The following is a 144179-nucleotide window of genomic DNA, read 5'->3' as shown; positions in this document are numbered from 1 at the left end:
AGGTGACCAACTGAAATGACTCACTCACTCACTTCCCCTGGAGATGAGGAAATGTCTCTTAATGTCATGGCGGATAACATAACACACTAGAAGTCAGAGTCAAAGCCATCCTCCAACTGGAACCTTAAGACCTACTGAAATGACATCACAAAGCGCTCAACTCTATTCCCATGGAGACAAAGGAATGTCTCTTATTCGCATGGCGGAACACATAACACACTAGACCAATGGGGAAGCCAAGCTCCAGCTGGAATCTTGTGACGTACTACAATGACATCAGAAAGCACTCACCTCAGTTCCCCTGGAGATGAGGGAATGTCTCTTCTGGCATGGGGGATAACATAACACACTGGCAAGCCAACATCCACCTTGAAACTGGTGACCTACTGAAATGACATCACAAAGCGCTCATCAGAGTACACCTGGAGAGGAGGGGTAGCTGTTACTAGCAGGGGGGATATCACAACACACCAGGATTCACATGGGAAGACAATCTCCATCTTGAAACAGGTGACCAACTGAAATGACATCACAAAGCGCTCACCTGAGTTCCCGTAGAGAGGAGGGGATGCCTGTTACAAGCAGGGGGGATATCACAACACACCAGAAGTCACAGGGGAAGCCAACCTTCACCTTGAAACAGGTGACCAACTGAAATGACTCACTCACTCACTTCCCCTGGAATTAAGGAAATGTCTCTTAATGTCATAGCGAATAACATAACACACTAGAAGTCAGAGTCAAAGCCATCCTCCAACTAGAACCTTAAGACCTACTGAAATGACATCACGAAGCGCTCAACTCTATTCCCATGGAGACAAAGGAATGTCTCTTACTAGCATGGCGGAACACATAACACACTAGACCAGAGGGGAAGCCAAGCTCCAGCTAGAATCTTGTGACGTACAACAATGACATCATAAAGCGCTCACCTGAGTTCCCCTGGAGAGCAGGGGATCTCTGTTACAAGCAGGGGGGATATCACAAAGCGCTCACCTGAGTTTCCCTGGAGAGGAGGGGATGTCTGTTACAAGTAGGGGGGATATCACAACACACCAGAAATCACATGGGAAGACAATCTCCACCTTGAAACAGGTGACCAACTGAAATGACATCACAAAGCGCTCACCTGAGTTCACCTGGAGAAGTGGGGATGTCTGTTACAAGCAGGGGGGATATCACAAAGAGCTCACCTGAGTTCCCCTGGAGAGGAGGGGATGTCTGTTATAAGCAGGGGAGATATCACAAATCGCTCACCTGAGTTCCCATGGAGAGGAGGAGATGTCTGTTACAAGCAGGGGGGGTATCACAACACACCAGGAGTCACAAGGGAAGCCAACCTCCACCTTGAAACAGGTGACCAACTGAAATGACTCACTCACTCACTTCCCCTGGAGATGAGGAAATGTCTCTTAATGTCATGGCGGATAACATAACACACTAGAAGTCAGAGTCAAAGCCATCCTCCAACTGGAACCTTAAGACCTACTGAAATGACATCACAAAGCGCTCAACTCTATTCCCATGGAGACAAAGGAATGTCTCTTATTCGCATGGCGGAACACATAACACACTAGACCAATGGGGAAGCCAAGCTCCAGCTGGAATCTTGTGACGTACTACAATGACATCAGAAAGCACTCACCTCAGTTCCCCTGGAGATGAGGGAATGTCTCTTCTGGCATGGGGGATAACATAACACACTGGCAAGCCAACATCCACCTTGAAACTGGTGACCTACTGAAATGACATCACAAAGCGCTCATCAGAGTACACCTGGAGAGGAGGGGTAGCTGTTACTAGCAGGGGGGATATCACAACACACCAGGATTCACATGGGAAGACAATCTCCATCTTGAAACAGGTGACCAACTGAAATGACATCACAAAGCGCTCACCTGAGTTCCCGTAGAGAGGAGGGGATGCCTGTTACAAGCAGGGGGGATATCACAACACACCAGAAGTCACAGGGGAAGCCAACCTTCACCTTGAAACAGGTGACCAACTGAAATGACTCACTCACTCACTTCCCCTGGAATTAAGGAAATGTCTCTTAATGTCATAGCGAATAACATAACACACTAGAAGTCAGAGTCAAAGCCATCCTCCAACTAGAACCTTAAGACCTACTGAAATGACATCACGAAGCGCTCAACTCTATTCCCATGGAGACAAAGGAATGTCTCTTACTAGCATGGCGGAACACATAACACACTAGACCAGAGGGGAAGCCAAGCTCCAGCTAGAATCTTGTGACGTACAACAATGACATCATAAAGCGCTCACCTGAGTTCCCCTGGAGAGCAGGGGATCTCTGTTACAAGCAGGGGGGATATCACAAAGCGCTCACCTGAGTTTCCCTGGAGAGGAGGGGATGTCTGTTACAAGTAGGGGGGATATCACAACACACCAGGAGTCACAGGGGAAGCCAACCTCAACCTTGAAACAGGTGACCAACTGAAATGACATCACAAAGCGCTCACCTGAGTTCCCCTGGAGAAGAGGGGATGTTTGTTACAAGCAGGGGGGATATCACAAAGCGCTCACCTGAGTCCCCCTGGAGAGGAGGGGATGTCTATTACAAGGAGGGGGGATATCAAAACACACTAGGAGTCAGAGGGGAAGTCAACCTCCACCTTGAAACAGGTCACCAACTCTAATGACATCACAAAGCGCTCAGCTGAGTTCCCCTGGAGAGGAGGGGATGTCTGTTACAAGCAGGGCGATTATCACAACACACCAGGAGTCAGAGGGCAAGCCAACCTCCACCTTGAAACAGGTGACCTACTGAAATGAAATCACAAAGCGCTCACCAGAGTACACCTAAAGAGGAGGGGTAGCTGTTACAAGCAGGGGGGATATCACAACACACCAGGAGTCACAGGGGAAGCCAACCTCCACCTTGAAACAGGTGACCAACTGAAATGACATCACAAAGCGCTCACCTGAGTTCCCCTAGAGATGAGGGGATGTCTGTTACAAGCAGGGGGGATATAACAAAGCGCTCACCTGAGTTCCCCTGCTGAGGAGGGGATGTCTGTTACAAGCAGGGGGATATCACAACACACCAGGAGTCACAGGGGAAGCCAACCTCTACCTTGAAACAGGTGACCAACTGAAATGACATCACAAAGCGCTGACTTGACTTTCCCTTGAGAGGAGGGGATGTCCGTTACAAGCAGGGGGGATATCACAACACACCAGGAGTAACAGCGGAAGCCAACCTCCACCTTGAAACAGGTGACCACCTGAAATGACATCACAAAACGCTCACCTGAGTTCCCCTGGAGAGCAGGGGATGTCTGTTACAAGCAGGGGGAATATCACAACACACCAGAAGTCACAGGGGCAGCCAACCTTCACCTTGAAACAGGTGACCAACTGAAATGACTCACTCACTTACTTCCCCTGGAGATGAGGACATGTCTCTTAATGTCAGGGCGGATAACATAACACACTAGAAGTCAGAGTCAAAGCCATCCTCCAACTAGAACCTTAAGACCTACTGAAATGACATCACAAAGCGCTGACTTGACTTTCCCTTGAGAGGAGGGGATGTCCGTTACAAACAGGGGGGATATCACAACACACCAGGAGTCACAGGGGAAGCCAACCTCCACCTTGAAACAGGTGACCATCTGAAATGTCATCACAAAGCGCACACCTGAGTTCCCGTAGAGATGAGGGGATGTCTGTTACAAGTAGGGGGGATATCAAAACACGACAGGATTCACAGGGGAAGACAATCTCCACCTTGAAACAGGTGACCAACTGAAATGACATCACAAAGCGCTGACCTGAGTTCCCCTGGAGAGCAGGGGATCTCTGTTACAAGCAGGGGGAATATCACAAAGCGCTCACCTGAGTTCCCCTGGAGAGGAGCGGATGTCTGTTACAAGCAGGGGGGATATCACAACACACCAGGAGTCACAGGGGAAGACAATCTCCACCTTGAAACAGGTGACCAACTGAAATGACATCACAAAGCGCTGACCTGAGTTCCCCTGGAGAGCAGGGGATCTCTGTTACAAGCAGGGGGAATATCACAAAGCGCTCACCTGAGTTCCCCTGGAGAGGAGCGGATGTCTGTTACAAGCAGGGGGGATATCACAACACACCAGGAGTCACAGGGGAAGCCAACCTCCACCTTGAAACAGGTGACCAACTGAAATGACATCACAAAGCGCTCACCTGAGTTTCCCTGGAGAGCAGGGGATGTCTGTTACAAGCAGGGGGGATATCACAAAGCGCTTACCTGAGTTCCCCTGGTGAGGAGGGGATGTCTGTTACAAGCAGGGGGGATATCACAACACACTAGGAGTCACAGGGGAAGCCAACCTCAACCTTGAAACAGGTGACCAACTGAAATGACATCACAAAGCGCTCACCTGAGTTCCCCTGGAGAGGAGGGGATGTCTGTTACAAGCAGGGGGGATATCACAATCCGCTCACCTGAGTTCTCCTGGAGAGGAGGGGATGTCTGTTACAAGCAGGGGGGATATCACAACACACCAGGAGTCACAGGGGAAGCCAACCTCCACCTTGAAACAGGTGACCAACAGAAATGACATCACAAAGCGCTCACCTGAGTTCCCCTAGAGATGAGGGGATGTCTGTTACAAGTAGGGGGGATATAACAACACGCCAGGATTCACAGGGGAAGACAATCTCCACCTTGAAACAGGCGACCAACTGAAATGACATCACAAAGCGCTCACCTGAGTTCCCCTGGAGAGCAGGGGATGTCTGTTACAAGCAGGGGGGATATCACAAAGCGCTCACCTGAGTTCTCCTGGAGAGGAGGGGATGTCTGTTACAAGCAGGGGGGATATCACAACACACCAGAAGTCACAGGGGCAGCCAACCTTCACCTTGAAACAGGTGACCAACTGAAATGACTCACTCACTCACTTCCCCTGGAGTTGAGGAAATGTCTCTTAATGTCATGGCGGATAACATAACACACTAGAAGTCACAGTCAAAGCCATCCTCCAACTAGAACCTTAAGACCTACTGAAATGACATCACAAAGCGCTCAACTCTATTCCCAGGGAGACAAAGGAATGTCTCTTACTAGCATGGCGGAACACATAACACACTAGACCAGAGGGGAAGCCAAGATCCAGCTGGAATCTTGTGACGTACTACAATGACATCACAAAGCACTCACCTCAGTTCCCCTGGAGATGAGGGAATGTCTCTTCTGGCAGGGGGGATAACATAACACACTGGCAAGCCAACCTCCATCTTGAAACAGGTGACCTACTGAAATGACATCACAAAGCGCTCACCAGAGTACACCTGGAGACGAGGGGATGTCTGTTACAAGCAGGGGGGATATCACAACACACCAGAATTCACATGGGAAGACAATCTCCACCTTGAAACAGGTGACCAACTGAAATGACATCACAAAGCGCTCACCTGAGTTCACCTGGAGAAGTGGGGATGTCTGTTACAAGCAGGGGGGATATGACAAAGTGCTCACCTGAGTTCCCCTGGAGAGGAGGGGATGTCTGTTATAAGCAGGGGAGATATCACAAATCGCTCACCTGAGTTCCCATGGAGAGGAGGAGATGTCTGTTACAAGCAGGGGGGATATCACAACACACCAGGAGTCACAAGGGAAGCCAACCTCCACCTTGAAACAGGTGACCAACTGAAATGACTCACTCACTCACTTCCCCTGGAGTTGAGGAAATGTCTCTTAATGTCATGGCGGATAACATAACACACTAGAAGTCAGAGTGAAAGCCATCATCCAACTAGAACCTTAAGACCTACTGAAATGACATCACAAAGCTCTCAACTCTATTCCCATGGAGATAAAGGAATGTCTCTTACTAGCATGGCGGAACACATAACACACTAGACCAGAGGGGAAGCCAAGCTCCAGCTGGAATCTTGTGACGTACTACAATGACATCAGAAAGCACTCACCTCAGTTCCCCTGGAGATGAGGGAATGTCTCTTCTGGCATGGGGGATAACATAACACACTGGAAGTCAGAGGGCAAGCCAACCTCCACCTTGAAACTGGTGACCTACTGAAATGACATCACAAAGCGCTCATCAGAGTACACCTGGAGAGGAGGGGTAGCTGTTACTAGCAGGGGGGATATCACAACACACCAGGATTCACATGGGAAGACAATCTCCACCTTGAAACAGGTGACCAACTGAAATGACATCACAAAGTGCTCACCTGAGTTCCCGTAGAGAGGAGGGGATGCCTGTTACAAGCAGGGGGGATATCACAACACACCAGAAGTCACAGGGGCAGCCAACCTTCACCTTGAAACAGGTGACCAACTGAAATGACTCACTCACTCACTTCCCCTGGAATTGAGGAAATGTCTCTTAATGTCATGGCGGATAACATAACACACTAGAAGTCAGAGTCAAAGCCATCCTCCAACTAGAACCTTAAGACCTACTGAAATGACATCACGAAGCGCTCAACTCTATTCCCATGGAGACAAAGGAATGTCTCTTACTAGCATGGCGGAACACATAACACACTAGACCAGAGGGGAAGCCAAGCTCCAGCTGGAATCTAGTGACGTACTACAATGACATCACAAAGCGCTCACCTGAGTTCCCCTGGAGAGCAGGGGATCTCTGTTACAAGCAGGGGGGATATCAAAAAAGCGCTCACCTGAGTTCCCATAGAGAGGAGGAGATTACTGTTACAAGCAGGGGGGATATCACAACACAACAGGAGTCACAGGGGAAGCCAATCTCCACCTTGAAACAGGTGACCAACTGAAATGGCATCACAAAGCGCTCACCTGTGTTCCACTAGATATGAGGGGATGTCTGTTACAAGCAGGGGGGATATCGCAACACACCAGGAGTCACAGGGGAAGCCAACCTCCACCTTAAAACAGGTGACCAACTGAAATGACATCACAAAGCGCTCACCTGAGTTCACCTGGAGAGGTGGGGATGTCTGTTACAAGCAGGGGGGATATCACAAAGCGCTCACCTGAGTTCCCCTGGAGAGGAGGGGATGTCTGTTATAAGCAGGGGAGATATCACAAATCGCTCACCTGAGTACCCATGGAGAGGAGGAGATGTCTGTTACAAGCAGGGGGGATATCACAACACACCAGGAGTCACAAGGGAAGCCAACCTCCACCTTGAAACAGGTGACCAACAGAAATGGCATCACAAAGCGCTCACCTGAGTTCCCCTGGACAGCAGGGGATCTCTGTTACAAGCAGGGGGGATATCACAAAGCGCTCACCTGAGTTCCCATGGAGAGGAGGAGATTTCTGTTACAAGCAGGGGGGATATCACAACACACCAGGAGTCACAGGGGAAGCCAATATCCACCTTGAAACAGGTGACCAACAGAAATGGCATCACAAAGCGCTCACCTGAGTTCCCCTAGAGAGGAGGGGATGTCTGTTACAGGCAGGAGGGATATCACAAAGCGCTCACATGAGTTACCCTGGAGAGCACGGGATGTCTGTTACAAGCAGGGAGGATACCACAACACACCAGGAGTCACAGGGGAAGCCAACCTCCCCCTTGAAACAGGTGACCAACTGAAATGGGATCAGAAAGCCCTCACCTGAGTTCACCTGGAGAGGTGGGGATGTCTGTTACAAGCAGGGGGGATATCACAAAGCGCTCACCTGAGTTCCCATGGAGAGGAGGAGATGTCTGTTACAAGAAGGGGGGATATCACAACACACCAGGAGTCACAGGGGAAGCCAACCTCCACCTTGAAACAGGTGACCAACAGAAATGGCATCACAAAGCGCTCACCTGAGTTCCCCTGGAGAGGAGGGGATGTCCGTTACAAGTGGGGGAGGATATCACAACACGCCAGACTTCACAGGGGAAGACAATCTCCACCTTGAAACAGGTGACCAACTGAAATGACATCACAAAGCGCTCACCTGAGTTCCCCTGGAGAGTAGGGGATCTCTGTTACAAGCAGGGGGGATATCACAAAGCGCTCACCAGAGTTCCCATGGAAAGGAGGAGATTTCTGTTACAAGCAGGGGGGATATCACAACACAACAGGAGTCACAGGGGAAGCCAACCTCCACCTTGAAACAGGTGACCAACTGAAATGACATCAAAAAGTGCTCACCTGAGTTCCCCTAGAGATGAGGGGATGTTGGTTATAAGCAGGGGGGATATCACAACACAAGAGGAGTCACAACGGAAGCCAACCTCCACCTTGAAACAGGTGACAAACTGAAATGACATCACAAAACGCTCACCTGAGTTCCCCTGGTGAGGAGGGGATGTCTGTTACAAGCAGGGGGGATATCACTACACGCCAGGAGTCACAGGGGATGCCAACCTCCTCCTTGAAACAGGTGACCAACTGAAATGACATCAAAAAGTGCTCAACTCAGTTCCCCTAGAGATGAGGGGATGTCTGTTATAAGCAGGGGGGATATCACAACACAAGAGGAGTCACAGCGGAAGCCAACCTCCACCTTGAAACAGGTGACAAACTGAAATGACATCACAAAACGCTCACCTGAGTTCCCCTGGAGAGCAGGGGATGTCTGTTACAAGCAGGGGGGATATCACAAAGCGCTCACCTGAGTTCCCTTGGAGAGGACGGGATGTCTGTTACAAGCAGGGGGGATACCACAACACACCAGGAGTCACAGGGGAAGCCAACCTCAACCTTGAAAAAGGTGACCAACTGAAATGACATCACAAAGCGCTCACTTGAGTTCCCCTGGAGAGGACGGGATGTCTGTTACAAGCAGGGGGGATACCACAACACACCAGGAGTCACAGGGGAAGCCAACCTCCACATTGAAACAGGTGACCAACTGAAATGGCATCACAAAGCGCTCACCTGAGTTCCACTAGAGATGAGGGGATGTCTGATACAAGCAGGGGGGATATCACTACACACCAGGAGTCACAGTGGAAGCCAACCTCCACCTTGAAACAGGTGACCAACTAAAATGACATCACAAAGCACTCACCTGAGTTCACCTGGAGAGGTGGGGATGTCTGTTACAAGCAGGGGGGATATCACAAAGCGCTCACCTGAGTTCCCCTGGAGAGGAGGGGATGTCTGTTATAAGCAGGGGGGAGATCACAAAGCGCTCACCTGAGTTCCCCTGGAGAGGAGGAGATGACCAACTGAAATGACATCAAAAAGTGCTCACCTGAGTTCCCCTAGAGATGAGGGGATGTTGGTTATAAGCAGGGGGGATATCACAACACAAGAGGAGTCACAACGGAAGCCAACCTCCACCTTGAAACAGGTGACCAACAGAAATGGCATCACAAAGCGCTCACCAGAGTACACCGGGAGACGAGGGGATGTCTGTTACAAGCAGGGGGGATATCACAACACACCAGAATTCACATGGGAAGACAATCTCCACCTTGAAACAGGTGACCAACTGAAATGACATCACAAAGCGCTCACCTGAGTTCCCCTGGAGAGGAGGGGATGTCTGTTACAAGCGGGGGGGGGGATATCACAACACGCCAGGAGTCACAGGGGAAGCCAACCTCCACCTTGAAACAGGTGACCAACTGAAATTACATCACAAAGCGCTCACCTGTGTTCCCTAGCGATGAGGAGATGTCTGTTACAAGCGGGGGGGGGGATATCACAACACACCAGGAGAGACAGCGGAAGCCAACCTCCCTGTTGAAACAAGTGACCAACTGAAATGACATCATAAAGCGCTCACCTGAGTTCCCCTAGAGATGAGGGTATGTCTGTTACAAGCAGGGGGGATATCACAAAGCATTCACCTGAGTTCACCAGGAGAGGAGGGAATGTCTGTTACAAGCAGGAGGGATATCACAACACACCAGGAGTCACAGGGGAAGCCAACCTCCACCTTGAAACAGATGACCAACTGAAATGACATCACAAAGCGCTCACCTGAGTTCCCCTGGAGAGCAGGGGATCTCTGTTACAAGCAGGGGGGATATCACAAAGCGCTCACCTGAGTTCCCCTGGTGAGGAGGGGATATCTGTTACAAGCAGGGGGGATACCACAACACACCAGGAGTCACAGGGGAAGCCAACCTCAACCTTGAAAAAGGTGACCAACTGAAATGACATCACAAAGCGCTCACCTGAGTTCACCAGGAGAGGAGGGAATGTCTGTTACAGGCAGGAGGGATATCACAAAGCGCTCACTTGAATTCCCCTGGAGAGGACGTGAAGTCTGTTACAAGCAGGGGGGATACCACAACACACCAGGAGTCACAGGGGAACCCATCCTCCACCTTGAAACAGGTGACCAACTGAAATGGCATCACAAAGCGCTCACCTGAGTTCCCCTGGAGAGCAGGGGATCTGTGTTACAAGCAGGGGGGATATCACAAAGCGCTCACCTGAGTTCCCCTGGTGAGGAGGGGATGTCTGTTACAAGCAGGGGGGATATCACAACACACCAGGAGTCACAGGGGAAGCCAACTTCCACCTTGAAACAGGTGACCAACAGAAATGACATCACAAAGCGCTCACCTGAGTTCCCCTAGAGATGAGGGGATGTCTGTTACAAGCAGGGGGGATATCACAACACACCAGGAGAGACAGCGGAAGCCAACCTCCACCTTGATATAGAATATATAGATTTGTGGAACACAATTGAGAACACAAATACAGATTTGTGGAACACACTTTAGACACAGTCTGTCTATGGTTTATTTTTAGGTCAGGCAGAATGTATCTTGAGTTCATTGTGGCACTATGTGTATAGTTATTTCTTTGTCTCTCAAAACCTTGAGTTTGTCAAAAGCAGATAGCTCCTGAATGTAGCATCCCTCCATATAAAGGAATGTATTATTTGAAACAAAGAGCGAGAAAATTGTAATAAGATATATAGCCATCCGTGATAGGTCAGATTGTACGCCCTTCGTCGTCGACCTGATTGGTCAAAGGGACAGTGAGGGACTGAGCGTCAGGATACCTCATGATGACGTATCAAGGTCTTAAAAATGAGCTGCACTGATGCAGACTTCAGAGAATGCACCAATTAGCTTTCTCTCCATGCTTGCAAACATGTATCCTAAATAAATCCTCTTGCTGCTTAGCTGTCTTTGTTGTGGTCTTGTAAATTTTACACTGTATGATCCATAACAATTTGGTGTCAAAAGTGGGATCCGCTTTTGGATCATTTTGACTCTCTGGCTGAAGAACTTATTGGTCTCAATTTCGGGGAGGCGCCCTGGTCTTCTTTTGACTAGCCCTGGATGAGTTCCATTGCTTCGCAGCCAGTCAGTCAAGAGCCCAGCAGCAACAGGCAAGGATTTCTTGGTGAGTAGATTGGTTAAATAAGAACACTGCTCCAATAATATATTTGGGTGTGATTTTTAACGGGCATCTGACTGGCATGTAAGAAGCATTAGGCTGCCAGCCGTGGGACTGTGGTCCCGAAAGACTCAGACGACAGGCTCTGTAAGGAAACATTGTACAATGGGGAGTAAGACGTCTAATAATAGGTTTTCTGTGGGGGACGCCCCGTCTGCTGGCAGTCAGACTGCGCAAGAGTCCCGGTCTTTCTGCGAACAGTCAGATAAGAATTCCTAAGGATGGTCCAGTGGGACAGGTGTGTGAAATATGGGATAATAAATTTAAAGGAGATGGATCCATGAAACTGTGGCCAGAATATGCTTTGAAAAATAATTATAAGTGCCCCCTTTGGGCTCTTGTTATCTTTTGTATGTTTGTTATCTTTTGTGTGTTTATTTGTTTGAAGGAGGAGGGTCACTGGAGGCAGGGGAGGGAATCCCTTGTGTTCTGCTGTGGAGTGAAATAATGCAGAGTGGAAAATGTAAAATGGCCATCCCTTGTATGGCAGTAAGAAACAAAATAGTCAAACCCTCTGCTCCCTCCAAGCAGAATAATAAAACATGGGATCCGCTCATTTGTTCTCCTCCCCCTCCCTATCAACCCCCTAGTCCCGATGGTCCTGTGCATGAGGAAGAGGATCCAGGGAGGGGAAGTTGATCCTGGTTTTCTCCCCGCTCTGGAGCCTACAGGGAGAAGTAACCCTTCCTCTGCACGCATCATTGGGCTGGCAGAGCTTAGGGATCTTTATGATCAAACTGAATATTGGGGAGATGGAACAATGCAGGCAGCCTTGGACAGCCAGCTATTGATGTGGAGGCTTCTGCCCCGAAATTAAACATGGCTGCCGAGTTCCCTCTCCGCCAGGTTCCGCAAGGAAATAACCAGATTGGCTATGTTGAGGTGCCCCTTACTTCTGCTGATATTCGGGGAATGAGGGGGCATCTTCCAAAATTCAGGAGGACCCAGAAGAATTTAGATTGGCTTTTGGGACCTTCCTTTTTCACACCTACTGAAATTCAACATTTTGGCAGAGGTGGTTAATAGTGGCATAGAATAGGCTAGGAAAGTTTGGATTGAAAGAGGAGCAAGGCAACCAAGGAGTCTGGTAAATAAAGGTAATGAGAAGGAGGGATGTAGAAAAGGAGAAATTAAAGGTACAGTTGATGATATAAACAGTACAAGAGTTACTGTACTGGTAAAGGAGTGTGGAAGGGGCAAAATGAAAGGGTTTTAGCTGGGAAAGCATAAGACAGAGTACGGATTTGTCCCAAGCAAAGCAGGCTAAAAGAGAAAGTGAGAGAAAAGCGAAAGAGGGGTGGCGGAATCAGAGATTGGTATGTTCTGTTGCTTTTATGTTTTTTTTGGGTTCATAAATATCTAGGCAGGCTAAAAGGAGTATACCCTGGACAGGATTTAAAATCCATAATTGGTAAGTGAGAAAAAAATTAAATTTGTATTGAAATATGGAAAAATTGATAGGTTTTCTTTCTGCTAACATATCACCCTTTGTGATTCCTGTAGTATTACAAGAAACCAAATGAAATAATGTATTGATGTGTTAAAGGTGTTATTAATTGAGCAATGTTTATTCTAACTCTGCCTCTTCATGATAAGTCTTGAAGTTATTCATATCATCATGTTATTAAGAAGGTTTTTGGCTTTTATGAGAATCTCTGGTTAGAGAACAAGTGGGCTCTATATTGAATGTAATAAATAATATGTGTATTTCCATTGGTAAGAACTAAATGTGTTTTTTTATTTTGGGTGCAAAGAGATAATTTTATGTGTGTGCCTAATGAAAGGCAGCTGGGAGACAAGATTGTTCTCCCCCTCCTCTCACAGTTCTTGTTTGCCCTTTGTTAGTTTCCATATATAAGTCAGTGGGTTTTATGTGAGTTTCTTAAATCTCCAAAGAGTTGGCTTCCATAAGATATGAGAAACCCTAATTTTGTAAATGGAGTAAAAATTATTAGGCTCAGTGAAGCCAAAATAGGCTTTCTTTCCCCCTCTCTGTTTTAGTCCAGCGATGGAATGGAATCTCAAGGTTTTTGTGTCTAGGAGACGCATTTTAAAATCTGACAAGGGGGAGAGAACGGGGGATTGAAAAATGGTCTTTGCAATGAAATTTCTTTTTTTATTAGAAAGTAAAATGTTCGGGGTTGTTTTGGTTTTAAAATTGAATCACCTGCTTTGAACTATGTCTGTTCAGGTTTGGTTTGTTTATGTTTGACAACTAAGAAGTGAAGGTGTCTGTATATTGTAAATTAGGTTGGATATAACCAAAAGCAACTTGTTTTTAGATAAATTTTGTAATGTGAAAGTTTTTTTTTATTGTTTTAAAATAATCCTGGGCGGGAGATAACAACCAGGGGCTTATCACGTCACAGGAATTCTTTTTTGGTCACCCAACCCTTCCCCTTTCTCTGGTAGAGAAAAAAAAGAGAGAGAGAAAGTTAAAAGTTCTGCCCAAGAGAGGGGGGAGAGAAGGGGGAATATCAGCGTTTTTCAGAAGCACATTAGCTCTGGCATGGGCTAAAATAACCTATGGTCTTTATGGGTTTAAATATAAGGGCCATTTCGCACGGCTTCAAAGTAGCAGGATGGTTGCCAATTGGAAACGCTACAAATTTGCCATAACCCACGACGTCGTACACAATCTGCAACAGTCCTGCAACCGACCCGCAAAAAGCGCTTCGTTGTAGCGCTTCTAGGGGAATCCAGAAAAGTGGATTCACCCTCCGGATAGCGATACACTCCTGCAACCAATCTGCGACAATAGCGCCACAGACTTGTGCGTTACCATTGTTGCGGTTTCTTCAAAGTCCCTCCTCCCGAGCCTTTCCTCCTAACTTCCGGCGAACTGTCCGCCATTTTTTTTCTCCGAGCGAGTGGGGATCTACGAGGCAACGAGACAGCGACTGGCTTTCAAGCACGATCACTTTCTGAATTCTGCCCGGACACCACAAGAGTTTTTCAAAAGCACAGTGGCACACACCGTCACGTTACAAACATTTGCCCAAAGCTTAAAACCCCGTCTACCTTCGGCCAGTACTAGCGGAGTCAACGTACGGGGAGCATTTTAAAAAACTTTGCTCTGAGCGTGCCAACGAACGTTCGCCGCTCGCAGTCTCCTGTTTAGATTAGTGGGGTTCAATAGATATGATTCGAGGTGATACCATGAGGGGCGGTTTATGTGTAGTGGGTCTTTGTGTGGTTCCGGGTGCGTGGTTGTGCTTGGGTGCGGACAACCCCTTCCATCGGCGGCTAGACCTCCGGCAAGCGGAGTCGCCGTCCACCGTTCATTTTTAAAAACTGTGCGCTGACCATGCCAACGAACGTTCGCCAGTTACATGTCATTGATTTATGCTTTGGTTGGTGAATATTATTGGGGAACTGTCGCGTACCGCTGCACTTGCTCTCGGTTTTACACCGGCATGCGTTTTTGTAATGGCGGACATTTCACTAAAATGGCTCCCGCTGCATGTTCAAACTGCTCTTCCCGCGTGTGGACGAATCAGCGCATGCGAGAAGTCAAACAAAAGGCGCTAATCTGGCCATTAGGAGCAGATCCTGTTCCCGCGCGAGGAGTTTTGAACGTGACATGTGACCTAATGTGGCCAATGTGCGTGTCCCCTACTGCCCTCCACCAATCAGGAGCCGGCTAGTCCCTTTGTCTTTGTGTGCGGGAAGGTATATGATCCGTTGCACCCTGCACCTCGCACCACCATTTTGCTCAGCTACTAGCGAAGGCACCATGGAATCTTCCTCGCAAGCGTCGTCCGTCCCTGCAACCGGCCGTGGCCCAACTTGGAGGGACGCGGAGATCAGGGACCTGATCGCGATTTTCTCGGAAGAGAAAATCCAGGACGCCTTCCAGTCCTCGCACAGGAATAGGGAGGTCTTCGAACAAGTGGCCATAAAGATGCGTGCCCTGGGCCACAACAGGACCGGCCTTGAATGCCGGTCCAAAACTAAAACAATGCGGGCGGAGTACATGCGTGCCGTGAACCGTAATAAGGGTTCCGGCAACGAGAAGGTGACCTGCCCCTACTTTGAGGAGCAGCGCCCGCTGTACGGCGACGGGGAAGGAGCCGGCAGGCCGAAGCGCGTCGGGAGGAGCCTTAAGGTGGTTCGGAAGCCGGCTGCCCCGGTCGAGGAACCACCCGCTGAGGAGGATCCCGGCGAGGGCACCTCGTCCAGCTTTCGGCCTCCACCCCCCGTCCAGCAACGAGCTGCGGAATTGGTCACGCTGGACCTGATGGCCATCGCTCCTGGGGAGCCAGAGGAGGTTCCTGAGCAAACGCCCCTTGCCTCCGGTAAGTAATTTTATTTTTATTTTATATTTCATTTTGAGCAAATGTGTGTTCTGACGTTTGGGCATCGTTTTCTCGTGTGTTCGTTGCAACGCATGCTATGCTAGGATGTTTGTGGATTGCTTTGGGTGGCTTTTTAAAACGGTTGTGTTTAACCAACAACCCAAACAGTTTTGCAGCATGCCTCAGCCATAGGCCTTCTGCAGTGCTCTAGCCACTACTTTGGGACCTTGATGTGTGGTTCAGGTTGTATGCTTGCTCCTTTTTCACTATTTTCTGCTCTTGTCCACAGAGACACAGATGCCTGGGACGGTGGTCCTCAAGTCCCCTGCAGCGGTGGCAGAGGACAGTGATTCCGGGGCGTCAACAAATGTTGGTAAGTATCAGTTGCAATAAGGGGGGGGGTTTAACTGCTTTGTGCTTTTCTGTTTGTGCAGGGCAGCAGCACTGCTAAGAGACAGAAGAGAGTCCCTCAACGTTGCTGCTTTAGGGTGTGAAGCTTGCTTTGCCACACTTTGGTCCTAAATCATGTTTTTTTTTTCCCTTTTTTCAGATTTCATACCCGGGACGCAGGAGGAGGAGGAGCGTGGGGTGGCTGGACCTCCTGCCGTGCCTATTTTAAATGTATCAAAGCTGCCCACCAATAAAATTATTCCTTGGAACATAAGTGGATTGATCCTCCGGTTTGACAGGGGTCGCCAATACTTCCTGGCTACCCGCCTCCCCGAACTTTCCCCGTTCAGCGCTTCCGTATTGTGTTTGTCAATTTCAGTGGGGAGTTAGCATTTAGGGCTGTCAAAGTGCTTTTGGACCAGAGAATCCCCGTTTTTTTGCTGGCTAAGTACACAAACCGCACAAGACAAGGTTAAACAAAGAACACAAAACTTTATTCAACAACAGAGTAGGAAAAACAATTAAACACGCCTCCTGTTTCTGTAGATGTGGGTGGCTATGGCGTCCCAAACCTTGCACCCCTCAGCATAGATCCTTTTTCTCCTTGCTTCAGGGATGTCTTGTGTGTCCTCAAGAACTACAGGATCAGGTTCATCCACAGGGAAGGGGATGTTATGTCCCTTGTCCTCGCATATGTTGTGCAAAATGACACACGCGAAGATCAGCGGAGTCACATTGTCTATATGCACATGGAGTCGGGACATCAGGCAACGGAACCGGGACTTCAAACGTCCAAAGGCACGCTCCACTACATTCCTTGCCCGGGAGTGACTGAGGTTGTAGTGGCTCTGCACGTCTGTCCTTGGCCGCTTGTAGGGAGTCATGAGCCAGCGTCGTAATGGGTAGGCTCCGTCCCCGAGCACCAACGCCGGCACACGCGCGCCCTCAATGGTGGCGGTGGGGTTTCCTGGAACAAAGACCCCTTCGTCCATGGCTTTCCTGAGGTTCGATTCCCTGAAAACAAGGGCATCATGCCTCCTGCCACTCCACCCCACCTCGGCATCGATAAACCGGCCGGAGAAGTCCACAGTTCCTTGCAGGAGAACAGAACAAAAGTCCTTCCTGTTCCCGTACTCCTTTATGCTTCCCCCGGGGGCACGGATAGGGATGTGGCTTCCATCGACGGCCGCAAAACAATGCGGGAATCCAAGCCTGGCAAACCCGTCCATACTCTGGAATAAGGGAAAGAAAAGAATATAAGCCATGGCATGTCAGCGTGGGGTGTATCGCGTCTTCGTTGCTGACCTGTCAAACAAGAAAAAAAATTTAAAGGGCAAAGGGGATAGAATGACACTCACCGCTCCAAGCCGGTCTCCGAGGCACACGACTTTGCTGAACAATTCCGCCTCCATGGCGAGGCAGAACTCCTTAAGGATATCGCCAACCGTAGTGACTCCGAGTCGGAATTGCTGGGCTACTGTCCGGAAGTACTGAGGGGTGGCCAAGTACCACAATGCGACCGCCACCCTTTTTTCCACTGGCACGGGGCGCCGCATGCCAGTGACTTGCCTCTCCATGCGTCCACGTAGAGCCTCCACGAGTTCAAAAAATGTCCCCCTAGACATTCTAAAGTTGGCAATCCAGTGGTCATCATCCCAGCGAGCCCACACAAAATTTTCCCACCAGTCAGAGGATCTTTCGTCCACCCAGAACCGTGGGGGGAACCGGACCTCTGCCAGAGCTTGCCAGTGCCTCTTTGCCGCCATGGTTGCCCGTTGAGAACGTCTTGTACTGCTGGTCATCGCTCTGGCAATACGTTCTCGGTATTCCTCTGAAGCAGCCCTCCTATGCTGCACAGTGGTGCGGATACGCTGGACCACCGCAAGCATCTGAGCCAACAATTGAAAAATAATCCTCTCCATTGCAACGTTAACCTGTGCTGCGGGCAGTAGGCTACGCAAACAAAGAGAGGCCGACCGCGTGTCTGCCCAGGTGCATATAAGCAGGTAACCTGTGGGCGTGTACTGTGGGCGGGGATTAACCTATCAAACATATCAATGCATCAACCTCTGGTTCATAGAAAACAATAGAAAACACGTTCCAAGGGCGCCAATGATTTGACGATAACGCGTTGCTACGGATTTTCCTGGGTTTTTTTTAAAAAAAGGGAACCCCGACAAGTCCGGCTTTAGGGTCGAGGTCAAAGGTGTGCCCGCAGTTTGATTGACGGGCACGGGAGGCCAGAAGCGCTAAAAAGGGACCTCCTTTGTAGCGAAAAGACGGAGAACCGGAAGCCTGTGGGTTACGAAAGTGACGAGAAGTGAAAGTGCTAAATTCCGCAAAAACCGCAGCTGTGCGTTACGGGCACGGCTAGTTACATTTCGCTAGTTGAAGTAGCGATTTCGCTAACAGCAACCAAATAGCAACTTTGAGCTCTGTGCGAAATGGCCCTAAGTTTTGATTAAGTGAAAGCTGAGCACAATATAAATGGGAGCAAATGAAACTGTTATCTAAAGGTTTTTAAGTTTTCACCCTATGAGAACTGTTTTAGACTGAAGTCTTTTAATGTAATGCTTTTTAAATAAATGCTTAGTCTCAAAACAGGGACTTTATTTGTATAAGCCTCCATCTTCCTCTGACATTTTAAACTGGACATTACCCTGTTGTGAGAAAGTTGTGGGAAAATGGCAGAGGAAATTTGGAAGTACCGGGAAAATGTCTAAATGCTGTTAAAAGGATGATGGGTCTTGGTAAACGGAGTGATATTGATTGAAGGGTTTATAAAGCTAGAAAACAGGCAGAGGGAAAATGGAAAGAGGTTTGTGGGAGTAAAGATGTTAATATTGAGGGTTGGAGGCAATCCTGGACTGTGTAGATTTCTGGGAGAATTAAATAAATTGTTCGTTCTTGCTGATACCTGACTGTTCTTTGGTGCTGATTGGAAGAGATTTATTGAGTAAATTACATGCTTATGTATTTTTACTAAAAGGGGTATCTCTGAAAAGGATAGATGGGTTATTGTATGTAGATAAGAAAGTTTGAGAAGAAGTCAAGGAAGGCCAGGGAGAGAAAAGGAAAATGGTTAGAATTGTATACTATTGAAGAGAGGATTGGGCTTGTTACCAGGTATATAGGATCTTGGGCTCATAACATTTGGATAGAAAGAGCCTCGTAATTTTATTTTATAATGTTCCAATATTCATCATTGTATAAAAGAAATACAGGTAATGTATAGACTGGTGTAGAATCTCAGAGCTAAGGTAATATTAATTTGTCAGATCCATATATTTTTCAAACCACCTGCCTGGAAACCAAAATCCCAGGAGGGCGTTTTTCTCATTCTCTCTTACACAATCTTGTTTCAAGAAACTGTTTGCTTTCGGATGAAAATACCTAATGAACAGGTATCAAGATTTACAACAGGTAGACCGTGTTGTCCCAAGGATTTGTTGATTTTCAATTTATTTTTGAGCAGATGTTTACAGAAACAGGACCCATGGAAAAAGGTTTTGTCTACAAAATATGTGATTCCAGCATTCAAGCAACTGTAAGTTTGTTTTAAAAAATTGTTAAACAAAAGAGATTTTGCGATTTTAAAGGAAAGGCCAGACTGCTTTATGTTAAGTGTGTTACAGAAACACAAGAAAACCTTGTGAGGAATCCAGAAGAAATCAAAACCATAAAAAAAACTGAAACAAGAGATTTATAACAAGCACCAACCCGGGGCCTGCCAGATTTTCTTATTGTTTGTCTATAAACACCAAAGCAATGCTGCAGGACTCTGGACTTACCCAAGGAAAGGTAAGGCGCAACCTATTGCTTGCTTTTCCAAGCAGATGGACGCACTAGACCTGCTGTTCCTCATGGTGCAAGAGGTCAGGCTGGTGTGATGGGATTGCCTTGACCAGCTGGCAAACATGATGTTCCCAGAGGCTGTGGTTTCCCTGGCTCAGATGTCATTGCTGGCCTCAAGGATCCCCCTGGTGAACATGGATCTCTTGGCCCTGCTGTATCCAAAGGATCTCCCAGTGAAGCTGGATGCCCAGGTGAACCTGGTCTCCCTGGAGCCAAGGATCTGACTGGTAATCCTGGCAACCCTGGTCTGATGGTAAGACTGGACCTGCTAGTCAAGATAAACCTCATGGCTAGAGGATGGCCTCAAGATTCAAGGGCCATTGCAGTTACTTTGATGGAGAAGGCTCAGAAGTATCTTGGAACAGCCCCTCCATGTCTACTGTCCATATGGCAGTGATTAATCAATTCGAGACTGTATGAAAGTATCTTGCTGTAACAACTGGCTAAACCCAGCCACACTGTTTTCCTTGGAGACAGAACTGACCCCTAATTAAGATGGTATAGGATTGATGTGAACACCAAGATCAGGCTGGATCTAAAGAAATGGAGAGTGGATCACAGACTATGATGTTGTCACAAGCAATGACATTCTGGAAGTCAGCCCTCTCCCACCTGCATGATCAGCTGAGACCACAGAGGTTTAGGCTCTCATATAAGCCTTACACCTGAGAAAAAGGTAAGAAGAAAAATATTTATATAGACTCAAAGTATGGACATGGGTTAATAAGTTCAAATGAAAACTTATAGCAAAAGGGGTCCCTCACATCAAATGAGGCTGAATTAATGTATCAAGAAAGTTATTCCAGGCTATGGAACACCTTGAAGAAGTGGCCGTGATCTGAGTAAGGGCCAACACCAGGCACCAGACCGAAGAAGGCCAAAAGAAACCAGAATGTAAGGCAACAAAATGATTTTTAAGTGCCTTAAATTAGGCATAAAGTGTACCTCACTAATTATAAAGAAAGATTAATAAAACAGGAGGAGAGAGAAAATGGATGGTGTTTGGATCTAGACACTGGCTGGTAAAAATTATACCTATAAGGTATGTGTTTGTTTTGTTTTATTCTGCTCTGAGTTCTTCAAGTCTATACATAAAAAGAAACAGTAATTTAGGATCTGGTTAGATATATTATATTGGAACAGAGGTGAGATAATAGATAGATAAATAGTATAAAATGTTTTAGGTGTTAATAAATCTGCTGAAAGACTAACTCTGTTAAAAATGTAAACTTTAATAATTTCTTGACTTGTTTTGTCAATAGCTTCATTTCCCAGAAAGCAGAGTGGGCCGAACTATTCCTCAGTCATCTCTTGTGAGGGGATGTTTGGATTGAAGCTAAATGTTTGGATTGAAGTTAAATGTGGCAAAAACATTCTAACAAGGGAGTTGGACTGGATGATCCAGGAGGTCCCATCTAATTATATGATTTTATGATTTTATTGTTCTGTGATTTTATGATTTTATGTTAATAAATCAAAGGGAAAATGAGTAACATTTCCCTTAGAAGAACTGATAAGAGTTTTCCATAGCTCTTGTCAGCTTAGGTGTGTGAGCGTGAAAAACAATTGAAAATTACTAGGGGATTTGTCAAGAATTCTTTAAAGACCTAGGACACAGTTAATTATAAATTGGCTTTTGCCCTATGACTTTCCAGTTTATTTCTTAACCAGGTAACCAAGTATGGATGAAGTCCTGAGAAACCAGATTATTAAAACTGATGATGAAGTGGAAATTCCTTTCCAAATATTGTTGACTGGTGATAATGAGTGTCAAAATAGATTCCAGAGACAATGGGTCCATTTTACCGTATGTGAGCTGCTGCAATATCTTTTGAGGCTGAAGAAAAAAATGCTGCCTAATAAAAACTTTAACGCACGTGCAAGTGCAAACTTGGGATGGCAGGAATTATAAACATCCGAAACCACCCATCTCCAGAACTACCTTTCAGTCAAGTAACACAGAACTCATGAGGAGTCATCAAGGGGATGATCCTATTTGGGACCCAGAGACTTATTATGTTATCTTTGCAGGAGCTTTTGAAAATTGTTTATTTATCATTTCTTTATGGGCTATAATTGATTTAGGAGGGTACCTTCTGTTCTTTCTATTTTGAGAAAATCTAGAAAGACTACAAGAGAGACCCAGCTATTTACGCTTATTGGGGAAGGGTTGTTTTTCTTTCTTTAAACACTAATCTTCACCAGAAGTGGAAGGTAAGATTTTATGTTTACAGGAACATACACAATGAAAGCAAACAAATTAATTAGAAATTTGTTTTACCCTGGATGGTACTTTTTGGGATATATGATACTATTTTCCGTAAGATTACAAGCGAATCAACCAGATCCTATAAACCCTTTTGTATATAACACTATCAGTGTACCTCCCCCTTTAGTGAATAATAGAACACTATATTCTAGATTCCAGGGAAATTTCCATATTTTCTGTTTACAACCCAGACATCAAGCCCCAAAAGGTATTGGCTTGAGATATGCAAAACTCATCAATGGGGAACACTGATTAACAGAACTATAATTACCTGAATGCCCCTGTTTCTAACTTGAATGGAGGTGGATGAATATGTAAAGAATTAACATGGGAATTGTCATACATACACAATGATAAATATATGGGAGATGCAAAAGGTTGGGTAAAACATACAAAGAGATATGTATATAAAAACAATTATTTTGTACTTTCTTGGGATACACCTCTCTGGTGGGACAGATGTTCTGGGACCAAGGGACCAAGCCTTATGAAGATAGGTTGAGGGACTTGGGAATGTTCAACCTGGAGAAAAGGAGGTTGAGAGGGGACATGATATTATTTGATAGTATTTGACATGATAAGTATTTGAAAGGTTGTCACTTGGAGGAGGGCAGGATGCTGTTTCCGTTGGCTGCAGAGGAGAGGACACGTAGTAATGGGTTTAAACTACAAGTACAACGATATAGGCTAGAGATCAGGAAAAAATTCTCACAGTTAGAGTAGTTCGGCAGTGGAATAGGCTGCCTAAGGAGGTGGTGAACTCCCCCTCACTGGCAGTCTTCAAGCAAAGGTTGGATACACACTTTTCTTGGATGCTTTAGGATGATTTGGACTGATCCTGCGTTGAGCAGGGGGTTGAACTAGATGGCCTGTATGGCCCCTTCCAACTTTATGATTCTATGATTTTATGAATATTGAATTTAAAGGCCTGAAAAGAGTAATCCAAAGTCTAATATAGACAAAACTCAATGCATGGGCCACTTAAACTGCAAAAGTTTTAAACTTAATAACATAAAAGCAAATTAAGTTTAACAGAGCAATTTATCAAAATCGCTTGGCTTTAAATTATTTGCTTGCTGCAAATGTGTGTGGTGGTGGTGTGTGTAGAATAATCTCCAGACAAACAGAGGCCAAAATATTAGCCCTGTAAGAATACAAGCCACTCTCTAACACAGATTCAACTGAAGGAGAAACCATGATAGAAGAAAAATGTTAATGCGTTCCACAAAGAAGAGTTAAAAAAAATAAAAGATTATATAGATTTGTGGAACACAATTGAGAACACAAATACAGATTTGTGGAACACACTTTAGACAAGGTCTGTCTATGGTTTATTTTTAGGTCAGGCAGAATGTATCTTGAGTTCATTGTGGCACTATGTGTATAGTTATTTCTTTGTCTCTCAAAACCTTGAGTTTGTCAAAAGCAGATAGCTCCTGAATGTAGCATCCCTCCATATAAAGGAATGTATTATTTGAAACAAAGAGCGAGAAAATTGTAATAAGATATATAGCCATCCGTGATAGGTCAGATTGTACGCCCTTCGTCGTCGACCTGATTGGTCAAAGGGACAGTGAGGGACTGAGCGTCAGGATACCTCATGATGACGTATCAAGGTCTTAAAAATGAGCTGCACTGATGCAGACTTCAGAGAATGCACCAATTAGCTTTCTCTCCATGCTTGCATACATGTATCCTAAATAAATCCTCTTGCTGCTTAGCTGTCTTTGTTGTGGTCTTGTAAATTTTACACTGTATGATCCATAACAACCTTGAAACAGGTGACGAACTGAAATGACATCACAAAGCGCTCACCTGAGTTCCCGTGGAGAGGACGGGATGTCTTTTACAGGCAGGAGGGATATCATCTTTTCTTTCTCTCCCCATAACATCCCTCCTATGAAAGAGACTGGAATGGTCCACAGTTACCCAGCAGGCCTCAGTTCTGCCTAAGCAGCTTAAAAATCATCTTTTCTTTCTCTCCCCATAACATCCCTCCTATGAAAGAGACTGGAATGGCACACAGTTACCCAGCAGGCCTCAGTTCTGCCTAAGCAGCTTAAAAATCATCTTTTCTTTCTCTCCCCATAACATCCCTCCTATGAAAGAGACTGGAATGGCCAACAGTTACCCAGCAGGCCTCAGTACTGCCTAAGCAGCTTAAATCATCTTTTCTTTCTCTCCCCATAACATACTTCCTATGAGAGAGATCTGAGAGAACTGGAATGGTCCACAGTTACCCACTAGGCCTCAGTTCTCCCTAAGCACTTTAAAATCACCTTTTCTTTCTCACCCCATAACATGCTTCCTATGAGAGAGACTGGAATGGTCCACAGTTACCCAGCAGGCCTCAGTTCTCGCTAAGCAGCTTAAAAATCATCTTTTCTTTCTCTCCCCATAACATCCCTCCTATGAAAGAGACTGGAATGGTCCACAGTTACCCACTAGGCCTCAGTTCTCCCTAAGCAGTTTAAAATCACCTTTTCTTTCTCTCCCCATAACATGATTTCCTATGAGAGAGACTGGAATGGTCCACAGTTACCCAGCAGGCCTCAGTTCTCCCTAAGCAGCTTAAAAATCATCTTTTCTTTCTCTCCCCATAACATACTTCCTATGAGAGAACTGGAATGGTCCACAGTTACCCACTAGGCCTCAGTTCTCCCTAAGCAGTTTAAAATCACCTTTTCTTTCTCTCCCCATAACATACTTCCTATGAGAGAGGTCCGAGAGAACTGGAATGGTCCACAGTTACCCACTAGGCCTCAGTTCTCCCTAAGCCATTTAAAATCACCTTTTCTTTCACCATAACATGCTTCCTATGAGAGAGGTCTGAGAGAACTGGAATGGTCCACAGTTACCCAGCAGGCCTCAGTTCTCCCTAAGCAGCTTAAAAATCATCTTTTTTTTCTCTCCTTATAACATCCCTCCTATGAAAGAGAATGGAATGGTCCACAGTTACCCAGCAGGCCTCAGTTCTCCCTAAGCAGCTTAAAAATCATCTCTTCTTTCTCTCCCCATAACATCCCTCCTATGAAAGAGACTGGAATGGTCCACAGTTACCCAGCAGGTCTCAGTTCTCCCTAAGCACTTTAAAATCACCTTTTCTTTCTCTCCCCATAACATGCTTCCTATGAGAGAGACTGGAATGGTCCACAGTTACCCAGCAGGCCTCAGTTCTCGCTAAGCAGCTTAAAAATCATCTTTTCTTTCTCTCCCCATAACATCCCTCCTATGAAAGAGACTGGAATGGTCCACAGTTACCCAGCAGGCCTCAGTTCTCCATTGTTGTTGTTGTTATGTGCGAAGTCGTGTCCGACCCAACGCGACCCCATGGACAATGATCCTCCAGGCCTTCCTGTCCTCTACCATTCCCCGGAGTCCATTTAAGTTTGCACCTACTGCTTCAGTGACTCCATCCATCCACCTCATTCTCTGTCGTCCCCTTCTTCTTTTGCCCTCGATCTCTCCCAGCATTAGGCTCTTCTCCAGGGAGTCCTTCCTTCTCATGAGGTGGCCAAAATATTTGAGTTTCATCTTCAGGATCTGGCCTTCTAAAGAGCAGTCAGGGCTGATCTCCTCTAGGACTGACTGGTTTGTTCGCCTTGCAGTCCAAGGGACTCGCAAGAGTCTTCTCCAGCACCAGAGTTCAAAAGCCTCAATTCTTTGACGCTCGGCCTTCCTTATGGTCCAACTTTTGCAGCCATACATTGCAACTGGGAAGACCATAGCCTTGACTAAACGCACTTTTGTTGGCAGGGTGATGTCTCTGCTTTTTAGGATGCTGTCTAGATTTGCCATAGCTTTCCTCCCCAGGAGCAAGCGTCTTTTAATTTCTTTGCTGCAGTCCCCATCTGCAGTGATCTTGGAGCCCAGGAAAATAAAATCTGTCACTATCTCCATTTCTTCCCCTTCTATTTGCCAGGAATTGAGAGGGCCGGATGCCATGATCTTTGTTTTCTTGATGTTGAGTTTCAAGCCAACTTTGGCACTCTCCTCCTTCACCCGCATCAACAGGCTCTTTAGTTCCTCTTCACTTTCTGCCATTAGAGTGGTATCATCTGCATATCTGAGGTTGTTGATATTTCTCCCTGCAATCTTGATCCCAATTTGTGACTCCTCTAATCCCGCATTTCTCATGATGTACTCTGCATACAAGTTAAATAGGCAAGGCGACAGTATACAGCCTTGCCGAACTCCTTTCTCAATTTTGAACCAGTCAGTGATTCCATGTTCAGTTCTCACTGTTGCTTCTTGACCTGCATATAAATTTCTCAAGAGACAAATAAGATGCTCTGGTATTCCCATCTCTTTAAGAACTTGCCACAATTTGTTGTGCTCCACACAATCAAAGGCTTTAGCATAGTCAATGAAGCAGAAGTAGACGTTCTTCTGGTACTCCCTAGCTTTCTCCATGATCCAGCGTATGTTGGCAATTTGATCTCTAGTTCCTCTGCCTCTTCGAAATCCTGCCTGTACTTCTGGAAGTTCTCGGTCCACATATTGCTGGAGCCTAGCTTGTAAAATTTTGAGCATAACTTTGCTAGCATGAGAAATTAGTGCGATGGTGCAGTAGTTTGAACATTCTTTGGCATTGCCCTTCTTTGGGATTGGAATGTAAACTGACCTTTTCCAATCCTGTGGCCATTGTTGAGTTTTCCAAATTTGCTGGCATATTGAGTGTAGCACTTTTACTGCATCGTCCTTTAAGATTTTGAATAGTTCAACTGGAATGCTGTCACTACCACTAGCTTTATTGTTGCTCAGACTTCCTAAGGCCCATTTGACTTCACATTCCAGGATGTCTGGCTCCAGGTCAGTAACTACCCCATTGTGGTCATCAGGGATGTTAAGCTCGCTCTTGTATAGTTCTTCTGTATAATTTTGCCACCTTTGTTTGATCTCTTCTGCTTCTGTGAGGTCCCTACCATTTTGGTCCCTTATCATACCCATCTTTGCATGAAACGTTCTCTTCATATCTCCAATTTTCTTGAAAAGATCTCTGGTCCTCCCCATTCTATTGTTTTCTTCTATTTGTTTGCACTGTTCATTTAAGAAGGCATTCTTATCTCTTCTAGCTTTTCTCTGGAATTCTGCATTCAATTGGGTGTATCTTTCTCTTTCTCCCTTGCCTTTCACTTCCCTTCTCTCCTTAGCTATTTGTAAAGCTTCCTCAGACAGCCATTTTGATTTCTTGCATTTCTTTTTCTTTGGGATGGTTTTAGTTGCTACCTCTTGTACAATGTTGCGAACCTCCGTCCATAGTTCTTCAGGCACTCTGTCTATCAGATCTAATTCCTTAAATCTATTTGTCACCTCCACTGTGTATTCGTCAGGGATATGATTTAGTTCATACCTGAGTGGCCTAGTGCTTTTCCCTACTTTCTTCAATTTAAGCCTAAATTTTGCAACAAGAAGCTCATGATCTGAACCACAATCAGCTCCTGGTCTTGTTTTTATTGACTGGATAGAACTTTTCCATCTTTGGCTGCAGAGCACATAGTCAATCTGATTTCTGTGTTGACCGTCTGGTGATGTCCATGTGTAGAGTCGTCTCTTGGGTTGCTGGAAAAGAGTGTTTGCTATGACCATTGTATTCTCTTGACAAAATTCTACCAGCCTGTGCCCTGCTTCATTTTGTACTCCAAGGCCAATCGTGCCTGTTATCCCGGTTATCTTTTGGCTTCCTACTTTAGCATTCCAATCCCCCATGATGATAAGCACATCATTTTTGGGTGTTGCTTCTAGAAGGTGTTGTAGGGCTTCATAGAACTGATCAACTTCATCCTCTTCAGCAGCAGTGGTTGGGGCGTAGACCTGGATCACTGTGATGTTGAATGGTTTGCCTTGGATTCGAACTGAGATCATTCTGTCATTTTGGGGATTGTATCCCAAGACTGCTTTTCCTACTCTCTTATTGATTATGAATGCTACTCCATTTCTTCTGCGAGATTCTTGTCCACAGTAGTATACCTGATGGTCATCTGAATTAAATTCACCCATTCCTGTCCATTTTAGTTCACTGATTCCTAAAATGTCGATGTTCAGTCTTCTCATTTCTTGTTTAACCACGTCCAGCTTGCCTTGATTCATGGATCTGACGTTCCAGGTTCCTATGGAATAAAAATCATTACAGCATCGGACTGTCTTTTCGCCACCAGTTACTTCCACAACTGAGCGTCCTTTCGGCTTTGGCCCAGCCGCTTCATTCATTCTGGCGCTACTCGTACTAGCCGTCTGCTCATCCCCAGTAGCATATTGGAGACCTTCCGACCTGAGGGGCTCATCTTCCAGCGTCATATCGTTATGCCTATTGGAACTGTCCATAGAGTTTTCATGGCAAAGATACTGGAGTGGTTTGCCATTGCCTTCTCCAGTGGATCACCTTTTGTCAGAGCTCTCAGCTATGACCTGTCCGTCTTGGGTGGCCCTGCACGGCATAGCTCATAGCTTCACTGAACTACGCAAGCCCCCTTGCCACAACAAGGCAGCGATCCTTGAAGGGGGCAGTTCTCCATAAGCAGCTTAAAAATCATCTTTTCTTTCTCTCCCCATAACATCCCTCCTATGAAAGAGACTGGAATGGTCCACAGATACCCAGTAGGACTCAGTTCTCCCTAAGCAGCTTAAATCATCTTTTCTTTCTCTCCCCATAACATACTTCCTATGAGAGAGGTCTGAGAGAACTGGAATGGTCCACAGTTACCCACTAGGCCTCAGTTCTCCCTAAGCAGTTTAAAATCACCTTTTCTTTCTCTCCCCATAACATGATTTCCTATGAGAGAGACTGGAATGGTCCACAGTTACCCAGCAGGCCTCAGTTCTCCCTAAGCAGCTTAAAAATCATCTTTTCTTTCTCTCCCCATAACATACTTCCTATGAGAGAACTGGAATGGTCCACAGTTACCCACTAGGCCTCAGTTCTCCCTAAGCAGTTTAAAATCACCTTTTCTTTCTCTCCCCATAACATACTTCCTATGAGAGAGGTCCGAGAGAACTGGAATGGTCCACAGTTACCCACTAGGCCTCAGTTCTCCCTAAGCCATTTAAAATCACCTTTTCTTTCACCATAACATGCTTCCTATGAGAGAGGTCTGAGAGAACTGGAATGGTCCACAGTTACCCAGCAGGCCTCAGTTCTCCCTAAGCAGCTTAAAAATCATCTTTTTTTTTATCTCCTTATAACATCCCTCCTATGAAAGAGACTGGAATGGTCCACAGTTACCCAGCAGGCCTCAGTTCTCCATAAGCAGCTTAAAAATCATCTCTTCTTTCTCTCCCCATAACATCCCTCCTATGAAAGAGACTGGAATGGTCCACAGTTACCCAGCAGGTCTCAATTCTCCCTAAGCAGTTTAAAATCACCTTTTCTTTCTCTCCCCATAACATACTTCCTATGAGAGAGACTGGAATGGTCCACAGTTACCCAGCAGGCCTCAGTTCTCCCTAAGCAGTTTAAATTCACCTTTTCTTTCTCTCCCCATAACATTCATCCTATGAGAAAAGTCTGAGACAATTGGAATGGTCCACAGTTACCCATCAGGCCTCAGTTCTCCCTAAGCAGTTTAAAATCACCTTTTCTTTCTCTCCCCATAACATCCCTCCTATGAAAGAGACTGGAATGGTCCACAGTAACCCACCAGGCCTCAGTTCTCCCTAAGCAGTTTAAAATCACCTTTTCTTTCTCTCCCCATAACATACTTCCTATGAGAAAGACTGGAATGGTCCACAGTTACCCAGCAGGCCTCAGTTCTCCCTAAGCAGCTTAAAAATCACCTTTTCTTTCTCTCCCCATAACATTCATCCCATGAGAGAAAGGAATGTCCACAGTTACCCAGTAGGCCTCCGTTCTCCCTAAGCAGCTTAAAAATCACCTTTTCTTTTTCTCCCCATAACATCCCTCCTATGAAAGAGACTGGAATGGCCCACAGTTATCAGAACAGGTCTCAGTTCTCCCTAAGCGGCTTAAAGTCACCTTTTCTTTCTCTCCCCATAACATACTTCCTATGAGAGAGGTCTGAGAGACTGGATTGTCCACAGTTACCCAGCAGGCCTCAGTTCTCCATAAGCATCTTAAAAATTATCTTTTCTTTCTCTCCTCATAACATCCCTCATACGAAAGATACTGCAATGGCCCAAAGCTACCCAGCATGCCTCAGTTCTCTCTAAACAGCTTAAAATTATCTTTTCTTTCTCTCCTCATATCATCCCTCCTATGTAAGAGACTGGAATGGCCAACAGTTACCCAGCAGGCCTCAGTTCTCCTTAAGCAGTTTAAATTCACCTTTTCTTTCTTTCCCCATAACATTCATCCTATGAGAGAGGTCTGAGAGAACTGGAATGGTCCACAGTTACCCACCAGGCCCCAGTTCTCCCTAAGCAGTTTAAATTCACCTTTTCTTTCTTTCCCCATAACATAATTCCTATGAGAGAGGTCTGAGAGAACTGGAATGGTGCACAGTTACCCACCAGGCCTCAGTTCTCCCTAAGCAGTTTAAATTCACCTTTTCTTTCTCTCCCCATAACATTCATCCTATGAGAAAAGTCTGAGACAATTGGAATGGTCCACAGTTACCCAGCAGGCCTCAGTTCTCCCTCAGCAGCTTAAATCATCTTTTCTTTCTCTCCCCATACTTCCTATGAGAGAGGTCTAAGAGAACTGGAAAGGTCCACAGTTACCCAGCAGGCCTCACTTCTCCAAAAGCAGCTTAAAAATCACCTTTTCTTTCCCTCCCCATAACATACTTCCTATGAGAGAGGTCTGAGGGAACTGTATTGGTCCACAGTTCCCCACCAGGCCTCAGTTCTCCCTAAGCAGTTTAAATTCACCTTTTCTTTCACTCCCCATAACATTCATCCTATAAGAAAAGTCTGAGACAATTGGAATGGTCCATAGTTACCCACCAGGCCTCCGTTCTCCCTAAGCAGTTTAAAATCACCTTTTCTTTCTCTCCTCATAACATCCCTCCTATGAAAGAGACTGGAATGGTCAACAGTTACCCAGCAGGCCTCAGTTCTCCATATGCAGCTTAAAAATCATCTTTTCTTTCTCTCCCCATAACATCCCTCCTATGAAAGAGACTGGAATGGTCCACAGTTACCCACCAGGCCTCCGTTCTCCCTAAGCAGTTTAAAATCACCTTTTCTTTCTCTCCCCATAACATACTTCCTATGAGAGAGACTGGAATGGTCCACAGTTACCCAGCAGGCCTCAGTTCTCCCTAAGCAGTTTAAATTCACCTTTTCTTTCTCTCCCCATAACATTCATCCTATGAGAAAAGTCTGAGACAATTGGAATGGTCCACAGTTACCCATCAGGCCTCAGTTCTCCCTAAGCAGTTTAAAATCACCTTTTCTTTCTCTCCCCATAACATCCCTCCTATGAAAGAGACTGGAATGGTCCACAGTAACCCACCAGGCCTCAGTTCTCCCTAAGCAGTTTAAAATCACCTTTTCTTTCTCTCCCCATAACATACTTCCTATGAGAAAGACTGGAATGGTCCACAGTTACCCAGCAGGCCTCAGTTCTCCCTAAGCAGTTTAAAATCACCTTTTCTTTCTCTCCCCATAACATACTTCCTATGAGAAAGACTGGAATGGTCCACAGTTACCCAGCAGGCCTCAGTTCTCCCTAAGCAGTTTAAAATCACCTTTTCTTTCTCTCCCCATAACATACTTCCTATGAGAGGTCTGAGAGAACTGGAATGGTCCACAGTAACCCACCAGGCCTCAGTTCTCCCTAAGCAGTTTAAAATCACCTTTTCTTTCTCTCCCCATAACATACTTCCTATGAGAGAGGTCTGAGAGAACTGGAATGGTCCACAGTAATCCAGCAGGCCTCAGTTCTCCCTAAGCAGCTTAAAAATCACCTTTTCTTTCTCTCCCCATAACATTCATCCCATGAGAGAAAGGAATGTCCACAGTTACCCAGTAGGCCTCCGTTCTCCCTAAGCAGCTTAAAAATCACCTTTTCTTTTTCTCCCCATAACATCCCTCCTATGAAAGAGACTGGAATGGCCCACAGTTATCAGAACAGGTCTCAGTTCTCCCTAAGCGGCTTAAAGTCACCTTTTCTTTCTCTCCCCATAACATACTTCCTATGAGAGAGGTCTGAGAGACTGGATTGTCCACAGTTACCCAGCAGGCCTCAGTTCTCCATAAGCATCTTAAAAATTATCTTTTCTTTCTCTCCTCATAACATCCCTCATACGAAAGATACTGCAATGGCCCAAAGCTACCCAGCATGCCTCAGTTCTCTCTAAACAGCTTAAAATTATCTTTTCTTTCTCTCCTCATATCATCCCTCCTATGTAAGAGACTGGAATGGCCAACAGTTACCCAGCAGGCCTCAGTTCTCCTTAAGCAGTTTAAATTCACCTTTTCTTTCTTTCCCCATAACATTCATCCTATGAGAGAGGTCTGAGTGAACTGGAATGGTCCACAGTTACCCACCAGGCCCCAGTTCTCCCTAAGCAGTTTAAATTCACCTTTTCTTTCTTTCCCCATAACATAATTCCTATGAGAGAGGTCTGAGAGAACTGGAATGGTCCACAGTTACCCACCAGGCCTCAGTTCTCCCTAAGCAGTTTAAATTCACCTTTTCTTTCTCTCCCCATAACATTCATCCTATGAGAAAAGTCTGAGACAATTGGAATGGTCCACAGTTACCCAGCAGGCCTCAGTTCTCCCTAAGCAGCTTAAAAATCACCTTTTCTTTCTCTCCCCATAACATCCCTCCTATGAAAGAGACTGGAATGGTCCACAGTTACCCAGCAGGCCTCAGTTCTCCCTCAGCAGCTTAAATCATCTTTTCTTTCTCTCCCCATACTTCCTATGAGAGAGGTCTAAGAGAACTGGAAAGGTCCACAGTTACCCAGCAGGCCTCACTTCTCCAAAAGCAGCTTAAAAATCACCTTTTCTTTCCCTCCCCATAACATACTTCCTATGAGAGAGGTCTGAGGGAACTGTATTGGTCCACAGTTCCCCACCAGACCTCAGTTCTCCCTAAGCAGTTTAAATTCACCTTTTCTTTCACTCCCCATAACATTCATCCTATGAGAAAAGTCTGAGACAATTGGAATGGTCCATAGTTTCCCACCAGGCCTCCGTTCTCCCTAAGCAGTTTAAAATCACCTTTTCTTTCTCTCCTCATAACATCCCTCCTATGAAAGAGACTGGAATGGTCAACAGTTACCCAGCAGGCCTCAGTTCTCCATATGCAGCTTAAAAATCATCTTTTCTTTCTCTCCCCATAACATCCCTCCTATGAAAGAGACTGGAATGGTCCACAGTTACCCACCAGGCCTCCGTTCTCCCTAAGCAGTTTAAAATCACCTTTTCTTTCTCTCCCCATAACATACTTCCTATGAGAGAGACTGGAATGGTCCACAGTTACCCAGCAGGCCTCAGTTCTCCATAAGCAGCTTAAAAATCATCTTTTCTTTCTCTCCCCATAACATCCCTCCTATGAAAGAGACTGGAATGGTCAACAGTTACCCAGCAGGCCTCAGTTCTCCCTAAGCAGCTTAAAAATCATCTTTTCTTTCTCTCCCCATCCCTCCTATTGTTATGGATCATACAGTGTAAAATTTACAAGACCACAACAAAGACAGCTAAGCAGCAAGAGGATTTATTTAGGATACATGTTTGCAAGCATGGAGAGAAAGCTAATTGGTGCATTCTCTGAAGTCTGCATCAGTGCAGCTCATTTTTAAGACCTTGATACGTCATCATGAGGTATCCTGACGCTCAGTCCCTCACTGTCCCTTTGACCAATCTGGTCAACGACGAAGGGCGTACAATCTGACCTATCACGGATGGCTATATATCTTATTACAATTTTCTCGCTCTTTGTTTCAAATAATACATTCCTTTATATGGAGGGATGCTACATTCAGGAGCTATCTGCTTTTGACAAACTCAAGGTTTTGAGAGACAAAGAAATAACTATACACATAGTGCCACAATAAACTCAAGATACATTCTGCCTGACCTAAAAATAAACCATAGACAGACTGTGTCTAAAGTGTGTTCCACCAATCTGTATTTGTGTTCTCAATTGTGTTCCACAAATCTATATAATCTATATCAATTCCCCCCTTTTATTTTTTTAACTCTTCTTTGTGGAACACATTAACATTTTTTTTCCTTCTATCATGGTTTCTCCTTCAGTTGCATCTGTGTTAGAGAGTGGTTTGTATTCTTACAGGGCTAATATTTTGGCCTCTGTTTGTCTGGAGATTATTCTGCACATACCACCACCACACACATTATTTGCAACAAGCAAATAATTTAAAGCCAAGCGATTTTGATAAATTGCTCTGTTATTAGGTTTAAAACCTTTGCAGTTTAAGTGGCCCATGAATTGAGCTTTGTCTTTCTTAGACTTTGGATTACTCTTTTTAGGCCTTTAAATTCAGTATTCATAGAATCATAGAATCATAGAGTTGGAAGGGGCCATACAGGCCATCTAGTCCAACCCCCTGCTCAACGCAGGATCAGTCCAAATCATCCTAAAGCATCCAAGAAAAGTGTGTATCCAACCTTTGCTTGAAGACTGCCAGTAAGGGGGAGCTCACCACCTCCCCAGGCAGCCCATTCCACTGCTGAACTACTCTGACTGTTAAATTTGTTCCCTGATATCTAGCCTATATCGTTGTACTTATAGTTTAAACCCATTACTACGTGTCCTCTCCTCTGCAGCTAAGGGAACCAGCATCCTGCCCTCCTCCAAGTGACAACCTTTCAGATACTTAAAGAGGGCTATCATGTCTCCTCTCAATCTCCTTTTCTCCAGGCTGAACATTCCCAAGTCCCTCAACCTATCTTCATAGGGCTTGGTCCCTTGGTCCCAGATCATCTGTCCCACCAGAGAGGTGTATCCCAAGAAAGTACAAAATAATTGTTTTTATATACATATCTCTTTGTATGTTTTACCCAACCTTTTGCATCACCCATATATTTATCATTGTGTATGTATGTCAATTCCCATGTTAATTCTTTATATATTCATCCACCTCCATTCAAGTTAGAAACAGGGGCATCCAGGTAATTATAGTTCTGTTAATCAGTGTTCCCCATTGATGAGTTTTGCGTATCTCAAGCCAATACCTTTTGGGGCTTGATGTCTGGGCTATAACAGAAAATCTGGAAATTTCCCTGGAATCTAGAATATAGTGTTCTATTATTCACTAAAGGGGGAGGTACACTGATAGTGTTATATACAAAAGGATTTATAGGATCTGGTTGATTTGCTTGTAATCTTATGGAAAATAGTATCAGATATCCCAAAAAGTACCACCTAGGGTAAAACAAATTTCTAATTTGTTTGCTTTCATTGTGTATGTTCCTGTAAACATAAAATCTTACCTGCCACTTCTGGTGAAGATTAGTGTTTAAAGAAAGAAAAACAACCCTTCCCCAATAAGCGTAAATAGCTGGGTCTCTCTTGTAGTCTTTCTAGATTTTCCCAAAATAGAAAGAACATAAGATACCCTCCTAAATCAATTATAGCCCATAAAGAAATGATAAATAAACAATTTTCAAAAGCTCCTGCAAAGATAACATAATAAGTCTCTGGGTCCCAAATAGGATCATCCCCTTGATGACTCCTCATGAGTTCTGTGTTACTTGACTGAAAGGTAGTTCTGGAGATGGGTGGTTTCTGTTGTTTATAATTCCTGCCATCCCAAATTTGCACTAGCACATGCGTTAAAGTTTTTATTAGGCAGCAATTTGTTCTTCAGCCTCAAAAGATATTGCAGCAGCTCACATACGGTAAAATGGACCCATTGTCTCAGGAATCTATTTTGACACTCATTATCACCAGTCAACAATATTTGGAAAGGAATTTCCACTTCATCATCAGTTTTAATAATCTGGTTTCTCAGGACTTCATCCATATTTGGTTACCTGGTTAAGAAATAAACTGGAAAGTCATAGGGCAAAAGTCAATTTATAATTAACTGTGTCCTAGATCTTTAAAGAATTCTTGACAAATCCCCTAGTAATTTCCAATTGTTTTTCACGCTCACACACCTAAGCTGACAAGAGCTATGGAAAGCTCATATTATTTTCTCTAAGGGAAATATTACTCATTTTCCCTTTGAGTTATTAACATAGAATCATAAAATCACAGAACAATAAAACCATAAAATCACATAATTAGATGGGACCTCCTGGATCATCCAGTCCAACTCCCTTGTTAGAATGTTTTTGCCACATTTAACTTCAATCCAAACATTTAGCTTCAATCCAAACATCCCCTCACAAGAGATGACTGAGGAATAGTTCGGCCCACTCTGCTTTCTGGGAAATGAAGCTATTGACAAAACAAGTCAAGAAATTATTAAAGTTTACATTTTTAACAGAGTTAGTCTTTCAGCAGATTTATTAACACCTAAAACATTTTATACTATTTATCTATCTATTATCTCACCTCTGTTCCAATATAATATATCTAACCACATCCTAAATTACTGTTTCTTTTTATGTATAGACTTGAAGAACTCAGAGCAGAATAAAACAAAACAAACCCATACCTTATAGGTATAATTTTTACCAGCCAGTGTCTAGATCCAAACACCATCCATTTTCTCTCTCCTCCTGTTTTATTAATCTTTCTTTATAATTAGTGAGGTACACTTTATGCCTAATTTAAGGCACTTAAAATCATTTTGTTGCCTTACATTCTGGTTTCTTTTGGCCTTTTTCGGTCTGGTGCCTGGTGTTGGCCCTTACTCAGATCACGGCCACTTCTTCAAGGTGTTCCATAGCCTGGAATAACTTTCTTGATACATTAATTCAGCCTCATTTGATGTGAGGGACCCCTTTTGCTATAAGTTTTCATTTGAACTTATTAACCCATGTCCATACTTTGAGTCTATATAAATATTTTTCTTCTTACCTTTTTCTCAGGTGTAAGGCTTATATGAGAGCCTAAACCTCTGTGGTCTCAGCTGATCATGCAGGTGGGAGAGGGCTGACTTCCAGAATGTCATTGCTTGTGACAACATCATAGTCTGTGATCCACTCTCCATTTCTTTAGATCCAGCCTGATCTTGGTGTTCACATCAATCCTATACCATCTTAATTAGGGGTCAGTTCTGTCTCCAAGGAAAACAGTGTGGCTGGGTTTAGCCAGTTGTTACAGCAAGATACTTTCATACAGTCTCGAATTGATTAATCACTGCCATATGGACAGTAGACATGGAGGGGCTGTTCCAAGATACTTCTGAGTCTTCTCCATCAAAGTAACTGCAATGGCCCTTGAATCTTGAGGCCATCCTCTAGCCATATGGTTTATCTTGACTAGCAGGTCCAGTCTTACCATCAGAACTAGGGTTGCCAGGATTACCAGTCAGATCCTTGGCTCCAGGGAGACCAGGTTCACCTGGGCATCCAGCTTCACCGGGAGATCCTTTGGTTCCAGCAGGGCCAAGAGATCCATGTTCACCAGAGGGATCCTTGAGGCCAGCAATGACATCTGAGCCAGGGGAACCACAGCCTCTGGGAACATCATGTTTGCCAGCTGGTCCAGGCAATCCCATCACACCAGCCTGACCTCTTGCACCACGAGGAACAGCAGGTCTAGTGCATCCATCTGCTTGGAAAAGCAAGCAATAGGTTGCGCCTTACCTTTCCATGGGTGAGTCCAGAGTCCTGCAGCATTGCTTTGGTGTTTATAGACAAACAATAAGAAAATCTGGTGGGCCCCGGGTTGGTGCTTGTTATAAATCTCTTGTTTCAGTTTTTTTAAAGGTTTTGATTTCTTCTGGATTCCTCACAAGGTTTTCTTGTGTTTCTGTAACACACTTAACATAAAGCAGTCTGGCCTTTCCTTTAAAATCATAAAATCTCTTTTGTTTCACAATTTTTTAAAACAAACTTACAGTTGCTTGAATGCTGGAATCACATATTTTGTAGACAAAACCTTTTTCCATGGGTCCTGTTTCTGTAAACAGCTGCTCAAAAATAAATTGAAAATCAACAAATCCTTGGGACAACATGGTCTACCTGTTGTAAATCTTGATACCTGTTCATTAGGTATTTCCATCTGAAAGCAAACAGTTTTTTGAAACAAGATTGTGTAAGAGAGAATGAGAAAAACGCTCTCCTGGGATTTTGGTTTCCAGGCAGGTGGTTTGAAAAATATATGGATCTGACAAATTAATATTACCTTAGCTCTGAGATTCTACACCAGTCTATACATTACCTGTATTTCTTTTATACAATGATCAATATTGGAACATTATAAAATAAGATTAGGAGGCTCTTTCTATCCAAATGTTACGAGCCCAAGCTCCTATATACCTGGTAACAAGCCCAATCCTCTCTTCAATAGTATACAATTCTAACCATTTCCCTTTTCTCTCACTGGCCTTCCTTGTCTTCTTCTTCTCAAACTTTCTTATCTACATACAATAACCCATCTCTCCTTTTCAGAGTTACCCCCTTTAGTAAAAATACATAAGCATGCAATTTACTCAATAAATCTTTTCCAATCAGCACCAAAGAACAGTCAGGTATCAGCAGGAACGAACAATTTATTTCATTCTCCCAGAAATCTACACTGTCCAGGGTTACCTCCAACCCTCAATACTAACATCTTGACTCCTACAAACCTCTTTCCATTTTCCCTCTGCCTGTTTTCCAGCTCTGCCTGTTTTCCAGCCTGTTTTCCCTTCAACCAATATAACTCAGTTTATCAAGACCCATCATCATTTTAACAGCATTTAGACATTTTCCAGGTATTTCCAAATTTCCTCTGCCATTTTCCCACAACTTTCTCACAACAGGGTAATGTCCAGTTTAAAATGTCAGAGGAAGATGGAGGCTTATACAAATAAAGTCCCTGTTTTAGGACTAAGCATTTATTTTAAAAGCATTACATTAAAAGACTTCAGTCTAAAAGAGTTCTCATAGGGTGAAAACTTAAAAACCTTTAGATAACAGTTTCATTTGCTCCCATTTATATCGTGCTCAGCTTTCACTTAATCAAAACTTATATTTAAACCCATAAGGACCATAGGTTATTTTAGCCCATGCCAGAGCTAATGTGCTTCTGAAAAACGCTGATATTCCCCCTTATCTCCCCCCTCTCTTGGGCAGAACTTTTAACTTTCTCTCTCTCTTTTTTTTCTCTACCAGAGAAAGGGGGAGGGTTGGGTGACCAAAAAAGAATTCCTGTGACGTGATAAGCCCCTGGTTGTTATCTCCCGCCCAGGATTATTTTAAAACAATAAAAAAAAACTTTCACATTACAAAATTTATCTAAAAACAAGTTGCTTTTGGTTATATCCAACCTAATTTACAATATACAGACACCTTCACTTCTTAGTTGTCAAACATAAACAAACCAAACCTGAACAGACATAGTTCAAAGCAGATGATTCAATTTTAAAACCAAAACAACCCCGAACATTTTACTTTCTAATAAAAAAAGAAATTTCATTGCAAAGACCATTTTTCAATCTCCCGTTCTCTCCCCCTTGTCAGATTTTAAAATGCGTCTCCTAGACACAGAAACCTTGAGATTCCATTCCATCGCTGGACAAAAACAGAGAGGGGGAAAGAAAGCCTATTTTGGCTTCACTGAGCCTAATAATTTTTACTCCATTTACAAAATTAGGGTTTCTCATATCTTATGGAAGCCAACTCTTTGGAGATTTAAGAAACTCCCATAAAACCCACTGACTTATATAGTGGAACCTAACAAAGGGCAAACAAGAACTGTGAGGGGGGGGGAGAACAATCTTGTCTCCCAGCCGCCCTTCATTTAGCACACACATAAAATTATCTCTTTGCACCCAAAATAAAAAACACATTTAGTTCTTACCAATGGAAATACACATATTATTTATTACATTCAATATAGAGCACACTTGTTCTCTAACCAGAGATTCTCATAAAAGCCAAAAACTTTCTTAATAACATGATGATATGAATAACTTCAAGACTTAATCATGTAGAGGCAGAGTTAGAATAAACATTGCTCAATTAATAACACCTTTAACACATCAATACATTATTTCATTTGGTTTCTTGTAATACTACAGGAATCACAAATGGTGATATATTAGCAGAAAGAAAACCTATCAATTTTTCCATATTTCAATACAAATATATATTTTTTTCTCACTTACCAATTATGGATTTTAAATCCTGTCCAGGGTATACTCCTTTTAGCCTGCCTAGATATTTATGAACCCAAAAAAAACATAAAAGCAACAGAACATACCAATCTCTGATTCCGCCACCCCTCTTTCGCTTTTCTCTCACTTTCTCTTTTAGCCTGCTTTGCTTGGGACAAATCCGTACTCTGTCTCATGCTTTCCCAGCTAAAACCCTTTCATTTTGTCCCTTCCACACTCCTTTACCAGTACAGTAACTCTTGTACTGTTTATATCATCAGCTGTACCTTTAATTTCTCCTTTTCTATATCCCTCCTTCTCATTACCGTTATTTACCAGACTCCTTGATTGCCTTACTCCTCTTTCAATCCAAACTTTCCTATGCCACTATTAACCACCTCTGCCAAAATGTTGAATTTCAGTAAGTGTGAAAAAGGAAGGTCCCAAAAGCCAATCTAAATTCTTCTGGGTCCTCCTGAATTTTGGAAGATGCCCCCTCATTCCCCGAATATCAGCAGAAGTAAGGGGCACCTCAACATAGCCAATCTGGTTATTTCCTTGCAGAACCTGGCAGAGAGGGAACTCGGCAGCCACGTTTAATTTCGGGGCAGAAGCCTCCACATCAATAGCTGGCTGTCCCAAGGCTGCCTGCATTGTTCCATCTCCCCAATATTCAGTTTGATCATAAAGATCCCTAAGCTCTGCCAGCCCAATGATGCATGCAGAGGAAGGGTTACTTCTCTCTGTAGGCTCCAGAGCGGGGAGAAAACCAGGATCAACTTCCCCTCCCTGGATCCTCTTCCTCATGCACAGGACCATCGGGACTAGGGGGTTGATAGGGAGGGGGAGGAGAACAAATGAGCGGATCCCATGTTTTATTATTCTGCTTGGAGGGAGCAGAGGGTTTGACTATTTTGTTTCTTACTGCCATACAAGGGATGGCCATTTTACATTTTCCACTCTGCATTATTTCACTCCACAGCAGAACACAAGGGATTCCCTCCCCTGCCTCCAGTGACCCTCCTCCTTCAAACAAATAAACATACAAAAGATAACAAACATACAAAAGATAACAAGAGCCCAAAGGGGGCACATAATTATTTTTCAAAGCATTTTCTGGCCACAGTTTCATGGATCCATCTCCTTTAAATTTATTATCCCATATTTCACACACCTGTCCCACTGGACCATCCTTAGGAATTCTTATCTGACTGTTCGCAGAAAGACCGGGACTCTTGCGCAGTCTGACTGCCAGCAGACGGGGCGTCCCCCACAGAAAACCTATTATTAGACGTCTTACTCCCCATTGTACAATGTTTCCTTCCAGAGCCTGTCGTCTGAGTCTTTCGGGACCGCAGTCCCACGGCTGGCAGCCTAATGCTTCTTAGTAGCCAGTCAGACGCCCGTTGAAAAAACCACCCAACAACACCTTTGGTGTATTTCCAGAGCCTGTCATCTGAGTCTTTCGGGACCACAGTCCCACGGCTGGCAGCCTAATGCTTCTTATATGCCAGTCAGATGCCCGTTAAAAATCACACCCAAATATATTATTGGAGCAGTGTTCTTATTTAACCAATCTACTCACCAAGAAATCCTTGCCTGTTGCTGCTGGGTTCTTGACTCACTGGCTGCGAAGCAATGGAACTCATCCAGGGCTAGTCAAAAGAAGACCAGGGCGCCTCACTGAAATTGAGACCAATAAGTTCTTCAGCCAGAGAGTCAAAATGATCCAAAAGCGGATCCCACTTCTAACACCAAATTGTTATGGATCATACAGTGTAAAATTTACAAGACCACAACAAAGACAGCTAAGCAGCAAGAGGATTTATTTAGGATACATGTATGCAAGCATGGAGAGAAAGCTAATTGGTGCATTCTCTGAAGTCTGCATCAGTGCAGCTCATTTTTAAGACCTTGATACGTCATCATGAGGTATCCTGACGCTCAGTCCCTCACTGTCCCTTTGACCAATCAGGTCAACGACGAAGGGCGTACAGTCTGACCTATCACGGATGGCTATATATCTTATTACAATTTTCTCGCTCTTTGTTTCAAATAATACATTCCTTTATATGGAGGGATGCTACATTCAGGAGCTATCTGCTTTTGACAAACTCAAGGTTTTGAGAGACAAAGAAATAACTATACACATAGTGCCACAATGAACTCAAGATACATTCTGCCTGACCTAAAAATAAACCATAGACAGACTGTGTCTAAAGTGTGTTCCACCAATCTGTATTTGTGTTCTCAATTGTGTTCCACAAATCTATATAATCTATATCAATTTGAAAGAGACTGGAATGGTCCACAGTTACCCAGCAGGCCTCAGTTCTCCCTAAGCAGTTTAAATTCACCTTTTCTTTCTCTCCCCATAACATTCATCCTATGAGAAAAGTCTGAGACAATTGGAATGGTCCACAGTTACCCACCAGGCCTCAGTTCTCCCTAAGCAGTTTAAAATCACCTTTTCTTTCTCTCCCCATAACATACTACCTATGAGAGAGGTCTGAGAGAACTGGAATGGTCCACAGTAACCCACCAGGCCTCAGTTCTCCCTAAGCAGTTTAAAATCACCTTTTCTTTCTCTCCCCATAACATACTTCCTATGAGAGAGACTGGAATAGTCCACAGTTACCCAGCAGGCCTCAGTTCTCCCTAAGCAGTTTAAAATCACCTTTTCTTTCTCTCCCCATAACATACTTCCTATGAGAGAGGTCTGAGAGAACTGGAATGGTCCACAGTAACCCAGCAGGCCTCAGTTCGCCCTAAGCAGTTTAAAATCACCTTTTCTTTATCTCCCCATAACATACTTCCTATGAGAGAGACTGGAATGGTCCACAGTAACCCACCAGGCCTCAGTTCTCCCTAAGCAGTTTAAAATCACCCTTTCTTTCACTCCCCATAACATTCATCGTATGAGAAAAGTCTGAGACAATTGGAATGGTCCACAGTAACCCACCAGGCCTCAGTTCTCCCTAAGCAGCTTAAAAATCATCTTTTCTTTCTCTCCCCATAACATCCCTCCTATGAAAGAGAATGGAATGGTCCACAGTTACCCAGCAGGCCACAGTTCTCCCTAAGCAGCTTAAATCATCTTTTCTTTCTCTCCCCATAACATACTTCCTATGAGAGAGGTCTGAGAGAACTGGAATGGTCCACAGTAACCCACCAGGCCTCAGTTCTCCCTAAGCAGTTTAAAATCACCTTTTCTTTCTCTCCCCATAACATACTTCCTATGAGAGAGGTCTGAGAGAACTGGAATGGTCCACAGTTACCCACCAGGCCTCAGTTCTCCATAAGCAGCTTAAAAATCATCTTTTCTTTCTCTCCCCATAACATCCCTCCTATGAAAGAGCCTGGAATGGTCCACAGTTACCCAAAAGGCCTCAGTTCTCCGTCAGCAGCTTAAATCATCTTTTCTTTCTCTCCCCATACTTCCTATGAGAGAGGTCTGAGGGAACTGTATTGGTCCACAGTTACCCACCAGGCCTCAGTTCTCCCTAAGCAGTTTAAATTCACCTTTTCTTTCTCTCCCCAGAACATTCATCCCATGAGAAAAGTCTGAGACAATTGGAATGGTCCACAGTTACCCACCAGGCCTCAGTTCTCCCTAAGCAGTTTAAAATCACCTTTTCTTTCTCTCCCCATAACATCCCTCCTATGAAAGAGACTGGAATGGTCCACAGTTACCCAGCAGGCCTCAGTTCTCCCTCAGCAGCTTAAATCATCTTTCTCTCCCCATACTTCCTATGAGAGAGGTCTGAGAGAACTGGAATGGTCCACAGTTACCCACTAGGCCTCAGTTCTCGCTAAGCAGTTTAAAATCACCATTTCTTTCTCTCCCCATAACATACTTCCTATGAGAGAGGTCTAAGAGAACTGGAAAGGTCCACAGTTACCCAGGAGGCCTCACTTCTCCATAAGCAGCTTAAAAATCACCTTTTCTTTCCCTCCCCATAACATACTTCCTATGACAGAGGTCTGAGGGAACTGTATTGGTCCACAGTTACCCACCAGGCCTCCGTTCTCCCTAAGCAGTTTAAGATCACCTTTTCTTTCTATCCTCATAACATCCCTCCTATGAAAGAGACTGGAATGGTCAACAGTTACCCAGCAGGCCTCAGTTCTCCATAAGCAGCTTAAAAATCATCTTTTCTTTCTCTCCCCATAACATCCCTCCTATGAAAGAGACTGGAATGGTCCACAGTTACCCACCAGGCCTCCGTTCTCCCTAAGCAGTTTAAAATTACCTTTTCTTTCTCTCCCCATAAGATACTTCCTATGAGAGAGACTGGAATGGTCCACAGTTACCCAGCAGGCCTCAGTTCTCCATAAGCAGCTTAAAAATCATCTTTTCTTTCTCTCCCCATAACATCCCTCCTATGAAAGAGACTGGAATGGTCAACACTTACCCAGCAGGCCTCAGTTCTCCCTAAGCAGCTTAAAAATCATCTTTTCTTTCTCTCCCCATCCCTCCTATGAAAGAGACTGGAATGGTCCACAGTTACCCAGCGGGCCTCAATTCTCCATAAGCAGCTTAAAAATCATCTTTTCTTTCTCTCCCCATAACATCCCGCCTATGAAAGAGACTGGAATGGTCCACAGTTACCCAGCAGGCCTCAGTTCTCCCTAAGCAGTTTAAATTCACCTTTTCTTTCTCTCCCCATAACTTTCATCCTATGAGAAAAGTCTGAGACAATTGGAATGGTCCACAGTTACCCACCAGGCCTCAGTTCTCCCTAAGCAGTTTAAAATCACCTTTTCTTTCTCTCCCCATAACATACTACCTATGAGAGAGGTCTGAGAGAACTGGAATGGTCCACAGTAACCCACCAGGCCTCAGTTCTCCCTAAGCAGTTTAAAATCACCTTTTCTTTCTCTCCCCATAACATACTTCCTATGAGAGAGACTGGAATAGTCCACAGTTACCCAGCAGGCCTCAGTTCTCCCTAAGCAGTTTAAAATCACCTTTTCTTTCCCTCCCCATAACATACTTCCTATGAGAGAGGTCTGAGGGAACTGTATTGGTCCACAGTTCCCCACCAGGCCTCAGTTCTCCCTAAGCAGTTTAAATTCACCTTTTCTTTCACTCCCATAACATTCATCTTATGAGAAAAGTCTGAGACAATTGGAATGGTCCACAGTTACCCACCAGGGTAACAGTTAATGGTCAACCCAGCAGGCCTCAGTTTGCCCTAAGCAGTTTAAAATCACCTTTTCTTTCTCTCCCCATAACAAACTTCCTATGAGAGAGACTGGAATGGTCCACAGTAACCCACCAGGCCTCAGTTCTCCCTAAGCAGTTTAAAATCACCTTTTCTTTCTCTCCCTATAACATACTTCCTATGAGAGAGACTGGAATGGTCCACATTTCCCCACCAGGCCTCAGTTCTCCCTAAGCAGTTTAAATTCACCTTTTCTTTCACTCCCCATAACATTCATCGTATGAGAAAAGTCTGAGACAATTGGAATGGTCCACAGTTACCCACCAGGCCTCCGTTCTCCCTAAGCAGTTTAAAATCACCTTTTCTTTCTCTCCTCATAACATACTTCCTATGAGAGAGACTGGAATGGTCCACAGTTACCCAGCAGGCCTCAGTTCTCCATAAGCAGCTTAAAAATCATCTTTTCTTTCTCTCCCCATAACATCCCTCCTATGAAAGAGACTGGAATGGTCAACACTTACCCAGCAGGCCTCAGTTCTCCCTAAGCAGCTTAAGAATCATCTTTTCTTTCTCTCCCCATCCCTCCTATGAAAGAGACTGGAATGGTCCACAGTTACCCAGCGGGCCTCAATTCTCCATAAGCAGCTTAAAAATCATCTTTTCTTTCTCTCCCCATAACATCCCGCCTATGAAAGAGACTGGAATGGTCCACAGTTACCCAGCAGGCCGCAGTTCTCCCTAAGCAGTTTAAATTCACCTTTTCTTTCTCTCCCCATAACATTCATCCTATGAGAAAAGTCTGAGACAATTGGAATGGTCCACAGTTACCCACCAGGCCTCAGTTCTCCCTAAGCAGTTTAACATCACCTTTTCTTTCTCTCCCCATAACATACTTCCTATGAGAAAGACTGGAATGGTCCACAGTTACCCAGCAGGCCTCAGTTCTCCCTAAGCAGTTTAAAATCACCTTTTCTTTCTCTCCCCATAACATACTTCCTATGAGAGAGGTCTGAGAGAACTGGAATAGTCCACAGTAACCCACCAGGCCTCAGTTCTCCCTAAGCAGTTAAAAATCACCTTTTCTTTCTCTCCCCATAACATACTTCCTATGAGAGAGGTCTGAGAGAACTGGAATGGTCCACAGTAACCCACCAGGCCTCAGTTCTCCCTAAGCAGCTTAAAAATCATCTTTTCTTTCTCTCCCCATAACATCCCTCCTATGAAAGAGAATGGAATGGTCCACAGTTACCCAGCAGGCCACAGTTCTCCCTAAGCTGCTTAAATCATCTTTTCTTTCTCTCCCCATAACATACTTCCTATGAGAGAGGTCTGAGAGAACTGGAATGGTCCACAGTAACCCACCAGGCCTCAGTTCTCCCTAAGCAGTTTAAAATCACCTTTTCTTTCTCTCCCCATAACATCCCTCCTATGAAAGAGCCTGGAATGGTCCACAGTTACCCAAAAGGCCTCAGTTCTCCCTCAGCAGCTTAAATCATCTTTTCTTTCTCTCCCCATACTTCCTATGAGAGAGGTCTGAGAGAACTGGAATGGTCCACAGTTACCCACTAGGCCTCAGTTCTCGCTAAGCAGTTTAAAATCACCTTTTCTTTCTCTCCCCATAACATACTTCCTATGAGAGAGGTCTGAGAGAACTGGAATGGTCCACAGTTACCCACCAGGCCTCAGTTCTCCATAAGCAGCTTAAAAATCATCTTTTCTTTCTCTCCCCATAACATCCCTCCTATGAAAGAGCCTCGAATGGTCCACAGTTAAACAGCAGGCCTCAGTTCTCCTTCAGCAGCTTAAATCATCTTTTCTTTCTCTCCCCATACTTCCTATGAAAGAGGTCTGAGAGAACTGGAATGGTTGACAGTTACACACCAGGCCCCAGTTCTCCCTAAGCAGCTTAAAAATCACCTTTTCTTTCTCTCCCTATAACATCCCTCCTATGAAAGAGACTGGAATGGTCCACAGTTACCCAAAAGGCCTCAGTTCTCCATAAGCAGCTTAAAAATCATCTTTTCTTTCTCTCCCCATAACATCCCTCCTATGAAAGAGAATGGAATGGTCCACAGTTACCCAGCAGTCCACAGTTCTCCCTAAGCAGCTTAAATCATCTTTTCTTTCTCTCCCCATAACATACTTCCTATGAGAGAGGTCTGAGAGAACTGGAATGGTCCACAGTAACCCACCAGGCCTCAGTTCTCCCTAAGCAGTTTAAAATCACCTTTTCTTTCTCTCCCCATAACATAATTCCTATGAGAGAGGTCTGAGGGAACTGTATTGGTCCACAGTTACCCTCCAGGCAGTTCTCCCTAAGCAGTTTAAATTCACCTTTTCTTTTTCTCCCCATAACATGCTTCCTATGAGAGAGGTCTGAGAGAACTGGAATGGTCCACAGTTACCCAGCTGGCCTCAGTTCTCCCTAAGCAGCTTAAAATCATCTTTTCTTTCTCTCCCTATAACATCCCTCCTATGAAAGAGACTGGAATGGTCCACAGTTACCCAAAAGGCCTCAGTTCTCCATAAGCAGCTTAAAAATCATCTTTTCTTTCTCTCCCCATCCCTCCTATGAAAGAGACTGGAATGTTCCACAGTTACCCAGCAGGCCTCAGTTCTCCCTAAGCAGCTTAAATCATCTTTTCTTTCTCTCCCCATAACATACTTCCTATGAGAGAGGTCTGAGAGAACTGGAATGGTCCACCAGGCCTCAGTTCTCCCTAAGCAATTTAAAATCACCTTTTTCTTTTTCTCCCTATAACATGCTTCCTATGAGAGGGGTCTGAGAGAACTGGAATGGTCCACAGTTACCCAGCAGGCCTCAGTTCTCCCTGAGCAGCTTAAAAATCATCTTTTCTTTCTCTCCCCATAACATCCCTCCTATGAAAGAGACTGGAATGGTCCACAGTTACCCAGCAGGCCTCAGTTCTCCCTCAGCAGCTTAAATCATCTTTTCTTTCTCTCCCCATACTTCCTATGAGAGAGGTCTGAGAGAACTGGAATGGTCCACAGTTACCCACTAGGCCTCAGTTCTCGCTAAGCAGTTTAAAATCACCTTTTCTTTCTCTCCCCATAACATACTTCCTATGAGAGAGGTCTAAGAGAACTGGAAAGGTCCACAGTTACCCAGCAGGCCTCAGTTCTCCCTAAGCAGCTTAAAAATCACCTTTTCTTTCCCTCCCCATAACATACTTCCTATGAGAGAGGTCTGAGGGAACTGTATTGGTCCACAGTTCCCCACCAGGCCTCAGTTCTCCCTAAGCAGTTTAAATTTACTTTTTCTTTCACTCCCCATAACATTCATCCTATGAGAAAAGTCTGAGAGAACTGGAATGGTCCACAGTAACCCACCAGGCCTCAGTTCTCCCTAAGCAGCTTAAAAATCATCTTTTCTTTCTCTCCCCATAACATCCCTCCTATGAAAGAGAATGGAATGGTCCACAGTTACCCAGCAGGCCACAGTTCTCCCTAAGCAGCTTAAATCATCTTTTCTTTCTCTCCCCATAACATCCCTCCTATGAAAGAGCCTGGAATGGTCCACAGTTAAACAGCAGGCCTCAGTTCTCCTTCAGCAGCTTAAATCATCTTTTCTTTCTCTCCCCATACTTCCTATGAAAGAGGTCTGAGAGAACTGGAATGGTTGACAGTTACACACCAGGCCCCAGTTCTCCCTAAGCAGCTTAAAAATCACCTTTTCTTTCTCTCCCTATAACATCCCTCCTATGAAAGAGACTGGAATGGTCCACAGTTACCCAAAAGGCCTCAGTTCTCCATAAGCAGCTTAAAAATCATCTTTTCTTTCTCTCCCCATAACATCCCTCCTATGAAAGAGAATGGAATGGTCCACAGTTACCCAGCAGTCCACAGTTCTCCCTAAGCAGCTTAAATCATCTTTTCTTTCTCTCCCCATAACATACTTCCTATGAGAGAGGTCTGAGAGAACTGGAATGGTCCACAGTAACCCACCAGGGCTCAGTTCTCCCTAAGCAGGTTAAAATCACCTTTTCTTTCTCTCCCCATAACATTAATCCCATGAGAGAAAGGAATGTCCACAGTTACCCAGCAGGCCTCAGTTCTCCATAAGCAGCTTAAAAATTATCTTTTCTTTCTCTCCTCATAACATTCCTCATATGAAAGATACTGCAATAGCCCGCAGCTACCCAGCAGGCCTCAGTTCTCCCTAAACAGTTTAAAATCACCTTTCTTTCTCTCCCCATAACATAATTCCTATGAGAGAGGTCTGAGGGAACTGTATTGGTCCACAGTTACCCTCCAGGCAGTTCTCCCTAAGCAGTTTAAATTCAGCTTTTCTTTTTCTCCCCATAACATGCTTCCTATGAGAGAGGTCTGAGAGAACTGGAATGGTCCACAGTAACCCACCAGGCCTCAGTTCTCCCTAAGCAGCTTAAAAATCATCTTTTCTTTCTCTCCCCATAACATCCCTCCTATGAAAGAGAATGGAATGGTCCACAGTTACCCAGCATGCCACAGTTCTCCCTAAGCAGCTTAAATCATCTTTTCTTTCTCTCCCCATAACATACTTCCTATGAGAGAGGTCTGAGAGAACTGGAATGGTCCACAGTAACCCACCAGGCCTCAGTTCTCCCTAAGCAGTTTAAAATCACCTTTTCTTTCTCTCCCCATAACATACTTCCTATGAGAGAGGTCTGAGAGAACTGGAATGGTCCACAGTTACCCACCAGGCCTCAGTTCTCCATAAGCAGCTTAAAAATCATCTTTTCTTTCTCTCCCCATAACATCCCTCCTATGAAAGAGCCTGGAATGGTCCACAGTTACCCAAAAGGCCTCAGTTCTCCCTCAGCAGCTTAAATCATCTTTTCTTTCTCTCCCCATACTTCCTATGAGAGAGGTCTGAGAGAACTGGAATGGTCCACAGTTACCCACTAGGCCTCAGTTCTCGCTAAGCAGTTTAAAATCACATTTTCTTTCTCTCCCCATAACATACTTCCTATGAAAGAGGTCTGAGAGAACTGGAATGGTCCACAGTTACCCACCAGGCCTCAGTTCTCCATAAGCAGCTTAAAAATCATCTTTTCTTTCTCTCCCCATAACATCCCTCCTATGAAAGAGCCTGGAATGGTCCACAGTTAAACAGCAGGCCTCAGTTCTCCTTCAGCAGCTTAAATCATCTTTTCTTTCTCTCCCCATACTTCCTATGAGAGAGGTCTGAGAGAACTGGAAAGGTCCACAGTTACCCACTAGGCCTCAGTTCTCGCTAAGCAGTTTAAAATCACCTTTTCTTTCTCTCCCCATAACATACTTCCTATGAGAGAGGTCTAAGAGAACTGGAAAGGTCCACAGTTACCCAGCAGGCCTCAGTTCTCCCTAAGCAGCTTAAAAATCACCTTTTCTTTCCCTCCCCATAACATACTTCCTATGAGAGAGGTCTGAGGGAACTGTATTGGTCCACAGTTACCCAAAAGGCCTCAGTTCTCCCTCAGCAGCTTAAATCATCTTTTCTTTCTCTCCCCATACTTCCTATGAGAGAGGTCTGAGAGAACTGGAATGGTCCACAGTTACCCACTAGGCCTCAGTTCTCGCTAAGCAGTTTAAAATCACCTTTTCTTTCTCTCCCCATAACATACTTCCTATGAGAGAGGTCTGAGAGAACTGGAATGGTCCACAGTTACCCAGCAGGCCACAGTTCTCCCTAAGCAGCTTAAATCATCTTTTCTTTCTCTCCCCATAACATCCCTCCTATGAAAGAGCCTGGAATGGTCCACAGTTAAACAGCAGGCCTCAGTTCTCCTTCAGCAGCTTAAATCATCTTTTCTTTCTCTCCCCATACTTCCTATGAAAGAGGTCTGAGAGAACTGGAATGGTTGACAGTTACACACCAGGCCCCAGTTCTCCCTAAGCAGCTTAAAAATCACCTTTTCTTTCTCTCCCTATAACATCCCTCCTATGAAAGAGACTGGAATGGTCCACAGTTACCCAAAAGGCCTCAGTTCTCCATAAGCAGCTTAAAAATCATCTTTTCTTTCTCTCCCCATAACATCCCTCCTATGAAAGAGAATGGAATGGTCCACAGTTACCCAGCAGTCCACAGTTCTCCCTAAGCAGCTTAAATCATCTTTTCTTTCTCTCCCCATAACATACTTCCTATGAGAGAGGTCTGAGAGAACTGGAATGGTCCACAGTAACCCACCAGGGCTCAGTTCTCCCTAAGCAGGTTAAAATCACCTTTTCTTTCTCTCCCCATAACATTAATCCCATGAGAGAAAGGAATGTCCACAGTTACCCAGCAGGCCTCAGTTCTCCATAAGCAGCTTAAAAATTATCTTTTCTTTCTCTCCTCATAACATTCCTCATATGAAAGATACTGCAATAGCCCGCAGCTACCCAGCAGGCCTCAGTTCTCCCTAAACAGTTTAAAATCACCTTTCTTTCTCTCCCCATAACATAATTCCTATGAGAGAGGTCTGAGGGAACTGTATTGGTCCACAGTTACCCTCCAGGCAGTTCTCCCTAAGCACTTTAAATTCACCTTTTCTTTTTCTCCCCATAACATGCTTCCTATGAGAGAGGTCTGAGAGAACTGGAATGGTCCACAGTTACCCAGCTGGCCTCAGTTCTCCCTAAGCAGCTTAAAATCATCTTTTCTTTCTCTCCCTATAACATCCCTCCTATGAAAGAGACTGGAATGGTCCACAGTTACCCAGCAGGCCTCAGTTTTCCATAAGCAGCTTAAAAATGATCTTTTCTTTCTCTCCCCATCCCTCCTATGAAAGAGACTGGAATGTTCCACAGTTACCCAGCAGGCCTCAGTTCTCCCTAAGCAGCTTAAATCATCTTTTCTTTCTCTCCCCATAACATACTTCCTATGAGAGAGGTCTGAGAGAACTGGAATGGTCCACCAGGCCTCAGTTCTCCCTAAGCAATTTAAAATCACCTTTTTCTTTTTCTCCCTATAACATGCTTCCTATGAGAGAGGTCTGAGAGAACTGGAATGGTCCACAGTTACCCAGCTGGCCTCAGTTCTCCCTGAGCAGCTTAAAAATCATCTTTTCTTTCTTTCCCCATAACATCCCTCCTATGAAAGAGACTGGAATGGTCCACAGTTACCCAGCAGGCCTCAGTTCTCCCTCAGCAGCTTAAATCATCTTTTCTTTCTCTCCCCATACTTCCTATGAGAGAGGTCTGAGAGAACTGGAATGGTCCACAGTTACCCACTAGGCCTCAGTTCTCGCTAAGCAGTTTAAAATCACCTTTTCTTTCTCTCCCCATAACATACTTCCTATGAGAGAGGTCTAAGAGAACTGGAAAGGTCCACAGTTACCCAGCAGGCCTCAGTTCTCCCTAAGCAGCTTAAAAATCACCTTTTCTTTCCCTCCCCATAACATACTTCCTATGAGAGAGGTCTGAGGGAACTGTATTGGTCCACAGTTCCCCACCAGGCCTCAGTTCTCCCTAAGCAGTTTAAATTTACTTTTTCTTTCAATCCCCATAACATTCATCCTATGAGAAAAGTCTGAGAGAACTGGAATGGTCCACAGTAACCCACCAGGCCTCAGTTCTCCCTAAGCAGCTTAAAAATCATCTTTTCTTTCTCTCCCCATAACATCCCTCCTATGAAAGAGAATGGAATGGTCCACAGTTACCCAGCAGGCCACAGTTCTCCCTAAGCAGCTTAAATCATCTTTTCTTTCTCTCCCCATAACATACTTCCTATGAGAGAGGTCTGAGAGAACTGGAATGGTCCACAGTAACCCACCAGGCCTCAGTTCTCCCTAAGCAGTTTAAAATCACCTTTTCTTTCTCTCCCCATAACATACTTCCTATGAGAGAGGTCTGAGAGAACTGGAATGGTCCACAGTTACCCACCAGGCCTCAGTTCTCCATAAGCAGCTTAAAAATCATCTTTTCTTTCTCTCCCCATAACATCCCTCCTATGAAAGAGCCTGGAATGGTCCACAGTTACCCAAAAGGCCTCAGTTCTCCCTCAGCAGCTTAAATCATCTTTTCTTTCTCTCCCCATACTTCCTATGAGAGAGGTCTGAGAGAACTGGAATGGTCCACAGTTACCCACTAGGCCTCAGTTCTCGCTAAGCAGTTTAAAATCACCTTTTCTTTCTCTCCCCATAACATACTTCCTATGAAAGAGGTCTGAGAGAACTGGAATGGTCCACAGTTACCCACCAGGCCTCAGTTCTCCATAAGCAGCTTAAAAATCATCTTTTCTTTCTCTCCCCATAACATCCCTCCTATGAAAGAGCCTGGAATGGTCCACAGTTGAACAGCAGGCCTCAGTTCTCCTTCAGCAGCTTAAATCATCTTTTCTTTCTCTCCCCATACTTCCTATGAAAGAGGTCTGAGAGAACTGGAATGGTTGACAGTTACACACCAGGCCCCAGTTCTCCCTAAGCAGCTTAAAAATCACCTTTTCTTTCTCTCCCTATAACATCCCTCCTATGAAAGAGACTGGAATGGTCCACAGTTACCCAAAAGGCCTCAGTTCTCCATAAGCAGCTTAAAAATCATCTTTTCTTTCTCTCCCCATAACATCCCTCCTATGAAAGAGAATGGAATGGTCCACAGTTACCCAGCAGGCCACAGTTCTCCCTAAGCAGCTTAAATCATCTTTTCTTTCTCTCCCCATAACATACTTCCTATGAGAGAGGTCTGAGAGAACTGGAATGGTCCACAGTAACCCACCAGGCCTCAGTTCTCCCTAAGCAGTTTAAAATCACCTTTTCTTTCTCTCCCCATAACATACTTCCTATGAGAGAGGTCTGAGAGAACTGGAATGGTCCACAGTTACCCACCAGGCCTCAGTTCTCCATAAGCAGCTTAAAAATCATCTTTTCTTTCTCTCCCCATAACATCCCTCCTATGAAAGAGCCTGGAATGGTCCACAGTTACCCAAAAGGCCTCAGTTCTCCCTCAGCAGCTTAAATCATCTTTTCTTTCTCTCCCCATACTTCCTATGAGAGAGGTCTGAGAGAACTGGAATGGTCCACAGTTACCCACTAGGCCTCAGTTCTCGCTAAACAGTTTAAAATCACCTTTTCTGTCTCTCCCCATAACATACTTCCTATGAGAGAGGTCTGAGAGAACTGGAATGGTCCACAGTTACCCACCAGGCCTCAGTTCTCCATAAGCAGCTTAAAAATCATCTTTTCTTTCTCTCCCCATAACATCCCTCCTATGAAAGAGCCTGGAATGGTCCACAGTTAAACAGCAGGCCTCAGTTCTCCTTCAGCAGCTTAAATCATCTTTTCTTTCTCTCCCCATACTTCCTATGAAAGAGGTCTGAGAGAACTGGAATGGTTGACAGTTACACACCAGGCCCCAGTTCTCCCTAAGCAGCTTAAAAATCACCTTTTCTTTCTCTCCCTATAACATCCCTCCTATGAAAGAGACTGGAATGGTCCACAGTTACCCAAAAGGCCTCAGTTCTCCATAAGCAGCTTAAAAATCATCTTTTCTTTCTCTCCCCATAACATCCCTCCTATGAAAGAGAATGGAATGGTCCACAGTTACCCAGCAGTCCACAGTTCTCCCTAAGCAGCTTAAATCATCTTTTCTTTCTCTCCCCATAACATACTTCCTATGAGAGAGGTCTCAGAGAACTGGAATGGTCCACAGTAACCCACAAGGGCTCAGTTCTCCCTAAGCAGTTTAAAATCACCTTTTCTTTCTCTCCCCATAACATTAATCCCATGAGAGAAAGGAATGTCCACAGTTACCCAGCAGGCCTCAGTTCTCCATAAGCAGCTTAAAAATTATCTTTTCTTTCTCTCCTCATAATATTCCTCATATGAAAGATACTGCAATAGCCCGCAGCTACCCAGCAGGCCTCAGTTCTCCCTAAACAGTTTAAAATCACCTTTCTTTCTCTCCCCATAACATAATTCCTATGAGAGAGGTCTGAGGGAACTGTATTGGTCCACAGTTACCCTCCAGGCAGTTCTCCCTAAGCAGTTTAAATTCACCTTTTCTTTTTCTCCCCATAACATGCTTCCTATGAGAGAGGTCTGAGAGAACTGGAATGGTCCACAGTTACCCAGCTGGCCTCAGTTCTCCCTAAGCAGCTTAAAATCATCTTTTCTTTCTCTCCCTATAACATCCCTCCTATGAAAGAGACTGGAATGGTCCACAGTTACCCAGCAGGCCTCAGTTTTCCATAAGCAGCTTAAAAATGATCTTTTCTTTCTCTCCCCATAACATACTTCCTATGAGAGAGGTCTGAGAGAACTGGAATGGTCCACAGTTACCCACTAGGCCTCAGTTCTCGCTAAGCAGTTTAAAATCACCTTTTCTTTCTCTCCCCATAACATACTTCCTATGAGAGAGGTCTAAGAGAACTGGAAAGGTCCACAGTTACCCAGCAGGCCTCAGTTCTCCCTGAGCAGCTTAAAAATCATCTTTTCTTTCTCTCCCCATAACATCCCTCCTATGAAAGAGACTGGAATGGTCCACAGTTACCCAGCAGGCCTCAGTTCTCGCTAAGCAGTTTAAAATCACCTTTTCTTTCTCTCCCCATAACATACTTCCTATGAGAGAGGTCTGAGGGAACTGTATTGGTCCACAGTTCCCCACCAGGCCTCAGTTCTCCCTAAGCAGTTTAAATTTACCTTTTCTTTCACTCCCCATAACATTCATCCTATGAGAAAAGTCTGAGACAATTGGAATGGTCCACAGTTACCCAGAAGGCCTCAATTCTCCCTAAGCAGTTTAACATCACCTTTTCTTTCTCTCCCCATAACATACTTCCTATGAGAGAGGTCTGAGAGAACTGGAATGGTCCACAGTAACCCACTAGGCCTCAGTTCTCCCTCAGCAGCTTAAATCATCTTTTCTTTCTCTCCCCATAACATCCCTTCTATGAATGAGACTGGAATGGTCCACAGTTACCCAGCAGGCCTCAGTTCTCCCTAAGCAGCTTAAAAATCATCTTTTCTTTCTCTCCCTATAACATCCCTCCTATGAAAGAGACTGGAATGGTCCACGGTTACCCAGCAGGCCTCAGTTCTCCCTCAGCAGCTTAAAAATCATCTTTTCTTTCTCTCCCTATAACATCCCTCCTATGAAAGAGACTGGAATGGTCCACGGTTACCCAGCAGGCCTCAGTTCTCCCTCAGCAGCTTAAATCATCTTTTCTTTCTCTCCCCATAACATCCCTCCTATGAAAGAGACTGGAATGGTCCACAGTTACCCAGCAGGCCTCAGTTCTCCCTAAGCAGCTTAAAAATCATCTTTTCTTTCTCTCCCTATAACATCCCTCCTATGAAAGAGACTGGAATGGTCCACGGTTACCCAGCAGGCCTCAGTTCTCCCTCAGCAGCTTAAATCATCTTTTCTTTCTCTCCCCATACTTCCTATGAGAGAGGTCTGAGAGAACTGGAATGGTCCACAGTTACCCACTAGGCCTCAGTTCTCCCTAAGCAGTTTAAAATCACCTTTTCTTTCTCTCCCCATATTTCCTATGAGAGAGGTCTGAGAGAACTGGAATGGTCCACAGTTACCCACCAAGCCTCAGTTCTCCATAAGCAGCTTAAAAATCATCTTTTCTTTCTCTCCCCATAACATCCCTCCTATGAAAGAGCCTGGAATGGTCCACAGTTACCCAGCAGGCCTCAGTTCTCCCTAAGCAGCTTAAAAATCATCTTTTCTTTCTCTCCCCATAACATCCCTTCTATGAAAGAGAATGGAATGGTCCACAGTTACCCAGCAGGCCTCAGTTCTCCCTAAGCAGCTTAAAAATCATCTTTTCTTTCTCTCCCTATAACATCCCTCCTATGAAAGAGACTGGAATGGTCCACAGTTACCCAGCAGGCCTCAGTTCTCCCTAAGCAGCTTAAAAATCATCTTTTCTTTCTCTCCCCATAACATCCCTCCTATGAAAGAGAATGGAATGGTCCACAGTTACCCAGCAGGCCACAGTTCTCCCTAAGCAGCTTAAATCATCTTTTCTTTCTCTCCCCATAACATACTTCCTATGAGAGAGGTCTGAGAGAACTGGAATGGTCCACAGTTACCCACCAGGCCTCAGTTCTCCATAAGCAGCTTAAAAATCATCTTTTCTTTCTCTCCCCATAACATCCCTCCTATGAAAGAGCCTGGAATGGTCCACAGTTACCCAGCAGGCCTCAGTTCTCCCTAAGCAGCTTAAAAATCATCTTTTCTTTCTCTCCCCATAACATACTTCCTATGAGAGATCTGAGAGAACTGGAATGGTCCACAGTTACCCACCAGGCCTCAGTTCTCCATAAGCAGCTTAAAAATCATCTTTTCTTTCTCTCCCCATAACATCCCTCCTATGAAAGAGCCTGGAATGGTCCACAGTTACCCAGCAGGCCTCAGTTCTCCCTCAGCAGCTTAAAAATCATCTTTTCTTTCTCTCCCTATAACATCCCTCCTATGAAAGAGACTGGAATGGTCCACAGTTACCCAGCAGGCCTCAGTTCTCCCTAAGCAGCTTAAAAATCATCTTTTCTTTCTCTCCCTATAACATCCCTCCTATGAAAGAGACTGGAATGGTCCACAGTTACCCAGCAGGCCTCAGTTCTCCCTAAGCAGCTTAAAAATCATCTTTTCTTTCTCTCCCCATAACATCCCTTGTATGAAAGAGAATGGAATGGTCCACAGTTACCCAGCAGGCCACAGTTCTCCCTAAGCAGCTTAAATCATCTTTTCTTTCTCTCCCCATAACATACTTCCTATGAGAGAGGTCTGAGAGAACTGGAATGGTCCACAGTTACCCACCAGGCCTCAGTTCTCCCTAAGCAGCTTAAAAATCATCTTTTCTTTCTCTCCCTATAACATCCCTCCTATGAAAGAGACTGGAATGGTCCACAGTTACCCAGCAGGCCTCAGTTCTCCCTAAGCAGCTTAAAAATCATCTTTTCTTTCTCTCCCTATAACATCCCTCCTATGAAAGAGACTGGAATGGTCCACAGTTACCCAGCAGGCCTCAGTTCTCCCTAAGCAGCTTAAAAATCATCTTTTCTTTCTCTCCCCATAACATCCCTTCTATGAAAGAGAATGGAATGGTCCACAGTTACCCAGCAGGCCACAGTTCTCCCTAAGCAGCTTAAATCATCTTTTCTTTCTCTCCCCATAACATACTTCCTATGAGAGAGGTCTGAGAGAACTGGAATGGTCCACAGTTACCCACTAGGCCTCAGTTCTCCCTAAACAGTTTAAAAACACCTTTTCTTTCTCTCCCCATAACATACTTCCTATGAGGTGATTTTAAGCTGCTTAGGGAGAACTGAGGCCTTCTGGGTAACTGTGGACCATTCCAGTCTCTTTCATAGGAGGGATGTTATGGGGAGAGAAAGAAAAGATGATTTTTAAGCTGCTCAGGGAGAACTGAGGCCTGCTGGGTAACTGTGGACCATTCCAGTCTCTCATAGGATGAATGTTATGGGGAGAAAAAGAAACGGTGATTTTAAGCTGCTTAGGGAGAACTGAGGCGGGAACACGATCCCACGGTGAAATGGAAGAAAGGGTCGGTGAAGTTTTCGTCACCCAGTTGCAAGCAGCATGTGCAGCCCCAACCCGCTCGAGACTGTCGAACAGTGGCCGCAGTAGGGGCGGCTAGGGCTCCTGCCCTCCCACGGGAGTATTGAGAGTTTGAGGATGTGTTTGCAGAGACCGAATGCGACCAACTACCTCCCCACCGCAAAACAGATTGTGCAATTGAACTGAAGAAGGGGGAGCCGCTTCCCAAAGCCAAATTGTATTCCATGAGCCCTAGGGAAATGAAGGAGCTCAGGGAGTTCTTGGACAAGAATATAGCCAGAGGATTTTTCCGACCGGCCACGTCTGCCCTGGCTGCCCCAGTCCTTTTTTTGAAAAAGAAGGATGGGTCCCTACACCTCTGTACGGACTACAGGGGGCTGAATGCTGTTTCCACCTGCAATGCCTACCCCTTGCCTTTGATTAAAGACTTGTTGGGACATTTGGGGAGGGCCCGGATTTTTACGAAACTGGATTTGAGGGAAGCCTATTACAGGGTCCGCATAAAGAAGGGGCATGAGTACCTGACCGCTTTCAACACCCCCATTGGCCAATTTGAATACACTGTCATGCTGTTCGGCCCCGCCGGCGCTCCGGGCGTGTTCATTAACATGATAAATGAAATTATGCATGATTTATTGTATCAAGGGGTACTGGTTTACATTGATGATATTTTGGTGTATTCAGAAGACCTGGGCAAACACGCCAAATTAGTCCGCGAAGTGCTCAGTTGGCTGCGGAAGCACCATCTGTTTGCCAAACTCTCCAAATGCGAATTCCACCGGGACGCGGTGGAGTTTTTGGGTTTCCGGGTGTCCAAAGAGGGAATTGAAATGGACCCGAGCAAAGTGCGTGACTTGTTGGCCTGGGAACCTCCCAGGACAATGAGGCAGCTCCAGAGCTTCTTAGGATTTGCAAACTTTTATAGAACGTTTATTCCCAGCTTTGCCAAGGTGGCATTGCCGCTCACTGACTTGTTGAAAACGAAGGAGGGGGGAAAAGCGGCAAATCGACCGGGCGCCCCACTCCAGTGGACCCCCCTGTGTCAGAAAGCCTTTGAGAATCTGAAGCTCCTTTTTACATCCGAACCGGTGTTGGCCCATGCTGACCCAACAAAGCAATTTACCGTGCAAGTAGATTCCTCGGATGTAGCCATGGGGGCCGTAATTCTACAAGAGGGGGAGGATGGGAAGCTGCACACCTTAGCCTATCTGTCAAAGAAGTTCAGGGGCTTCAGCAGACACTAATTCCCAGGTAGGTGCAGCCACTAGGTCAGTCCCGTACACCACCTTAAAGGGAGATACTCCTGTGGAGGCATGCACCCCGTTGTTGTAGGCGAATTCAGCCAGTGGCAAGAGGGCGACCCAATCATTTTGTTGGTGGTTAATAAAACAGCGCAGATACTGTTCAAGTATTTGGTTCACCCGCTCAGTTTGACCGTTGGACTCCGGGTGGTAGCCTGAGGTCAGGGCTTGCTCTATTCCCAGCAACTTCAAAAGCTCCTGCCAGAACTTGGCAACGAACTGGGGGCCCCGATCCGTGAGCAAACGCCTAGGAATTCCATGTAGGCAGATTATGTGGGTCACAAACATAGAAGCCAGTTTGGCCGCCGAGGGCAAGCCCGTACAGGGAATAAAATGGGCTTGCTTTGAAAATGCATCCACCACCACCCAAACTACAGTCTTGCCCTGGCTGGGAGGCAGGTCCGTAATAAAATCCATGGTAACATCGGACCAGGGACGGGCAGGGGTGGGCAGAGGCTGCAGCAGCCCTCTTTTCTTTCCTCCTGGGGGTTTGGAAACCAGGCAGGTGGGGCAGCCTTGCACGTATTTCTCCACATCGCTCCGCAACGTTGGCCACCAATAATGTCTTCTGACCAGGTGCAAAGTTTTCACAAAACCAAAATGACCTGCGGTTTTTGCATCGTGGCAAAGTTTTAAAATGTCCCCGCGCGCTGCCGCGGGAACGTAAAGGCGCTCCCCCTTGAAAAACAGGCCCCCCTTGTCGGCTAGGTCAGGGCGGAGGGAAGCAAACTCAGAGTCCTGTAACACCTCCTTCTGAACCCACCCACCGGGAATCGAGTTTCCTGTCTTTGTTTGACTGTGCGTCACCGCGGCCATCCCCAGTTGGGCGGGGGTGAAAACCGTGTCCTCCAATGCGTCGCACTTACTGTTGTACTGGGGCAAGCGGGAGAGAGCATCCGCCAAAAAGTTCATTTTGCCTGGCAGATGCTTAAGAGTAAAGTTGAAACGAGAGAAAAACTCTGCCCACCGCATTTGCTTGGCAGAGAGTGAGCAGGGCTGCTTGAGTGCTTGGAGATTTTTATGGTCTGTCCAAACTACAAACGGGACGGCGGACCCCTCCAACCAATGTCTCCATGTGGCAAGCGCCAATTTTACTGCAGCTACCTCTTTTTTCCAAATTGCCCAGTTGCGTTCTGCCCCGGAAAACTTTTTTGACAGATAGGCTAAGGGGTGTAGCTTCCCATCCTCCCCCTCTTGTAGGATCACGGCCCCCATTGCTACATCCGAGGAATCTACTTGCACGGTGAATTGCTTAGCTGGGTCAGCATGGGCCAACACGGGCTCAGATGTGAAGAGGAGCTTCAAATTCTCGAAAGCTTCCTGACACCGGGGGGTCCACTGGAGTGGGGCGCCCGGTCGATTTGCCACTTTTCCCCCTTCTTTTGTTTTCAACAAGTCAGTGAGCGGCAATGCCACCTTGGCAAAACTAGGGATAAACGTTCTATAAAAGTTTGCAAATCCCAAGAAACTCTGGAGCCGCCTCCGCGTCCGGGGAGGTTCCCAGGCCAGCAAGTCACGCACCTTGCCCGGGTCCATTTCGATCCCCGCTTGGGGGACCCGGAAACCTAGAAATTCCACCGCATCCTGGTGGAATTCACACTTTGAAAGTTTGGCAAACAAATGGTGCTTCCGCAGCCGGCAGAGCACTTCGCGGACTAATTTGGCGTGTTTGCCCACGTCTTCTGAATACACTAAAATATCATCAATGTACACCAGTACCCCTTGATACAACAAATCATGCATAATTTCATTTATCATGTTCATGAACACGCCCGGAGCGCTGGCGAGGCCGAACGGCATGCCAATGTATTCAAATTGCCCCAGGGGGGTGTTAAAAGCAGTCAAATACTCATGCCCCTTCTTTATACGGACCCGGTAATAGGCTTCTCTCAAGTCCAGTTTTGTAAAAATCCGAGCCCTCCCCAAATGTCCCAGCAAGTCCTTAATCAAAGGCAGCGGGTAAGCATTGCAGGTGGAAACAGCGTTCAGCCCCCTGTAGTCCGTACAGAGGCGCAAGGACCCGTCTTTCTTTTTCACAAAGAGGACCGGGGCAGCCAGGGGAGAAGTCGCAGGTCTGATAAATCCCCGGGCTAAGTTTTTGTCCAAGAACTCCCTAAGTTCTTTCATTTCTCTAGGGCTCATAGAGTAAAGTTTGGCTTTGGGAAGTGGCTCCCCTTTCTTTAACTCAATGGCACAATCTGTTTTACGGTGGGGAGGAAGTTGGTCGCATTCGGCCTCTGCGAACACATCAGCAAAGTCTCGATACTCCCTAGGGATGGCCGCCCCCCCCCCGGCGGTCCCTACTGCGGCCACGGCTCTACAGGTTTGAGCGAGTTGGGGCCGCACATGCTGCTTGCAACTAGGTGAGGAAAACTCCACTGTTCCCTTTTTCCACTTCACCGTGGGGTCATGCTCCCTCAATCAGTCCAAACCTAGCACGCATGGGAAAGCGGAGTGGGGCGCTACTAGGGGTTGAATTTGCTCCCAATGTTTCTCAACGTCCAAGTCCATCGGGAGCGTTTTCACCGTAGCCTCCCCCCCTGGGGCACATTTCCCATCCAGTTGGGTAATGGGTAGGGGCTCCCCCAGAGGCACCTTCCCCACCCCCAAAGTCTCGGCTAGCGCTGGGCTAACTAGGGTTTTGGTACACCCTGAGTCCACAATGCAACGAACCCCCACTTTTTTCCCAGAGTTGGGCTCTGTGAGGGTCGCGGGCAAAAGGACCAGGGGGGAGTCACTCACCATGCGTCTGCCCCTGCCGGAGGCCTGCTGGCGGGGCGCCTTTACAGCAGACCGTCTTCGTTTCCCAACTGCTCCTCTGATTGAACTTCTTCATCCTGGCCGCTGCTGTCCTCCGATTCCTCCACCACAGGTGCGGCCCCAGCTGGAGCAAGCAAGGACTTGGCACTTTTCTTCAGGGCCGTTTTCTTAGTGGTGGACGCTTTGGCTGGGGTTCCTCCCGTTGACTAGGCACTGGGTGACGTCTTGGTTGGGCATTGTGCGAGGAAGTGGCCAGCCTGACCACAACCCAGACACAATCCCTTTTCCATGCGCCGAGTGCGCTCACTCGGCTCCAGTTTCGCCTTGGGCTTGGCTTTCTTGGGGGTAGAAGTCTTCGTCCCCGTCTTGTCCGCAACTCCTTGATATTCGGCCGCCCGTTCCAGCCGGCTCTCCATCTCTCCTGCCAACTGCACCCATCCCGCCACCGTCAGTGGGTCTTCCAGGAGGAGGCACTTGCTGGACAAATCTCCGGAGAGCTCCTCCACGAACGCATGCACTCTCTGGGGTTCAGCCCAACCCGGTACCGCTGATGAAAGCTCCTTGAAAAGTACTACACGCTCTAGGACTGCAAAGTCAAATCTGACTAGAGTACAGATTTGCTTCTGCTTAGCAATACAATTCTCCCGCTCAAAACTTGAAAGTTCCCAAGGGAGGGGAGAAGGAGAGAAGAGGCACATTATTATTATTATTATTATTATTATTAGATTTATAGCCCGCCACTCCCTTGCAATTAAAACAGTGATACATTCTCATGCCCTTGACTGGGTAATAGCGAAACCAGAACCAGCCGAGAGGCCTCAACAGGTGATAAGAGTTACAACAACATAATTCACTTATAATTGTTAGCAAGAATATAGGACCTGTGGCAACCAGGCACCAAGCAATAAAACTGTCATGGAAGAACTCAGGCTAATTTATGACAGACATTCTACAATCCTGACAGTTACAAGCAGGGGGATATCACAACACACCAGGAGTCACAGGGGAAGCCAACGTCCACCTTGAAACAGATGACCAACAGAAATGACATCACAAAGAGCTCAACTGAGTTCCCCTGGAGAGGAGGGGAGGTCTGTTACAAGCCGGGGGGATATCACAAAGCGCTCACCTGAGTTCCCCTGGTGAGGAGGGGATGTCTGTTACAAGCAGGGGGGATATCACAACACGCCAGGAGTCACAGGGGAAGCCAACGTCCACCTTGAAACAGATGACCAACAGAAATGACATCACAAAGAGCTCACCTGAGTTCACCAGGAGAGGAGGGAATGTCTGTTACAGGCAGGAGGGATATCACAAAGCGCTCACTTGAGTTCCCCGGGAGACGACGGGATGTCTGTTACAAGCAGGGGGGATATCACAACACGCCAGGAGTCACAAGGGAAGCCAACCTCCACCTTGAAACAGGTGACCAACTGAAATGGCATCACAAAGCGCTCACCTGAGTTCACCTGGAGAGGTGGGGATGTCTGTTACAAGCAGGGGGGATATCACAACGCGCTCACCTGAGTTCCCCTGGAGAGGAGGGGATGTGTGTTATAAGCAGGGGGGATATCACAAAGCGCTCACCTGAGTTCCCCTGGAGAGGAGGGGATGGCTGTTACAAGCAGGGGGGATATCACAAAGCGCTCACCTGAGTTCCCCTGGAGAGGAGGGGATGTCTGTTACAAGCAGGGGGGATATCACAACACACCAGGAGTCACAGGGGAAGCCAACCTCCACCTTGATACAGGTGACCAACAGAAATGGCATCACAAAGCGCTCACCTGAGTTCCCCTGGAGAGAAGCGGATGTCTGTTAAAAGCAGAGGGGATATTACAAAGCGCTCACCTGAGTTCCCCTGGAGAGGTGGGGATGTCTGTTATAAGCAGGGGGGATATCACAAAGCGCTCACCTGAGTTCCCATGGAGAGGAGGAGATGTCTGTTACAAGCAGGGGGGATATCACAACACACCAGGAGTCACAGGGGAAGCCAACCTCCACCTTGAAACAGGTGACCAACAGAAATAGCATCACAAAGCGCTCACCTGAGTTCCCCTGGAGAGGAGGGGTTTTCTGTTACAAGCGGGGGGGATATCACAACACACGAGGAGTCAGAGGGGTAGCCAACCTCCACGTTGAAACAGGTAACCAACTGAAAAGAAATCACAAAGGGCTCACCTGAGTTCCCCTGGAGAGGAGGGGATGTCTGTTACAAGCCGGGGGGATATTACAACACACCAGGAGTCACAAGGACAGCCAACCTCAACCTTGAAACAGGTGACCAACTGAAATGACATCACAAAACGCTCACCTGGAGAGCTGGGTATGTCTGTTAAAGCTGAGGGGATATCACAAAGCGCTCACCTGAGTTCACCTGGAGAGGTGGGGATGTCTGTTACAAGCAGGGGGATATCACAACGCGCTCACCTGAGTTCCCATGGAGAGGAGGGGATGTGTGTTATAAGCAGGGGGGATATCACAAAGCGCTCACCTGAGTTCCCCTGGAGAGGAGGGGATGGCTGTTACAAGCAGGGGGGATATCACAAAGCGCTCACCTGAGTTCCCCTGGAGAGGAGGGGATGTCTGTTACAAGCAGGGGGGATATCACAACACACCAGGAGTCACAGGCGAAGCCAACCTCCACCTTGAAACAGGTGACCAACAGAAATGGCATCACAAAGCGCTCACCTGAGTTCCCCTGGAGAGAAGGGGATGTCTGTTACAAGCAGGGGGGATATCACAACACACCAGGAGAAACAGGGGAAGCCAACCTCCACCTTGAAACAGGTAACCAACTAAAAAGAAATCACAAAGCGCTCACCTGAGTTCCCCTGGAGAGCAGGGGATGTCTGTTACAAGCAGGGGGATATCACAAAGCGCTCACTTGAGTTCCCCTGGAAAGGACGGAATGTCTGTTACAAGCAGGGGGGATATCACAACACGCCAGGAGTCACAGGTAATGCCAACCTCCACCTTGAAACAGGTGACCAACTGAAATGATATCACAAAGCTCTCACCTGAGTTCCCCTGGAGAGCAGGAGATGTCTGTTACAAGCAGGGGTGGTATCACAACACACCAGGAGTCAAAGCGGAAGCCAACCTCCACCTTGAAACAGGTGACCAACTGAAATGACATCACAAAGCGCTCACCTGAGTTCCCCTGGAGAGCAGGGGATGTCCGTTACAAGCAGGGGTGATATCACAAAGCGCTCACCTGAGTTCCCCTAGAGATGAGGGGATGTCTGTTATAAGCAGGGGGGATATCACAACACACCAGGAGTCACAGCGGAAGCCTACCTCCACCATGAAACAGGTGACCAACTGAAATGGCATCACAAAGCGCTCACCTGAGTTCCCCTGGAGAGGAGGGGTTGTCTGTTATAAGCAGGGGGGATATCACAAAGCGCTCACCTGAGTTCCCATGGAGAGGAGATGTCTGTTACAAGCAGGGGGGATATCACAACACACCAGGAGTCACAGGGGAAGCCAACCTCCACCTTGAAACAGGTGACCAACAGAAATGGCATCACAAAGCGCTCACCTGAGTTGACCTGGAAAGCTGGGGATGTCTGTTAAAAGCAGAGGGGATATCACAAAGCGCTCACCTGAGTTCCCCTGGAGAGGAGGGGATGTCTGTTATAAGCAGGGGGGATATCACAAAGCGCTCACCTGAGTTCCCATGGAGAGGAGGAGATGTCTGTTACAAGCAGGGGGGATATCACAACACACCAGGAGTCACAGGGGAAGCCAACCTCCACCTTGAAACAGGTGACCAACAGAAATGGCATCACAAAGCGCTCACCTGAGTTCCCCTGGAGAGGAGGGGTTGTCTGTTACAAGCGGGGGGGATATCACAACACACGAGGAGTCAGAGGGGTAGCCAACCTCAACGTTGAAACAGGTAACCAACTGAAAAGAAATCACAAAGAGCTCACCTGAGTTCCCCTGGAGAGGAGGGGATGTCTGTTACAAGCAGGGGGGATATCACAACACACCAGGAGTCACAAGGAAAGCCAACCTCAACCTTGAAACAGGTGACCAACTGAAATGACATCACAAAACGCTCACCTGGAGAGCTGGGGATGTCTGTTAAAGCTGAGGGGATATCACAAAGCGCTCACCTGAGTTCCCCTGGAGAGGAGGGGATGTCTGTTATAAGCAGGGGGGATATCACAAAGCGCTCACCTGAGTTCCCATGTAGAGAAGATGTCTGTTACAAGCAGGGGGGATATCACAACACACCCGGAGTCACAAGGAAAGCCAACCTCAACATTGAAACAGGTGACCAACTGAAATGACATCACAAAGCGCTCACCTGAGTTCCCCTGGAGTGGAGGGGATGTCTGTTACAAGCAGGGGGGATATCACAACACACAAGGAGTCAGAGGGGAAGCCAACCTCCACGTTGAAACAGGTAACCAACTGAAAAGAAATCACAAAGCGCTCACCTGAGTTCCCCTGGAGAGCAGGGGATGTCTGTTACAAGCAGGGGGGATATCACAAAGCGCTCACTTGAGTTCCCCTGGAGAGGACGGGATGTCTGTTACAAGCAGGTGGGATATAACAACACGCCAGGAGTCACAGGGGATGCCAACCTCCACCTTGAAACAGGTGACCAACTGAAATGATATCACAAAGCGCTCACCTGAGTTTCCCTAGAGATGAGGGGATGTCTGTTATAAGAAGGGGGGATATCACAACACACCAGCAGTCACAGCGGAAGCCAACCTCCACCTTGAAACAGGTGACCAACTGAAATGACATCACAAAGCGCTCACCTGAGTTCCCCTGGAGAGCAGGGGATGTCTGTTACAAGCAGGGGGGATATCACAAAGCGCTCACCTGAGTTCCCCTGGAGAAGACGGGATGTCTGTTATAAGCAGGGGGGATACCACATTGAAACAGGTGACCAACTGAAATTACATCACAAAGCGCTGACTTGACATTCCCTGGAGAGGAGGGGATGTCTGTTACAAGCAGGGGGGATATCACAACACACCAGGAGTCACAGGGGAAGTCAACCTCCACCCTGAAACAGGTGACCAACTGAAATGACATCACAAAGCGCTCACCTGAGTTCCCGTGGAGAGGAGGGGATGTCTGTTACAAGCAGGGGGGATATCACAACACACCAGGAGTCACAGGGGCAGCCCACCTTCACCTTGAAACAGGTGACCAACTGAAATGACTCACTCACTTACTTCCCCTGGAGATGAGGAAATGTCTCTTAATGTCATGGCGGATAACATAACACACTAGAAGTCAGAGTGAAAGCCATCGTCCAACTAGAACCTTAAGACCTACTGAAATGACATCACAAAGCGCTCAACTGTATTCCCAGGGAGACAAAGGAATGTCTCTTACTGGCATAGCGGAACACATAACACACTAGACCAGAGGGGAAGCCAAGCTCCAGCTGGAATCTTGTGACGTACTACAATGACATCACAAAGCCCTCACCTCAGTTCCCCTGGAGATGAGGGAATGTCTCTTCTGGCATGGGGGATAACATAACACACTGGAAGTCAGAGGGCAAGCCAACCTCCATCTTGAAACAGGTGACCTACTGAAATGACATCACAAAGCGGTCACCTGAGTTCCCCTGGTGAGGAGGAGATGTCTGTTACAAGCAGGGGGGATATCACAACACACCAGGAGTCACAGGGGAAGCCAAACTCCACCTTGAAACAGGTGACCAACGGAAATGAAATCACAAAGCGCTCACCTGAGTTCCCCTGGAGAGGACGGGATGTCTGTTACAAGCAGGGGGGATATCACAAAGCGCTCACTTGAATTCCCCTGGTGAGGAGGGGATGTCTGTTATAAGCAGGGGGGATATCACAAAGAGCTCACCTGAGTTCCCCTGGAGAGGAGGGGTTGTCTGTTACAGGCAGGGGGATATCACAAAGCGCTCACTTGAGTTCCCCTGGAGAGGACGGGATGTCTGTTACAAGCAGGGGGGATATCACAACACGCCAGGAGTCACAGGGGAAGCCAACCTCCATCTTGAAACAGGTGACCAACTGAAATGGCATCACAAAGCGCTCACCTGAGTTCCACTAAAGATGAGGGGATGTCTGTTACAAGCAGGGGGGATATCCCAACACACCAGGAGTCACAGGGGAAGCCAACCTCAACCTTGAAACAGGTGACCAACTGAAATGACATCACAAAGCGCTCACCTGAGTTCACCTGGAGAGGAGGGGATGTCTGTTACAAGCAGGGGGGATATCACAAAGCGCTCACTTGAGTTCCTCTGGAGAGGAGGGGATGTCTGTTATAAGCAGGGGGGATATCACAAAGCGCTCACCTGAGTTCCCCTGGAGAGGAGGGGATGTCTGTTATAAGCAGGGGGGATATCACAAAGAGCTCACCTGAGTTCCCATGGAGAAGAGGCAGGTGGGATATTACAAGCAGGGGGGATATCACAAAACACCAGGAGTCAGAGGGGAAGCCAACCTCCACCTTGAAACAGGTAACCAACGCAAAAGAAATCACAAAGCGCTCACCTGAGTTCCCCTGGAGAGAAGGGGATGTCTGTTACAAGCAGGTGGGATATTACAATACACCAGGAGTCACAGGGGAAGGCAACCTCCACCTTGAAACAGGTGACCAACTGAAATGACATCATAAAGCGCTCACCTGAGTTCCCCTAGTGATGAGGGGATGTCTGTTACAAGCAGGGGGGATATCACAACACACCAGGATTCACAGGGGAAGCCAATCTCCACCTTGAAACAGGTGACCAACTGAAATGACATCACAAAGCGCTCACCTGAGTTCCCCTGGAGAGCAGGGGATGTCTGTTACAAGCAGGGGGGATATCACAAAGCGCTCACCTGAGTTCCCCTGGTGAGGAGGGGATGTCTGTTTCAAGCATGGGGGATATCACAACACACCAGGAGTCACAGGGGAAGCCAACCTCCACCTTGAAACAGGTGACCATCTGAAATGACATCACAAAGCGCTGACTTGACTTTCACTGGAGAGGAGGGGATGTCTGTTACAAGCAGGGGGGATATCACAACACACCTGTCAGACGTTGCAAGGACTCACAAACAACTTCTTAGAAATAGAAAGTTTAATGAGAAGTACTTCATACACCTAGACTAGAGAAGTCAAATCTGCCTGAGGACAGATTTGCTTCTCCTTATCAATACAATTCTCCCGCCCAAAACTTGAAAGTTCCCAAGGGAGGGGAGGAAGAAAGAGGAGACAAATGCAATTAAAAACAGTGTTACTTTCACATGTCCTTGGCTGTCTTCAAGCTGAGATAAGATGTTATGGTTAGCAGAACCAGACCCAGCCGAGAGGCCTCACAGAAAAATACATTCAGAGATAATGGCTATAATAACATAGTTTCACTTTTAACTAGCATGCACCAAGCAATCTAACTGTCATGGAGAAACTCAGGCTAATTTATGACAGGGTTTTCTAACAAACCTGACAACACCAGGAGTCACAGGGGAAGCTAACCTCCACCTTGAAACAGGTGACCAACTGAAATGACATCACAAAGCGCTCACCTGAGTTCCCCTGGAGAGCAGGGGATCTCTGTTACAAGCAGGGGAGATATCACAACACACCAGGAGTCACAGGGGAAGCCAACCTCCACCTTGAAACAGGTGACCAACTGAAATGACATCACAAAGCGCTCACCTGAGTTCCCCTGGAGAGCAGGGGATCTCTGTTACAAGCAGGGGAGATATCACAAAGCGCTCACCTGAGTTCCGCTGGTGAGGAGGGGATGTCTGTTACAAGTAGGGGGGAGTAGTACTAAGGGTATACCATTCATCATGACAGGTGCCCCAGCCAATGAGCGTGCAGTATTTTCTGACCAATGAGAGCGCAGAGGAGGCGGGACTAAGGCGGGTGTAAGGTCCTGCCCACGTGGTCAGGTTGGCTCATCCCCTCATCTCTAGTGGAACTCAGGTGAGCGCTTTGTGATGCCATTTCAGTTGGTCACCTGTTTCAAGGTGGAGGTTGGCTTCCCCTGTGACTCCTGGCGTTTCGTGATATCCCCCCTGCTTGTAACAGACATCACGTCCTCTCCAGGGGAACTTGAGTGAGCGCTTTGTGATATCCCTCCTGCCTGTAACAGACATTCCCTCCTCTCCTGGTGAACTCAGGTGAGCGCTTTGTGATGTCGTTTCAGTTGGTCACCTTTTTCAAGGTTGAGGTTGGCTTCCCCTGTGACTCCTGGTGTGTTGTGGTATCCCCCCTGCTTGTAACAGACAACCCCTCCTCTCCAGGGGAACTCAGGTGAGCGCTTTGTGATGCCATTTCTGTTGGTCACCTGTTTCAAGGTGGAGCTTGGCTTCCCCTGTGACTCCTGGTGTGTTGTGATATCCCCCCTGCTTGTAACAGACATCTCCTCCTCTCCATGGGAACTCAGGTGAGCGCTTTGTGATATCCCCCCTGCTTATAACAGACATCCCCTCCTCTCCAGGGGAACTCAGGTGAGCGCTTTGTGATATCCCCTCTGCTTGTAACAGACATCTCCTCCTCTCCATGGGAACTGAGGTGAGCGCTTTGTGATATCCCCCCTGCTTATAACAGACATCCCCTCCTCTCCAGGGGAACTCAGGTGAGCGCTTTGTGATATCCCCTCTGCTTGTAACAGACATCCCCAGCTCTCCAGGTGAACTCAAGTGAGCGCTTTGTGATGTCATTTCAGTTGGTCACCTGTTTCAAGGTTGAGGTTGGCTTCCCCTGTGACTCCTGGCGTGTTGTGATATCCCCCCTGCTTGTAACAGACATCCCCTCATCTCTAGTGGAACTCAGGTGAGCGCTTTGTGATGTCATTTCAGTTGGTCACCTTTTTCAAGGTTGAGGTTGGCTTCCCCTGTGACTCCTGGTGTGTTATGGTATCCCCCCTGCTTATAACAGACATCCCGTCCTCTCCAGGGGAACTCAGGTGAGCGCTTTGTGATATCCCCCCTGCTTGTAACAGACATCCCCTGCTCTCCAGGGGTACTCAGGTGAGCCTTTTGTGATGTCATTTCATTTGGTCACCTGTTTCAAGGTGGAAGTTGGCTTCCCATGTTACTCCTGGCATATTGTGATATCCCCCTTGCTTGTAACAGACATCCCCTCCTCACCAGGGGAACTCAGGTGAGCGCTGTGTGATATCCCCCCTGCTTGTAACAGAGATCCCCTGCTCTCCAGGGGAACTCAGGTGAGCGCTGTGTGATATCCCCCCTGCTTGTAACAGAGATCCCCTGCTCTCCAGGGGAACTCAGGTGAGCGCTTTGTGATGTCATTTCAGTTGGTCTCCTGTTTCAAGGTGGAGGTTGGCTTCCCCTGTGACTCCTGGTGTGTTGTGATATCCCCCCTGCTTGTAACAGACATCCCCTCCTCACCAGGGGAACTCAGGAGTAGTACTAAGGGTGTACCATTCATCATGACAGGTGCCCCAGCCAATGAGCGTGCAGTATTTTCTGACCAATGAGAGCGCAGAGGAGGCGGGACTAAGGTGGGTGTAAGGTCCTGCCCATGTGGTCAGGTTGGCCCCTCCCTCTGAAATGGGAGGGGTTGGAATTATGTCTTGTTGTAGCCTGAGTCTTGGTTTAATTAAAATAAGCAGATTAATATTGGATCTTTGATGCTAAAAAAACCAATCCTGCAGGGTGGGCTCTTGTAAGTATTTACAAGAAGAGTCTCCCTGCAGAAGCACCTGAGAGAAAAGCCGATCAGAATGCCCCTGTAGATGGTGCTGTATTTTTTATCCTTGTTAATTTCAAAGTATCATAGCTCGCTTAAAAAATAGGCAGAATGATTTTAGATCTTTAATGCTAAAAACCAACCCTGCAGGGCGGGCTCTTGTAAGGATTTACAAGAAGTGTTCTTCTTGTAAATCCTTATTTACAAAGTGTTTGTTCTACTGGATTCTGCAACTTGGCTTAGTAGGTCTTCCACAACCAATACGATTCAAGTTTGTATATAATGAAGAGGTTTGCTATACCACAGGAAATGCCCCGTGACCCCCTCAGCAGGTTCAAGACCGGGTCCTCCCTCGTGCTGGGATCATCCCGCGTATTTACACGTGCCAGTGAGGGAGAGGCCCTGAACTGGGGACTTTCTTTAAAACTGAACAAAGCTCGTTCTTGTGCATCTTCTGCTGCTCCTGTATGCCCCTGGCATGATGGAAGTGGCAATTAATGAGGAAATGAAGCCCATGCCGATGGATTCGGATCTCATGGAAGAAGCAAGATGTGAAGAAATGAAGTCGGAGAGAGGGCCTGTTCGTGAAGAAGGGGGTGAGCCTGAAGAAGCAGCGTGCAACGTAGTTTCACAAGATGGCGGAAAAGCTGCAGCTGAAGAGGAAGAGCACTCAGAGTGTGCTCAGTTTTTAGTAGAAGGGGTAAGTAGTGAGGGGGTGTGGGACGAGAGGAGAAAGAATAATAGATTCATAGAATCATAAGAGTTGGAAGGGGCCGTCTAGTCTAACCCCCCTCCCCGCAAAATGCAGGACACCCACAACCCTCTCGCTCACCCACTGTCACCTGCCACCCCCTTGAGCCTTCACAGAATCAGCCTCTCCGTCAGATGGCTCTCCAGCCTCTGATTAAAAATCTCCAAAGATGGAGAGCCTCCCGAGGAAGCCTGTTCCACTGAGAAACCCCTCTAACTGTCAGGAATTCCTCAGCAGTGGGGCAGAAATAAAAAATAGGATTGTGTTTTTCTGTTGCAGCTCTCTGATGAAGAAGTGGATTGGCAGTTGTTTGTACAGATAGTCGAGGCGGCACATTGCCCTGTGAAACGCGACTGCTGTGACTATTGTTACCAGATATCATACCATCAAAAGTACAGCTTCTTGAGGGGTGCCGGAGCTGTCAATTATGATAAGCACACTGCAAAGGATGACACCGCTCACAGAAAGTAAAAGAACCTCCAAATTTTAAATTTAAGGTTACAAAATTAAAATTTAATAATAAAACTTCTCTAAATAACCACTGATAGCTTCAGTTGTCTTCCCCTCAAGCTATATATGCGTGCACAATATTTGCCCACCTGCTTGAGTATGGGGGTCTTCCCATTCTATAGGGCAGTGGTCCCCAGCCTTTTTATCACCAGGGACCACTCAACGCAGGGGACCACTCACCGGGGACCACTCAACGCCTTTTACTGAGGCCCGGTAGGGGGGGGGGGTAGTTTACTCCTCTACTCTCAACCACTGCCCTAACGCTCCCTGATCGCTATGGTAATGTTTAAACATCCCTTCAAAATAAGATACAGACATGCCACAACAATGAAGTGTGTTGTAAAGCAGTGGTCCCTAACCTTTTTTCGGCTGGGGACCGGCAGAGCAACTGTCCCGCCCGCGCAGCGCGCGAGCGCGGCCCCATCTGGGCCGCGCATGCGCACATGCGCGCCATGGCCCTGATTCCCTCTCCCCCCCCCCCCGCAGTAAGAAGCTTCCCAGGCGCAAGAAAGCATTAGGTGTTTGGTAAAAGCTTGCGGTCTGGGAAGTTTTTTACTGCAGGGGGGGCGGGGAGAGGGAACCGTGGCCCGGCGCCCTGGCCTCCACTGTTGTAAAGGGCCGGGGGTGGGGGAGAAGGCGTCCTTCGGGGCCCACCTCCAATTAGTCGAAGGACCACATGTGGTCCGGAGCCCACAGGTTGGGGATCGCTACTATAGGGGGAATCAGACTTTTCCTCCGCCTGCATTCTCAGGAGCATCTATGAGTAGAGGGAGAATAAAAACTTTGTTGCTGTAGTTGTAAAAGAAAGGCGCCTAAGAAGTACACGTTCAATGCACCTCACCCCTCCACTTGGATTTGAAATTGTTTCATAGGATTGAGGGTAGTAGCTCAGCAGATGCCCAATCGGGCTTTATTCAGAGCGATGTGGATCGTAAAGCAATTTTGGCTTTACATTTTGGGAGATCTTTGTCTAGTTTTATCCATGAGTTAGAGATACTGTTGGAACCTGTAACACAGAGCCAGTTTGGTGTAGTGGTTAGGAGTGCGGACTTCTAATCTGGCATGCCAGGTTCGCTTCTGCACTCCCCCACATGCATCCAGCTGGGTGACCTTGGGCTCGCCACGGCACTGATAGAAATGTTCTGACCAAGCAGTGATATCAGGGCTCTCTCAGCCTCACCCACCCCACAGGGTGTCTGTTGTGGGGAGAGGAAAGGGAAGGCGATTGGAAGCCGCTTTGAGCCTCCTTCGGGTAGGGAAAAGCGGCATATAAGAACCAACTCTTCTTCTTTGAGAAACTGAAAAAATATGGAAATGATGGCTGACAGGGATTACTATGTAAAAAACTATAGATTACAAAAATATGTGAACCTTTACAATTTGTCTGAACAATTTAGTGAACATGAGTTCCAAATAACAAAAAGGTGATACTAAGGTATCCAGATAGGTAATTTTTATACCATGTGCTCAGATTGTTCTTTCTATAAATATAACATCCTAAGTAAATATAAATAAATAAATCAATAAATTTTATTTATATTTTAATTAGATGTGTAACAAACTGTACAGCAGTAAAGGGGATACATTTTTAATAAGTAGTATATACACTGTTTGAGCCAAATTTGAACACCCTTTAGCATTATAAGCTGTAAACATATTGATTGTGGAAGACCTACTAAGCCAAGTTGCAGAATCCAGTAGAACAAACACTTGGTAATTCTTGTGGGGGGCTTGGCAAGCAGCAGGGGGGCACGCGCCAAGTAAGTACAGAAGATTAGATTTGCCCCACGTATTGAAGGGCACGACACGAAAGAAGTCTGCAGAATTATATATGCTGTTAGAATTAAGTATGGGGAAATTGTTCTCTCTCGCTCATAGGATACATTTTTCTGACCACAACCTGGTAAATTTGGTTCTTGAAACCTAGTCCAATTTAGATGGAGATTAAATGAAATATTACAAAATGAAGGTTGCCGGGAATTGTAAATAATTAAGCCAGTTCTCTGAAATTTATTTAACCCGAGGAATTTGAGAATGAATTTGGATGCGAAGGAAGCCTTGCTGCGATCAGTTGTGCAAAAGGGGAAGGAGAGTTGTGTGTGTGTGTGTGTGTGTGGGGGGGTGTTTGGTCATTTCACAAACCAGGGTCACTAGAAAACGTGAAGGAACATGTTTTCCTGATAATGTTTCTGTCTTCTGCAAAAGAAAGCAGATAAGGTTCAACGTTCACCCAAGCATACTGTGATATCAACGTTATTCAGCTTGACACAATTCGAGATAAACAAACAATGACCACAGGCCCTCCTTAGAAAGCATTAGGTGTTTGGTAAAATAATAAATAAATAAATAAATAATCTTGTTTTGGGAACTGTTAGAGCAAGGGTATGTAAGAGCCTCATGTTGTCTCACTAATGCGCACTCAAGATCACTTAATGCAAACAGCCTTGCTATTGGCCTATTCTTACAACAGTCCCTACGCATTTTAGCCAGACATTTCTTAGGAATTATATAAAAAAATGTTACCTGTAGATTTAATGATCCAACTGCAAATTGTTACTCCTATGTTTAGAAAGCGTTAAAATCAGGGTGGCTGAATAATAATAAAAGGTTGGCTTCCTCCAATGTATTGGCCAATGTTAATTATTCCAAACTAATGAAATAACAATTTATTATGCATAATGTTATTGTGCTATTTCGTCGCTATACATATGTGGTAGAAGAGTCTAATTTACATTAGAAGAGTTAAGTAAACTCTTCTTTACAATAAGGGACTCAAGTAAACTATCACAAATGGCAGCTAATTAGATAAAATAATCCAGAATACAAAAGTGAGGAGAAAAAGATTAGATTTGTCCCACATATTGAAGGGCCATGGCATGAAAGAAGTTTGCAGAATTATAAATTATTTTAAATAATGATATTTGAGAATGGTTTTGGATGCACGTGAAGCGTTTATACAACATAATGCTGAAACCGAGAAAAAGAGACCAAAAAAAAAAAATCGAAAAGAGGATGACTTTTTCTGATGTCTGACTATAATCATTAGGATCAGGGGGCAGGGGGGCTGCAGTCAGGGGGCCCTCTCTGCCTCCGCTTTCCTCACAGAAGTCTTGATTAGTGATTAAATTCCGTTACTGAAGAAGCAAATTGACAATTGTATAGCCCCCCCCTCGGAAAAAAAATGCTAAGAAAGGAAAGTACAGGGGGGAAATATTCACCCATGACAGTTTCTCTTTAAGATGTTACTCCTTCAGATCTACAAACTGCTTTTAAACATGCAGTACAGATGCATTTCAGACTGCCTGGATATTTAATAAGGGAATTCAAAATTTAGGTGAATGCATACCCGATTATTATTAAAATAACTGAAAGTCTACAATTTAAGACTCAATAATCCCCACTGCTGAAGATGAAACTCAAATACTTTGGCCACCTCATGAGAAGGAAGGACTCCCTGGAGAAGAGCCTAATGCTGGGAGCGACTGTGGGCAAAAGAAGAAGGGGATGACAGAGAATGAGGTGGCTGGATGGAGTCACTGAAGCAGTCGGTGCAAACTTAAATGGACTCCGGGGAATGGTAGGGGACAGGAAGGCCTGGAGGATCTTTGTCCATGGGGTTGCACTGGGATGGACACGACTTCGCAACTAACAACAACAACAACAAACCCCCACTGCACTTCATTTCAGAGTACAATGTACAGAGAGCAGGATTTGCAAAGCCCCTCTTGTGTTTGGAGTGGGTGGGGTGGGGAGCGGCTGTTTTCAGAGGGCAGACACGCTAGAGGAACTGCGAATACATGCATCCTGTTTTTTCCAGGGGGGAATGCTTATCAATACTTTCCAGAAACATGAATATTACTCTTCTCTCATCCCACCACACATCCTTACACATCTTCCTGTCTCAGTGAAATCACAGGTCAGACAGGGTCCGAGTGACTTTATTTTATACAACTGATCTTTTAATATGCATTTATACATGCCGGTTGCATAATATTACTGGTATGACACAATTCTGTCGATCACCAAAAAGGTATTGTTATGGATCATACAGTGTAAAATTTACAAGACCACAACAAAGACAGCTAAGCAGCAAGAGGATTTATTTAGGATACATGTTTGCAAGCATGGAGAGAAAGCTAATTAGTGCATTCTCTGAAGTCTGCATCAGTGCAGCTCATTTTTAAGATCTTGATACGTCATCATGAGGTATCCTGACGCTCACTCCCTCACTGTCCCTTTGACCAATCAGGTCGACGACGAAGGGCGTACAATCTGACCTATCACGGATGGCTATATATCTTATTACAATTTTCTCGCTCTATGTTTCAAAGAATACATTCCTTTATATGGAGGGATGCTACATTCAGGAGCTATCTGCTTTTGACAAACTCAAGGTTACTTTGAGAGACAAAGAAATAACTATACACATAGTGCCACAATGAACTCAAGATACATTCTGCCTGACCTAAAAATAAACCATAGACAGACTGTGTCTAAAGTGTGTTCCACAAATCTGTATTTGTGTTCTCAATTGTGTTCCACAAATCTATATAATCTATATTTTTTTAACTCTTCTTTGTGGAACACATTAACATTTTTCTTCTATTATGGTTTCTCCTTCAGTTGAATCTGTGTTAGAGAGTGGTTTGTATTCTTACAGGGCTAATATTTTGGCCTCTGTTTGTCTGGAGATTATTCTGCACACACCACCACCACACACATTATTTGCAGCAAGCAAATAATTTAAAGCTAAGCGATTTTGATAAATTGGTCCCTTGGTCCCAGATCATCTGTCCCACCAGAGAGGTGTATCCCAAGAAAGTACAAAATAATTGCTTTTATATACATATCTCTTTGTATGTTTTACCCAACCTTTTGCATCTCCCATATATTTATCATTATGTATGTATGTCAATTCCCATGTTAATTCTTTACATATTCATCCACCTCCATTCAAGTTAGAAACAGGGGCATCCAGGTAATTATAGTTCTGTTAATCAGTGTTCCCCATTGATGAGTTTTGCATTTCTCAAGCCAATACCTTTTGGGGCTTGATGTCTGGGTTGTAAACAGAAAATATGGAAATTTCCCTGGAATCTAGAATATAGTGTTCTATTATTCACTAAAGGGGGAGGTACACTGATAGTGTTATATACAAAATGATCTGGTTGATTCGCTTGTAATCTTATGGAAAATAGTATCAGATATCCCAAAAAGTACCACTCAGGGTAAAACAAATTTCTAATTTGTTTGCTTTCATTGTGTATGTTCCTGTAAACATAAAATCTTACCTTCCACTTCTGGTGAAGATTAGTGTTTAAAGAAAGAAAAACAACCCTTCCCCAATAAGCATAAATAGCTGGGTCTCTCTTGTAGTCTTTCTAGATTTTCCCAAAATAGAAAGAACAGAAGGTACCCTCCTAAATCAATTATAGCCCATAAAGAAATAATAAACAATTTTTAAAAGCTCCTGCAAAGATAACATAATGAGTCTCTGGGTCATCCCCTTGATGACTTCTCATGAGTTCTGTGTTACTCGACTGAAAGGTAGTTCTGGAGATGGGTGGTTTCGGATGTTTATAATTCCTGCCATCCCAAGTTTGCACTTGCACGTGCGTTAAAGTTTTTATTAGGCAGCAATTTGTTCTTCAGCCTCAAAAGATATTGCAGCAGCTCACATACGGTAAAATGGACCCATTGTCTCTGGAATCTATTTTGACACTCATTATCACCAGTCAACAATATTTGGAAAGGAATTTCCACTTCATCATCAGTTTTAGTAATCTTGTTTCTCAGGACTTCATCCATACTTGGTTACCTGGTTAAGAAATAAACTGGAAAGTCATAGAGCAAAAGTCAATTTATAATTAACTGTGTCCTAGATCTTTAAAGAATTCTTGAAAAATCCCCTAGTAATTTCCAATTGTTTTTCATGCTCACACACCTAAGCTGACAAGAGCTATGGAAAGCTCTTATCAGTTTTTCTAAGGGAAATATTACTCATTTTCCCTTTGATTTATTAACATAAAATCACAGAACAATAAAATCATAAAATCACATAATTGGAAGGGACCTCCTGGATCATCCAGTCCAACTCCCTTGTTAGAATGTTTTTGCCACATTTAACTTCAATCCAAACATTTAGCTTCAATCCAAACATCCCCTCACAAGAGATGACTGAGGAATAGTTCGGCCCACTCTGCTTTCTGGGACATGAAGCTATTGACAAAACAAGTCAAGAAATTATTAAAGTTTACATTTTTAACAGAGTTGGTCTTTCAGCAGATTTATTAACACCTAAAACATTTTATACTATTTATCTATTATCTCACCTCTGTTCCAATATAATATATCTAACCAGATCCTAAATTACTGTTTCTTTTTATGTATAGACTAGAAGAACTCAGAGCAGAATAAAACAAAACAAACACGTACCTTATAGGTATAATTTTTACCAGCCAGTGTCTAGATCCAAACACCATCCATTTTCTCTCTCCTCCTGTTTTATTAATCTTTCTTTATAATTAGTGAGGTACACTTTATGCCTAATTTAAGGCACTTAAAAATCATTTTGTTGCCTTGCATTCTGGTTTCTTTTGGCCTTCTTCGGTCTGGTGCCTGGTGTTGGCCCTTACTCAGATCACGGCCACTTCTTCAAGGTGTTCCATAGCCTGGAATAACTTTTAACAAAATCTTGAAACATTAATTCAGCCTCATTTGATGTGAGGGACCCCTTTTGCTATAAGTTTTCATTTGAACTTATTAACCCATGTCCATACTTTGAGTCTATATAAATATTTTTCTTCTTACCTTTTTCTCAGGTGTAAGGCTTATATGAGAGCCTAAACCTCTGCGGTCTCAGCTGATCATGCAGGTGGGAGAGGGCTGACTTCCAGAATGTCATTGCTTGTGACAACATCATAGTCTGTGATCCACTCTCCATTTCTTTAGATCCAGCCTGACCTTGGTGTTCACATCAATCCTCTTAATCAGGGGTCAGTTCTGTCTCCAAGGAAAACAGTGTGGCTGGGTTTAGCCAGTTGTTACAGCAAGATACTTTCATACACCAACAGTCTCGAATTGATTAATCACTGCCATATGGACAGTAGACATGGAGGGGCTGTTCCAAGATACTTCTGAGCCTTCTCCATCAAAGTAACTGCAATGGCCCTTGAATCTTGAGGCCATCCTCTAGCCATGAGGTTTATCTTGACTAGCAGGTCCAGTCTTACCATCAGAACTAGGGTTGCCAGGATTACCAGTCAGATCCTTGGCTCCAGGGAGACCAGGTTCACCTGGGCATCCAGCTTCACCGGGAGATCCTTTGGATCCAGCAGGGCCAAGAGATCCATGTTCACCAGGGGGATCCTTGAGGCCAGCAATGACATCTGAGCCAGGGAAACCACAGCCTCTGTGAACATAATGTTTGCCAGCTGGTCCAGGCAATCCCATCACACCAGCCTGACCTCTTGCACCACGAGGAACAGCAGGTCTAGTGCATCCATCTGCTTGGAAAAGCAAGCAATAGGTTGCGCCTTACCTTTCCATGGGTGAGTCCAGAGTCCTGCAGCTTTGCTTTGATGTTTATAGACAAACAATAAGAAAATCTGGCGGGCCCTGGGTTGGTGCTTGTTATAAATCTCTTGTTTCGTTTTTTTTAAGGTTTTGATTTCTTCTGGATTCCTCACAAGGTTTTCTTGTGTTTCTGTAACACACTTAACATAAAGCAGTCTGGCCTTTCCTTTAAAATCGCAAAATCTCTTTTGTTTCACAATTTTTTAAACAAACTTACAGTTGCTTGAATGCTGGAATCACATATTTTGTAGACAAAACCTTTTTCCATGGGTCCTGTTTCTCTAAACATCTGCTCAAAAATAAATTGAAAATCAACAAATCCTTGGGACAACACGGTCTACCTGTTGTAAATCTTGATACCTGTTCATTAGGTATTTCCATCTGAAAGCAAACAGTTTCTTGAAACAAGATTGTGTAAGAGAGAATGAGATAAACGCCCTCCTGGGATTTTGGTTTCCAGGCAGGTGGTTTGAAAAATATATGGATCTGACAAATTAATATTACCTTAGCTCTGAGATTCTACACCAGTCTATACATTACCTGTATTTCTTTTATACAATGATCAATATTGGAACATTATAAAATAAAATTATGAGGCTCTTTCTATCCAAATGTTACGAGCCCAAGCTCCTATATACCCGGTAACAAACCCAATCCTCTCTTCAATAGCATACAATTCTAACCATTTTCCTTTTCTCTCCCTGGCCTTCCTTGACTTCTTCTCAAACTTTCTTATCTACACACAATAACCCATCAATACCCCCTTTAGTAAAAATACATAAGCATGTAATTTACTCAATAAATCTCTTCCAATCAGCACCAAAGAACAGTCAGGTATCAGCAAGAATGTACAATTTATTTCATTCTCCCAGAAATCTACACAGTCCAGGATTGCCTCCAACCCTCAATATTAACATCTTTACTCCCACAAACCTCTTTCCATTTTCCCTCTGCCTGTTTTCCAGCTTTATAAACCCTTCAACCAATATCACTCAGTTATAAACCCTTCAACCAATATCAAGACCCATCATCATTTTAACAGCATTTAGACATTTTCCAGGTATTTCCAAATTTCCTCTGCCATTTCCCCACAACTTTCCCACAACAGGGTAATGTCCAGTTTAAAATGTCAGAGGAAGATGGAGGCTTATACAAATAAAGTCCCTGTTTTGAGACTAAGCATTTATTTAAAAAGCATTACATTAAAAGATTTCAGTCTAAAAGAGTTCTCATAGGGTGAAGACTTAAAAACCTTTAGATAACAGTTTCATTTGCTCCCATTTATATCATGCTCAGCTTTCACTTAATCAAAACTTATATTTAAACCCATGAAGACCATAGGTTATTTTAGCCCATGCCAGAGCTAATGTGCTTCTGAAAAACGCTGATATTCCCCCTTCTCTCCCCCCTCTCTTGGGCAGAACTTTTAACTTTCTCTCTCTCTTTTTTTTCTCTACCAGAGAAAGGGGGAGGGTTGGGTGACCAAAAAAGAATTCCTGTGACGTGATAAGCCCCTGGTTGTTATCTCCCGCCCAGGATTATTTTAAAACAATAAAAAAAACTTTCACATTACAAAATTTATCTAAAAACAAGTTGCTTTTGGTTATATCCAACCTAATTTACAATATACAGACACCTTCACTTCTTAGTTGTCAAACATAAACAAACCAAACCTAAACAGACATAGTTCAAAGCAGATGATTCAATTTTAAAACCAAAACAACCCCGAACATTTTACTTTCTAATAAAAAAAGAAGTTTCATTGCAAAGACCATTTTTCAATCCCCCGTTCTCTCCCCCTTGTCAGATTTTAAAATGCGTCTCCTAGACACAGAAACCTTGAGATTCCATTCCATCGCTGGACAAAAACAGAGAGGGGGAAAGAAAGCCTATTTTGGCTTCACTGAGCCTAATAATTTTTACTCCATTTACAAAATTAGGGTTTCTCATATCTTATGGAAGCCAACTCTTTGGAGATTTAAGAAACTCCCATGAAACCCACTGACTTATATAGTGGAAACTAACAAAGGGCAAACAAGAACTGTGAGGGGAGGGGGAGAACAATCTTGTCTCCCAGCTGCCTTTCATTTAGCACACACATAAAATTATCTCTTTGCACCCAAAATAAAAAAACACATTTAGTTCTTACCAATGGAAATACACATATTATTTATTACATTCAATATAGAGCCCACTTGTTCTCTAACCAGAGATTCTCATAAAAGCCAAAAACTTTTTTAATAACATGATGATATGAATAACTTTAAGACTTATCATGTAGAGGCAGAGTTAGAATAAACATTGCTCAGTTAATAACACCTTTAACACATCAATACATTATTTCATTTGGTTTCTTGTAATACTACAGGAATCACAAAGGGTGATATGTTAGCAGAAGGAAAACCTATCCATTTTCCCATATTTCAATACAAATATAATTTTTTTCTCACTTACAAATTATGAATCCTGTCCAGGGTATACTCCTTTTAGCCTGCCTAGATATTTATGAACCCAAAAAAAACATAAAAGCAACAGAACATACCAATCTCTGATTCTGCCACCCCTCTTTCGCTTTTCTCTCACTTTCTCTTTTAGCCTGCTTTGCTTGGGACAAGTCCGTAGTCTGTCTTATGCTTTCCCAGCCAAAACCCTTTCATTTTGCCCCTTCCACACTCCTTTACCAGTACAGTAACTCTTGTACTGTTTATATCATCAACTGTACCTTTAATTTCTCCTTTTCTACATCCCTCCTTCTCATTACCTTTATTTACCAGACTCCTTGGTTGCCTTGCTCCTCTTTCAATCCAAACTTTCCTACCCTATTCTATGCCACTATTAACCACCTCGGCCAAGATGTTGAATTTCAGTAGGTGTGAAAAAGGAAGGTCCCAAAAGCCAATCTAAATTCTTCTGGGTCCTCCTGAATTTTGGAAGATGCCCCCTCATTCCCCAAATATCAGCAGAAGTAAGGGGCACCTCAACATAGCCAATCTGGTTGTTTCCTTGCAGAACCTGGCGGAGAGGGAACTCGGCAGCCATGTTTAATTTCGGGGCAGAAGCCTCCACATCAATAGCTGGCTGTCCAAGGCTGCCTGCATTGTTCCATCTCCCCAATATTCAGTTTGATCATAAAGATCCCTAAGCTCTGCCAGCCCAATGATGCGTGCAGAGGAAGGGTTACTTCTCCCTGTAGGCTCCAGAGCGGGGAGAAAACCAGGATCAACTTCCCCTCCCTGGATCCTCTTCCTCATGCACAGGACCATCGGGACTAGGGGGTTGATAGGGAGGGGTAGGAGAACAAATGAGCGGATCCCATGTTTTATTATTCTGCTTGGAGGGAGCAGAGGGTTTGACTATTTTGTTTCTTACTGCCATACAAGGGATGGCCATTTTACATTTTCCACTCTGCATTATTTCACTCCACAGCAGAACACAAGGGATTCCCTCCCCTGCCTCCAGTGACCCTCCTCCTTCAAACAAATAAACACACAAAAGATAACAAACATACAAAAGATAACAAGAGCCCAAAGGGGGCACTTATAATTATTTTTCAAAGCATATTCTGGCCACAGTTTCATGGATCCATCTCCTTTAAATTTATTATCCCATATTTCACACACCTGTCCCACTGGACCATCCTTAGGAATTCTTATCTGACTGTTCGCAGAAAGACCGGGACTCTTGCGCAGTCTGACTGCCAGTAGACGGGGCGTCCCCCACAGAAAACCTATTATTAGACGTCTTACTCCCCATTGTACAATGTTTCCTTCCAGAGGCTGTCGTCTGAGTCTTTCGGGACCGCAGTCCCAAGGCTGGCAGCCTAATGCTTCTTAGTAGCCAGTCAGACGCCCATTGAAAAAACCACCCAACAATATCTTTGGTGTACTTCCAGAGCCTGTCATCTGAGTCTTTCGGGACCAAAGTCCCACGGCTGGCAGCCTAATGCTTCTTACATGCCAGTCAGATGCCCGTTAAAAATCACACCCAAATATATTATTGGAGCAGTGTTCTTATTTAACCAATCTACTCACCAAGAAATCCTTGCCGGTTGCTGCTGGGTTCTTGACTCACTGGCTGCGAAGCAATGGAACTCATCCAGGGCTAGTCAAAAGAAGACCAGGGCGCCTCCCCGAAATTGAGACCAATAAGTTCTTCAGCCAGAGAGTCAAAATGATCCAAAAACGGATCCCACTTCTGACACCAAATTGTTATGGATCATACAGTGTAAAATTTACAAGACCACAACAAAGACAGCTAAGCAGCAAGAGGATTTATTTAGGATACATGTTTGCAAGCATGGAGAGAAAGCTAATTGGTGCATTCTCTGAAGTCTGCATCAGTGCAGCTCATTTTTAAGACCTTGATACGTCATCATGAGGTATCCTGACGCTCACTCCCTCACTGTCCCTTTGACCAATCAGGTCGACGACGAAGGGCGTACAATCTGACCTATCACAGATGGCTATATATCTTATTACAATTTTCTCGCTCTATGTTTCAAAGAATACATTCCTTTATATGGAGGGATGCTACATTCAGGAGCTATCTGCTTTTGACAAAGTCAAGGTTACTTTGAGAGACAAAGAAATAACTATACACATAGTGCCACAATGAACTCAAGATACATTCTGCCTGACCTAAAAATAAACCATAGACAGACTGTGTCTAAAGTGTGTTCCACAAATCTGTATTTGTGTTCTCAATTGTGTTCCACAAATCTATATAATCTATATCAGTATGAAACCCCTTGATGTGATGAAATATCAAGTCCTATAATGAACATAGATGCTTCACAATGCTGGGTGACCAGAACTAAAGCCCTTACTTCTAAATTTCTAATGTTCTACACAGTTCAAATTTTTTTTTGTAACCTGAAAGCAAATACCAGAATTCGGAGAATACGTGTATTTAAAGGCTGAAGTTGCTGTTTGAAGACACCTGTTGAAAAAAATCTTTACCTCGGGTGTCCTCACAGAAGTCTTGATTAGTGACAAGCAAGTCGATAATTTTATACCCCAAAAAATGCTAAGAAAGGCCAGGAGGAAAATTTTTCACACGTGACAGTTTCTCTTTAAACTCTTACTCCTTCAGATCCGCAAACTGCTTTTAGACATGTGGTAAGGTTGCATTTGAGACTGCCTGGATATCTACTAATGGAATTCAAAGTTTAGGTGAATGCATACCCAATTATTAAAATAACTGAATCTTAAAGTCTACAATTTAAAACTCAGTAACCCGCACCGCACTTCATTTTGGGGGACAAGAAAGAGACAAGTTCCAAAAAACCACCCGAGATGCTACCTGCTCTCCAGTGATACCAAAGAAAAACACTAATACTGTGATTTTCCATAGACTATTGGTAACACGGGAGGGGGGGTCCTTTTTTGATTTTTGATTTTTTTAAGCTGATGCTTGTGTCAGTTGTAGCCCTCAATGGATCACTCTCGTGGTAAGCAATGTCTCAAATAGGTAATGTGCATAGGAAACATAAGCTACAGATTTATGATTTCCTTTACTGAAATAGATGTTTTGAGATGCACTCTAACTACCATTGCAGAATTAGGTGTACGCAGTCAGTCTGAGTAAACAAATCGTCTGAGCTTTAACAGGAGAATGGGGGTGAAAACAGTGTGAGCCTGCAATGTCAGTGCTGCTGTGCCAACAGTGCTTTACGGTAGATACTAAGGACAGTCCCTATGTATGGAAGTCCTTGACTGGCTATTATCTTATTAGCAGGATTCCCCTCAACTCATGGTTTGTTCTAAAGCAACCCAAAGTGCAAATGAAAAGCAAGCATTTTGCATTTAATTCCCCCCCCCACCACCACACACACACACACAAACAATTGTAGCCCCCTTGCAACACACCCTTTTGAGGCAGGCTAAACTGAAGGATGTAACTGCTCCATACCAGAGAAGATCCATGTCTACCACTCTGGTCTCTGGAACCTCCTGTTGTGGTGAAATATCAAGGGGCTGTAATGAACATTACACATTAATAGTTTAGCTGAATGTATATCCAATTATTAAAATAACCGAATCTTAAATTTCAGGGTTCTGTGTACGGGGGGGGGGGGGAGCTCGAAGTTTTGCAAACCCATTATTGTGTTTGAAGGGTGTTGGGGGGGGGGGGGGGAATGGCCTGTTTTTTTTTCCCCCCAGAGGCCAGGGCACAGTGGAGGAACAGTTAAGACACACACCCTGCTTTTTCTCGGAAGGATCTCTTATCAATACTGAAACAGATACAGGAGCCTCAGCCTATTCCCACCACACCCCCTTACACATCCGCTAAAATAACGGAATCTTAATGTTCCCCCATCAACCCTACTTTGTTCTAAAGCAACCCGAAGTGCAATTGAAAAAGCATTTTTAGAAGGCACCCTGTTGCACAGAGAGCTGTCTGTCCACACCTGCTTGCACTGAGCATTCCCTTAGAAAATTTAAAAGACATGATTGTCAGGCTATGTTGGAGACCTCTGATGGAGAACTGATGGTCTGAGTTGCCCTAACGTTGTATATCTGATCAAACATGTTCAGATTGCTGACAGCAGGTTTTCAGAACGTGTAGGAACATTGCTGTTGTCAGGTATAACTTTGTTTAAACATTGTATAAAAATCCAAATAAATAAATAATATTCTTGATTAAACACGCTGTGTTGAGAATATTTTGTGGGGGGTGAGGGGGGGTGCTCTTTTACACTCTGTCTATGTTGTGGTATTTATTATTTTGTGAATTTCACCAGTATGAGATGTGGCATTAACACAAGACTATAAAACAAAAGTACACATAGGGGGGAGGGGGGGCCCCTGCTTTTTGTAGGGTGGCAAGAGATGCCCCAGGAATAGCATCTAGGAAAACAGGCACAGACCAGAAAACTGAGCATGTAATTCGGCCCTAGATAGAAGTAGAGTGTGTGTGACTAGACTGGTGTTGTGGTAATGAGGAACTTTCTCCTTTCCATCTGTTATTTACCCCATTGGAACTTTTCCACCCCTCCCTAGGTCCATTAAGTCCTGGTATAGGAAAAATACAGGTATCTGTATTATGCTCAACTCCCCCCCCCCCCACCCCCGCAGACACATCCAGGCTTGGAGAAGGGCATTTTTTGTTGTTGTTGTTTTAATTAGTGAAACAACTTTGGGACAAGTTTTGCACGGCTCAAGTCCACATCAGATCCCCTTTAGCAGCTTTTGAGAGCCAAATTATTGAGTTTGTGTTCCAATGACAAGACCTTCCCTAGTATGTAGATCTAATTCTTCTCAGTGAGATGGTGATCCTCCATGTGGCTTACCATGGCAGACAGCAAGTGAGAGCTCACACGTCTGAAGGCTTCCTTGTACACAAAATATACCGCTGCCTAGAAAAACTCAGTCCTGGAATTAAGATCACTGGGAGAGGCCTGTCTGGTTGTCCCAGTAACCAAAGAAGCTTATTTGGTGGTTACATGAAAAAAGGGCCTTTTCGGCAGCAGCCCCACACTTGTGGAACAAGCTCCTCTGGGTTGTACACTTGAACCTCCCGCTTTTGGTCCTTCCTAGGCAGCTGTCGGCTTTACTTAGGATTGCATCGGATTAAAGTAGTCCTACATTGTGGTTTTAAAATTTGCTTTTGTATGTATTTTATGTGATATATTTTATGTATTTTCTTTATATTGTGAATCTCCCTGGGCACCCACCCTCCAAAAATAAATCAGTCAACTCAGAGGCTCTCACATCGTTGACTGTATACAGCCAGCTGCTTTCAGGCTCTGTGTATCGGGGGGGGGGGGGGGGAAGGCCTGCCACTTTGAAATGAACAAGAATAAAAAACTTCATGTTGGTCAGTTTTAAGAGTGCACTCAGAAATTCCTATATTCTATTCCACGAATGATCAGATATCCCCCCACGATAGAAGAAAAAACCCATTAGTCGTACCCCACCCTTCTACTAATCACATCGAAACACACCCGCTGGACACCCAAGCTCCAGCAAGCCACAATCAACACTCCCTGACGTTTCGAGGGGAGGGGGCGGAGCCTAACCAGCCTTTTCCTTTCTGACATATGTGAGCTATTCAGTAGGCAAACTGGCTGAGCAATTCCTTAGAAAGCCAGATCCTACAGGCTGAGAGCTATGTGTTTGAACAGAAATATATATTCATCCTGACTCTGCAGTAGATACACTGGTGTGGTTTCCATGGGGGCAGTGGGTTCTGCAGTAGCAGAAAGCACCCTGGATGCCTTCCCTCTCTCCCATTTGAAAGGCACGCTCGTTAGCACGTTTAAATGCTGGTAGCATGCGCGCTCCTGGAGCTCCAAAAAAAAAAAAAAAACCCCCTTCCTAGCACCCCTGGCACACACTCTGAGACTTTTCCAGCCACACAGAGAACCCCTTTGGAGTCCCAGAGCACTCCTTATGTGTAAAACCATACAACAGTCCGCTCTGCAGGGCTGGCTTTTAGCACCAAAGATCCAAAATTTATTCATTTTGTTATTTTAATCAAGCCATAGTTGGATACTGAGTGTAGAAGGGAAAAAATGCACCCCCCGAGCCCCCACCCAAAAAAACCCCACCTACCATCCCCTGCCACACTCTCTGAAACTTCTTCCATTCACACAGAGAACCCCTTTGGAGTCCCAGAGCATTCCCTATGTATAAAACTGTACAACAGCCCGCTCTGCAGGGCTGGCTTTTAGCATCAAAGATCCAAAATTAACCTGATTATTTTAATTAAACTATAATACGTTTAAAATTAACAAAGATAAAAAACTTTGGGCTATGTCCAAGAACCAAATTCGGACATCATGATTGCTTTTCGCCCTATGTGCTTCTGCAGGGAGACTGTTCTTGTAAATACTTACAAGAGCCCACCCTGCAGGATTGGTTTTTTAGCATCAAAGATCCAAAATTAATCTGCTTATTTTAATTAAACCATGACTCAAGCTACAACACTCCACCAACCAGCCCCCGTGGCACACTCTCTGAGACTTCTTCCAGCCACACAGAGAACCCCCTTTGGAGACCCGGGGTACTCCCTATGTGTAAAACTGTACAGCAGGCAGCACTGTTGTGGGATGTTTTTGTTTTGTTTTTTAGCATCAAAGATCCCAAATTAATCTGCTTATTTTATGCAGGCTATGATACTTTTGAAATTAACAAGGATAAAAACTTTGAGCAATGTCCAAGTACCAACTATGGGACATCGTGATTGCTTTTTCGCCCTATGTGCTTCTGCAGGGGGAGACACTTCTTGTAAATCCTTACAAGAGCCCGCCCTGCAGGGTTGGTTTTTAGCATCAAAGATCTAAAATCATTCTGCCTATTTTTTAAGCGAGCTATGATACTTTGAAATTAACAAGGATAAAAAATACAGCACCATCTACAGGGGCATTCTGATCGGCTTTTCTCTCAGGTGCTTCTGCAGGGAGACTCTTCTTGTAAATACTTACAAGAGCCCACCCTGCAGGATTGGTTTTTTTTGGCATCAAAGATCCAATATTAATCTACATATTTTAATTAAACCAAGACTCAGGCTACAACAAGACATAATTCCAACCCCTCCCATTTCAGAGGGAGGGGCCAACCTGACCACGTGGGCAGGACCTTACACCCGCCTTAGTCCCGCCTCCTCTGCGCTCTCATTGGTCAAAAAATACTGCACGCTCATTGGCTGGGGCACCTGTCATGATGAATGGTACACCCTTAGTACTACTCCTGAGTTCCCCTGGTGAGGAGGGGATGTCTGTTACAAGCAGGGGGGATATCACAACACACCAGCAGTCACAGGGGAAGCCAACCTCCACCTTGAAACAGGGGACCAACTGAAATGACATCACAAAGCGCTCACATGAGTACACCTGGAGACGAAGAGATGTCTGTTACAAGCAGGGGGGATATCACAACACACCAGGAGTCACAGGGGAAGACAACGTCCACCTTGAAACAGATGACCAACTGAAATGACATCACAAAGCGCTCACCTGAGTTCCCCTGGAGAAGAGGGGATGTTTGTTACAAGCAGGGGGGATATCACAAAGCGCTCACCTGAGTTCCCCAGGAGAGGAAGGGATGTCTATTACAAGCAGGGGGGATATCACAAAGCGCTCACCTGAGTTAACTTGGAGAAGAGGGGATATGTGTTACAAGCAGGGGGGATATCACAACACACCAGGAGTCACAGGGGAAGCCAACCTCCACCTTGAAACAGGTGACCAATTGAAATGACATCACAAAGCGCTCACCTGAGTTCCCCTGGAGAGGAGGGGATGTCTGTTACAAGCAGGGGGGATATCACAAAGCGCTCACCTGAGTTCCCCTGATGAGGAGGGGATGTCTGTTACAAGCAGGGGGATATCACAACACACCAGGAGTCACAGGGGAAGCCAACCTCCACCTTGAAACAGGTGACCAACTGAAATGACATCACAAAGCGCTGACTTGACTTTCCCTTGAGAGGAGGGGATGTCCGTTACAAGCAGGGGGGATATCACAACACACCAGGAGTCACAGGGGAAGCCAACCTCCACCTTGAAACAGGTGACCAACTGAAATGACATAACAAAGCGCTCACCTGAGTACACCTGGAGACGAGGAGATGTCTGTTACAAGCAGGGGGGATATCACAACACACCAGGAGTCACAGGGGAAGACAACGTCCACCTTGAAACAGATGACCAACTGAAATGACATCACAAAGCGCTCACCTGAGTTCCCCTGGAGAAGAGGGGATGTTTGTTACAAGCAGGGGGGATATCACAAAGCGCTCACCTGAGTTCCCCTGGAGAGGAAGGGATGTCTGTTACAAGCAGGGGGGATATCACAAAGCGCTCACCTGAGTTCCCCTGGAGAGGAAGGGATGTCTGTTACAAGCAGGGGGGTTATCACAACACACCAGGAGTCACAGCGGAAGCCAACCTCCACAATGAAACAGGTGACCAACTGAAATGACATCACAAAGCGCTCACCTGAGTTAACTTGGAGAAGAGGGGATGTCTGTTACAAGCAGGGGGGATATCACAACACACCAGGAGTCACAGGGGAAGCCAACCTCCACAATGAAACAGGTGACCAACTGAAATGACATCACAAAGCGCTCACCTGAGTTCCCCTGGAGAGGAGGGGATGTCTGTTACAAGCAGGGGGGATATCACAAACGCTCACCTGAGTTCCCCTGATGAGGAGGGGATGTCTGTTACAAGCAGGGGGGATATCACAAAACACCAGGAGTCACAGGAGAAGCCAACCTCAACCTTGAAACATGTGACCAACTGAAATGACATCAAAAGCGCTCACCTGAGTTCCCCTGGAGAGCAGGGGATCTCTGTTACAAGCAGGGGGGATATCACAAAGCGCTGACCTGAGTTCCCCTGGAGAGCAGGGGATGTCTGTTACAAGCAGGGGGGATATCAGAAAGCGCTCACCTGAGTTCCCCTGGTGAGGAGGGGATGTCTGTTACAAGCAGGGGGGGATATCACAAGACACCAGGAGTCACAGGGGAAGCCAACCTCAACCTTGAAACAGGTGACCAACTGAAATGACACCACAAAGCGCTCACCTGAGTTCCCCTAGAGATGAGGGGATGTCTGTTAAAAGCAGGAGGGATATCACAACACGCCCGGATTCACAGGGGAAGACAATCTCAACCTTGAAACAGGTGACCAACTGAAATGACATCACAAAGCGCTCACCTGAGTTCCCCTGGAGAGCAGGGGATCTCTGTTACAAGCAGGGGGGATATCAAAAAATGCTCACCTGAGTTCCTCTGGTGAGGAGGGGATGTCTGTTACAAGCAGGGGGGATATCACAACACGCCAGGAGTCACAGGGGAAGCCAACCTCCACCTTGAAACAGGTGACCACCTAAAATGACATCACAAAACACTCACCTGAGTTCCCCTGGAGAGGACGGGATGTCTGTTGTTGTTGTTATTATTATTATTATTATTATTATTATTATTATATTTATATTTATACCCCGCCTCCCCCCGAAGGCTCGAGGCGGCTTACATAAACCCGTCCCCTAAAACCATAAAATGACAATAAAAACCAATGATTTACAATAATTGTAACAGCGATGGCGTAGCCTACTCATTTGCTCTCCGCATCCTCATCTACGGTGGGGGGTGACGCTCTCTACCGCCAGTTTGTGAGGGGGGGGGGCTGATCTTCTTTCCGCCCGGCCTCAGTTATCAGCCTCGCGGAAGAACTCCGTCTTACAAGCAGGGGGGATACCACAACATACCAGGAGTCACAGGGGAAGCCAACCGCAACCTTGAAACAAGTGACCAACTGAAATGACATCACAAGGCGCTCACCTGAGTTCACCTGGAGAGGTGGGGATGTCTGTTACAAGCAGGGGGGATATCACAAAGCGCTCACCTGAGTTCCCCTGGAGAGGAGGAGATGTCTGTTACAAGCAGGGGGGATATCACAACACACCAGGAGTCACAGGGGAAGACAACCTCCACCTTGAAACAGGTGACCAACTGAAATGACATCACAAATTGCTCACCTGAGTTCCCCTGGAGAGCAGGGGATCTCTGTTACAAGCAGGGGGGATATCAAAAAACGCTCACCTGAGTTCCCCTGGTGAGGAGGGGATGTCTGTTATAAGCAGGGGGGAGATCACAAAGCACTCACCTGAGTTCCCCTGATGAGGAGGGGATGTCTGTTACAAGCAGGGGGGATATCACAAAACACCAGGAGTCACAGGAGAAGCCAACCTCAACCTTAAAACAGGTGACCAACTGAAATGACATCACAAAGCGCTCACCTGAGTTCCCCTGGAGAGCAGGGGATCTCTGTTACAAGCAGGGGGGATATCAAAAAACGCTCACCTGAGTTCCCCTGGTGAGGAGGGGATGTCTGTTACAAGCAGGGGGGATATCACAACACGCCAGGAGTCACAGGGGAAGACAACCTCCACCTTGAAACAGGTGACCAACTGAAATGACATCACAAAGTGCTCACCTGAGTTCCCCTGGAGAGGAGGGGATGTCTGTTACAAGCCGCGGGGATATCACAAAGCGCTCACCTGAGTTCCCCTGATGAGGAGGGGATGTCTGTTACAAGCAGGGGGGATATCACAAAACACCAGGAGTCACAGGAGAAGCCAACCTCAACCTTGAAACAGGTGACCAACTGAAATGACATCACAAAGCGCTCACCTGAGTTCCCCTAGAGATGAGGGGATGTCTGGTAAAAGCAGGAGGGATATCACAACATGCCCGGATTCACAGGGGAAGACAATCTCAACCTTGAAACAGGTGACCAACTGAAATGACATCACAAAGCGCTCACCTGAGTTCCCCTGGAGAGGAGGGGATGTCGGTTACAAGCGGGGGGGGGGGATATCACAACACACCAGGAGTCAGAGGGGAAGCCAACCTCCACCTTGAAACAGGTAACCAACTGAAAAGAAATCACAAAGCGCTCACCTTAGATCCCCTAGAGAGGAGGGGATGTCTGTTACAAGCAGTGGGGATATCACAAAGCACTCACCTGAGTTCCCCTGGAGAGGAGGGGATGTCTGTTACAAGCAGGGGGGATATCACAACACGCCAGAATTCACAGGGGAAGACAATCTCCACCTTAAAACAGGTGACCAACTGAAATGACATCACAAAGCGCTCACCTGAGTTCCCCTGGAGAGCAGGGGATCTCTGTTACAAGCAGGGGGGATATCAAAAAACGCTCACCTGAGTTCCCCTGGTGAGGAGGGGATGTCTGTTACAAGCAGGGGGGATATCACAACACGCCAGGAGTCACAGGGGAAGACAACCTCCACCTTGAAACAGGTGACCAACTGAAATGACATCACAAAGTGCTCACCTGAGTTCCCCTGGAGAGGAGGGGATGTCTGTTACAAGCCGCGGGGATATCACAAAGCGCTCACCTGAGTTCCTCTGGTGAGGAGGGGATGTCTGTTACAAGCAGGGGGGATATCACAACACGCCAGGAGTCACAGGGGAAGACAATCTCAACCTTGAAACAGGTAACCAACTGAAATGACATCACAAAGCGCTCACCTGAGTTCCCCTGGAGAGCAGGGGATCTCTGTTACAAGCAGGGGGGATATCAAAAAATGCTCACCTGAGTTCCTCTGGTGAGGAGGGGATGTCTGTTACAAGCAGGGGGGATATCACAACACGCCAGGAGTCACAGGGGAAGCCAACCTCCACCTTGAAACAGGTGACCACCTAAAATGACATCACAAAACACTCACCTGAGTTCCCCTGGAGAGGACGGGATGTCTGTTGTTGTTGTTGTTATTATTATTATTATTATTATTATTATTATTATTATTATTATTATTATTATTATTATAATATTTATATTTATACCCCGCCTCCCCCCGAAGGCTCGAGGCGGCTTACATAAACCCGTCCCCTAAAACCATAAAATGACAATAAAAACCAATGATTTACAATAATTGTAACAGCGATGGCGTAGCCTACTCATTTGCTCTCCGCATCCTCATCTACGGTGGGGGGTGACGCTCTCTACCGCCAGTTTGTGAGGGGGGGGGCTGATCTTCTTTCCGCCCGGCCTCAGTTATCAGCCTGGCGGAAGAGCCCCGTCTTACAAGCAGGGGGGATACCACAACATACCAGGAGTCACAGGGGAAGCCAACCGCAACCTTGAAACAAGTGACCAACTGAAATGACATCACAAGGCGCTCACCTGAGTTCACCTGGAGAGGTGGGGATGTCTGTTACAAGCAGGGGGGATATCACAAAGCGCTCACCTGAGTTCCCCTGGAGAGGAGGAGATGTCTGTTACAAGCAGGGGGGATATCACAACACACCAGGAGTCACAGGGGAAGACAACCTCCACCTTGAAACAGGTGACCAACTGAAATGACATCACAAAGTGCTCACCTGAGTTCCCCTGGAGAGCAGGGGATCTCTGTTACAAGCAGGGGGGATATCAAAAAACGCTCACCTGAGTTCCCCTGGTGAGGAGGGGATGTCTGTTATAAGCAGGGGGGAGATCACAAAGCACTCACCTGAGTTCCCCTGATGAGGAGGGGATGTCTGTTACAAGCAGGGGGGATATCACAAAACACCAGGAGTCACAGGAGAAGCCAACCTCAACCTTGAAACATGTGACCAACTGAAATGACATCACAAAGCGCTCACCTGAGTTCTCCTAGAGATGAGGGGATGTCTGTTACAAGCAGAGGGGATATCACAAAGCGCTCACCTGAGTTCCCCTGGAGAGGAGGGGATGTCTGTTACAAGCAGGGGGATATCACAACACACCAGGAGTCACAGGGGAAGCCAACCTCCACCTTGAAACAGGTGACCAACTGAAATGACATCACAAAGCGCTGACTTGACTTTCCCTTGAGAGGAGGGGATGTCCGTTACAAGCAGGGGGGATATCACAACACACCAGGAGTCACAGGGGAAGCCAACCTCCACCTTGAAACAGGTGACCAACTGAAATGACATCACAAAGCGCTCACCTGAGTTCCCGTAGAGATGAGGGGATGTCTGTTACAAGTAGGGGGGATATCACAACACGACATGATTCACAGGGGAAGACAATCTCCACCTTGAAACAGGTGAACAACTGAAATGACATAACAAAGCGCTGACCTGAGTTCCCCTGGAGAGCAGGGGATCTCTGTTACAAGCAGGGGGGATATCACAAAGTGCTCACTTGAGTGCCCCTGGAGAGCAGGGGATGTCTGTTACAAGCAGGGGGGATATCAGAAAGCGCTCACCTGAGTTCCCCTAGTGAGGAGGGGATGTCTGTTACAAGCAGGGGGGATATCACAAAGCGCTCACCTGAGTTCCCCTGGAGAGGAGGGGATGTCTGTTACAAGCCGCGGGGATATCACAAAGCGCTCACCTGAGTTCCCCTGATGAGGAGGGGATGTCTGTTACAAGCAGGGGGGATATCACAAAACACCAGCAGTCACAGGAGAAGCCAACCTCAACCTTGAAACAGGTGACCAACTGAAATGACATCACAAAGCGCTCACCTGAGTTCCCCTAGAGATGAGGGGATGTCTGGTAAAAGCAGGAGGGATATCACAACATGCCCGGATTCACAGGGGAAGACAATCTCAACCTTGAAACAGGTGACCAACTGAAATGACATCACAAAGCGCTCACCTGAGTTCCCCTGGAGAGGAGGGGATGTCGGTTACAAGCGGGGGGGGGGGATATCACAACACACCAGGAGTCAGAGGGGAAGCCAACCTCCACCTTGAAACAGGTAACCAACTGAAAAGAAATCACAAAGCGCTCACCTTAGATCCCCTAGAGAGGAGGGGATGTCTGTTACAAGCAGTGGGGATATCACAAAGCACTCACCTGAGTTCCCCTGGAGAGGAGGGGATGTCTGTTACAAGCAGGGGGGATATCACAACACGCCAGAATTCACAGGGGAAGACAATCTCCACCTTAAAACAGGTGACCAACTGAAATGACATCACAAAGCGCTCACCTGAGTTCCCCTGGAGAGCAGGGGATCTCTGTTACAAGCAGGGGGGATATCAAAAAACGCTCACCTGAGTTCCCCTGGTGAGGAGGGGATGTCTGTTACAAGCAGGGGGGATATCACAACACGCCAGGAGTCACAGGGGAAGACAACCTCCACCTTGAAACAGGTGACCAACTGAAATGACATCACAAAGTGCTCACCTGAGTTCCCCTGGAGAGGAGGGGATGTCTGTTACAAGCCGCGGGGATATCACAAAGCGCTCACCTGAGTTCCTCTGGTGAGGAGGGGATGTCTGTTACAAGCAGGGGGGATATCACAACACGCCAGGAGTCACAGGGGAAGACAATCTCAACCTTGAAACAGGTAACCAACTGAAATGACATCACAAAGCGCTCACCTGAGTTCCCCTGGAGAGCAGGGGATCTCTGTTACAAGCAGGGGGGATATCAAAAAATGCTCACCTGAGTTCCTCTGGTGAGGAGGGGATGTCTGTTACAAGCAGGGGGGATATCACAACACGCCAGGAGTCACAGGGGAAGCCAACCTCCACCTTGAAACAGGTGACCACCTAAAATGACATCACAAAACACTCACCTGAGTTCCCCTGGAGAGGACGGGATGTCTGTTGTTGTTGTTATTATTATTATTATTATTATTATTATTATTATTATTATTATTATTATTATATTTATATTTATACCCCGCCTCCCCCCGAAGGCTCGAGGCGGCTTACATAAACCCGTCCCCTAAAACCATAAAATGAGAATAAAAACCAATGATTTACAATAATTGTAACAGCGATGGCGTAGCCTACTCATTTGCTCTCCGCATCCTCATCTACGGTGGGGGGTGACGCTCTCTACCGCCAGTTTGTGAGGGGGGGGGCTGATCTTCTTTCCGCCCGGCCTCAGTTATCAGCCTGGCGGAAGAGCCCCGTCTTACAAGCAGGGGGGATACCACAACATACCAGGAGAAACAGGGGAAGCCAACCGCAACCTTGAAACAAGTGACCAACTGAAATGACATCACAAGGCGCTCACCTGAGTTCACCTGGAGAGGTGGGGATGTCTGTTACAAGCAGGGGGGATATCACAAAGCGCTCACCTGAGTTCCCCTGGAGAGGAGGAGATGTCTGTTACAAGCAGGGGGGATATCACAACACACCAGGAGTCACAGGGGAAGACAACCTCCACCTTGAAACAGGTGACCAACTGAAATGACATCACAAAGTGCTCACCTGAGTTCCCCTGGAGAGCAGGGGATCTCTGTTACAAGCAGGGGGGATATCAAAAAACGCTCACCTGAGTTCCCCTGGTGAGGAGGGGATGTCTGTTATAAGCAGGGGGGAGATCACAAAGCACTCACCTGAGTTCCCCTGATGAGGAGGGGATGTCTGTTACAAGCAGGGGGGATATCACAAAACACCAGGAGTCACAGGAGAAGCCAACCTCAACCTTGAAACATGTGACCAACTGAAATGACATCACAAAGCGCTCACCTGAGTTCTCCTAGAGATGAGGGGATGTCTGTTACAAGCAGAGGGGATATCACAAAGCGCTCACCTGAGTTCCCCTGGAGAGGAGGGGACGTCTGTTACAAGCAGGGGGATATCACAACACACCAGGAGTCACAGGGGAAGCCAACCTCCACCTTGAAACAGGTGACCAACTGAAATGACATCACAAAGCGCTGACTTGACTTTCCCTTGAGAGGAGGGGATGTCCGTTACAAGCAGGGGGGATATCACAACACACCAGGAGTCACAGGGGAAGCCGACCTCCACCTTGAAACAGGTGACCAACTGAAATGACATCACAAAGCGCTCACCTGAGTTCCCGTAGAGATGAGGGGATGTCTGTTACAAGTAGGGGGGATATCACAACACGACATGATTCACAGGGGAAGACAATCTCCACCTTGAAACAGGTGAACAACTGAAATGACATAACAAAGCGCTGACCTGAGTTCCCCTGGAGAGCAGGGGATCTCTGTTACAAGCAGGGGGGATATCACAAAGTGCTCACTTGAGTGCCCCTGGAGAGCAGGGGATGTCTGTTACAAGAAGGGGGGATATCAGAAAGCGCTCACCTGAGTTCCCCTGGTGAGGAGGGGATGTCTGTTACAAGCAGGGGGGATATCACAAGACACCAGGAGTCACAGGGGAAGCCAACCTCAACCTTGAAACAGGTGACCAACTGAAATGACACCACAAAGCGCTCATCTGAGTTCCCCTAGAGATGAGGGGATGTCTGTTACAAGCAGAGGGGATATCACAAAGCGCTCACCTGAGTTCCCCTGGAGAGGAGGGGATGTCTGTTACAAGCAGGGGGATATCACAACACACCAGGAGTCACAGGGGAAGCCAACCTCCACCTTGAAACAGGTGACCAACTGAAATGACATCACAAAGCGCTGACTTGACTTTCCCTTGAGAGGAGGGGATGTCCGTTAAAAGCAGGGGGGATATCACAACACACCAGGAGTCACAGGGGAAGCCAACCTCCACCTTGAAACAGGTGACCAACTGAAATGACATCACAAAGCGCTCACCTGAGTTCCCGTAGAGATGAGGGGATGTCTGTTACAAGTAGGGGGGATATCACAACATGACATGATTCACAGGGGAAGACAATCTCCACCTTGAAACAGGTGAACAACTGAAATGACATAACAAAGCGCTGACCTGAGTTCCCCTGGAGAGCAGGGGATCTCTGTTACAAGCAGGGGGGATATCACAAAGTGCTCACTTGAGTGCCCCTGGAGAGCAGGGGATGTCTGTTACAAGCAGGGGGGATATCAGAAAGCGCTCACCTGAGTTCCCCTGGTGAGGAGGGGATGTCTGTTACAAGCAGGGGGGATATCACAAAGCGCTCACCTGAGTTCCCCTGGAGAGGAGGGGATGTCTGTTACAAGCCGCGGGGATATCACAAAGCGCTCACCTGAGTTCCCCTGATGAGGAGGGGATGTCTGTTACAAGCAGGGGGGATATCACAAAACACCAGCAGTCACAGGAGAAGCCAACCTCAACCTTGAAACAGGTGACCAACTGAAATGACATCACAAAGCGCTCACCTGAGTTCCCCTAGAGATGAGGGGATGTCTGGTAAAAGCAGGAGGGATATCACAACATGCCCGGATTCACAGGGGAAGACAATCTCAACCTTGAAACAGGTGACCATCTGAAATGACATCACAAAGCGCTCACCTGAGTTCCCCTGGAGAGGAGGGGATGTCGGTTACAAGCGGGGGGGGGGATATCACAACACACCAGGAGTCAGAGGGGAAGCCAACCTCCACCTTGAAACAGGTAACCAACTGAAAAGAAATCACAAAGCGCTCACCTTAGATCCCCTAGAGAGGAGGGGATGTCTGTTACAAGCAGTGGGGATATCACAAAGCACTCACCTGAGTTCCCCTGGAGAGGAGGGGATGTCTGTTACAAGCAGGGGGGATATCACAACACGCCAGAATTCACAGGGGAAGACAATCTCCACCTTAAAACAGGTGACCAACTGAAATGACATCACAAAGCGCTCACCTGAGTTCCCCTGGAGAGCAGGGGATCTCTGTTACAAGCAGGGGGGATATCAAAAAACGCTCACCTGAGTTCCCCTGGTGAGGAGGGGATGTCTGTTACAAGCAGGGGGGATATCACAACACGCCAGGAGTCACAGGGGAAGACAACCTCCACCTTGAAACAGGTGACCAACTGAAATGACATCACAAAGTGCTCACCTGAGTTCCCCTGGAGAGGAGGGGATGTCTGTTACAAGCCGCGGGGATATCACAAAGCGCTCACCTGAGTTCCTCTGGTGAGGAGGGGATGTCTGTTACAAGCAGGGGGGATATCACAACACGCCAGGAGTCACAGGGGAAGACAATCTCAACCTTGAAACAGGTAACCAACTGAAATGACATCACAAAGCGCTCACCTGAGTTCCCCTGGAGAGCAGGGGATCTCTGTTACAAGCAGGGGGGATATCAAAAAATGCTCACCTGAGTTCCTCTGGTGAGGAGGGGATGTCTGTTACAAGCAGGGGGGATATCACAACACGCCAGGAGTCACAGGGGAAGCCAACCTCCACCTTGAAACAGGTGACCACCTAAAATGACATCACAAAACACTCACCTGAGTTCCCCTGGAGAGGACGGGATGTCTGTTGTTGTTGTTGTTATTATTATTATTATTATTATTATTATTATATTTATATTTATACCCCGCCTCCCCCCGAAGGCTCGAGGCGGCTTACATAAACCCGTCCCCTAAAACCATAAAATGACAATAAAAACCAATGATTTACAATAATTGTAACAGCGATGGCGTAGCCTACTCATTTGCTCTCCGCATCCTCATCTACGGTGGGGGGTGACGCTCTCTACCGCCAGTTTGTGAGGGGGGGGGCTGATCTTCTTTCCGCCCGGCCTCAGTTATCAGCCTGGCGGAAGAGCCCCGTCTTACAAGCAGGGGGGATACCACAACATACCAGGAGAAACAGGGGAAGCCAACCGCAACCTTGAAACAAGTGACCAACTGAAATGACATCACAAGGCGCTCACCTGAGTTCACCTGGAGAGGTGGGGATGTCTGTTACAAGCAGGGGGGATATCACAAAGCGCTCACCTGAGTTCCCCTGGAGAGGAGGAGATGTCTGTTACAAGCAGGGGGGATATCACAACACACCAGGAGTCACAGGGGAAGACAACCTCCACCTTGAAACAGGTGACCAACTGAAATGACATCACAAAGTGCTCACCTGAGTTCCCCTGGAGAGCAGGGGATCTCTGTTACAAGCAGGGGGGATATCAAAAAACGCTCACCTGAGTTCCCCTGGTGAGGAGGGGATGTCTGTTATAAGCAGGGGGGAGATCACAAAGCACTCACCTGAGTTCCCCTGATGAGGAGGGGATGTCTGTTACAAGCAGGGGGGATATCACAAAACACCAGGAGTCACAGGAGAAGCCAACCTCAACCTTGAAACATGTGACCAACTGAAATGACATCACAAAGCGCTCACCTGAGTTCTCCTAGAGATGAGGGGATGTCTGTTACAAGCAGAGGGGATATCACAAAGCGCTCACCTGAGTTCCCCTGGAGAGGAGGGGATGTCTGTTACAAGCAGGGGGATATCACAACACACCAGGAGTCACAGGGGAAGCCAACCTCCACCTTGAAACAGGTGACCAACTGAAATGACATCACAAAGCGCTGACTTGACTTTCCCTTGAGAGGAGGGGATGTCCGTTACAAGCAGGGGGGATATCACAACACACCAGGAGTCACAGGGGAAGCCGACCTCCACCTTGAAACAGGTGACCAACTGAAATGACATCACAAAGCGCTCACCTGAGTTCCCGTAGAGATGAGGGGATGTCTGTTACAAGTAGGGGGGATATCACAACACGACATGATTCACAGGGGAAGACAATCTCCACCTTGAAACAGGTGAACAACTGAAATGACATAACAAAGCGCTGACCTGAGTTCCCCTGGAGAGCAGGGGATCTCTGTTACAAGCAGGGGGGATATCACAAAGTGCTCACTTGAGTGCCCCTGGAGAGCAGGGGATGTCTGTTACAAGAAGGGGGGATATCAGAAAGCGCTCACCTGAGTTCCCCTGGTGAGGAGGGGATGTCTGTTACAAGCAGGGGGGATATCACAAGACACCAGGAGTCACAGGGGAAGCCAACCTCAACCTTGAAACAGGTGACCAACTGAAATGACACCACAAAGCGCTCATCTGAGTTCCCCTAGAGATGAGGGGATGTCTGTTAAAAGCAGGAGGGATATCACAACACGCCCGGATTCACAGCGGAAGACAATCTCAACCTTGAAACAGGTGACCAACTGAAATGACATCACAAAGCGCTCACCTGAGTTCCCCTGGAGAGCAGGGGATCTCTGTTACAAGCAGGGGGGATATCAAAAAACGCTCACCTGAGTTCCCCTGGTGAGGAGGGGATGTCTGTTACAAGCAGGGGGGATATCACAACACGCCAGGAGTCACAGGGGAAGCCAACCTCCACCTTGAAACAGGTGACGAACTGAAATGACATCACAAAGCGCTCACCTGAGTTCCCCTAGAGATGAGGGGATGTCTGTTATAAGCAGGGGGGATATCACAACACACCAGGAGTCACAGCGGAAGCCAACCTCCACCTTGAAACAGGTCACCACCTAAAATGACATCACAAAACACTCACCTGAGTTCCCCTGGAGAGCAGGGGATGTCTGTTACAAGCAGGGGGGATATCACAAAGCGTTCACCTGAGTTGCCCTGGAGAGGACGGGATGTCTGTTATAAGCAGGGGGGATACCACAACACACCAGGAGTCACAGGGGAAGCCAACCTCAACCTTGAAACAAGTGACCAACTGAAATGATATCACAAGGCGCTCACCTGAGTTCACCTGGAGAGGTGGGGATGTCTGTTACAAGCAGGGGGGGGATATCACAAAACGCTCACCTGAGTTCCCCTGGAGAGGAGGGGATGTCTGTTATAAGCAGGGGGGAGATCACAAAGCGCTCACCTGAGTTCCCCTGGAGAGGAGGAGATGTCTGTTACAAGCAGGGGGGATATCACAACACACCAGGAGTCACAGGGGAAGCCAACCTCCACTTTGAAACAGGTGACCAACAGAAATGGCATCAAAAAGCGCTCACCTGAGTTCCCCTGGAGAGGAGGGGATGTCGGTTACAAGCAGGGGGGGGGGATATCACAACACACCAGGAGTCAGAGGGGAAGCCAACCTCCACCTTGAAACAGGTAACCAACTGAAAAGAAATCACAAAGCGCTCACCTTAGATCCCCTAGAGAGGAGGGGATGTCTGTTACAAGCAGTGGGGATATCACAAAGCACTCACCTGAGTTCCCCTGGAGAGGAGGGGATGTCTGTTACAAGCAGGGGGGATATCACAACACGCCAGAATTCACAGGGGAAGACAATCTCCACCTTAAAACAGGTGACCAACTGAAATGACATCACAAAGCGCTCACCTGAGTTCCCCTGGTGAGGAGGGGATGTCTGTTACAAGCAGGGGGGATATCACAACACGCCAGGAGTCACAGGGGAAGACAACCTCCACCTTGAAACAGGTGACCAACTGAAATGACATCACAAAGTGCTCACCTGAGTTCCCCTGGAGAGGAGGGGATGTCTGTTACAAGCCGCGGGGATATCACAAAGCGCTCACCTGAGTTCCCCTGATGAGGAGGGGATGTCTGTTACAAGCAGGGGGGATATCACAAAACACCAGGAGTCACAGGAGAAGCCAACCTCAACCTTGAAACAGGTGACCAACTGAAATGACATCACAAAGCGCTCACCTGAGTTCCCCTAGAGATGAGGGGATGTCTGGTAAAAGCAGGAGGGATATCACAACATGCCCGGATTCACAGGGGAAGACAATCTCAACCTTGAAACAGGTGACCAACTGAAATGACATCACAAAGCGCTCACCTGAGTTCCCCTGGAGAGGAGGGGATGTCGGTTACAAGCGGGGGGGGGATATCACAACACACCAGGAGTCAGAGGGGAAGCCAACCTCCACCTTGAAACAGGTAACCAACTGAGAAGAAATCACAAAGCGCTCACCTTAGATCCCCTGGAGAGGAGGGGATGTCTGTTACAAGCATGGGGGATATCACAAAGCGCTCACCTGAGTTCCCTTGGAGAGGAGGGGATGTCTGTTACAAGCAGGGGGGATATCACAACACACCAGGAGTCACAGGGGAAGCCAACCTCCACCTTGAAACAGGTGACCAACTGAAATGACATAACAAAGCGCTCTCCTGAGTTCCCGTGGAGAGGAGGGGATGTCTGTTACATGCAGGGGGGATATCACAACACACTAGAAGTCAGAGTCCAAGCCATCCTCCAACTAGAACCTTAAGACCTACTGAAATGACATCACAAAGCGCTCACCAGAGTTCCCCTAGAAATGAGGGGATGTCTGTTACAAGCAGGGGGGATATCACAAAGCGCTCACCTGAGTTTCCCTGGAGAGGAGGGGATGTCTATTACAAGGAGGGGGGATATCAAAACACACCAGGAGTCAGAGGGGAAGCCAACCTCCACCTTGAAACAGGTGACCAACTGTAATGACATCACAAAGCGCTCACCTGAGTTCCCGTAGAGATGAGGGGATGTCTGTTACAAGTAGGGGGGATATGACAACACGACAGGATTCACAGGGGAAGACAATCTCCACCTTGAAACAGGTGACCAACTGAAATGACATAACAAAGCGCTGACCTGAGTTCCCCTGGAGAGCAGGGGATCTCTGTTACAAGCAGGGGGATATCACAACACACCAGGAGTCACAGGGGAAGCCAGCCTCAACCTTGAAACAAGTGACCAAATGAATTGACATCACAAGGCGCTCACCTGAGTTCACCTGGAGAGGTGGGGATGTCTGTTACAAGCAGGGGGGAGATCACAAAGCGCTCACCTGAGTTCCCCTGGAGAGGAGGAGATGTCTGTTACAAGCAGGGGGGATATCACAACACACCAGGAGTCACAGGGGAAGCCAACCTCCACCTTGAAACAGGAGACCAACAGAAATGGCATCAAAAAGCGCTCACCTGAGTTCCCCTGGAGAGGAGGGGATGTCGGTTACAAGCGGGGGAGGGGGTTTATCACAACACACCAGGAGTCAGAGGGGAAGCCAACCTCCACCTTGAAACAGGTAACCAACTGAAAAGAAATCACAAAGCGCTCACCTTAGAGCCCCTGGAGAGGAGGGGATGTCTGTTACAAGCAGGGGGGATATCACAACACGCCAGGATTCACAGGGGAAGACAATCTCCACCTTAAAACAGGTGACCAACTGAAATGACATCACAAAGTGCTCACCTGAGTTCCCGTGGAGAGGAGGGGATGTCTGTTACAAGCAGGGGGGATATCACAACACACCAGAAGTCACAGGGGCAGACAACCTTCACCTTGAAACAGGTGGCCAACTGAAATGAGTCACTCACTCACTTCCATTGGAGATGAGGAAATGTCTCTTAATGTCATGGCGGATAACATAACACACTAGAAGTCAGAGTCAAAGCCATCCTCCAACTAGAACCTTAAGACCTACTGAAATGACATCACAAAGCGCTCACCTGAGTTCCCCTGGAGATGAGCGAATGTCTGTTACAAGAAGGGGGGTTATCACAACACACCAGGAGTCAGAGGGGAAGCCAACCTCAACCTTGAAACAGGTGACCAACAGAAATGACATCACAAAGCGCTCACCTGAGTTCCCCTAGAGATGAGGAGATGTCTGTTACAAGCAGGGGGGATATCACAACACACCAGGAATCACAGGGGAAGCCAACCTCAACCTTGAAACAGGTGACCAACTGAAATGGCATCACAAAGCGCTCACCTGAGTTCCACTAGAGATGAGGGGATGTCTGTTACAAGCAGGGGGGATATCACAACACACCAGGAGTCACAGGGGAAGCCAACATCAACCTTGAAACAGGTGACCAACTGAAATGACATCACAAAGCGCTCACCTGAGTTCACCTGGAGAGCTGGGGATGTCTGTTACAAGCAGAGGGGATATCACAAAGCGCTCACCTGAGTTCACCTGGAGAGGAGGGGATGTCTGTTACAAGCAGGGGGGATATCACAACACACCAGAAGTCACAAGGGCAGCCAACCTTCACCTTGAAACAGGTGACCAACTGAAATGACTCACTCACTTACTTCCCCTGGAGATGAGGACATGTCTCTTAATGTCAGGGCGGATAACATAACACAATAAAAGTCAGAGTCAAAGCCATCCTCCAACTAGAACTTTAAGACCTACTGAAATGACATCACAAACCGCTCAACTCTATTCCCATGGAGACAAAGGAATGTCTCTTACTGGTATAGCGGAACACATAACACACTAGACCAGAGGGGAAGCCAAGCTCCAGCTGGAATCTTGTGACGTACTACAATGACATCACAAAGCACTCACCTCAGGAGAGGAGGGGTAGCTGTTACAAGCAGGGGGGATATCACAACACACCAGGAATCACAGGGGAAGCCAACCTCAACCTTGAAACAGGTGATCAACTGAAATGACATCACAAAGCGCTCACCTGAGTACACCTGGAGACGAGGGGATGTCTGTTACAAGAAGGGGGGATATCACAACACGCCAGGAGTCACAGGGGAAGCCAACCTCCACGTTGAAACAGGTGACCCACTGAAATGACATCACAAAGCGCTCACCTGAGTTCCCCTGGAGAGGAGGGGACGTCTGTTACAAGCAGGGGGGATATCACAAAGCGCTCACCTGAGTTCCCCTGGAGACGAGGGGATGTCTGTTATAAGCAGGGGGGAGATCACAACACGCCAGGAGTCACAGGGGAAGCCAACCTCCACCTTGAAACAGGTGACCAACTGAAATGCTATCACAAAGCGCTCACCTGAGTTCCCCTAGAGATGAGGGGATGTCTGTTATAAGCAGGGGGGATATCACAACACACCAGGAGTCACAGCGGAAGCCAACCTCCACCTTGAAACAGGTGACCAAATGAAATGACATCACAAAACGCCCACCTGAGTTCCCCTGGAAAGCAGGGGATGTCTGTTACAAGCAGGGGGGGATATCACAAAGCGCTCACCTGAGTTCCCCTGGAGAGGACGGGATGTCTGTTATAAGCAGGGGGGATAGCACAACACACCAGGAGTCACAGGGGAAGCCAACCTCAATCTTGAAACAGGTGACCAACTGAAATGACATCACAAAGTGCTCACCTGAGTTCACCAGGAGAGGAGGGAATGTCTGTTACAGGCAGGAGGAATATCACAAAGCGCTCACCTGAGTTCCCACGGAGAGGAGGAGATGTCTGTTACAAGCAGGGGGGATATCACAACACACCAGGAGTCACAGGGGAAGCCAACCTCCACCTTGAAACATGTGAACAACTGAAATGACATCACAAAGCGCTCACCTGAGTTCCCCTGGAGAGGAGGGGTTGTCTGTTACAAGCGGGGGGGATATCACAACACACCAGGAATCACAGGGGAAGCCAACCTCAACCTTGAAACAGGTGACCAACTGAAATGGCATCACAAAGCGCTCACCTGAGTTCCACTAGAGATGAGGGGATGTCTGTTACAAGCAGGGGGGATATCACAACACACCAGGAGTCACAGGGGAAGCCAACCTCCACCTTGAAACAGGTGAACAACTGAAATGACATCACAAAGCGCTCACTTGAGTTCCCCTGGAGAGGAGGGGATGTCTGTTATAAGCAGGGGGGATATCACAAAGCGCTCACCTGAGTTCCCATGGAGAGGAGGAGATGTCTGTTACAAGCAGGGGGGAAATCACAAAGCGCTCACTTAAGTTCCCCTGGAGAGGACGGGATGACTGTTACAAGCAGGGAGGATATCACAAAGCGCTCACCTGAGTTCCCATGGAGAGGAGGAGATGTCTGTTACAAGCAGGGGGGATATCACAACACACCAGGAATCACAGGGGAAGCCAACCTCAACCTTGAAACAGGTGACCAACTGAAATGGCATCACAAAGCGCTCACCTGAGTTCCACTAGAGATGAGGGGATGTCTGTTACAAGCAGGGGGGATATCACAACACACCAGGAGTCACAGGGGAAGTCAACATCAACCTTGAAACAGGTGACCAACTGAAATGACATCACAAAGCGCTCACCTGAGTTCACCTGGAGAGCTGGGGATGTCTGTTACAAGAAGAGGGGATATCACAAAGCGCTCACCTGAGTTCACCTGGAGAGGAGGGGATGTCTGTTATAAGCAGGGGGGATATCACAACACACCAGGAGTCACAAGGGAAGCCAACCTCCACGTTGAAACAGGTGACCAACAGAAATGGCATCACAAAGCGCTCACCTGAGTTCCCCTCGAGAGGAGGGATTGTCTGTTACAAGCGGGGGGGATATCACAACACACGGGGAGTCAGAGGGGAAGCCAACCTCCATGTTGAAACAGGTAACCAACTGAAAAGAAATCACAAAGCGCTCACCTGAGTTCCCCTGGAGAGGAGGGGATGTCTGTTATAAGCAGGGGGGATAGCACAACACACCAGGAGTCACAGGGGAAGCCAACCTCCACCTTGAAACAGGTGACCAACAGAAATGGCATCACAAAGCGCTCACCTGAGTTCCCCTGGAGATGAGGGGTTGTCTGTTACAAGCGGGGGGGATATCACAACAAACGAGGAGTCAGAGGGGAAGCCAACCTCCACGTTGAAACAGGTGACCAACTGAAATGACATCACAAAGCGCTCACCTGAGTTCACCTAGAGAGCTGGGGATGTCTGTTACAAGCAAAGGGGATATCACAAAGCGTTCACCTGAGTTCCCCTGGAGAGGACGGGATGTCTGTTATAAGCAGGGGGGATACCACAACACACCAGGAGTCACAGGGGAAGCCAACCTCAACCTTGAAACAAGTGACCAACTGAAATGATATCACAAGGCGCTCACCTGAGTTCACCTGGAGAGGTGGGGATGTCTGTTACAAGCAGGGGGGGGATATCACAAAACGCTCACCTGAGTTCCCCTGGAGAGGAGGGGATGTCTGTTATAAGCAGGGGGGAGATCACAAAGCGCTCACCTGAGTTCCCCTGGAGAGGAGGAGATGTCTGTTACAAGCAGGGGGGATATCACAACACACCAGGAGTCACAGGGGAAGCCAACCTCCACCTTGAAACAGGTGACCAACAGAAATGGCATCAAAAAGCGCTCACCTGAGTTCCCCTGGAAAGGAGGGGATGTCGGTTACAAGCGGGGGGGGGGATATCACAACACACCAGGAGTCAGAGGGGAAGCCAACCTCCACCTTGAAACAGGTAACCAACTGAAAAGAAATCACAAAGCGCTCACCTTAGATCCCCTGGAGAGGAGGGGATGTCTCTTACAAGCAGTGGGGATATCACAAAGCACTCACCTGAGTTCCCCTGGAGAGGAGGGGATGTCTGTTACAAGCAGGGGGGATATCACAACACGCCAGGATTCACAGGGGAAGACAATCTCCACCTTAAAACAGGTGACCAACTGAAATGACATCACAAAGCGCTCACCTGAGTTCCCCTGGAGAGCAGGGGATCTCTGTTACAAGCAGGGGGGATATCACAACACGCCAGGATTCACAGGGGAAGACAATCTCCACCTTAAAACAGGTGACCAACTGAAATGACATCACAAAGCGCTCACCTGAGTTCCCCTGGAGAGCAGGGGATCTCTGTTACAAGCAGTGGGGATATCAAAAAACGCTCACCTGAGTTCCCCTGGTGAGGAGGGGATGTCTGTTACAAGCAGGGGGGATATCACAACACGCCAGGAGTCACAGGGGAAGACAACCTCCACCTTGAAACAGGTGACCAACTGAAATGACATCACAAAGTGCTCACCTGAGTTCCCCTGGAGAGGAGGGGATGTCTGTTACAAGCCGCGGGGATATCACAAAGCGCTCACCTGAGTTCCCCTGATGAGGAGGGGATGTCTGTTACAAGCAGGGGGGATATCACAAAACACCAGGAGTCACAGGAGAAGCCAACCTCAACCTTGAAACAGGTGACCAACTGAAATGACATCACAAAGCGCTCACCTGAGTTCCCCTAGAGATGAGGGGATGTCTGTTACAAGCAGGGGGGATATCTCAACACACCAGGAGTCACAGGGGAAGCCAACCTCCACCTTGAAACAGGTGACCAACTGAAATGACATCACAAAGCGCTCACCTGAGTTCCCGTAGAGATGAGGGGATGTCCGTTACAAGTAGGGGGGATATCACAACACGACATGATTCACAGGGGAAGACAATCTCCACCTTGAAACAGGTGAACAACTGAAATGACATAACAAAGCGCTGACCTGAGTTCCCCTGGAGAGCAGGGGATCTCTGTTACAAGCAGGGGGGATATCACAAAGCGCTCACTTGAGTTCCCCTGGAGAGCAGGGGATGTCTGTTACAAGCAGGGGGGATATCAGAAAGCGCTCACCTGAGTTCCCCTGGTGAGGAGGGGATGTCTGTTACAAGCAGGGGGGATATCACAAGACACCAGGAGTCACAGGGGAAGCCAACCTCAACCTTCAAACAGGTGACCAACTGAAATGACACCACAAAGCGCTCATCTGAGTTCCCCTAGAGATGAGGGGATGTCTGTTAAAAGCAGGAGGGATATCACAACACGCCCGGATTCACAGCGGAAGACAATCTCAACCTTGAAACAGGTGACCGAAATGACATCACAAAGCGCTCACCTGAGTTCCCCTGGAGAGCAGGGGATCTCTGTTACAAGCAGGGGGGATATCAAAAAACGCTCACCTGAGTTCCCCTGGTGAGGAGGGGATGTCTGTTACAAGCAGGGGGGATATCACAACACGCCAGGAGTCACAGGGGAAGCCAACCTCCACCTTGAAACAGGTGACGAACTGAAATGATATCACAAAGCGCTCACCTGAGTTCCCCTAGAGAGCAGGAGATGTCTGTTACAAGCAGGGGGGATATCACAAAGCGTTTACCTGAGTTCCCCTGGAGAGGACGGGATGTCTGTTATAAGCAGGGGGGATACCACAACACGCCAGGAGTCACAGGGGAAGCCAACCTCAACCTTGAAACAAGTGACCAACTGAAATGATATCACAAGGCGCTCACCTGAGTTCACCTGGAGAGGTGGGGATGTCTGTTACAAGCAGGGGGGGGATATCACAAAACGCTCACCTGAGTTCCCCTGGAGAGGAGGGGATGTCTGTTATAAGCAGGGGGGAGATCACAAAGCGCTCACCTGAGTTCCCCTGGAGAGGAGGAGATGTCTGTTACAAGCAGGGGGGATATCACAACACACCAGGAGTCACAGGGGAAGCCAACCTCCACCTTGAAACAGGTGACCAACAGAAATGGCATCAAAAAGCGCTCACCTGAGTTCCCCTGGAGAGGAGGGGATGTCGGTTACAAGCGGGGGGGGGATATCACAACACACCAGGAGTCAGAGGGGAAGCCAACCTCCACCTTGAAACAGGTAACCAACTGAAAAGAAATCACAAAGCGCTCACCTTAGATCCCCTGGAGAGGAGGGGATGTCTGTTACAAGCAGTGGGGATATCACAAAGCACTCACCTGAGTTCCCCTGGAGAGGAGGGGATGTCTGTTACAAGCAGGGGGGATATCACAACACGCCAGGATTCACAGGGGAAGACAATCTCCACCTTAAAACAGGTGACCAACTGAAATGACATCACAAAGCGCTCACCTGAGTTCCCCTGGAGAGCAGGGGATCTCTGTTACAAGCAGGGGGGATATCACAAAGCGCTCACTTGAGTTCCCCTGGAGAGCAGGGGATGTCTGTTACAAGCAGGGGGGATATCAGAAAGCGCTCACCTGCGTTCCCCTGCTGAGGAGGGGATGTCTGTTACAAGCAGGGGGGATATCACAAGACACCAGGAGTCACAGGGGAAGCCAACCTCAACCTTGAAACAGGTGACCAACTGAAATGACACCACAAAGCGCTCATCTGAGTTCCCCTAGAGATGAGGGGATGTCTGTTAAAAGCAGGAGGGATATCACAACACGCCCGGATTCACAGGGGAAGACAATCTCAACCTTGAAACAGGTGACCAACTGAAATGACATCACAAAGCGCTCACCAGAGTTCCCCTAGAGATGAGGGGATGTCTGTTATAAGCAGGGGGGATATCACAACACACCAGGAGTCACAGCGGAAGCCAACCTCCACCTTGAAACAGGTCACCACCTAAAATGACATCACAAAACACTCACCTGAGTTCCCCTGGAGAGCAGGGGATGTCTGTTACAAGCAGGGGGGATATCACAAAGTGTTCACCTGAGTTCCCCTGGAGAGGACGGGATGTCTGTTATAAGCAGGGGGGATACCACAACACACCAGGAGTCACAGGGGAAGCCAACCTCAACCTTGAAACAAGTGACCAACTGAAATGATATCACAAGGCGCTCACCTGAGTTCACCTGGAGAGGTGGGGATGTCTGTTACAAGCAGGGGGGGGATATCACAAAACGCTCACCTGAGTTCCCCTGGAGAGGAGGGGATGTCTGTTATAAGCAGGGGGGAGATCACAAAGCGCTCACCTGAGTTCCCCTGGAGAGGAGGAGATGTCTGTTACAAGCAGGGGGGATATCACAAGACACCAGGAGTCACAGGGGAAGCCAACCTCAACCTTGAAACAGGTGACCAACTGAAATGACACCACAAAGCGCTCATCTGAGTTCCCCTAGAGATGAGGGGATGTCTGTTAAAAGCAGGAGGGATATCACAACACACCCGGATTCACAGGGGAAGACAACCTCCACCTTGAAACAGGTCACCACCTAAAATGACATCACAAAACACTCACCTGAGTTCCCCTGGAGAGCAGGGGATGTCTGTTACAAGCAGGGGGGATATCACAACACGCCAGGAGTCACAGGGGAAGACAACCTCCACCTTGAAACAGGTGACCAACTGAAATGACATCACAAAGTGCTCACTTGAGTTTCCCTGGAGAGGAGGGGATGTCTGTTACAAGCCGGGGGGATATCACAAAGCGCTCACCTGAGTTCCCCTGATGAGGAGGGGATGTCTGTTACAAGCAGGGGGGATATCACAAAACACCAGGAGTCACAGGAGAAGCCAACCTCAACCTTGAAACAGGTGTCCAACTGAAATGACATCACAAAGCGCTCACCTGAGTTCCCCTAGAGATGAGGGGATGTCTGGTAAAAGCAGGAGGGATATCACAACATGCCCGGATTCACAGGGGAAGACAATCTCAACCTTGAAACAGGTGACCAACTGAAATGACATCACAAAGCGCTCACCTGAGTTCCCCTGGAGAGGAGGGGATGTCGGTTACAAGCGGGGGGGGGGGGATATCACAACACACCAGGAGTCAGAGGGGAAGCCAACCTCCACCTTGAAACAGGTAACCAACTGAGAAGAAATCACAAAGCGCTCACCTTAGATCCCCTGGAGAGGAGGGGATGTCTGTTACAAGCAGGGGGGATATCACAAAGCGCTCACCTGAGTTCCCTTGGAGAGGAGGGGATGTCTGTTACAAGCAGGGGGGATATCACAACACACCAGGAGTCACAGGGGAAGCCAACCTCGACCTTGAAACAGGTGACCAACAGAAATGACATCGCAAAGCGCTCACCTGAGTTCCCGTGGAGAGGAGGGGATGTCTGTTACATGCAGGGGGGATATCACAACACACCAGAAGTCACAGGGGCAGCCAACCTTCACCTTCAAAAAGGTGACCAACTGAAATGACTCACTCACTTACTTCCCCTGGAGATGAGGACATGTCTCTTAATGTCAGGGCAGATAACATAACACACTAGAAGTCAGAGTCCAAGCCATCCTCCAACTAGAACCTTAAGACCTACTGAAATGACATCACAAAGCGCTCACCAGAGTTCCCCTAGAAATGAGGGGATGTCTGTTACAAGCAGGGGGGATATCACAAAGCGCTCACCTGAGTTCCCCTGGAGAGGAGGGGATGTCTATTACAAGGAGGGGGGATATCAAAACACACCAGGAGTCAGAGGGGAAGCCAACCTCCACCTTGAAACAGGTGACCAACTGTAATGACATCACAAAGCGCTCACCTGAGTTCCCGTGGAGAGGAGGGGATGTCTGTTACAAGCAGGGGGGATATCACAACACACCTGGAGTCACAGGGGAAGCCAACCTCCACCTTGAAACAGGTGACCAACTGAAATGACATCACAAAGCGCTCACCTGAGTTCCCGTAGAGATGAGGGGATGTCTGTTACAAGTAGGGGGGATATGACAACACGACAGGATTCACAGGGGAAGACAATCTCCACCTTGAAACAGGTGACCAACTGAAATGACATAACAAAGCGCTGACCTGAGTTCCCCTGGAGAGCAGGGGATCTCTGTTACAAGCAGGGGGATATCACAAAGCGTTTACCTGAGTTCCCCTGGAGAGGAGGGGATGTCTATTACAAGAAGGGGGGATACCACAACACACCAGGAGTCACAGGGGAAGCCAGCCTCAACCTTGAAACAAGTGACCAAATGAAATGACATCACAAGGCGCTCACCTGAGTTCACCTGGAGAGGTGGGGATGTCTGTTACAAGCAGGGGGGAGATCACAAAGCGCTCACCTGAGTTCCCCTGGAGAGGAGGAGATGTCTGTTACAAGCAGGGGGGATATCACAACACACCAGGAGTCACAGGGGAAGCCAACCTCCACCTTGAAACAGGAGACCAACAGAAATGGCATCAAAAAGCGCTCACCTGAGTTCCCCTGGAGAGGAGGGGATGTCGGTTACAAACGGGGGGGGGGGTGTATCACAACACACCAGGAGTCAGAGGGGAAGCCAACCTCCACCTTGAAACAGGTAACCAACTGAAAAGAAATCACAAAGCGCTCACCTTAGATCCCCTGGAGAGGAGGGGATGTCTGTTACAAGCAGGGGGGATATCACAACACGCCAGGATTCACAGGGGAAGACAATCTCCACCTTAAAACAGGTGACCAACTGAAATGACATCACAAAGCGCTCACCTGAGTTCCCATGGAGAGGAGGGGATGTCTGTTACAAGCAGGGGGGATATCACAACACACCAGAAGTCACAGGGGCAGACAACCTTCACCTTGAAACAGGTGACCAACTGAAATGAGTCACTCACTCACTTCCATTGGAGATGAGGAAATGTCTCTTAATGTCATGGCGGATAACATAACACACTAGAAGTCAGAGTCAAAGCCATCCTCCAACTAGAACCTTAAGACCTACTGAAATGACATCACAAAGCGCTCAACTGTATTCCCAGGGAGACAAAGGAATGTCTCTTACTGGCATAGCGGAACACATAACACACTAGACCAGAGGGGAAGCCAAGCTCCAGCTGGAATCTTGTGACGTACTACAATGACATCACAAAGCACTCACCTCAGTTCCCCTGGAGATGAGCGAATGTCTGTTACAAGAAGGGGGGTTATCACAACACACCAGGAGTCAGAGGGGAAGCCAACCTCCACCTTGAAACAGGTGACCAACTGAAATGACATCACAAAGCGCTCACCTGAGTTCCCCTGGAGAGGAGGGGATGTCTGTTACAAGAAGGGGGGTTATCACAACACACCAGGAGTCACAGCAGAAGCCAACCTCCACCATGAAACAGGTGACCAACTGAAATGACATAACAAAGCGCTGACCTGAGTTCCCCTGGAGAGCAGGGGATCTCTGTTACAAGCAGGGGGGATATCACCAAGCATTCACCTGAGTTCCCCTGGAGAGGAGGGGATGTCTATTACAAGAAGGGGGGATATCAAAACACACCAGGAGTCACAGGGGAAGCCAACCTCAACCTTGAAACAGGTAACCAACTGAGAAGAAATCACAAAGCGCTCACCTTAGATCCCCTGGAGAGGAGGGGAAGTCTGTTACAAGTAGGGGGGATATAACAACACGCCAGGATTCACAGGAGAAGACAATCTCCACCTTGAAACAGGTGACCAACTGTAATGACATCACAAAGCACTCACCTGAGTTCCCCTGGAGAGGAGGGGATGTCTGTTACAAGCAGGGGGGATATCACAACACACCAGGAGCCACAGGGGAAGCCAACCTCCACCATGAAACAGGTGACCAACTGAAATGACATCAAAAAGCGCTCACCTGAATTAACTTGGAGAAGAGGGGATGTCTGTTACAAACAGGGGGGATATCACAACACACCAGGAGTTACAGGGGAAGCCAACCTCCACCTTGAAATAGGTGACCAACTGAAATGACATCACAAAGCGCTCACCTGACTTCCCCTAGAAATGAGGGGATGTCTGTTACAAGCAGGGGGGACATAACAAAGCGCTCACCTGAGTTCCCCTGCTGAGGAGGGGATGTCTGTTACAAGCAGGGGGATATCACAACACACCAGGAGTCACAGGGGAAGTCAACCTCCACCTTGAAACAGGTGACCAGCTGAAATGACATCACAAAGCGCTGACTTGACTTTCCCTTGAGAGGAGGGGATGTCCGTTACAAGCAGGGGGGATATCACAACACACCAGGAGTCACAGGGGAAGCCAACCTCCACCTTGAAACAGGTGACCAACTGAAATGACATCACAAAGCGCTCACCAGAGTTCCCCTGGAAAGGAGGGGATGTCTGTTACAAGCAGGGGGGATATCACAACACAACAGGAGTCACAGGGGAAGCCAACCTCCACCTTGAAACAGGTGACCAACTGAAATGACATCACAAAGCGCTCACCAGAGTTCCCCTGGAAAGGAGGGGATGTCTGTTACAAGCAGGGGGGATATCACAACACAACAGGAGTCACAGGGGAAGCCAACCTCCACCTTGAAACAGGTGACCAACTGAAATGACATCACAAAGCGCTCACCTGAGTTAACTTGGAGAAGAGGGGATATCTGTTACAAGCAGGGGGGATATCACAACACACCAAGAGTCACAGGGGAAGCTAACCTCCACCTTGAAACAGGTGACCAACTGAAATGACATCACAAAGCGCTCACCTGAGTTCCCCTGGAGAGCAGGGGATGTCTGTTACAAGCAGGGGGGATATCACAAAGCGCTCACCTGAGTTCCTCTGGTGAGGAGGGGATGTCTGTAACAAGCAGGGGGGATATCACAACACACCAGGAGTCACAGGGGAAGCCAACCTCAACCTTGAAACAGGTGACCAACTGAAATGACATCACAAAGCGCTCACATGAGATCCCCTAGAGATGAGGGGATGTCTGTTAAAAGCCGGAGGGATATCACAACACGCCCGGATTCACAGGGGAAGACAATCTCAACCTTGAAACAGGTGACCAACTGAAATGACATCACAAAGCGCTCACCTGAGTTCCCCTGGAGAGCAGGGGATGTCTGTAACAAGCAGGGGGGATATCACAACACACCAGGAGTCACAGGGGAAGCCAACCTCAACCTTGAAACAGGTGACCAACTGAAATGACATCACAAAGCGCTCACATGAGATCCCCTAGAGATGAGGGGATGTCTGTTAAAAGCCGGAGGGATATCACAACACGCCCGGATTCACAGGGGAAGACAATCTCAACCTTGAAACAGGTGACCAACTGAAATGACATCACAAAGCGCTCACCTGAGTTCCCCTGGAGAGCAGGGGATCTCTGTTACAAGCAGGGGGGATATCACAACACACCAGAAGTCACAGGGGCAGCCAACCTTCACCTTGAAACAGGTGACCAACTGGAATGACTCACTCACTTACTTCCCCTGGAGATGAGGACATGTCATCTCCAGGGGAAGGCCAAAGCTGAGAGTGAGCTAAGATTGGCCAGGGAAGCCCATTGTAACAAGAAAACATTTTTCAGTTACGTGAGGAGCAAACGTAAAGTAAAGGAGGCAATAGGCCCGCTGTTGGGTGCGGATGGACAAACTCTAACGAAAGATGCAGAGAAAGCAGAAAGGCTTAGTGCCTATTTTACATCTGTTTTTTCCCACAGGTCAAAGTGTTTAGGCACATCTAGAGATGGCTGTAGCCAAAGGATAGTGTCTGGGTGGCAGGTTAACATGGATAGAGAGGTGGTCGAGAGGCATTTAGCTGCACTGGATGAGTTCAAATCCCCTGGTCCAGATGAAATGCACCCGAGAGTACTCAAAGAACTTTCCAGAGAACTTGCACAGCCCTTGTCCATCATCTTCGGAACCTCTTTAAGGACTGGAGATGTCCCGGAGGACTGGAAAAGAGCAAACGTTATTCCGATCTTCAAAAAAGGGAGGAAGGATGACCCGGGAAACTACAGACCAGTGAGTCTGACCTCTGTTGTGGGGAAGATAATGGAGCAGATATTAAAGGGAGCGATCTGCAAACATCTGGAGGACAATTTGGTGATCCAAGGAAGTCAGCATGGATTTGTCTCCAACAGGTCCTGCCAGACCAACCTAGTTTCCTTTTTTGAACAAGTAACAGGTTTGCTGGATCGGGGAAATTTGGTTGATGTCATTTACTTGGATTTTAGTAAAGCTTTTGACAAGGTTCCCCATGATGTTCTGATGGATAAGTTGAAGGACTGCAATCTGGATTTTCAGATCGTTAGGTGGATAGGGAATTGGTTAGAGAACCGCACTCAAAGAGTTGTTGTCAATGGTGTTTCATCAGACTGGAGAGAGGTGAGTAGCGGGGTACCTCAGGGTTCGGTGCTCGGCCCGGTACTTTTTAACATTTTTTTTTTTAATTAAATTTTTTATTTTATTCAATCTTTGATTATTGACAATAGTTGTTCATGTTATAATTACATTTCTCATTTTCTCCCTCCCTCACTCCACCCCCACCCTCCACCCTACCTGCCGTTTCCTTATAACTCTTTCAACCATGTACACAGCTTCTTGATCCCGCTCAAGGCTTTATTCTTACTCTCCCTGTTCCCAGTCGATCTCAACCAATGGAAATACTTTGTCCAATTACTATTTATCCTTTCCTTTTTCTCTTCCCATAAGGCCTCCCCTCTTAAACAGATCACAATTTCAGAGCTAACATCCTCATAGAGATACTGAAACCAGCTTTCCCATGTCCACTTTGATTTATCTTTCCATCCCCTAGCAACAGCGGCTTGTATTGCAAGTACCATGGCTTTATATAATTTGAGATCCTTTTTTTCCTTTAAATCATATCCCAAAATACCTGCAAACAACATATTTGCTTCTTTCACTATTGTAATTCCTAGAATATTTTCCATTTCCTGAATTATATTTCTCCAATATCCAGAAACTTCGGTACACTCCCACCACATATGTATATAATATCCCTTATCCTTTCCACAGTGCCAACATTTTGGGGTCAGCCCTTTTATCATATACGCCAACTGGGCCGGCGTTCTATACCATTTCCAAATTAACTTTCTAGTCATTTCCTTATATTTGTCTAATTTTATCTGTTTATTTCCCTTTATAATTTTATGTACTACTTGATCAGGCAATTGGATGTCCCTCTGCCATTTTATTTGAATCACACGTCCTATATAATCCTCATCGCTTACCATTAGCTTAACATATTTATTAATGATCTAGATGAGGGGGTGGAGGGACTACTCATCAAGTTTGCAGATGACACCAAATTGGGAGGACTGGCAAATACTCCGGAAGATAGAGACAGAGTTCAACGAGATCTGAACACAATGGAAAAATGGGCAAATGAGAACAAGATGCAATTTAATAAAGATAAGTGTAAAGTTCTGCATCTGGGTCAGAAAAATGAAAAGCATGCCTACTGGATGGGGGATACGCTTCTAGGTAGCACTGTGTGTGAACGAGACCTTGGGGTACTTGTGGATTGTAAACTAAACATGAGCAGGCAGTGTGATGCAGCGGTAAAAAAGGCAAATGCCATTTTGGGCTGTATCAACAGAGGCATCACATCAAAATCACAAGATGTCATAGTCCCATTGTATACGGCAGTGGTCAGACCACACCTGGAGTACTGTGTGCAGTTCTGGAGGCCTCACTTCAAGAAGGACATCGATAAAATTGAAAGGGTACAGAGGAGAGCGACGAAGATGATCTGGGGCCAAGGGACCAAGCCCTATGAAGATAGGTTGAGGGACTTGGGAATGTTCAGCCTGGAGAAAAGGAGGTTGAGAGGGGACATGATAGCCCTCTTTAAGTATTTGAAAGGTTGTCACTTGGAGGAGGGCAGGATGCTGTTTCTGCTGGCTGCAGAGGAAAGGACACGCAGTAATGGGTTTAAACTTCAAGTACAACGATATAGGCTAGATATCAGGAAAAAGTTTTTCTCAGTCAGAGTAGTTCAGCAGTGGAATAGGCTGCCTAAGGAGGTGGTGAGCTCCCCCTCACTGGCAGTCTTCAAGCAAAGGTTGGATACACACTTTTCTTGGATGCTTTAGGATGCTTTGGGCTAATCCTGCGTTGAGCAGGGGGTTGGACTAGATGGCCTGTATGGCCCCTTCCAACTCCATGATTCTATGATTCTATGATTCTATGATTCTATGTCCCTTAATGTCAGGGCGGATAACATAACTCACTACAAGTCAGAGTCAACGCCATCCTCCAACTAGAACCTTAAGGCCTACTGAAATGACATCAAAAAATGCTCAACTCTATTCCCAGGGAGACAAAGGAATGTCTCTTACTGGCATGGCGGAACACATAACACACTAGACCAGAGGGGAAGCCAAGCTCCACTGGAATCTTGTGACGTACTACAATGACATCACAAAGCACTCACCTCAGTTCCCCTGGAGATGAGGGAATGTCTCTTCTGGCATGGGGGATAACATAACACACTGGAAGTCAGAGGGCAAGCCAACCTCCACCTTGAAACAGGTGACCTACTGAAATGACATCACAAAGCGCTCACCAGAGTACACCTGGAGAGGAGGGGTAGCTGTTACATGCAGGGGTATATCACAACACACCAGGAGTCACAGGGGAGGCCAACCTCAACCTTGAACCAGGTGACCAACTGAAATGACATCACAAAGCGCTGACTTAACTTTCCCTTGAGAGGAGGGGATGTCCGTTACAAGCAGGGGGGATATCACAACACACCAGGAGTCACAGGGGAAGCCAACCTCCACCTTGAAACAGGTGACCTACTGAAATGACATCACAAAGCGCTCACCAGAGTACACCTGGAGAGGAAGGGTAGCTGTTACATGCAGGGGTATATCACAACACACCAGGAGTCACAGGGGAGGCGAACCTCAACCTTGAAACAGGTGACCAACTGAAATGACATCACAAAGCGCTGACTTAACTTTCCCTGGAGAGGAGGGGATGTCCGTTACAAGCAGGGGGGATATCACAACACACCAGGAGTCACAGGGGAAGCCAACCTCCACCTTGAAACAGGTGACCAACAGAAATGGCATCAAAAAGCCCTCACCTGAGTTCCCCTGGAGAGGAGGGGATGTCGGTTACAAGCGGGGAGGGATATCACAACACACCAGGAGTCAGAGGGGAAGCCAACCTCCACCTTGAAACTGGTAACCAACTGAAAAGAAATCACAAAGCGCTGACCTGAGTTCCCCTGGAGAGCAGGGGATCTCTGTTACAAGCAGGGGGGATATCACAAAGCGCTCACCTGAGTTCCCCTGGAGAGCAGGGGATGTCTGTTACAAGCAGGGGGGATATCAGAAAGCGCTCACCTGAGTTCCCCTGGTGAGGAGGGGATGTCTGTTACAAGCAGGGGGGATATCACAAGACACCAGGAGTCACAGGGGAAGCCAACCTCAACCTTGAAACAGGTGACCAACTGAAATGACACCACAAAGCGCTCACCTGAGTTCCCCTAGAGATGAGGGGATGTCTGTTAAAAGCAGGAGGGATATCACAACACGCCCGGATTGACAGGGGAAGACAATCTCAACCTTGAAACAGGTGACCAACTGAAATGACATCACAAAGCGCTCACCTGAGTTCCCCTGGAGAGCAGGGGATGTCTGTTACAAGCAGGGGGGAGATCACAAAGCGCTCACCTGAGTTCCCCTGGAGAGGAGGAGATGTCTGTTACAAGCAGGGGGGATATCACAACACACCAGGAGTCACAGGGGAAGCCAACCTCCACCTTGAAACAGGTGACCAACAGAAATGGCATCAAAAAGCGCTCACCTGAGTTCCCCTGGAGAGGAGGGGATGTCTGTTAAAAGCAGGAGGGATATCACAACACGCCCGGATTCACAGGGGAAGACAATCTCAACCTTGAAACAGGTGACCAACGGAAATGACATCACAAAGCACTCACCTGAGTTCCCCTGGAGAGCAGGGGATCTCTGTTACAAGCAGGGGGGATATCAAAAAACACTCACCTGAGTTCCCCTGGTGAGGAGGGGATGTCTGTTACAAGCAGGGGGGATATCACAACACGCCAGGAGTCACAGGGGAAGCCAACCTCCACCTTGAAACAGGTGACCAACTGAAATGACATCACAAAGCGCTCACCTGAGTTCCCCTAGAGATGAGGGGATGTCTCTTATAAGCAGGGGGGATATCACAACACACCAGGAGTCACAGCGGAAGCCAACCTCCACCTTGAAACAGGTCACCACCTAAAATGACATCACAAAACACTCAACTGAGTTCCCCTGGAGAGGACGGGATGTCTGTTATAAACAGGGGAGGATATCACAAAGCGCTCACCTGAGTTCCCCTGGAGAAGAGGGGATGTCTGTTATAAGCAGGGGGGAGATCACAAAGCGCTCACCTGAGTTCCCCAGGAGAGGAGGAGATGTCTGTTACAAGCAGGGGGGATATCACAACACACCAGGAGTCACAGGGGAGGCGAACCTCAACCTTGAAACAGGTGACCAACTGAAATGACATCACAAAGCGCTGACTTAACTTTCCCTGGAGAGGAGGGGATGTCCGTTACAAGCAGGGGGGATATCACAACACACCAGGAGTCACAGGGGAAGCCAACCTCCACCTTGAAACAGGTGGCCAACAGAAATGGCATCAAAAAGCCCTCACCTGAGTTCCCCTGGAGAGGACGGGATGTCGGTTACAAGCGGGGAGGGATATCACAACACACCAGGAGTCAGAGGGGAAGCCAACCTCCACCTTGAAACTGGTAACCAACTGAAAAGAAATCACAAAGCGCTGACCTGAGTTCCCCTGGAGAGCAGGGGATCTCTGTTACAAGCAGGGGGGATATCACAAAGCGCTCACCTGAGTTCCCCTGGAGAGCAGGGGATGTCTGTTACAAGCAGGGGGGATATCAGAAAGCGCTCACCTGAGTTCCCCTGGTGAGGAGGGGATGTCTGTTACAAGCAGGGGGGATATCACAAGACACCAGGAGTCACAGGGGAAGCCAACCTCAACCTTGAAACAGGTGACCAACTGAAATGACACCACAAAGCGCTCACCTGAGTTCCCCTAGAGATGAGGGAATGTCTGTTAAAAGCAGGAGGGATATCACAACACGCCCGGATTGACAGGGGAAGACAATCTCAACCTTGAAACAGGTGACCAACTGAAATGACATCACAAAGCGCTCACCTGAGTTCCCCTGGAGAGCAGGGGATGTCTGTTACAAGCAGGGGGGAGATCACAAAGCGCTCACCTGAGTTCCCCTGGAGAGGAGGAGATGTCTGTTACAAGCAGGGGGGATATCACAACACACCAGGAGTCACAGGGGAAGCCAACCTCCACCTTGAAACAGGTGACCAACAGAAATGGCATCAAAAAGCGCTCACCTGAGTTCCCCTGGAGAGGAGGGGATGTCTGTTAAAAGCAGGAGGGATATCACAACACGCCCGGATTCACAGGGGAAGACAATCTCAACCTTGAAACAGGTGACCAACTGAAATGACATCACAAAGCACTCACCTGAGTTCCCCTGGAGAGCAGGGGATCTCTGTTACAAGCAGGGGGGATATCAAAAAACACTCACCTGAGTTCCCCTGGTGAGGAGGGGATGTCTGTTACAAGCAGGGGGGATATCACAACACGCCAGGAGTCACAGGGGAAGCCAACCTCCACCTTGAAACAGGTGACCAACTGAAATGACATCACAAAGCGCTCACCTGAGTTCCCCTAGAGATGAGGGGATGTCTCTTATAAGCAGGGGGGATATCACAACACACCAGGAGTCACAGCGGAAGCCAACCTCCACCTTGAAACAGGTCACCACCTAAAATGACATCACAAAACACTCAACTGAGTTCCCCTGGAGAGGACGGGATGTCTGTTATAAACAGGGGAGGATATCACAAAGCGCTCACCTGAGTTCCCCTGGAGAAGAGGGGATGTCTGTTATAAGCAGGGGGGAGATCACAAAGCGCTCACCTGAGTTCCCCTGGAGAGGAGGAGATGTCTGTTACAAGCAGGGGGGATATCACAACACACCAGGAGTCACAGGGGAGGCGAACCTCAACCTTGAAACAGGTGACCAACTGAAATGACATCACAAAGCGCTGACTTAACTTTCCCTGGAGAGGAGGGGATGTCCGTTACAAGCAGGGGGGATATCACAACACACCAGGAGTCACAGGGGAAGCCAACCTCCACCTTGAAACAGGTGACCAACAGAAATGGCATCAAAAAGCCCTCACCTGAGTTCCCCTGGAGAGGAGGGGATGTCGGTTACAAGCGGGGAGGGATATCACAACACACCAGGAGTCAGAGGGGAAGCCAACCTCCACCTTGAAACTGGTAACCAACTGAAAAGAAATCACAAAGCGCTGACCTGAGTTCCCCTGGAGAGCAGGGGATCTCTGTTACAAGCAGGGGGGATATCACAAAGCGCTCACCTGAGTTCCCCTGGAGAGCAGGGGATGTCTGTTACAAGCAGGGGGGATATCAGAAAGCGCTCACCTGAGTTCCCCTGGTGAGGAGGGGATGTCTGTTACAAGCAGGGGGGATATCACAAGACACCAGGAGTCACAGGGGAAGCCAACCTCAACCTTGAAACAGGTGACCAACTGAAATGACACCACAAAGCGCTCACCTGAGTTCCCCTAGAGATGAGGGGATGTCTGTTAAAAGCAGGAGGGATATCACAACACGCCCGGATTGACAGGGGAAGACAATCTCAACCTTGAAACAGGTGACCAACTGAAATGACATCACAAAGCACTCACCTGAGTTCCCCTGGAGAGCAGGGGATCTCTGTTACAAGCAGGGGGGATATCAAAAAACACTCACCTGAGTTCCCCTGGTGAGGAGGGGATGTCTGTTACAAGCAGGGGGGATATCATAACACGCCAGGAGTCACAGGGGAAGCCAACCTCCACCTTGAAACAGGTGACCAACTGAAATGACATCACAAAGCGCTCACCTGAGTTCCCCTAGAGATGAGGGGATGTCTCTTATAAGCAGGGGGGATATCACAACACACCAGGAGTCACAGCGGAAGCCAACCTCCACCTTGAAACAGGTCACCACCTAAAATGACATCACAAAACACTCAACTGAGTTCCCCTGGAGAGGACGGGATGTCTGTTATAAACAGGGGAGGATATCACAAAGCGCTCACCTGAGTTCCCCTGGAGAAGAGGGGATGTCTGTTATAAGCAGGGGGGAGATCACAAAGCGCTCACCTGAGTTCCCCTGGAGAGGAGGAGATGTCTGTTACAAGCAGGGGGGATATCACAACACACCAGGAGTCACAGGGGAAGGCAACCTCCACCTTGAAACAGGTGACCAACAGAAATGGCATCAAAAAGCGCTCACCTGAGTTCCCCTGGAGAGGAGGGGATGTCGGTTACAAGCGGGGGGGGGGGATATCACAACACACCAGGAGTCACAGGGGAAGCCAACCTCCACCTTGAAACAGGTGACCAACTGAAATGACATCACAAAGCGCTCACCTGAGTTCCCGTAGAGATGAGGGGATGTCTGTTACAAGTAGGGGGGATATGACAACACGACAGGATTCACAGGGAAAGACAAAGCGCTCACCTTAGATCCCCTGGAGAGGAGGGGATGTCTGTTACAAGCAGTGGGGATATCACAAAGCACTCACCTGAGTTCCCCTGGAGAGGAGGGGATGTCTGTTACAAGCAGGGGGGATATCACAACACGCCAGGATTCACAGGGGAAGACAATCTCCACCTTAAAACAGGTGACCAACTGAAATGAGATCACAAAGCGCTCACCTGAGTTCCCGTGGAGAGGAGGGGATGTCTGTTACAAGCAGGGGGGATATCACAACACACCAGGAGTCACAGGGGAAGCCAACCTCCACCTTGAAACAGGTGACCAACTGAAATGACATCACAAAGCGCTCACCTGAGTTCCCGTAGAGATGAGGGGATGTCTGTTACAAGTAGGGGGGATATGACAACACGACAGGATTCACAGGAGAAGACAAAGCGCTCACCTGAGTTCCCCTAGAGATGAGGGGATGTCTGGTAAAAGCAGGAGGGATATCACAACACACCAGGAGTCACAGGGGAAGCCAACCTCCACCTTGAAACAGGTGACCAACAGAAATGGCATCAAAAAGCGCTCACCTGAGTTCCCCTGGAGAGGAGGGGATGTCTGTTAAAAGCAGGAGGGATATCACAACACGCCCGGATTCACAGGGGAAGACAATCTCAACCTTGAAACAGGTGACCAACTGAAATGACATCACAAAGCACTCACCTGAGTTCCCCTGGAGAGCAGGGGATCTCTGTTACAAGCAGGGGGGATATCAAAAAACACTCACCTGAGTTCCCCTGGTGAGGAGGGGATGTCTGTTACAAGCAGGGGGGATATCACAACACGCCAGGAGTCACAGGGGAAGCCAACCTCCACCTTGAAACAGGTGACCAACTGAAATGACATCACAAAGCGCTCACCTGAGTTCCCCTAGAGATGAGTGGATGTCTCTTATAAGCAGGGGGGATATCACAACACACCAGGAGTCACAGCGGAAGCCAACCTCCACCTTGAAACAGGTCACCACCTAAAATGACATCACAAAACACTCAACTGAGTTCCCCTGGAGAGGACGGGATGTCTGTTATAAACAGGGGAGGATATCACAAAGCGCTCACCTGAGTTCCCCTGGAGAAGAGGGGATGTCTGTTATAAGCAGGGGGGAGATCACAAAGCGCTCACCTGAGTTCCCCTGGAGAGGAGGAGATGTCTGTTACAAGCAGGGGGGATATCACAACACACCAGGAGTCACAGGGGAAGGCAACCTCCACCTTGAAACAGGTGACCAACAGAAATGGCATCAAAAAGCGCTCACCTGAGTTCCCCTGGAGAGGAGGGGATGTCGGTTACAAGCGGGGGGGGGGGGGATATCACAACACACCAGGAGTCACAGGGGAAGCCAACCTCCACCTTGAAACAGGTGACCAACTGAAATGACATCACAAAGCGCTCACCTGAGTTCCCGTAGAGATGAGGGGATGTCTGTTACAAGTAGGGGGGATATGACAACACGACAGGATTCACAGGGAAAGACAAAGCGCTCACCTTAGATCCCCTGGAGAGGAGGGGATGTCTGTTACAAGCAGTGGGGATATCACAAAGCACTCACCTGAGTTCCCCTGGAGAGGAGGGGATGTCTGTTACAAGCAGGGGGGATATCACAACACGCCAGGATTCACAGGGGAAGACAATCTCCACCTTAAAACAGGTGACCAACTGAAATGAGATCACAAAGCGCTCACCTGAGTTCCCGTGGAGAGGAGGGGATGTCTGTTACAAGCAGGGGGGATATCACAACACACCAGGAGTCACAGGGGAAGCCAACCTCCACCTTGAAACAGGTGACCAACTGAAATGACATCACAAAGCGCAAACCTGAGTTCCCGTAGAGATGAGGGGATGTCTGTTACAAGTAGGGGGGATATGACAACACGACAGGATTCACAGGGGAAGACAAAGCGCTCACCTGAGTTCCCCTAGAGATGAGGGGATGTCTGGTAAAAGCAGGAGGGATATCACAACACGCCCGGATTCACAGGGGAAGACAATCTCAACCTTGAAACAGGTGACCAACTGAAATGACATCACAAGGCGCTCACCTGAGTTCCCCTGGAGAGGAGGGGATGTCGGTTACAAGCGGGGGGGGGGATATCACAACACACCAGGAGTCAGACGGGAAGCCAACCTCCACCTTGAAACAGGTAACCAACTGAGAAGAAATCACAAAGCGCTCACCTTAGATCCCCTGGAGAGGAGGGGATGTTTGTTACAAGCAGGGGGGATATCACAAAGCGCTCACCTGAGTTCCCCTGGAGAGGAGGGGATGTCTGTTACAAGCAGGGGGGATATCACAACACACCCGGAGTCGCAGGGGAAGCCAACCTCCACCTTGAAACAGGTGACCAACAGAAATGACATCGCAAAGCGCTCACCTGAGTTCCCCTAGAGATGAGGGGATGTCTGTTACAAGTAGGGGGGATATAACAACACGCCAGGATTCACAGGGGAAGACAATCTCCACCTTGAAAAAGGTGACCAACTGAAATGACATAACAAAGCGCTCTCCTGAGTTCCCGTGGAGAGGAGGGGATGTCTGTTACAAGCAGGGGGGATATCACAACACACCAGAAGTCACAGGGGCAGCCAACCTTCACCTTGAAACAGGTGACCAACTGAAATGACTCACTCACTTACTTCCCCTGGAGATGAGGACATGTCTCTTAATGTCAGGGCGGATAACATAACACACTAGAAGTCAGAGTCCAAGCCATCCTCCAACTAGAACCTTAAGACCTACTGAAATGACATCACAAAGGGCTCAACTCTATTCCCATGGAGACAAAGGAATGTCTCTTACTAGCATGGCGGAACACATAACACACTAGACCAGAGGGGAAGCCAAGCTCCAGCTGGAATCTTGTGACGTACTACAATGACATCACAAAGCACTCACCTCAGTTCCCCTGGAGATGAGGGAATGTCTCTTCTGGCATGGGGGATAACATAACACACTGGAAGTCAGAGGGCAAGCCAACCTCCACCTTGAAACAGGTGACCTACTGAAATGACATCACAAAGCGGTCACCTGAGTTCCCCTGGTGAGGAGGAGATGTCTGTTACAAGCAGGGGGGATATCACAACACACCAGGAGTCACAGGGGAAGCCAAACTCCACCTTGAAACAGGTGACCAACGGAAATGAAATCACAAAGCGCTCACCTGAGTTCCCCTGGAGAGGACGGGATGTCTGTTACAAGCAGGGGGGATATCACAAAGCGCTCACTTGAATTCCCCTGGTGAGGAGGGGATGTCTGTTATAAGCAGGGGGGATATCACAAAGAGCTCACCTGAGTTCCCCTGGAGAGGAGGGGATGTCTGTTACAGGCAGGGGGGGATATCACAACACACCAGCAGCCACAGGGGAAGCCAACCTGCACCATGAAACAGGTGACCAACTGAAATGACATCACAAAGCGCTCACCTGAGTTAACTTGGAGAAGAGGGGATGTCTGTTACAAGCAGGGGGATATCACAACACACCAGGAGTCACAGGGGAAGCCAACCTCCACCTTGAAATAGGTGACCAACTGAAATGACATCACAAAGCGCTCACCTGACTTCCCCTAGAAATGAGGGGATGTCTGTTACAAGCAGGGGGGACATAACAAAGCGCTCACCTGAGTTCCCCTGCTGAGGAGGGGATGTCTGTTACAAGCAGGGGGATATCACAACACACCAGGAGTCACAGGGGAAGCCAACCTCAACCTTGAAACAGGTGACCAGCTGAAATGACATCACAAAGCGCTGACTTGACTTTCCCTTGAGAGGAGGGGATGTCCGTTACAAGCAGGGGGGATATCACAACACACCAGGAGTCACAGGGGAAGCCAACCTCCACCTTGAAACAGGTGACCAACTGAAATGACATCACAAAGCGCTCACCAGAGTTCCCCTAGAGATGAGGGGATGTCTGTTATAAGCAGGGGGGATATCACAACACACCAGGAGTCACAGCGGAAGCCAACCTCCACCTTGAAACAGGTGACCACCTGAAATGACATCACAAAACGCTCACCTGAGTTCCCCTGGAGAGCAGGGGATGTCTGTTACAAGCAGGGGGGATATCACAACACACCAGGAGTCACAGGGGAAGCCAACCTCCACCTTGAAACAGGTGACCAACTGAAATGACATCACAAAGCGCTCACCAGAGTTCCCCAGGAAAGGAGGGGATGTCTGTTACAAGCAGGGGGGATATCACAACACACCAGGAGTCACAGGGGAAGCCAACCTCCACCTTGAAACAGGTGACCAACTGAAATGACATCACAAAGTGCTCACCTGAGTTCCCGTAGAGATGAGGGGATGGCTGTTACAAGTAGGGGGGATATCACAACACACCAGGAGTCACAGCGGAAGCCAACCTCCACCATGAAACAGGTGACCAACTGAAATGACATCACAAAGCGCTCACCTGAGTTCCCCTGGAGAGCAGGGGATTTCTGTTACAAGCAGGGGGGATATCACAAAGCGCTCACCTGAGTTCCTCTGGTGAGGGGATGTCTGTAACAAGCAGGGGGGATATCACAACACACCAGGAGTCACAGGGGAAGCCAACCTCAACCTTGAAAAAGGTGACCAACTGAAATGACATCACAAAGCGCTCACATGAGATCCCCTAGAGATGAGGGGATGTCTGTTAAAAGCAGGAGGGATATCACAACACGCCCGGATTCACAGGGGAAGACAATCTCAACCTTGAAACAGGTGACCAACTGAAATGACATCACAAAGCGCTCACCTGAGTTCCCCTGGAGAGCAGGGGATCTCTGTTACAAGCAGGGGGGATATCACAAAGCGCTCACCTGAGTTCCCCTGGTGAGGAGGGGATGTCTGTTACAAGCAGGGGGGATATCACAACACACCAGAAGTCACAGGGGAAGCCAACATTCACCTTGAAACAGGTGACCAACTGAAATGACATCACAAAGCGCTCACCTGAGTTCCCCTAGAGATGAGGGGATGTCTGTTATAAGCAGGGGGGATATCACAACACACCAGGAGTCACAGCGGAAGCCAACCTCCACCTTGAAACAGGTGACCACCTGAAATGACATCACAAAGCGCTCACCTGAGTTCACCTGGAGAGGTGGGAATGTCTGTTACAAGCAGGGGGGATATCACAAAGCCCTCACCTGAGTTCCCCTGGACAGGAGGGGATGTCTGTTATAAGCAGGGGTGATATCACAAATCACTCACCTGAGTTCCCATGGAGAGGAGGAGATGTCTGTTACAAGCAGGGGGGATATCACAACACACCAGGAGTCACAGGGGAAGCCAACCTCCACCTTGAAACAGGTGACCAACTAAAATTACATCCCAAAGCGCTCCCCTGAGTTCCCCTGGAGAGGAGGGGATGTCTGTTACAAGCAGGGGGGATATCACAACACTCCAGGAGTCACAGGGGAAGCAAACCTCCACCTTGAAACAGGTGACCAACAGAAATGACATCACAAAGCGCTCACCTGAGTTCCCGTAGAGATGAGGGGATGTCTGTTAGAAGTAGGGGGGGATATCACAACACGCCAGGATTCACAGGGGAAGACAATCTCCACCTTGAAACAGGTGACCAACTGAAATGACATCACAAAGCGCTCACCTGAGTTCCCCTGGAGAGCAGGGGATCTCTGTTACAAGCAGGGGGGATATCAGAAAGCGCTCACCTGAGTTCCCCTGGAGAGGAGGGGATGTCTGTTACAAGCAGGGGGGATATCACAACACGCCAGGAGTCACAGGGGAAGCCAAACTCCACCTTGAAACAGGTGACCAACTGAAATGACATCACAAAGCGCTCACCTGAGTTCCCCTAGAGATGAGGGGATGTCTGTTATAAGCAGGGGGGATATCACAACACAAGAGGAGTCACAGCGGAAGCCAAACTCCACCTTGAAACAGGTGACCAACTGAAATGACATCACAAAGCGCTCACCTGAGTTCACCAGGAGAGGAGGGAATGTCTGTTACAGGCAGGAGGGATATCACAAAGCGGTCACTTGAGTTCCCCTGGAGAGGACGGGATCTCTGTTACAGGCAGGGGGGATATCACAAAGCGCTCGCCTGAGTTCCCCTGGAGAGGACGGGATGTCTGTTACAAGCGGGGGGGATATCACAACACACCAGCAGTCACAGGGGAAGCCAACCTCCACCTTGAAACAGGTGACCAACTAAAATGACATCACAAAACGCTCACCTGAGTTCCCCTGGAGAGCAGAGGATGTCTCTTACAGGCAGGGGGGATATCACAAAGCGCTCACCTGAGTTCCCCTGGAGAGGAGGGGATGTCTGTTCTAAGCAGGGGGGATATCAAAACACACCAGGAGTCACAGCGGAAGCCAACCTCCACCATGAAACAGGTGACCAACTGAAATGACATCACAAAGCGCTCACCTGAGTTAACTTGGAGAAGAGGGGATGTCTGGTACAAGCGGGCGGGGGGGGATATCACAACACACCAGCAGTCACAGGGGATGCCAACCTCCACCTTGAAACAGGTGACCAACTGAAATGACATCACAAAGCGCTCGCCTTAATTCCCCTGGAGAGCAGGGGATGTCTCTTACAAGCAGGGGGGATATCACAAAGCGCTCACCAGAGTTCCCCTGGTGAGGGGGGGATGTCTGTTACAAGCAGGGGGGATATCAAAACACACCAGGAGTCACAGGGGAAGCCAACCTCCACCATGAAACAGGTGACCAACTGAAATGACATCACAAAGCGCTCACCTGAGTTAACTTGGAGAAGAGGGGATGTCTGGTACAAGCGGGGGGGGGGATATCACAACACACCAGCAGTCACAGGGGAAGCCAACCTCCACCTTGAAACAGGTGACCAACTGAAATGACATCACAAAGCGCTCGCCTGAGTTCCCCTGGAGAGTACGGGATGTCTGTTATAAGCAGGGGGGATACCACAACACACCTGGAGTCACAGGGGAAGGCAACCTCAACCTTGAAACAGGTGACCAACTGAAATGACATAACAAAGCGCTCACCAGAGTTCACCAGGAGAGGAGGGAATGTCTGTTACAGGCAGGAGGGATATCACAAAGCACTCACTTGAGTTCCACTGGAGAGGACGGGATGTCTGTTACAAGCATAGGGGATACCACAACACACCAAGAGTCACAGGGGAAGCCAACCTCAACCTTGAAACAGGTGACCAACTGAAATGACATCACAAAGAGCTCACCTGAGTTCACCTGGAGAGGAGGGGATGTCTGTTATAAGCAGGGGTGATATCACAAAGCGCTCACCTGAGTTCCCATGGAGAGGAGGAGATGTCTGTTACAAGCAGGGGGGATATCACAACACACCAGGAGTCACAGGAGAAGCCAACCTCCACCTTGAAACAGATGACCAACTGAAATGACATCACAAAGCGCTCACCTGAGTTCCCCTGGAGATGAGGGAATGTCTGTTACAAGCAGGGGGGATATCACAACACACCAGGGGAAGACTACCTCCACCTTGAAACAGATGACCAACTGAAATGACATCACAAAGCGCTCACCTGAGTTCCCCTGGAGATGAGGGATTGTCTGTTACAAGCAGGGGGGATATCACAAAGCGCTCACCTGAGTTCCCCTGGAGAGCAGGGGATGTCTGTTACAAGCAGGGGGGATATCACAACACACCAGGAGTCACAGGGGAAGCCAACCTCCACCTTGAAACAGGTGACCAACAGAAATGGCATCAAAAAGCGCTCACCTGAGTTCCCCTGGAGAGGAGGGGATGTCGGTTACAAGCGGGGGGGGGGATACCACAACACACCTGGAGTCACAGGGGAAGGCAACCTCAACCTTGAAAAAGGTGACCAACTGAAATGACATAACAAAGCGCTCCCCAGAGTTCACCAGGAGAGGAGGGGATGTCTGTTACAAGAAGGAGGGATATCACAACACACCAGGAGTCACAGGGGAGGCCAACCTCAACCTTGAAACAGGTGACCAACTGAAATGACATAACAAAGCGCTCACCCGAGTTCACCAGGAGAGGAGGGAATGTCTGTTACAGGCAGGAGGGATATCACAAAGCACTCACTTGAGTTCCACTGGAGAGGACGGGATGTCTGTTACAAGCATAGGGGATACCACAACACACCAAGAGTCACAGGGGAAGCCAACCTCAACCTTGAAACAGGTGACCAACTGAAATGACATCACAAAGAGCTCACCTGAGTTCACCTGGAGAGGAGGGGATGTCTGCTATAAGCAGGGGTGATATCAGAAAGCGCTCACCTGAGTTCCCATGGAGAGGAGGAGATGTCTGTTACAAGCAGGGGGGATATCACAACACACCAGGAGTCACAGGAGAAGCCAACCTCCACCTTGAAACAGATGACCAACTGAAATGACATCACAAAGCGCTCACCTGAGTTCCCCTGGAGATGAGGGAATGTCTGTTACAAGCAGGGGGGATATCACAACACACCAGGGGAAGACTACCTCCACCTTGAAACACATGACCAACTGAAATGACATCACAAAGCGCTCACCTGAGTTCCTCTGGAGATGAGGGATTGTCTGTTACAAGCAGGGGGGATATCACAAAGCGCTCACCTGAGTTCCCCTGGAGAGCAGGGGATGTCTGTTACAAGCAGGGGGGATATCACAACACACCAGGAGTCACAGGGGAAGCCAACCTCCACCTTGAAACAGGTGACCAACAGAAATGGCATCAAAAAGCGCTCACCTGAGTTCCCCTGGAGAGGAGGGGATGTCGGTTACAAGCGGGGGGGGGGGGATATCACAACACACCAGGAGTCAGAGGGGAAGCCAACCTCCACCTTGAAACAGGTAACCAACTGAAAAGAAATCACAAAGCGCTCACCTTAGATCCCCTGGAGAGGAGGGGATGTCTGTTACAAGCAGTGGGGATATCACAAAGCACTCACCTGAGTTCCCCTGGAGAGGAGGGGATGTCTGTTACAAGCAGGGGGGATATCACAACACACCAGGAGTCACAGGAGAAGCCAACCTCCACCTTGAAACAGATGACCAACTGAAATGACATCACAAAGCGCTCACCTGAGTTCCCCTGGAGATGAGGGAATGTCTGTTGCAAGCAGGGGGGATATCACAACACACCAGGGTAAGACTACCTCCACCTTGAAACAGATGACCAACTGAAATGACATCACAAAGCGCTCACCTGAGTTCCCCTGGAGATGAGGGATTGTCTGTTACAAGCAGGGGGGATATCACAAAGCGCTCACCTGAGTTCCCCTGGAGAGCAGGGGATGTCTGTTACAAGCAGGGGGGATATCACAACACGCCAGGAGTCACAGGGGAAGCCAACCTCCACCTTGAAACAGGTGACCAACTGAAATGACATCACAAAGCGCTCACCTGAGTTCCCCTAGAGATGAGGGGATGTCTGTTATAAGCAGGGGGGATATCACAACACACCAGGAGTCACAGCGGAAGCCAACCTCCACCTTGAAACAGGTCACCACCTAAAATGACATCACAAAACACTCAACTGAGTTCCCCTGGAGAGCAGGGGATGTCTGTTACAAGCAGGGGGGATATCACAACACACCAGGAGTCACAGGGGAAGCCAACCTCCACCTTGAAACAGGTGTCCTACGCAAATGGCATCAAAAAGCGCTCACCTGAGTTCCCCTGGAGAGGAGGGGATGTCGGTTACAAGCGGGGGGGGGGGGATATCACAACACACCAGGAGTCAGAGGGGAAGCCAACCTCCACCTTGAAACAGGTAACCAACTGAAAAGAAATCACAAAGCGCTCACCTTAGATCCCCTGGAGAGGAGGGGATGTCTGTTACAAGCAGTGGGGATATCACAAAGCACTCACCTGAGTTCCCCTGGAGAGGAGGGGATGTCTGTTACAAGCAGGGGGGATATCACAACACGCCAGGTTTCACAGGGGAAGACAATCTCCACCTTAAAACAGGTGACCAACTGAAATGACATCACAAAGCGCTCACCTGAGTTCCCGTGGAGAGGAGGGGATGTTTGTTACAAGCAGGGGGGATATCACAACACACCAGGAGTCACAGCGGAAGCCAACCTCCACCTTGAAACAGGTGACCAACTGAAATGACATCACAAAGCGCTCACCTGAGTTCCCGTAGAGATGAGGGGATGTCTGTTACAAGTAGGGGGGATATGACAACACGACAGGATTCACAGGGGAAGACAATCTCCACCTTGAAACAGGTGACCAACTGAAATGACATCACAAAGCGCTGACCTGAGTTCCCCTGGAGAGCAGGGGATCTCTGTTACAAGCAGGGGGGATATCACAAAGCGTTCACCAGAGTTCCCCTGGAGAGGAGGGGATGTCTATTACAAGAAGGGGGGATACCACAACACACCAGGAGTCACAGGGGAAGCCAACCTCAACCTTGAAACAAGTGACCAAATGAAATGACATCACAAGGCGCTCACCTGAGTTCACCTGGAGAGGTGGGGTTGTCTGTTACAAGCAGGGGGGAGATCACAAAGCGCTCACCTCAGTTCCCCTGGAGAGGAGGGGATGTCTATTACAAGAAGGGGGGATATCAAAACACACCAGGAGTCACAGGGGAAGCCAACGTCAACCTTGACTCAAGTGACCAACTGAAATGACATCACAAAGCGCTGACCTGAGTTCCCGTAGAGATGAGGGGATGTCTGTTATAAGCAGGGGGGATATCACAACACACCAGGAGTCACAGCGGAAGCCAACCTCCACCTTGAAACAGGTGACCACCTGAAATGACATCACAAAACGCTCACCTGAGTTCCCCTGGAGAGCAGGGGATGTCTGTTACAAGCAGGGGGGATATCACAACACACCAGGAGTCACAGGGGAAGCCAAACTCCACCTTGAAACAGGTGACCAACTGAAATGACATCACAAAGCGCTCACCAGAGTTCCCCTGGAAAGGAGGGGATGTCTGTTACAAGCAGGGGGGATATCACAACACACCAGGAGTCACAGGGGAAGCCAACCTCCACCTTGAAACAGGTGACCAACTGAAATGACATCACAAAGTGCTCACCTGAGTTCCCGTAGAGATGAGGGGATGTCTGTTACAAGTAGGGGGATATCACAACACACCAGGAGTCACAGCGCAAGCCAACCTCCACCATGAAACAAGTGACCAACTGAAATGACATCACAAAGCGCTCACCTGAGTTCCCCTGGAGAGCAGGGGATTTCTGTTACAAGCAGGGGGGATATCACAAAGCGCTCACCTGAGTTCCTCTGGTGAGGAGGGTATGTCTGTAACAAGCAGGGGGGATATCACAACACACCAGGAGTCACAGGGGAAGCCAACCTCAACCTTGAAACAGGTGACCAACTGAAATGACATCACAAAGCGCTCACATGAGATCCCCTAGAGATGAGGGGATGTCTGTTAAAAGCAGGAGGGATATCACAACACGCCCGGATTCACAGGGGAAGACAATCTCAACCTTGAAACAGGTGACCAACTGAAATGACATCACAAAGCGCTCACCTGAGTTCCCCTGGAGAGCAGGGGATCTCTGTTACAAGCAGGGGGGATATCACAAAGCGCTCACCTGAGTTCCCCTGGTGAGGAGGGGATGTCTGTTACAAGCAGGGGGGATATCACAACACGCCAGGAGTCACAGGGGAAGCAAACCTCCACCTTGAAAGAGGTGACCAACTGAAATGACATCACAAAGCGCTCACCTGAGTTCCCCTAGAGATGAGGGGATGTCTGTTATAAGCAGGGGGGATATCACAACACACCAGGAGTCACAGCGGAAGCCAACCTCCACCTTGAAACAGGTGACCACCTGAAATGACATCACAAAACGCTCACCTGAGTTCCCCTGGAGAGCAGGGGATGTCTGTTACAAGCAGGGGGGATATCACAAAGCGCTCACCTGAGTTCCCGTGGAGAGGAGGGGATGTCTGTTACAAGCAGGGGGGATATCACAACACACCAGAAGTCAAGGGGCAGCCAACCTTCACCTTGAAACAGGTGACCAACTGGAATGACTCACTCACTTACTTCCCCTGGAGATGAGGACATGTCTCTTAATGTCAGGGCGGATAACATAACACAATAAAAGTCAGAGTCAAAGCCATCCTCCAACTAGAACTTTAAGACCTACTGAAATGACATCACAAAGCGCTCAACTCTATTCCCATGGAGACAAAGGAATGTCTCTTACTGGCATGGCGGAACACATAACACACTAGACCAGAGGGGAAGCCAAGCTCCAGCTGGAATCTTGTGACGTACTACAATGACATCACAAAGCACTCACCTCAGTTCCCCTGGAGATGAGGGAATGTCTCTTCTGGCATGGGGGATAACATAACACACTGGAAGTCAGAGGGCAAGCCAACCTCCACCTTGAAACAGGTGACCTACTGAAATGACATCACAAAGCGCTCACCAGAGTACACCTGGAGAGGAGGGGTAGCTATTACATGCAGGGGTATATCACAACACACCAGGAGTCACAGGGGAGGCCAACCTCAACCTTGAAACAGGTGACCAACTGAAATGACATCACAAAGCGCTGACTTAACTTTCCCTTGAGAGGAGGGGATGTCCGTTACAAGCAGGGGGGATATCACAACACACCAGGAGTCACAGGGGAAGCCAACCTCCACCTTGAAACAGGTGACCTACTGAAATGACATCACAAAGCGCTCACCAGAGTACACCTGGAGAGGAGGGGTAGCTGTTACATGCAGGGGTATATCACAACACACCAGGAGTCACAGGGGAGGCCAACCTCAACCTTGAAACAGGTGACCAACTGAAATGACATCACAAAGCGCTGACTTAACTTTCCCTTGAGAGGAGGGGATGTCCGTTACAAGCAGGGGGGATATCACAACACACCAGGAGTCACAGGGGAAGCCAACCTCCACCTTGAAACAGGTGACCAACTGAAATGGCATCACAAAGCGCTCACCTGAGTTCCACTAGAGATGAAGGGATGTCTGTTACAAGCAGGAGGGATATCACAACACACCAGGAGTCACAGGGGGAGCCAACCTCCACCGTGAAACAGGTGACCAACAGAAATGACATCACAAAGTGCTCACCTGAGTTCACCTAGAGAGGTGGGAATGTCTGTTACAAGCAGGGGGGATATCACAAATCACTCACCTGAGTTCCCATGGAGAGGAGAAGATGTCTGTTACAAGCAGGGGGGATATCACAACACACCAGGAGTCACAGGGGAAGCCAACCTCCACCTTGAAACAGGTGACCAACTGAAATGACATCCCAAAGCGCTCCCCTGAGTTCCCCTGGAGAGGAGGGGATGTCTGTTACAAGCAGGGGGGATATCACAACACTCCAGGAGTCACAGGGGAAGCAAACCTCCACCTTGAAAAAGGTGACCAACTGAAATGACATCACAAAGCGCTCACCTGAGTTCCCGTAGAGATGAGGGGATGTCTGTTAGAAGTAGGGGGGGATATCACAACACGCCAGGATTCACAGGGGAAGACAATCTCCACCTTGAAACAGGTGACCAACTGAAATGACATCACAAAGCGCTCACCTGAGTTCCCCTGGAGAACAGGGGATGTCAGTTAGAAGCAGGGGGGATATCACAAAGTGCTCACCTCAGTTCCCTTGGAGAGGACGGGATGTCTGTTATAAGCACGAGGGATATCACAAAGCGGACACTTGAGTTCCCCTGGAGAGGACGGGATCTCTGTTACAGGCAGGGGGTATATCACAAAGCGCTCGCCTGAGTTCCCCTGGAGAGGACGGGATGTCTGTTACAAGCAGGGGGGATATCACAACACACCAGCAGTCACAGGGGAAGCCAACCTCCACCTTGAAACAGGTGACCAAATGAAATGACATCACAAAGCGCTCACCTGAATACCCCTGGAGAGCAGGGGATGTCTGTTACAAGCAGGGGGGATATCACAAAGCGCTCACCTGAGTTCCCCTGGTGAGGGGGGGATGTCTGTTACAAGCAGGGGGGATATCACAACACACCAGGAGTCACAGGGGAGGCCAACCTCAACCTTGAAACAGGTGACCAACTGAAATGACATCACAAAGCGCTCACCTGAGTTCCCCTGGAGAGGAGGGGATGTCTGTTACAAGCAGGAGGGATATCACAACACACCAGGAGTCACAGGGGAGGCCAACCTCAACCTTGAAACAGGTGACCAACTGAAATGACATCACAAAACGCTCACCTGAGTTCCCCTGGAGAGCAGGGGATGTCAGTTAGAAGCAGGGGGGATATCACAAAGTGCTCACCTCAGTTCCCTTGGAGAGGACGGGATGTCTGTTATAAGCAGGGGGGATACCACAGCACACCAGGAGTCACAGGGGAAGCCAACCTCTACCTTGAAAAAGGTGACCAACTGAAATGACATCACAAAACGCTCACCTGAGTTCCCCTGGAAAGCAGGGGATGTCAGTTAGAAGCAGGGGGGATATCACAAAGTGCTCACCTCAGTTCCCTTGGAGAGGACGGGATGTCTGTTATAAGCAAGGGGGATACCACAACACACCAGGAGTCACAGGGGAAGCCAACCTCTACCTTGAAAAAGGTGACCAACTGAAATGACATCACAAAGCGCTCACCTGAGTTCACCAGGAGAGGAGGGAATGTCTGTTACAGGCAGGAGGGATATCACAAAGCGCTCACTTGAGTTCCCCTGGAGAGGACGGGATCTCTGTTACAGGCAGGGGGGATATCACAAAGCGCTCGCCTGAGTTCCCCTGGAGAGGACGGGATGTCTGTTACAAGCAGGGGGGATATCACAACACACCAGCAGTCACAGGGGAAGCCAACCTCCACCTTGAAACAGGTGACCAACTGAAATGACATCACAAAGTGCTCACCTGAATACCCCTGGAGAGCAGGGGATGTCTGTTACAAGCAGGGGGGATATCACAACACTCCAGGAGTCACAGGGGAAGCAAACCTCCACCTTGAAACAGGTGACCACATGAAATGACATCACAAAGCGCTCACCTGAGTTCCCGTAGAGATGAGGGGATGTCTGTTAGAAGTAGGGGGGGATATCACAACACGCCAGGATTCACAGGGGAACACAATCTCCACCGTGAAACAGGTGACCAACTGAAATGACATCACAAAGCGCTCACCTGAGTTCCCCTGGAGAGCAGGGGATGTCAGTTAGAAGCAGGGGGGATATCACAAAGTGCTCACCTCAGTTCCCTTGGAGAGGACGGGATGTCTGTTATAACCACGAGGGATATCACAAAGCGGTCACTTGAGTTCCCCTGGAGAGGACGGGATCTCTGTTACAGGCAGGGGGGATATCACAACACACCAGCAGTCACAGGGGAAGCCAACCTCCACCTTGAAACAGGTGACCAAATGAAATGACATCACAAAGCGCTCACCTGAATACCCCTGGAGAGCAGGGGATGTCTGTTACAAGCAGGGGGGATATCACAAAGCGCTCACCTGAGTTCCCCTGGTGAGGGGGGGATGTCTGTTACAAGAAGGGGGGATATCACAACACACCAGGAGTCACAGGGGAAGCCAACCTCAACCTTGAAACAGGTGACCAACTGAAATGACATCACAAAGCGCTCACCTGAGTTCCCCTGGAGAGCAGGGGATGTCAGTTAGAAGCAGGGGGGATATCACAAAGTGCTCACCTCAGTTCCCTTGGAGAGGACGGGATGTCTGTTATAAGCAGGGGGGATACCACAACACACCAGGAGTCACAGGGGAAGCCAACCTCTACCTTGAAAAAGGTGACCAACTGAAATGACATCACAAAACGCTCACCTGAGTTCCCCTGGAGAGCAGGGGATGTCAGTTAGAAGCAGGGGGGATATCACAAAGTGCTCACCTCAGTTCCCCTGGAGAGGACGGGATGTCTATTACAAGCAGGGGGGATATCAAAACACACCAGGAGTCACAGCGGAAGCCAACCTCCACCATGAAACAGGTGACCAACTGAAATGACATCACAAAGCGCTCATCTGAGTTAACTTGGAGAAGAGGGGATGTCTGTTACAAGCGGGGGGGGGGGATATCACAACACACCAGCAGTCACAGGGGAAGCCAACCTCCACCTTGAAACAGGTGACCAACGGAAATGACATCACAAAGCGCTCACCTGAGTTCCCCTGGTGAGGAGGGGATGTCTGTTACAAGCAGGGGGGATATCACAACACGCCAGGAGTCACAGGGGAAGCCAACCTCCACCTTGAAACAGGTGACCAACTGAAATGACATCACAAAGCGCTCACCTGAGTTCCCCTAGAGATGAGGGGATGTCTTTTATAAGCAGGGGGGATATCACAACACAAGAGGAGTCACAGGGGAAGCCAACCTCCACCTTGAAACAGGTGACCAACTGAAATGACATCACAAAACGCTCACCTGAGTTCCCCTGGAGAGCAGGGGATGTCAGTTAGAAGCAGGGGGGATATCACAAAGCGGTCACTTGAGTTCCCCTGGAGAGGACGGGATCTCTGTTACAGGCAGGGGGGATATCACAAAGCGCTCGCCTGAGTTCCCCTGGAGAGGACGGGATGTCTGTTACAAGCGGGGGGGATATCACAACACACCAGCAGTCACAGGGGAAGCCAACCTCCACCTTGAAACAGGTGACCAACTGAAATGACATCACAAAGCGCTCACCTGAATACCCCTGGAGAGCAGGGGATGTTTGTTACAAGCAGGGGGGATATCACAAAGCGCTCACCTGAGTTCCCCTGGTGAGGGGGGGATGTCTGTTACAAGCAGGGGGGATATCACAACACACCAGGAGTCACAGGGGAAGCCAACCTCAACCTTGAAACAGGTGACCAACTGAAATGACATCACAAAGCGCTCACCTGAGTTCCCCTGGAGAGGAGGGGATGTCTGTTACAAGCAGGAGGGATATCACAACACTCCAGG

Source organism: Paroedura picta, chromosome 10, assembly GCF_049243985.1.
Source record: "Paroedura picta isolate Pp20150507F chromosome 10, Ppicta_v3.0, whole genome shotgun sequence".
Lineage (NCBI taxonomy): Eukaryota > Metazoa > Chordata > Lepidosauria > Squamata > Gekkonidae > Paroedura > Paroedura picta.
This window is presented reverse-complemented; position numbering follows the sequence as displayed.